At 40.0% G+C, this 144,179-nt stretch overlaps 3 protein-coding genes across 9 annotated transcripts; all 3 read right to left on the reverse strand.

Moving 5' to 3' along the window:
• Positions 1-7,357: 7,357 nt before the first annotated feature.
• On the reverse strand, positions 7,358-55,203 carry CEP135 (centrosomal protein 135). 2 transcript variants are annotated; one of them, XM_081332785.1, is made up of 26 exons: positions 54,752-55,203; positions 51,242-51,366; positions 50,727-50,917; positions 48,704-48,871; positions 46,297-46,438; positions 44,905-44,989; positions 43,513-43,641; positions 42,389-42,604; positions 38,867-38,932; positions 35,812-35,962; positions 34,474-34,667; positions 32,202-32,345; positions 30,270-30,413; positions 28,548-28,625; positions 27,952-28,103; positions 27,183-27,298; positions 25,398-25,552; positions 23,173-23,228; positions 19,657-19,825; positions 14,958-15,068; positions 13,217-13,402; positions 12,679-12,888; positions 12,220-12,422; positions 11,269-11,373; positions 9,359-9,499; positions 7,358-8,276 (listed from the first exon to the last, which is right to left on the reverse strand). In XM_081332785.1, the coding sequence occupies exons 2-26, from the start codon at positions 51,352-51,354 to the stop codon at positions 8,228-8,230; spliced, it is 3,474 nt and encodes a 1,157-aa protein (XP_081188911.1). In that variant the 5' UTR covers positions 51,355-51,366; positions 54,752-55,203; the 3' UTR covers positions 7,358-8,227. The 2 variants fall into 2 exon arrangements, with proteins under 2 accessions (XP_081188911.1, XP_081188912.1); XM_081332786.1 differs by having other exon boundaries at positions 7,358-8,976.
• A 2,671-nt stretch (positions 55,204-57,874) lies between these two features.
• EXOC1 (exocyst complex component 1) lies at positions 57,875-100,643 on the reverse strand. Of its 6 annotated transcripts, XM_081332977.1 has the most exons (20): positions 100,550-100,643; positions 96,478-96,611; positions 95,471-95,601; positions 94,538-94,697; positions 89,155-89,342; positions 87,822-88,049; positions 85,347-85,479; positions 82,116-82,225; positions 80,355-80,408; positions 78,004-78,153; positions 75,715-75,820; positions 71,043-71,087; positions 68,442-68,605; positions 67,771-67,881; positions 67,604-67,680; positions 65,489-65,717; positions 64,476-64,659; positions 63,030-63,229; positions 60,654-60,848; positions 57,875-59,527 (listed from the first exon to the last, which is right to left on the reverse strand). In XM_081332977.1, exons 2-20 carry the CDS (start codon positions 96,599-96,601, stop codon positions 59,375-59,377), a joined length of 2,742 nt encoding a protein of 913 aa, XP_081189103.1. In that variant the 5' UTR covers positions 96,602-96,611; positions 100,550-100,643; the 3' UTR covers positions 57,875-59,374. The 6 variants fall into 6 exon arrangements, with proteins under 6 accessions (XP_081189103.1, XP_081189105.1, XP_081189107.1 ...); XM_081332979.1 differs by lacking the exon at positions 80,355-80,408; XM_081332981.1 differs by lacking the exon at positions 78,004-78,153.
• Positions 100,644-108,116: 7,473 nt separating this feature from the next.
• EXOC1L (exocyst complex component 1 like) lies at positions 108,117-118,117 on the reverse strand (the record flags this gene model as incomplete). The annotated part of the gene is made up of 3 exons (XM_081332545.1): positions 108,117-108,383; positions 110,973-111,103; positions 117,997-118,117. 3 exons carry the CDS (start codon positions 118,115-118,117, stop codon positions 108,117-108,119), a joined length of 519 nt encoding a protein of 172 aa, XP_081188671.1.
• Positions 118,118-144,179: the final 26,062 nt, after the last annotated feature.

A 144,179-nucleotide genomic window follows, 5' to 3' on the forward strand; every position in this document is an offset into this window, starting at 1 on the left:
CGGAGATGAGCACCGGCCCCTAGAGTCGGAAACGACTAGCACGCATGTGCGGGGGAATCTTTACCTTTACCTTTATGTTCTCAAATTCCTTTTATGATCACATAGTTGATTAGGGCTCACACAACAGTTTTAATCCCACTTTACTAGATTAATGAAAAGTACAAAGATAATCAAGGTGCCTTGCTTGTTCTCTTCTGTGTGAAGGCAAGGTCACCTGCCAAATCCATTCTATTGTCTTAACTCCCCGAAATCGTCAAAAACATTTTTTTTTCCTCCAGCAACTAGGTCACAATGAACGGTATCATTCTGGTTATCTTTCACCATGGCTCAAGCAAATCAGAATTTCTTAGTTATCTAAGCAATGCAAAAGTGGGGATAATTACAAGGGGAAAAAACTAAGTCCTATTTGCCATTATATCTGACAGAATTTTATCATCATACTCTACTGGCTGCGTCTATCCGAGTCCAAAGTTGTCCTTTATATTCCTAACTTCTACTATTCCACATGCCTCCCCCACCAAGAAGTTTCAGCCCCTACTCTACAGAGGAATTCCAACATTAAATAGAAGTATTATACATCAAGGCTAAACAAAGCCCAGACACTTCAGTGCCTGATATATTTATCAATGTCTATTAGTCGTAATAGATAAGTATGTCTATATTGAACTTATATTGACAGGCTAGTAGTCTGTCTTTTATAAGGTCTTTTGTAAGGAAAATTTTCCAAGAAAAGGGCCCAGCCTTCCGTATTCCTAAAGTTGATTCATCCTAGTGACAGCAATGTTCAGGATTTTCACTGAGATCCAGAGAATTCAGCAAGTTAGAGCCAAAAAAAAGTTCCTTTCTTAAATTACTTTGTCAGCAAGATTTGGTCAGACAGGCATATTCACAGCATGGGAGTTCAATTTGTCCAAAATCCCAGAGCACCCAAGGAAGGAACATGGAAGCCCTTTTGTCAGGCCTCACCAGCAACTTGCTTCAACTTCCTTTCACATGACTTCTGAAACCACAGACCTGACTAGGGCGGAGTTTAAAGTGGCTAGTTGTGTCTCAGAAAGGTACTTTTGTGACTTTTGGTAGGGGGAAGCAGCAGTTGGGCCTGCCATTCAGGTCACTTAAAAGTGGTACTCCAGAAGGAGTGGTACTTCAGGAGTACCACCATTTATTTCCTCAGGGCTGGCTGAGGAATTCTGGGAGTTGAAGTCCACAAGTCATAAAAGGGCCAAGTTGGAAGACCCCTGGTATAGGGTATAGACAGCCATTTATCTGAAATGGTATAAGACAGGAGTAGGCAACCTCAGCTCTTTTATGACTCATGGACTTCAACTCCCAGAATTCCTGAGTCAGCTATGCTGACTCAGGAATTCTGGGAGTTGAAGTCCATGAGTCATAAAAGAGCCGAGGTTGCCTACCCCTGGTATAAGAGCTCTTGCTTGAGCAGGGGGTTGGACTAGAAGACCTCCAAGATCCCTTCCAACTCTACTGTTCTATGTTCTATCAAAGGAAGGAGTCTTCAAAGAATTGCTGGTAAACTCACCCAGCCAATCCAATCAGTGGCTACTGCTAATGCGCTTAAACATGTAATTCCTTGAAAGATAAGAGGTGGCACAGAGACAAAAGAGTATCAACAACTAAAACCTCTCTAACCATCTACTTTGGTTTAAATCCAAGGGCCTGAATCCGCATTCACCTGTTGTTTTGGCTGACTTTGGGAGAAAACCATGTAAGAGATTTAAGTGATAGAACTTCTTTCTATGCGCTATTTTTTTTTAAAAAAAACATGCACAGATCCAGGTATATAATGGAATACTACAATTCACCATCCTGTGCAATGCAGTAAGAATATAGATAACACGCTTGCCCAAGATAAATATTCTTGGTCCCATAAAAGAAAGCAGATACTGTATGTTGGAACTGTGGAAAAAAAACCATTTCCGCGTAGAGCCCTTGAAATGTTGTCCACTATATTAAGGCAACTTTGCTCTATTTACTGGAAGTGCATCTGTCTATGCCAGGGCTAGGCAACCTTGGGTCTTTTATGACTCGTGGACCTCAACTCCCAGAATTCCTGAGCCAGCCATGCTGAGGGGAAAGGGAGAGGTTTCCAAGTTGAGCCATGCTGGCTCAGGAATTCTGGGAGTTGAAGTCCACGAGTCATAAATGAGCCAAGGTTGCCTACCTCTGGTCTATGCCAATCAAACTGGTACTGTTCATTTACAACTGGAAGGACCATATTGGATGTTTGTGTCATTTTACAACTTGCTCTCAAGTTGAAAATTTTCCATTGCAGTTTCAGATCATTTTCCTCAATAAATATTTTTAACTCATTTGTTTTGATTTGGTTCTCATTATGTAGTTTTAGGACTAGTATGGAGAACAGAATACATTTTAGGCAATATTTATGTAGAAATATTGAACATTGAAAAAAATTCACAAAAGGGTTTAAGCCCCACTATAAGTCTATGGAGCATTGTAGGTTTCCACTAATAAACTGTTAAGACAATCAGAATTACAGGTGAAGAACCAGGGAATGCCTTGGCTTGCCTTTTAAATTCGTATTTTTAAAAGGTGAGTAGTAAGTATTGAACAATCATTGCTGATAGTTTCCCTTTACTAGGAACTCAATAATATCTTTATATCTTTCAGTGATTTTTAATCAGCGCTCCCCACCTTTGCAGCTTAGCAGCCCGGTTGGGAGGGAGTAGAGGGGAATCAGGCCGCGTGAGCAGTGGGCCAACGTGCACGCACATGCCCACACTTGATTGCAAGTTGAGCTGTGCATGGATGCACGCGCATGCATGCCACCATACTGCTCGTGCGTTCACACCTGTGCGTGCTGGCCCGCTGCTCATGCGGCCCGGTTCCAAATAGGTCACAGCCCAGTAATGGGCTCCAGCCCAGGGGTTGGGGACTCTGCTTTAAACCATGCCAGATCAGAATGCCTGATCTAGGAAAACTAGGAATTGGAAAATGCCTGGTTTTAGAGGTAGATTCTAGGAATTTTCCAGTTCCTAGTATTTGTAGATGACGGGTCCATGGTGTCATCGGTCGCGAGTCCCCACCCACCCACAAGATATCCAAGTCCAGTCCACCTTGAATTCTGCTGACTCATCTACCACCTATTTGCTTTGATTGTTGGTAGTTCAGATTCTTGTAGAGAGCTTCTGTTTGCAATAAACCTATATATTTATTTGAACTGCCCTGATTTTCAGTGTTTGACACTCTTCTGCTTCCAAAGTGGTTCTTCATATATGTGAAGTCCATTGGAGCTGGGCAATTTACAAATTCAAAAAAATAAATTTCTGGTTGCTGAAACAAATTGATTGGACCATGCTATTTTGCTTTTGTGAGATATTGCATTCTGTTAAGAGATGCAACAATTTCAGTGCACTCTGGAATTATTCTATTAAATTAAAGTTTCATGTTGGTCTTTGGTTTATATACATCTCAGGTTCCGGCTTTATAAAGATTTATACCTTCCTCTATCAGATGCAGTTTTTTTTTTAAAAAAAATCAATTCCAAAGAAAAGGTAACAACTTCTTTACATTTAGCCCTCACCCCTTCCTTGAATGTTATTTCTATACAATCAAATGTTGTAATATCCCTTGCTGTCAAGAGAAATAGACATTTAACAAACATGTACAAGTAGTCCTCAACTTACAATCACAATTGAGCCCAAATTTTCTGTCAAGTGACACATTTGTTAAACGGTTTTTGCCCAATTTTATGATCTTTCTTGCCATAGTTCTTAAGTGAATCGCTGCAGTTGATAAATTTGTAACCTGATTGCTAAATGAATCTGGCTTCCCCATTGACTTTGCTGGTCGGAAGGTCGCAAAACGTGATCACATGACCTTGGGACACATCCATGGTTGTGTGAACCAGTTGCCAAACATCGGAATTTTGATCACATGATCATGGGGAGGCTGCCAAGGTCCTAACTGTGAAAAACGGTCATAAGTCCTTTTTCAGTACTGTTGTAATTTTGGATGGTCACGAAATGAACTGTTGTAAGTGGAAGACTGCTTGTATTCCTCTTCCCCTTGCCTCAGAGACATCATTCCATCACCTCGAGAGGGCTTAAGATTCTGCCTCATCTACACAAATAAAGATTTTAGGCAGGCATCATCAGGAAGTATTCTTTTAGGTCAGGGCTTTTCAACCAGTGGTACGGGTACCACCGGTGGTAATTGGCACCTGGCAGGTGGTACGCGGCCATCCTAGAAAAGTGGTAGCAGGGGAGGGGAATGAGCTGAACCAGTGGCAGCACCGCACAAGCCTGAGCGAGAGACGGCTGGAGCTGCAGGGCTGTCAGGGCTCAGTGGAAGCGCCAGGATCAGTGCCAGGCTCCAGCTGGAGCTCGGCGCTGATCCTGGCGCTTCTGAGCCCAGAAGAAGCGCCGATCAGCTGGAATGTTGCAGCATCTCCAGGGCCTTGTGATTTACATTCAGATGCTTGGCAACTGATTCTTATTTATGATGGTCACAGCGTCCCAGGGTCATGTGGAATAAAAACCAAACACCCACCACCTCACCCCCGCTGCCAATCCTCAACAGAAATGCTCACAATGAAAACCTCGGACAGGAGGAAGAGCGCCACCGGGCGGGCAGGCAGGTGTCTTGCTCGGCTGTGGCTTGGGGGGCACTTTTTTCAGTGCCATTGTAACTTCGAGCAGTCACTAAGTGAACTGTTGTAAGTCGAGGACAACCTGTACTTCATCACTTTTTTCCTTTTTTGGCGAGGATCATCAAGTTTTTGACACCTTGCTAAGGCGACAGGTGGTACTCGGATGTTGCCATATCCTAAAAGTAGTGCAATGGATGAAAAGGTTGAAAAGCCCTGTTTTAGGTATGCAACTTTATCAACATAGAGTTGATAAAACTTTATAGGATTGAGAACGAATCCCAGTCTGATCTGAGACCACTATCCATATTCTTGGAGGAACAGAGAAATTACTGGATCCTGTCCCTGTATAAGGGAAGGAACGCCTTTTCCAAAGTTATCAAATTATTCTCATGCCAGCCTTACTAGTACTTTACTGTAAGGTTACATTAACAAAACCTTGCAAGTCTGAAAATGCTTTTCTATTTCTTCTCCCCCCACCCCCAAATCCCATTTCCAGAGCAAACTAGGGTCTCTTCTGAGCCTATTGCCTCACCCACATTCCTGCCATGGGCTAAGCTGCCTTTTACCTGACCTTGATTGTGTCTCTTTGTCCTGTCTCCCAAAGTCATTCCCTCATTATACAGTAGGAGGTAGGTAATTTTTTTTTAACAGATATTACACTTGATTGTTTTGATTAACAAGGCCAGAGGACATTTAACTAGAAACATCTGGATGGTGAGACCAAGTTCAAGTTTTTTTTTCTTAATGGGAGAAAGCAGAATGTACATAAAAATTGAGTTTTCTATAGGATAGTTCCTCCTGTTTTAATATTGGCAAAGATCACCATTCTGCAACCACAACAAAGGCGGCTATAAAATGGGCCTGGGTAGTCAGTTTGGCCTATAGCAGTGGTTCTCAACCTGTGGCCTGTGGATCCCAGGGGTTTCGCCATCACAGGGGCTCCACGGAGGCTTGAACAAATGTTATTTAAATCTCGAGTTAAATCTTGGGGGTCCGTGGCCACAAAAGGTATTTAAAGGGGGTCAGTGGTAAAGAAAAGGTTGAGAACCAATGGCCTCTCTAGGATGTCCATTCCTACAGGAATGAATCCAGGTTGTCACATGTAACCTGAATGTAAACATTTTCCATCTGAATTGCAACACCTTCCTTCCCATTGCAGTGCACAATTTGGTATGCAGATAGTCCTCGAGGTACAACCCCAATTGAGGCCAAAAGTTCCGCTGCTAAGCAAGGCAATTGTTAAGTGAGTCAATTGTTAAATGAGTCGTGCCCCATTTTATGGCCTTTTTGCCATGGTTGTTAACTGAATCACTACTGTGTTTATTTATTTATTTATTTATTAAATTTTTATACCGCCCTTCTCCCGAAGGACTCAGGGCGGTGTACAGGGCAATAAATATCGAAATACAAAATACAAGTTAAAAAAGATTAAATAATTATGCCCAATATAATACAATAATTAAAACTATGTTAAAACCAAACCCAAACCCCAAACCCATCAGACCAGGCCGGATTGTTCAAATAGATAGGTTTTTAGCTTGCGTCGGAAGGAGCGAAGGCCGGGGGCCATCCGGAGCTCAACCGGCAAGCGGTTCCATAGGTCTGGCACGCCCACAGAGAACGCCCTCCCCCTGGGGGCCACCAATCGACATTCTCTGATCGGAGGCACCCGGAGGAGGCCTACTCTGTGGGAGCGCACTGGACAAAGGGATGTTGACGCCGGCAGCAGGTGCTGCCGTAGGTAATCCGGACCCATGCCATGTAGGGCTTTATAGGTCATTACCAGCACCTTGAATCTCACCCGGAGGGCAACTGGCAGCCAATGCAGCTCACGGAGCAGAGGTGTAACATGGGAGTATCGGGAGACCCCCAACACCACTCGCGCAGCTGCATTCTGCACCAGTTGAAGCCTCCGAGTGGTCCTTAAGGGCAGCCCCATGTAGAGAGTGTTGCAGTAGTCCAAACGAGAGGTCACGAGCGCATGAGTGACTGTACGCATGGCATCCCGGTCCAGATAGGGCTGCAACTGGTGCACCAGGCGAACCTGGGCGAAGGCCCCCCTAGTCACAGCTCCTATATGATCTTCTAAGGAGAGCTGTGAATCTAGGAGGACCCCCAAGTTGCGAGCCCGATCTACGGGGGGGGGGGGGTGTAATAACTCACCCCCCATAGTAAGAGATGGAATAATCTGCATTTCCCGAGATTCCGGCACGCACAGCCACTCAGTCTTGTCAGGGTTGAGCTGAAGCCTGTTCCTCCCCATCCAGACCCGGACCGCCTCCAGGCAACGGGACATCACGTCGAGGGCATCACTGGGGTGGTTTGGGGTTGAAATAAAAAGCTGGGTATCATCAGCATACTGATGTTAAGTGAATCAGGTAGCTGTTAAGTAAATCTGGCTTCCTCGTTGACCTTGCGTGCCATACAAATGACAATTCCAGGACCCTGAGACACTGCAACCATTGTACGTACAGGCCAGTTGCCAAGCACCTGAACTTTATGTGACTGTGGGGATGCTACAACAATCTCATAAGTATGAAAATGCCATTATATTTTTGAATGGTCATTAATCAAATGGTTGTAAATTCGGGATTATCCATATTCTGAAATACAGAGCTTCATGTTATTTTAAAAATTAAGCAAGACTTTTTAATTAATCTGGTATTCCATATCAGGAAATGTTTAATGATTTTTATACGTCTTTATTAATACTTTAATCTGAATGTGCATCATTTAACTTAATCTGATATCAATATGAAAAGCTTCTTTTAATACACAGAAGAGCAGTTTGCATTCCTGCTTTATTCAGTACAGAAAACAGGAATTGTATGGCATATTAAAAACAGTGATGATTTATTTCTTTAATTTTTAAAACAAGAGTGACGTAAAAAGATACCATGTGAATTATCAATCAGTACTTAAAACTATATGTTTGAGTTCTTCTACTGAGACCATTATTCCAGTTTATGAATATACTTTATTACAATAAGCTGTCGTTACATTTAGGAATTGGCTTGTCGTTCTCTGTTGAATGGCATTTTCTGTTCTTCTTGCCAATGTCTATAAGGAGAACCGGAAATTTTTTTTTTCTTCAAAGGATATAAATCAATCTGCAACTATTCCTTGAAAACTGAAATTACTTTATTTAATTGTAATATCATTAGTATTGTCTTCTTAGTGATATCAAGTACAACACACAATCCACAATTAATGCTATAGAATGACATTATGGCATATACGCCCCAATCCAAGATTCCATGTACTTTTGGTTACACAGATATATTATTTATGGCCAAGAATGTTTGTTACTTTAATTCATGGATTTTCTTCAGTAATTAAATTTCTTTTTAAAATAAAATATCCACAAACGTAGGCAAGTTATATCCCAAATAGCTCTGGAGTTAAATGTTTTAGTGATCAGTGCAGATTGCTGGTTGAGGATAATGTCAAGATGGTATAAAGCTCTGTCAGTTAAGGAATGTACTGTTTCTGATAACTTGTTACTACTTTGTGACAAGAACTACAACATGATTAATTTCCTTGCAATAAAGTTCATTCTTACCTAAGTAGTTTTGTATTTTAAACTGCATCATTTTGTCTTTAAAAGCTGGAACTCAGGTGTGTCAATTGCTCAAACTTTATTTCAGAACTTTTAAAAAAAGGAACAACATTGCTAAATGACTCTAAGACACACATGATATTACATTATTTATACTATCATAATTTAATGTATATAAATTTGTTTTTTTAATATAAAACAATTTTTAAAATGCAGAGGTACTTCATTTTAGAGATAAAATTTAAAAGACACCTTTTAATGTTAATGATGTAATATTTTTGCTCAGGTTAAAGGGCATTATTAAACTGAGCATAATTTATTAATACACACATACACACATTTTATAAAATTACTGGTATGGAAACAACCTCAATAATAGATATAAGTCATGATTAAAGGACTTTTCATCTTCCATATTTATTTGCTTTGCAGTCAATAGCAACTACAGACTGCCTGTAACTCATCTAACTGAAAATGAATAACCTTGAAAGATGAGATAACAATAGCAAACCACACTATTACCTCCATGTTTAGTCTTAATTTTCAGGGCAAACCTATCAGAATTATTAAAAACCAACCCAGCCTATGTGTGATAGCAGAATGTTGCAACGTTTGATTACACACTAAGTGCTCGCACACACTTTCTTTGTTGTTTCAATAATCCTAGTATTAATGATTTAACATTTTAGAGGTAGAATTCAAGTCAGTGCTGACAGTGAGTCCAAACATGGAAACATCGCATTATTGTTCTGCTTTTAAAGTAACTGATTAATCCTTGAAGCCCACATTTCTAAGAAGAAAGAAAATGGAATGATTACATTGAAAACATGGCCCATTAAGAATGAATAATCTTAAGAATATTGTGTTTTTTAGAATGTATACTTTGTGCCTCAAGTTAGATCATGTCATATTAGACCTGTCTTCAAAATGCAACACTCATGTAATTTTAATTACACAAAAGCACCCAACAGGTATTAATTATCTACCTGCCCTCATCTCCCCCACATTAAAGACGGTGAAGATAACTTTCAGTGCTAACTCTCTAAAAGTACTTTGTCTCTGGGAGAAACCCAAAATACAGATCCAATCTCATATTTAACTTTGAAATGTTATGCCAATTAATCATATGCCTAAAAAAAAGTAAACAAACACCTAGCGATTTAATTACTCACTTTTCTGTTCGTTCTGTTGTTACTGAAAACGCTCTCTCTGGAGAATGCGATGGAGATCTCAAAGTTGAGCTAAGTGGCGATGAGGTAGGTAGAGAAGTGGTAGAAACGCCAAGCCTTCGCATCTCTTGAATGGCACGTTCCCTATTAAGTAGAAAATGTACAACTGAACGCTGGTTGCACTTTCAAATATTTTCTCGCACAGAAAAACAAGATGGTCACCATTTTCCCATGCAGCAAATTGGAATCCTTTAACAAAACGTTCTCTTCTTTACTAGCTGTGAGAAGGCATTTTGTTTTTCTTAACGTTCAACCAGAATTTGCTTTTCAGTAACTGTGACAAGACAGGTTGTCCTTGACTTAAAACCATTCTTTCAACCATGCTAAGTTACAACAGCCCTGAAAAAAATCTGACCGATGACCATTTTTCACACTTATGACCTTTGCAGCATCCCCGTGGTCATGTGATCAACATTTGGATGCTTGGCAATTGGTTCGTATTTATAATGGTTGCTGTGTCCTCTGTGTGTGTGTGTGTGTGTGTGTGTGTGTGTCTCGTGATTGCCTTTTGCGACCTTCTGACAAGCAAAGTCAATGGGGAAGTTAGATTCTCTTAACAACCATGTTACTAACTTAACAACGGCAGTGGTTCACTTAACGACGGCATCAAGGAAGGTCGTAAAATGAGCTAAAATTCTCTCAACAACTGTCTTGCTTAGCAGTGGAAATTTTGGACTTAACTGTGGTCATACGTTTTAGGTGGTTACAAAAAATAGTTGAAGAGAGCTTAACAAGGAGATGCCTGGCTTCAAAAGTTAAATGATTCCCCCCACCCCCGGGGCTAGGACAATAGGACTGATATAAAGGTGTTGTAAGCTGAAAGCTGGTTAAACTTTAGGTTTCCTATATCCATTGCTGGGCTGGGGCGTGCACATACCCTAGCGCAGACATGTCAAACACAAGGCCCAGGGGCCGGATCCGGCCCGCAAAGCGGTTTCATGAGGCCCGCAAAGCCATCCTGGAAACAGTGAGGGAACGTCCCCCACTGCCTCGGCCCTGGCCCAGAGACCCTCCTCCTGCCAGAGACCCTCAGATCTGTCCCACTCCTGCCCAGGCCCCCATAGGCACCCTTGATGCCAACGATGTAGAGCTGGCCACGCCCACCCAGTAGGCCTTACGTACTCTAGCCATGCCCACCCAGTAGGCCACGCCCACCCTGGCCATACCCACCCAGCCCCCTGAGGGCAACCGCAATGCTGATGCGGCCCTCAATGAAATTGAGTTTGACACCCCTGCCCTAGTGCATAAATGCTACCTCTGTCTTTCTCCTTCCTAGTGACCCTGATAAATATTAAATGAAAGAGGAGGAAGCAACCAAGAACTGATCCTCAGCAGACAGTATACTAAAAGTGCCCTCCTACCAGCCTGTTAATCAGCTACTTGCTGGTTTTCTGATGCTGTTTGCACTGGCAAACTATCTGGTTACTGGGAGGAAACCTTGTTCAATCTAAGTAACGTATGATTAACCTCAGCTTTGTTCCCACTTTAAGAGGTGTTTTTTTTAAAAAAAAAAACCATGTCAATTTCCACGGATGCTTAACTGAAAGGTCTTGTGGTATTTTACTGATAGACATTTTGAAAATGTATTTTACTGCAGTTAAGTTTATTTTAAATGGCAATATTCAATATAACAGATTTTGAACAGGCCCCTCGTTTGCTTTGAATGTTGTAAAAACACAATAGCATGGAAAGAAGGGTTAGAAACAGATTGTACAACTAAGAAACAATACTGAAAATTAATTATTAAACCTGTTTTAATATTTTCTGTGCAACACTATGAAGCCTGCTTTTAGAGTTTCCTCCTTAAGTGGGATTCAGAATGGTTGCCTTTTAAATAAAGCTAATTCACATACCGCTCAAATTGCTCTGTTGTCAGATGTCTTTTCACAATATCATAATCAGTCTGCAGCTGTGCAAGTTTATTTCGCAGTATAGAAACTTCTCTACTGAGACTTGTTCTAAAAATATTGTAAAACAAAGAGAAAAATATCTATTACATATTCACAGATGGCATTGTACAAGAACTTTAAAAATAGCTGCAAACAAATAAACAGAGACTAATACCCATACTTGTCCATACATACAAAAAGTTCTTAAGGAAGCCTCCAGTTTACCACAAAACAGTCTACTTAAAATATGTATATTTGGAAATGCATTCACCTGAAACTTAAAGCAATGCATACATTTGACACATTGCTGACAGAATTTCTTCTGTATTGCAAGCTTTGACTTTCCAAGTGGCCATAATGAACAATATACTTGCATGTGAATAGGCAATACTACAAGCATTTGTAGTGTCAATCGTAATAATCTAAAACAGTGTTTTTCAAATCTGGCAACTTTTAAGTTTTGTGGACCTCAACTCCCAGAATTCCCAAGTCATCCTGACCAAGGAATTCTGGGAGTTCAAGTCCACACATCTTCCAAGCTGCTGAGTTTCCAAAACACTGATCTAAATTGTTTTTCACCACTGAAGAACACAGATTGCACATGTTGCTTTCAGCATACTATGCTTTATATCTTATATTTTGCATAGCAAAGGGTACCATGCAAGGTAAGAAAATAACCGTACTTTCGTGAAACACATAAACCAAAGATGAGTAATTTCATCTTCCAATGCAAGTTAGGCAAATTGCAATTCCAGGGGAAATATTTGAAGCCTGGTTTGTGTGTGTGTGTGTGTGTGTATTCAAGAATGGAGACACTTCACACACATACATATATATTCAAGAATGAAGACACTAAATTACAAACAGCTGAAAGAAAATATTATGAAACTGGTCATTTTATACTTTTTAACATACAATTTACTCTCTGAGAGAGTTAACTTGTCTTTGAGCAACTGTATCTCTGAATCCTTTTCATGGGTTATCAAATGGTTCTGAAAATCGTTGTCTCTGCTGGTAGCCAAGAGCGTTTCCAAGTTTTGTATTGTAAGTCGCTCACTTGACAATTGCTTTTTTAACAGCTCTGCTTCTGCCTTTGCATCTTCAAGTTCAGACACAATCTAGAACATAAAAAGAATTTCTGTAGTAAATCACCTCACAGTAACTAAGTAAGCCAATACTTCCTGTCCAACTCTCCACTAAACCCTTCTTTACTCCACATCCTTCTCATCTCTGCCAGGGAAGGCATTTCAAGCCACAGAGACTGCAAGACGATTTTTTAATCTTAGAATATATATCTTATTTTACTGTCAACATTTTACCTTAAATAAAAAAATTGATTTATATCCTGTAAGAAATAACATTTTTCTCTTTTACCCTCTCAAACTCCATAGATTTGGATGTTAATTGACGTGAGAGCAGATCTTTGCTAGATTCTAGTTTGACACATAAATCTCTAACAGCAGACACATCGTGATTCATTGAAGATTTTTCTTCTTTTTCACGTCTGAGAATTTCTTCCAGCTTGGCCATATTTTTTGCCATTGAAGAGATTTGCGATTCATAAGTTTGGTGTGCGATGATGTGCTGCATGAAAGGCAAAAGTAACCCTCTTTAGAAGCCTGGATGAGGTGCTCCTATTACATTTTCATATTTGCCCTCAGTTATTCGGGAAACAAACAAAATAATATGTCAACTTGAAGTAATTTACTGTTTCAAAATACGTTTACAACCATTTGCAAGACTTAACAAGTACTGGGCAAGAGCAGGCATAAATCTAAAATTAGTTATCCCCCTGAGAACATACAGATGATTAATGCCATCTGCTCCTTGTACAAATTTCCAATTAATGCCCAGGTATTTGATTAAGAAAAGCACATTAAAATGGTCTAGGAAGCGATAGTTTTATAATTACCTCTTGAATTTCTTTTTCCAGTAATTCTACTCTTTCTCTAAGGTGTCTTCGTTCAGTATCAACTGAAAGAAGTTCTAATCGTACAGAGCTGTTTTGTCCCTCAGCTTGATGGGCCTTTACTTCCCAATCTTCGGCTTGGCTATGAAGCATCTGGAACTTCTCCAATAATTCTTTATTTTCTCTTTCCTAATATGAAGAGAAAATACGTCCACTGAGCAATAAAATCACCGAAACAAATGTCTCAGCTACCATTTGGCCTCTCTTCTGTTTAGAAATTGTCAGCGGCTTGTTCCACTGAAGAAACTTGAATATATGTTATTTTCAAAATGAGCAGACCTGGTACTTCAGGATTAAATTGTCCTACTGTTACAGTTGAGACTTCAAAGGATTTGATGCAGATGTTACAGTAATTGATCATTACACGTAAGAATGTAACCCCTTAATTCGCTACACTGATTTTACAATAAATAATTTGGATTTTTTGAGGTCTAGCTAGATGCATGTATAAAAAAGCAAGGACATCAGCTTGGCAACCAAATGTAAGTTAGTTCGCTCTATTTGTCTCCCCCCCCCCCGTGATTGTGAAAGCGGGACCTTGAAAAAGCAAGACAGGAAGAAAATTGACTCGTCTTAAGCTGTGGTACTGGAGAAGGCTCCTGCATATTCCTTGGACAGCATAATGCCAGACATGTCACTGGGAGGCAAAATCACCAAACAGTGTTTCACTTATTTTGGCCCTGTCCTTGGGGGAATTCACTGTGAAAGCAATTAAGTTTGAAAGAGTTAGCGGTAAAAGGAAACCAGGCCACCAAAGAACATGGTGGTTGGACACCGTCAAAGCTGACACCAGCCAGAGCACAGAACCACTCAAAGAAGTGCTAGATTGGAAGCTGTGGAGAAACCTGGCCATAGAATCAACAAGAGTCGGACACAACTGAATGGATAACATCATCATCATCATCTGTATGTATGTACACTATTTACATACTGGAGTTTTTAAATACAACAAACCTAGACATCTATATATGCCTAGATCAGGGGTAGGCAACCTTGGCTCTTTCATGACTCGTGGACTTCAACTCCCAGCATTCCTGAGCCAACATGGCTCAGCTTGGAAACCTCTCCTTTTCCCCTCAGCATGGCTGGCTCAGGAATACTGGGAGCTGAAGTCCACGAATCATAAAAGAGCCAAGATTGCCCACCCCTGGCCTAGATATATCTACTTGTGTGTATCACTGGATCACAGTTGTGCATTTGTGACAAAGTCCCAACTTGTTTTAAATCTGATAATTCTTAATAATACCCTTCCTAATTTTCATAGAAACGGTAGAACCTTGTGGCATGTGGCTTACATATTATGAGGCCAAGAAAGGACATTCCCTCAGTGTTACTCTTTACTCTTAAATAATAGATTGAAGAATTTTTCCTTGTGTACTAACTTCAGCTTATTTATAAAATTTCAATAAGGTACATTTTATTTTTTATTTTATACAATAGTTGAAGGCTAGAAACTGGGAGGCCATGAATCCTAGTCCTGCCTTGGGCACGAAGCCATGGATGACTTTGGGCCAGTCACTCTCTCTCAGCCATAGGAAGAAAGCAACTTCCAACTATGTTGCCAAGGAAACTGCATGGACTTTTACACGTAGTGGCTGGAAGTCTTGTAGTGGCCAATAGTGGCTTGAAAGCCCCAAACCAACAACGATTTATTAAAAGATAATATTTGAATAATATTCCTCACCTTTAAGGACATTAAACTTTCAAATCTGGACACTTCAGTAATATAATTATGAACTCTAACTTTCAGTTCTTCTTTTTCACGTAAAGTTACTTCCAATTCAGTCGAGATTACCTGTTTATATTACATACTGTTAGACATATTATTTACAAAGCAAATAAACACACGCTAACCAAACAGCACACTTAAATACGATCTATTCCATATCAAAATTGAACAACAGAGGCAGCCTTGTAACAGCATTTCTCTTGGTATATTAGTTTCTCATATTCAAATTAAAAGAACAAAAAAAAATCAGCATTTAGTCTTGTCACTTCCAACCTATGGGTAAGTAATTTTCCTTATGGAAAATTTGGGACAATTTTGGCATCGATACTTGGCATTGGCAATGCTCACATTGGTATTAACATTTGAACTTTTAAAAAAATTAACTTATACCTAATTACTAAACATCGACATCTTAGGTATCAGCGAACTAAAATGGACAGGAATGGGTGAATTTAATTCAGATGACTATCAGGTATACTACTGCGGGCAAGAATCCCTCAGAAGAAATGGAGTAGCCTTCATAGTCAATAAAAAAGTAGGAAAAGCAATACTAGGATACAATCCTCAAAATGACAGAATGATCTCAGTTCGAATCCAAGGCAAACCATTCAATATCACAGTAGTCCAAGTCTATGCCCCAACCACCGGTGCAGAAGAGGATGAAATTGACCGGTTCTATGAAGCTCTAAAAAAGGGACGCGGTGGCTCAGTGGGTTAGGACGCTGAACTTGTCGATCGGAAGGTCGGCAGTTTGGCGGGTCGAATCCCGAGTGCCGCGTAGCAGAGTGAGCGCCTGTTACTCGTCCCAGCTTCTGCCCACCTAGCAGTTCGAAAGCATGTAAAAATGCAAGTAGAAAAATAGGGACCACTACGGTGGGAAGGTAACAGCGTTCCGTGCGCCTTTGGCGTCTAGTCATGCCGGCCACATGACCACGGAGACGTCCTCGGACAAGCGCTGGCTCTTCGGCTATGAAACGGAGATGAGCACCGGCCCCTAGAGTCGGAAACGACTAGCACGCATGTGCGGGGGAACCTTTACCTTTACCTTTATGAAGCTCTACAGCACCTTATAGAACTAACACCAAAAAATGATGTCCTTATCATCATGGGGGATTGGAATGCTAAAGTAGGAAGCCAAAAGATAACCGAAATAACAGGCAAGTTTGGCCTTGGAGTACAAAATGAAGCAGGGCACAGGCTGATAGAATTTTGTCAAGAGAATACGATGGTCATAGCAAACACTTTTTTCCAACAACCCAAGAGACGGCTTTACACATGGACATCACCAGACGGTCAACACAGAAATCAGATTGACTATATGCTCTGCAGCCAAAGATGGAGAAGCTCTATACAGTCAGTAAAAACAAGACCAGGAGCTGACTGTGGCTCAGACCATGAGCTTCTTGTTGCAAAGTTTAGGCTTAAATTAAAGAAAGTAGGGAAAAGCGCTAGGCCAGTCAGGTATGAATTAAATCATATCCCTGTTGAATATACAGTAGAGGTGACAAATAGATTTAAGGAATTAGATCTGATAGACAGAGTGCCTGAAGAACTATGGACAGAGGTTCGCAACATTGTACAACAGGTAGCAACCAAAACCATCCCAAAGAAAAAGAAATGCAAGAAAGCAAAATGGCTGTCTGAGGAAGCTTTGCAAATAGCTGAGGAAAGGAGGGAAGCGAAAGGCAAGGGAGAAAAAGAAAGATATGCCCAATTAAATGCAGAATTCCAAAGAATAGCTAGAAGAGATAAGAATGTCTTCTTAAATGAACAATGCAAAGAAATAGAAGAAAACAATAGAATAGGGAGGACCAGAGATCTTTTCAAGGAAATTGGAGAGATGAAGGGAACGTTCAATGCAAAAATGGGCATGATAAAGGACCAAAATGGCAGGGACCTAACAGAGGCAGAAGAGATTAAGAAGAGGTGGAAAAATTACACAGAAGAACTATACAAGAATGAGCTTAACGTCCCTGATAATCACAATGAGGTGGTCACTGACCTCGAGCCAGACATCCTAGAATGTGAAGTGAAGTGGGCCTTACAAAAGCTGAGCAACAACAAAGCTAGTGGAGGTGACAGTATTCCAGCTGAGCTATTCAAAATCTTAAAAGACGATGCAGTAAAAGTGCTACACTCAATTTGCCAGCAAATTTGGAAAACTCAACAGTGGCCACAGGATTGGAAAAGATCAGTTTACATTCCAATTCCAAAGAAAGGCAGTGCCAAAGAATGTTCAAACTATCGCACCATTGCACTCATTTCTCATGCTAGTAAAGTTATGCTTAAAATTCTACAAGCTAGACTTCAGCAGTATGTGGATCGAGAACTACCAGAAGTACAGGCAGGATTTCGAAGAGGCAGAGGAACAAGAGATCAAATTGCTAACATACGCTGGATCATGGAGAAAGCTAGAGAGTTCCAGAAAAACATCTACTTCTGCTTCATTGACTATGCTAAAGCCTTTGATTGTGTGGATCATAACAAACTGTGGCAAGTCCTTAAAGAGATGGGCATACCAGACCATCTTATTTGTCTCTTGAGAAACCTATATGCAGGCCAAGAAGCAACAGTGAGAACTGGACACGGAACCACTGATTGGTTCAAAATTGGAAAAGGAGTCCGGCAAGGCTGTATACTGTCACCTTGCCAATTTAACTTATATGCAGAGCACATCATGAGAAAGGCAGGGCTAGATGAATCAGAAGTTGGAATTAAGATTGCCGGAAGAAACATCAACAACCTAAGATATGCAGATGATACCACTCTAATGGCAGAAAGTGAAGAGGATCTAAAGAGCCTCTTGTTGCGAGTGAAGAAGGAGAGTGCAAAAATTGGGTTGAAACTAAACATTAAGAAAACCAAGATCATGGCATCCGGCCCTCTCAATTCCTGGCAAATAGATGGGGAAGAAATGGAGGTAGTGACAGATTTTATTTTCCTGGGCTCCAAGATCACTGCAGATGGGGACTGTAGCCAAGAAATTAAAAGACGCTTGCTCCTCGGGAGGAAAGCCATGTCAAATCTAGACAGCACACTAAAAAGCAGAGACATCACCCTGTCAACAAAAGTGCGTATAGTCAAGGCGATGGTCTTCCCAGTTGCAATGTATGGCAGTGAAAGCTGGACCATAAGAAAGGCTGAGCGCCAAAGAATTGAAGCCTTTGAACTATGGTGCTGGAGAAGACTCCTGCGAGTCCCTTGGACTGCAAGGCGATCAAACCGGTCAGTCCTAGAGGAGATCAACCCTGACTGCTCTTTAGAAGGCCAGATCCTGAAGCTAAAACTCAAATACTTTGGCCACCTAATGAGAAGGAAGGACTCACTGGAGAAGAGCCTAATGCTGGGAAAGATCGAGGGCAATAGAAGAAGGGGACGACAGAGAATGAGGTGGCTGGATGGAGTCACTGAAGCAGTAGGTGTGAGCTTAAATGGACTCCAGAAGATGGTAGAGGACAGGAAGGCCTGGAGGAACATTGTCCATAGGGTCGCGATGGGTCGGACATGACTTCGCAACTAACAACAACAAAACATTTCAAGTGATATAATTATTCAGTGTTTATACTAGGCAACATTAAACTAGAACAGTTACCACGCTAGAAAAAACACATAAATTGAATATACATATAAGTAAGCCGTTACAAAACTGTTTCTGGAAAAATTGTGAAATATGTAGCCATAAGGGATTTATCTTTATCAGTAAATACAGAGAAGAATAACTATGAGTTTCTGATGTTTTAACTACGATAGGAGAAAATATTGCCATTCAGAATAACAGTTGAAAGCATTGGGGGGAAAAATAACTGGAAAGGAGAATTTCTTGTCAGTATCAATACATATTTTTAAATATCTGGCACTCGAGCTGTAAGTAGCTTATGTAGGATCTACAAACCAGTAAAATTTAGAAAACCTACAAGCAAAATACTTTTTTAGGAAGATAACTTGGAATATTAATGTATAGTTGTAGTAGAGATCATGATATTGGAATCTATAACTAAAAAAAAATAGGATTACGAACAAAGTAAAATACTTAGAAAATCTCTTCATGCTCCAAAAGACGTAATTTATTTTATTTATTTATTATTGGGACTTATATGCCCAATACAGATGGTTGTAGTTGAACAACCACTCATTCAGAACTATTCAAAGTTACAAGGGTGCTGAACACGGGGGCGCTTACGACAATCTTCCTAGTTATGACTGTTGTAACCTGATCATGATTCAGGCAACTGGAAAATAGCTTGCAATTATTACACAGGAGTGTCTCACAAGTCATGTGTTCACCATTTGCCACCTTCGCTTCCAGCTTCCAACAAGCAAAATCATTGGGGAAGTTGGCATGAAGTGGCAAATGATGATCACATGACCACACAGGACTGGCTTAATCACAATAACTGGGACTGCCACAACTGCCATTGTAAGTTGGTGTGGTCACATGATGTCACATTTTATGTCATTGCTTCGCAATGGAATTGCCAGTTTCAATTATCCACATTAAGTGAGACTATTTTATTTTACTTAAAATAAATGTTTACACTGCTTTGGTTACAATGATGTTTCAGAAGAGGTACATCACATCCTTTGTAAATACAATTACAAATCTGTACAAAATTTGGTACAAATAGTGATGTGTATTATATGAATTACTTCTTACCTGGTTTTCTCTAGTCATTGTGGCTAGATCATCCTGTAATCTTCTGTTTTCCTTCAAAGCCATTTCTTTTATTCTGCCCGTTTCTCCAAGCTCTGAGTGTACTGCATCAAACTGGCGGTGGAGATTGGCAAGTTCACGGTCTTTCCCATTTAAGGAATCCTTTATTTGGCTAATAAATGAGGGATTTAGAAAATCTTAAAACATAATTTATCTTTTTTACAATGCTGTACATACACTATGGTCATAATTTAAAAATTATAGCAATCAATTAAAACAAACCTTTGTACTGAATAGTTCCAAAGATATTTGATATATTACCAAGCGCAGAGCTATTTTTTTGTAACTGAACATGTATGCGTCATGTTTCTGTAGAACAACTAAATCACCAAGCATTTGGGAAATTATACCTGAATTTCTTGCACTATGGCACAAACGGCAGCATTGGTAGAAGACAGATATGATGCTAAGTTTTAATTAGCTTTAATCTAGCTTGCAGAATAAGCTAAATCTGGTTCATAGCCAAGAAAACTATAGCGTACTTCTCTATTAAAATTAGCTATTGTTGCTTCTAGCTACCCTAACCCTTGAGAAGCATTTTCTAAAGTGCAGAGTGGCAATGTATATTCCCTGCAGCCAAACAGTAGTATAAGGGGCAAGTAGCAAGAGAGATTTTGAATTTTTTTTGGACAAGAGCAAAATTAACACTCTCAAATATGCCTCCCATGCCTTGCATTCTTTTTAAAACTTTTAATCTTCATTTGAAAAAGTCCTTTCTGCTATATATATGTTCTTTCAGTAAACAAATTTTCCTTATTAATTAAAATTTTATTAGGAAACAACCAGCAAATCCAATGTTAAAATACCGCAGATGCTGAAGGTATAAAGTGAGACGAATTGTAGCAAAAAAACCCCCACCACTTAACAGGATAGTTTTAGCTGACTGGGCTTTTAACTAAAACCAGCAAACACATTCGGTGAGGTTTACTACAGCTTGCTAGGATCAGGTGTATATTTAATGTCTTTTTTTTAATGGAAAGTAAAGGAATTTACTTTTTCTTCAAGGCTGCTTTTTACTCGCATCTTTGTAGTCAGATGATAGACAGAACAATGAAATACGTTAGGAGTAAAGGAAGATACAAAATTTAGACATATTAACAATTCATTTAACCCAAATTAAAATAACAAACCAGCCATGCCAGGTTTTCTACCTCAAACCAGTGAACATAATTTGTAAGTAACTCGGTTTCATAAATAAACCAGTTATAATAATGGCCCACCATTATGGGAATAGAGCAATTACTGAGCACATTGTACATAAAGGTAAGTCTGTATATAAATTACTCAGCATATTGTATATAAAAATAAACAGAGGGCGGGGGCACAGGGCTCTTTGTTCTTATCACCCCCATCATCATTTTATCCACGGCAGGATTAAGGCCTTGTCAAGTGGGATCCATTCTATGACTGCCTTGGTTCACCTGCCATCAGTTCTTCTTTCTAGGTGACTATTTCCATTCTTTTACTCTCTTGATGGCATTGTATGCTTTCGTTTGTTCTCTAATCCATGTGCGGGTCCTTTCTATCTTGCCTTGTGATGCTGAGCATGTATCTTTCCGTGGCTCTTTGCGCCACTCTTAGTTTTTGTATCAGTTGTGAGGTTAGTGTATCACCGGCATATGTTAAAGCGGGTAGCACACTGTTCTGTACCAGCCTGCTACCGGCCCTGCATCCAAAGCAGGGACAACCCCTTTACAAACAGCAAGAGGCTGGAATAAAGCCTGCCAAATTTATTAACATAAAACAGAGCAAGACAAGACACCAACCATGAAACAGGAGCTATGAAACAGGAACTATCCAAGCGGTTGCCTTCAGCAAACCAGCCCTCCCACACATTCCCCTTAAATACAGTTCAGGGCGTGGCCTCTCTCTGCCTCCTTCCGAGGTGCCCCATTGCCTTCCTCTGTTTACTCCTGATTGACTGCCTCCTGCGTCAGGCGTCCTTGAACAGGGCCAGCTGTGGGTCATCTTCATCCACGTTGTCAGGCTCACACAGCTGGGTCTCCATCGTGACCAAGTGGGAGGGGCCCGGCTGAGGGCTCTGCAGAGCCTCAAGGCCATCATCAGGAAGCTCTTCAACACCCCCCTCCTCCTCCTCTGAGTCGTCCGACCCAACTGCCGAACCCACAGGCTGACCCTGAATCACAACACACACACTGATCGAAAACCTTTCAGGCATAGGAGAAAATTATGCTTAGGTTGCCGAATGCCTGCCAACCACATTTCACACGCCGTTCAATTTCTTTTATTGTATCATCTTCCACTAAGACCCATTGGCCAAGGTACATGTAGTGGTCTACTACGTCTAGTTCTTCTCCAGATATATTTTTCTTTCTTTGGTGAATTTATTAAACATAACCTGGCTCTTTTTCAGGTTCATTTTTAAGCCAAATGGTTCTCCTGCTTCGTGTAGCTCTTGTATGTGTCTTTGTAGCTCTTCCGGGTCATCCAGTGGTGTCAGGGGACAGCCCACGATGTCTTGTGCTGTGCTCACCACCCTCTGTAATTGTTAGTGATTCTTTTACAAATGTAAACCCAGACAACACACTGTTTACCAATTATTAAGTGATAAGGCTCTTCTTCCTGGATCCCGACAGTCAGAGTTCTTTGACCGACAGGACCTGCATTGGGCCCTCCCTGAAAGCCTGAGTAGCACAGGCTAGACTTAGCAGGATAATCTGGTTCATCAGGTAGCCTGGACCTGTGTCATTAAGGGCTTTAAAAGTCATAACCAACACCTTGAACCATACTAGCTTATCACTAGCTTACACTTCTACCTTGTTACAACAGAGTAGATCAAAATTTCAGTTTGGGATATCACAGTGAACAATTTCTTATCTGTTTCATTTCTTTTTCCTATTTGTACAAAGGGGCAGTAATTGATACGAGACTGCCGCTTTATCTTACTATGCTCATTGGTTGGTGGACAGTATCAAATATTATTAATATAAAAACCTCATATCCCAAGCCATGAATAATGCCTCTTTCGAGTCTATACAATAATTTCAATTAAAATGTTCAGAAATACAATTAGATATTTAAAAAAAGAGAAGTTATTAGCAATTGAGCAGAATTAGAAAACAGGTTCAGAAGAACTAACTTTACAGTGAACTGTTATATCTTCAGGGAGATTAAAGGGAATGGTTATAAAAGTGGCTTGAATAATAATAAATTTTAGAAGGTAACCAGCCATTTAAACAAAAGCTATAATATACAATATTCTGCACATCCATCATCTTATGCTAAGTAAGCATTTCATTTAATAGCTTCCCTGATATATAACACAATTATCTAAAATAAAATTAGCTAAACTACAAAAATCCGGGTTTTTTTTTCTTTCTTCTATTTTACCTCATAAGTTTGCAGTGGCTCAGTTAGTTTTAGAATCTCATTAAAATTACTCCTGACCATTTTAAAATGAGTTTCAGAATAACCAAAAGTTATAATTGTATTACTTACTCTAAAGACAATTCCAACTGAGTTACTGTTTTTTGTAAGTTGAGGATAGTCTTTTCCTGTTTAAAGACAGAGAGTTATGTATGTTATGTATTTTTCTTTTCCTGTAATTTTAAATCTAACATAGGATTAGATTTAATTTGGCAAACTATCCTCTCTATCCTAACCAAATATTCTTTTCAAAGCTCCTGCAACAAGCACAGAACACTAATATGCATGACATTATATAGATATATCAATACAACTTTACTATACATTTATAGTTCTGCGCCAACCACTTATAGGCAATTTTACTCATGATTTTACTGGCAACTTAAGTGGCAGTTATTAATAGTAATACTACTAAACATTTACCACCTATAATTTTGTTCTTATTGTCTTTCAAACATTTTTTCCCTTGTTTAATTTTTAATTTTCACTAATTTTCTAGCAAATTGCAGAAGCCAAATTATGTCTTCAAAACTTTGGAGTGTATAGAAGCACGTAGTAATAATAATCATAATTAAATGATCCAAGCAAAATGAATAAAGTTCAAAGTAAAATATGAAAATATTTGGCAAATAGCTGGGGAAGAATGGAAGAGGAAAAAAGGTAGCTGCTAGAATGACTGTTTTATATTACTTTTAATATAAATGTAAAAATGTAAAAAAAGTCCTCTACGTATGCATATGTATCTTTTTGTTTTTGATTTTACTTAATAGATGTATTTTTTAAAAAATACAAAAAAAACCAAGTTTACATTGCATATTTTTCCAACAAGAATCTTTTAGAAATGACTTCACTGCATTTATGCCATTACTGTAAGATGCAATGAAATTAATGCTTTATTTTGACTTTTGGACAAAAAATGGACTTGCAACCAAAAAGCTTATTCTTCAGCTGTGGAAAGACAAGCTATTTAGTGGTTTACAGAATTGATTTAACATACAACAATGCTTAAAAGTTTGTGGACCATTTTCAAAGTCCTCAGAAGTCTCCTTTTTCAAGCCATGACACACCTCCACATATTTATCTTACAAAGATCAAACTTTGATAGTGAATACCCCAATTCTGTTCTTTAAATAAGGCAGGACTGCCCACAGACACCTGATTATCATTCCATAGATTAAAGCAGGCAGCCTTAATTTCCTATGAAATTAGGAAATACTAACTTTATTTTGAAATAAAATGAAAAAAGTCTGGTTGGGGAACCCCCTTGTCTGGGGAACCCTTTTGGTAACTTCTTGTTAAATACCATTTGTTATATATGCTGCCTCTCTTTATCTTCAGGCTAGTAAGCAGGGCGTAATATGAACTGGGTAAAACTATTATGTATTCAGAATCTGGGAGGAGTTGATTACTCTTGGCTAACTTTTTTATCTCTTGGGTCCATATTTTCCCATGAATTCTCAAGGTATGGAAGTTTCTCTGCTGCCCAGAAAACGTCTCTACACAGAGCTTAAAATATCCTATGTAACGAGAGTTCCCCATCCTTTCCAGCTCGGGGGGAGAGGGGGACGGGCAGAGAGGATGGTTTTGCGGGTGTTTGTGCCGCTTTCACAAATGCAGCTGTCTACAGAACACATGTTCGGGTATGCTCGCCCACCACTTCTGCAGCTCTGTTCCAAATGGGCTGCGGCCTGGGCCCCCCCTCCTATATAAGGCACCCATGTGGCTGTTTGTGTGGGTGTGGATGGGGGGAGAACACTTTTGCTCCCCGGGAAGAATGAAACAGAAGAATTTCCCACTAGCTTTACATAAAGACTATCCTTTTGTTGAGAACTAGGAACCGCCATCTATCATCAAAGTGGGTGCTTGCTAAACTTTGCTTAATACTCATCAATCTTATTGCTACATCTGGTGATTCCAGCACCAAAGCTAAGATCAGATGCCATCTACTAACCAGAACCTTATCTCTCCCATCAGCCATCGTAATGATATAAGGTTACAAAGGGAACCTATGTCTTTATCAGGCAGATACAATTAAGTTCTTAAGAGTTCCACATAACACCCTGGGGCTAGCTTTCCCAGATTGGATGGTTTTCTTATTCCTCTTAATATTATTAAATATTATTAATATTTCTTCTTAATATTATTAAGACACAGATGCTAAAAGAAAGAGAAAGAAATTAACAGAATGGAAAAAGTTATTATAGGGAAACAAAAAAACAACAACAATTCTGCCCTTTATTCAATAAGAATTAAGATAAAATGGTTCTGATATTCCATTTCCTATTTTGTTTAAATACCTTGTTGGCTAAATTGTCTTCTAGATAGGCAATTCTTTCAGTTTTTTCATCTATACTTTCCTGAAGGCTATCTTTTTCCTTATCCAAGGCATTAACAGTACTTCTGAGCAGAATGACAGTCTCATTTTGCGATGAGCTCTTAGTATTGAGTGCATCTGAAAACAGCAAAAGAACAAAAATTTTAGTTGGTTCACTTGCTTTGACCGTGTAAAACTCTAACCCCTGTAAGCACACCAGTATTGATGTATTTGTTCTGGGTTCCTGTGTTCTGGATTATGAGATTGTTGTTGATAAATACTCTTATTGCTACACTCAACAAAGGATTGGGGAAGAATAGTCAGTCATCCCAATTTAACTTAAAAGTATATTAAAGCTTTGCTTTTACAAAACTTCTGTTGTTTGCCAATTTCAAACCCCATATGTGACCTTGGAAAGTTAAAATCCTGGTGAAGTTTGGAAATATCTGTCAGAGAATGACTGCCATTTTGATTTTTAGGTTTTTTCCCCCCTAAGTACTTTTTTTTTAAATGTATGAAGATATCAGCTCTATGATAACTCTGGGCAGGGTAAAATAAAAACACCAAGAAAATATAGTCTGATTTTTATAATCTACATAGATTATAAAAACATCAAGAAAACATAAAATTATAAAAATAGGACGGCCCAAAAACTAGAAAAGCAATAAACAAGAACCATTATATTTTAGATACAGTAAATGTAGCTTGTAATCTATACTGCATAATTATTAATGGCATTCTCTCTCTTTGAGTAAATATACATTTAGGTACCGAAACAGAGTGAGCGCCTGTTACTCGTCCCAGCTTCTGCCAACCTAGCAGTTCGAAAGCACGTAAAAATGCAAGTAGAAAAATAGGGACCACTATGGTGGGAAGGTAACAGCGTTCCGTGAGCCTTTGGCGTCTAGTCATGCCGGCCACATGACCACGGAGAGGTCCTCGGACAAGCGCTGGCTCTTCGGCTTTGAAACGGAGATGAGCACCGGCCCCTAGAGTTGGAAATGACTAGCACACATGTGCGGGGGAACCTTTACCTTTACCGAAACAAATGAGATTTTTTTTTTTGCTTTTTCCTCAATTAAGCATTAGAATCTGTAATACACATAATCAGAATCTTTGAAAATGCTAATGGAATTATAGCAGAGGGCAGAGCAAAACAATGTACTCAATGCAGGTTATATTATACTATTATACTTTTATATTATACTCATACATGAGTATGGTATTCTATCCGACTACTCTATGAATTGGAGGAAACTAGACTTGATGCCCTCAGTTGTATTCTAGCTTTTGTTTGATATAAGAATTCCCAGAACTTTTATCCCACCCTCTTATTCAAAGATAAAAGACTAGAAATGTCTATAATTCCTTTTGAGTATTTCTGATGTCAGCATTTGAATATTTTTTCTGATAAAGAGGCAAAAATGATATTCAAGGAATATGTTCACATTTTTGTAGTTGTTTATACAAAGGCTTTTGATACTTAATTTTGAATCACTTTTCATTAATATTGTTGCATGTATACATTTACTATTAACTAATTTGAATAATATAAAGTTTACAAAATACATGGAGAAGAAAGTCAAGCAACTAGAATAAATTCAGCCTGAATGCTAAAGTGTTCAGCCTCACGTTTGAATCAAAAAATTATTTGTCTTATTTATATCCTGTTTACTCCTGTTAAAACCTGACTGTGAATGATTTTGTGCAGAACTGAACTAGATTATATGTACTTTTTTTCTTAATAATACAGTACAACTTCATTCACCTATTTTGTTCTCTAATATATCAATTTCCTCTTGAGCGGATTGAAGTTCATTTTCTTTAATAGACTTTTGGTGTTGTATCTCATCTAGGGATTTCTGAATCTGTTCATTTAATAGTCTGTAAAATCAAGACAGTTATGTTAAATACAATATTGGGCACAGGATATGAATCCATTTATACTGTACAGTATCTTCAGTGGGTATCATAATTTATAAAGAAATAGTGAGCTAGATTGAATAAAAGAGCAATCAGGGCTATACCTTTTTTTTAGGCTTCCCAGAATGAAAAATCATGTTTTCCAAAATTGTCCTTTTAATTTTCGTAAGAATGAATATCACCAAACGTAATTACATAACTGAAACCGAATGACATTCCTTTTAAGAGATACACCCCCACAACATCATCAATGTGAGCGAGTGTGGGATTTGCTGCCTGCCTATATACAGTATCTTCCCCTGCCAGTTAATCCCTGCATATCTGGGCATATAAACCTTAAAATTCGGCTTATCACCATCTAGGAACTCACACATAAGAAATATCTGTGTTATTAATCACTGGATTAATATTAGTCCCTAGAACATGTAAATTAATATAAACTTTTTCTAAACAAATTCAGCGTATGTTTTTCTTACTGTTCAATCAGATTAGCCATATTATTACTTCCAGTTTGTCAGGAGACCTCTTTTTTAGGAGCATATCATTGAAAGCCACAGCATCCAATGAATTGCAGATACACATTTAGCAGTTATAAAATACATGGCTGAGCTTACTTTACGGAACTCAATTCTGCCTTATACTGTGAAGAATCTTCAGATGTGTTTAAGAGCTGATGAGTCTTAATGTTTACTTCATCTTCCAAAGAGCTTATTTTGTCTTTTAACAATGACACTGTAGATATTTGATCAAGACGTTCAGTTTCTAACTGCAGAGTAAAAGAAATTCCAAAGCTGCGTGACATTTTTAAACTGAATGTATTTTAGAGGCTGCAATTTATTTATTTATTATTATCTCTTGTTTATTTGTGTATCAAGCAAACATTAAGTCAATAGCGGTCTACATCACATTGCGAAGAGGAGATAAGGTTGTCCCATTACATATAAGAAAATAAAGAGGCTGCAATTTAAAGCAGTCCTTCACACTATGCTCCACTAAAATGATAGTAAGGATCAATGGCAGTGAAATCCACAATAAGGTAAATTGCATTGTAGTAACAAGAATTATTTGTGTGTTTGTGTGTGTGTGTGTGTGTGTGTGTGTGTGTGTGTGTGTATTCCCCATGATTTCTTTTCAAATAATCATGAAATAGTGACCACATAAAAAAATTATGGCTCCAAATCCAATCAGAATATTTTGGCTAAATACTTACTCTTTTAAGAGTGCTTTCCAATCTTGATACTTCCTGTTCCAATTTTAATTTATCTAAAGAATATTCTTCCTGCTGGATCTAGCAAAACAAAGTAGGCAGATCAGCAATGAGCCCTTTCATTAATAATATCCCCAATTACCCTAACTGCATTTTGGAATAAAATAAAATTTCTTAAACCTGACAATGAAATGACTTAACAGTACATGAATCTCAAAAGGAAAATGGCATCTATTTTGTTTTCCTTTAGAACAAGAAATATAGTTGGAAGTACTGTACATGCAAATAAGAAGCAAAAAAAGCGGAATAATTTATTAATTCAAAGTGAGCATGTATTTTCTTCTTCTTCTTTCACTGCATAACCTCTGAATGATCCCTTGAACTTCATATACTTCATATACTCGTTGCCTTGGAAGAGTGAGGAAGATTCTCAGGGATGACTCACACCCTGGACGGTATCTCTTTACTCTCCTACCATCCAGTAGGAGATATAGGAATATAGCCAGCCGTACCAACAGGCTGAAAAATAGCTTTTATCCGTGGGCTGTTAGGCTTTTAAATGGGACATAATCTTATGCAGAATTGACTTGGGAGGCCGGTGTGTGGTGTAGTTGGTTCACATGGTGTGGTAGGATGGAGGGTTTGTTGTCACTGTGTGTTGGGGGGAGAGAGCATGGGGGGAGGCTCAGCTAATCTCAATGTACACATGTTGTACTTTGACAATAAAGGTTTATTATTATATAAGCAATTTACTAGAGTAGCAGTCCCCAATCTTTTCTGGCTCTGCAGACTGATAGTGGCGGGGGGACGGGTGGGTGGGAAGAGGGGATGGTTTTGCATGCATGCACACTGCAACTTCATGCACTTGCACGATTGCCCTTCACTTGTGTGGCCTGGTTCCCAACAGAACCCCTGTCCTAGAGAAAAAAGTACTTATTTTCATATACCGGTAGATTAAATCTGGTACCTAGAATTTATTAACAGAAGATGTAGCTTGTGTGAAAATTGCTTTCGGATTTTAATCGCTTCCTTCATATGCAAACTTTTTTTATTTAGGATAATTCTATTAATGCGATGGATGCATTCCTATTTTAATACTTTTATTATATCAAACTAAATTTAAAAAAGAAAAATGCATACATCTACATTAACGATAATATAGCCTTAAAATTAACAATCATAGTAATAAAAACTAGCCCAATAAGTTGACTACATTGCTCAAAGGTATTCTCTCTTACTCCTTTGTTAAAAAACTTCCCCAACAGTTTATTTATTTGATTTATATGCCACTTATCTCACTCTGCATAGCAACTCTCAGCTCAAATGTTGACAAACAATATACTGTATATCAACAATCAATTATTGCATATCAGCTGTAAATTTCTCTTTCCAATGTTGCCTAACATTTAACAATGCCCCAAACCAAAAGAAAAAAGAAAAAAAAGAAAAAAATTGCCATTTGGCCCAAATTCTCAAAATGGCAAAAATTTTCTGTTGTAATTTTTTTGGTCTGGGGCATTGTTAAATGTTAGGCAACATTGGAAAAAGAAAGTTTTAGCAATACTCTTAACATAATACTTATAGAAAAAAATGCACTTTTGAAATCCTTATGATGTTATCAGTAATAGTCTGAAGTTACAAGGACCCAAAGATAGCCACTTTAAATAAGAAACCAGATCAAAATTATTTCATTACCGAAAACTACAGAAAATATTAAAAGCTGACCTTTAATTTGTCCCTTAGTCCTTCTTTCTCTGATACTACTCTTCTAAAATCAGCCAATGCATTATTTCTTTCTTCTTCTGCATGATTTTTTGTTAGAAAACAGGTTTTCTTCTCTCTCCGTAGATGGTTTAATTCATTCTGAGACTAAAAATACAAAATTAAAAAATGTTTACCCTGCCTTTATTGTTTTAAATAAACAACTCAAGGTGTTGAACTTATGCTTTTTCCTCTTCGTATTGTCCCCGTAACAACCACGTGAGTTGAGAGACACTATCTGGTCTAAAGTCACCTAGTCAGCAATCGTGCCTAAAGCAGAACTAGAACTCACAGTGTCTTGGCTTCTAGCCTGGTGCCTTAACCATTAGACCAGACTGTCTCTCTAGTTTTTGAAGAAGTCATTAAATACATTATAAATTCTACTGCAATTTTTAAGAGGCAAGAACAAAAAGGAAAGCATACAAAAACAAATTAAAAGAAAACAATACCCAGCATACTTACGAAGTATATAATACTAACCTGAACCCAAAAAAAGAACATTAATTAGAAAAACTAAAAACACTAAAATGTTGATATTTAATGTAATAACCTTATAAAACACACACACACATATATATAGATATTATATTTGCAATTATACACACACACAAACGTAAAATTTGTAAAATATTGCAAAGTGTCTCCCAAAGGGAAATATTATTTTTTTGATTATTAGAAAATGTAGCCTCTTTAAAAATGGATTCAGTTCTGGATTCAATTTTTGATAAATGAAGTAATAATATTTTAAATCTCTCAATATAAATTTCTTAAGTATTCCCCATATAAGTTAAAACCAATACACGTCACTTTCCACAATTTTGGAATATTATTGAAAATAACTTTGACATCTTTAACTTGAAAACATTTACACAGACATCTATTTATATATGCTACATATTCTTTAAAAAGAAACTGGACTTGACCAAATTAGCTAAATATATCTTTAAATTTCCTACATTGCAAACCAAGAAAATCTTGTCCCTAAATTTAACATTACCAAATAATTAATTTAAAGTAACTATTCCAGACTTTGTCTTTCTACCTATTTTTAAAGTTTTTTTCCCTTCATGGAAAAAATTAAACTATATATTAAATAATATTACATATTATTGTTTTAATTATCTTCCAAGGTAGGTAAAATGAGGACCCAGATTGTTGGGGGCAATTAAGCTGACTTTGTAATAATGCCGCTTGGGGTGTGTGTGAAAGCCCTAATAAGCAGGCATATACATAGAATGAAGGCTACTGCTAAGCTTGTAAGCCGCCCTGAGTCTTCGGAGAAGGGCGGGATATAAATGGAATTAAAATAAAATAAATAAAATATTATCATATTAATATGAGCTCATATTAATATCAATATAGTAAATTTGATAAATATTAATATGTATTAACAATATTAAATATTATTAATATTAAACATTCAGGAGGCTTAGCATCAAAACTCAATCTGCTTCCAATAAACATCAAAGTCTAACTGCACTAACCCAGGAAATGAATAATTTATTAAACTTATATGCCACCTGACTCAATAGCTCTGGGCAGCTCACACAAATCAAAGTACAATACACTTAGCCAAATAATTACTAGACTTTTAACAGAGATACACAATAAGTATATGTATTTTCATGCATATACTTCTGCAATGCATTCATGAACTACAAATATGAAATTATGTTGGGTGGAACCTCATTCCTTTCATAGATAGCAAAATATGTGTCATAGAATAAATGATTATCCAATATCTATTAGTATTTTGTTCTGCATTTACATTCCTTTTTTCTCATTCTAAACTGGAGTTTGCAATAGTTCAATAAATCTAGCTTCTTTTTGATGAGACTGCAGATTTTCACTAACATTAGTTAGATATTAGTCTGGATCAAAGTTATATTTATTTACCTGTTCATAAAGGATACTTAATTTATCTTTTTCTACAGTTAGTAGTTTGACATTAGACTGAATTTCTATCATATGCTTTTCAAATCTGTCTAGCATAGACTGTAGCTCATCTCTCTCTCGTATAACTAACCTAAGGTCTTCACTCTGCAAAATAAAGAGGGAAAAAAGGAAAAAGTGAGAATTTGCTTTATATAATATATATTCACTCATATTACTAAACAGGTCAATAACATACATATTTTTAATGACAGGACTGCAGTCCAAAAACAATAATCATTCCATGCTTTATAAATCGTGGTTTATTGAGCAAGGAATCAACTGGCCCTGGATTATATTGTTAACATTGTCCAGAATTGGGGAATTCTGATTTTATGTCAGTTATCTAGCCAAGATCTCAATATTCAAACATAGCACTAAAACTCTGTCAAATACATTCTGAACTTTCAGCCTGCAGATCTATTTTACCTCCTCAGGTAAGACCGTGAAACACCCTGTTAATATATTTATTATGGGTAGTCAAAACAAATCAGTTTCTAACCATTTGCTGCCCAGATTCAAATGCAAATTGCAATTAGGCTAAAAGAGTTTCCATCTTCTCCTGTGGCCATGTTAGAGAGGGAGGAGAAAAATACATAGGCTTGTTGTTCACATATGTTTGTTAATTATAGGGAAATTATTAGATACCTTTACAAATGATAAATGCTTTTCTATAACCAAATTGCGTTGAGGAAATAGTAGCATTTTCTATTTGGCCTTTGTTTACTGAAATCTTTTAAGAATTTCATTAAAAAATAGGTCAATAAAATAGGTAAATATAGAGCTACAAATAATTTCTAACCTAATTACAGGTGGTCCTCGACCTATGACCATAATTGAGCCCAAAATTTCTGTTGCTGACATTTGTTAAGTGAGTTTTGCCTCACTTTATCACGTGGTTACATGGTTATTAAGTGAATCTGGCTTCCCCACTGACTTTGCTTGTCAGAAAGTCACAAAAGGGGATCACATGAACCCGGGACACTGCAACAGTCATAAAAATGAGTCCGTTGCCAAGTGTCTGAATATTGATCACGTGACCATGGAGATGCTGCAGCAGTTGTTAAGTGTGAAAAACAAGTATAAGTCACTTTTTTCAGTGCTGCTGTAACTTTGAACAGTCACTAAACCAGGGGTCTTCAAACTTGGCCCTTTTATGACTTGTGGACTTCAACTCCCAGAATTCCTCAGCCAGCATGCCTGGCTGAGGAATTCTGGGAGTTGAAGTCCACAAGTCATAAAAGGGCCAAGTTTGAAGACCCCTGCACTAAACAAACTGTTGTAAGCCAAGGACTCTCTGTAGCTGAACGAGATTAATCACGCTTATGAAGAAGGAAATATTGAATTCAATAAAACTGGGGATCATTATTCTTTGATTATATATCTAATCAGTTGAGGATGCTGCCTGACTACATCATTTCTACTACCACTGACGACCACAATTGAGCCCAAAATTTGTGTGGTTCAGCAAGAAATTTATCAACTGAGTTTTCCCCATTTTACGACTTTTCTTGCCACATTTGTGAAGTGAATCACTGCACTTGTTTAATTAGCAAAAAGGCTGTTAATGCGAATCTGGTTCCCCCCTTTGAGTTTGCTTGTCCGAAGGTCGCAAAAGGGGAATCACGTGACCTGAATACAAATCACGTGACCACAGCAGTCATGTCAAGTCACCACTTTTTTCAGCCCTCTTGTAACTTTGAACGGTCACTAAACGAACCGTTGTAAATCGAGGACTACCTGTACAATCCTTTTCCGTTTTACTGGCCTGCTAATAGCTGCTTGTGAAGCAATAGGCAGCTGTGATCGGGATTTCCTATTTGACTTTGCAGTCCGGAGTGACAAGGATGCAAGTGAGTGCAGAGGAGGAGGAGGAGGAGGAAGAGAACACTTAAAAGAAATGAGGCAAGAAATAAAACCAAGCACACTGCTGAAGTATGAAAGCAGCCTTCCACCTAGTTTGTAAATAATCCGATGGTTACAGAAAGAATTGGCTGACCCATACCTGATGGCTGGCAGCACATTTTGTACAACTAAGAGTTTAAAACAGGGGTGTTAAACTGCCGGCCCGTGGGCCAGACGTGTCACGTGGAAGCCACACCCACCCCATTGCCAGCAATGGCAAAACCATCCCGATAGGTAGCGCATATGTCTGGTTTAAAAGATAATTTGATGAGTATTTGGATTTTATGCGGTACCATCAAAGTATGATATGTTAAGTACAGCTAAGTCTTACCTTTTCTGGAGATTTGAGTAACGGGCTAGGTCTTCTTTTAAATATCTTTTGGAGGCACTCCAGTTCTCGCTTATAATAGTCCCTGTCTTCTTCTATGGTCTTTACAAATGCGTCTAGGCGGGAAGGGGACTTGTCTCCAAGTGCTATGCCACCCTCAAGCCTCATTCTCTCTAGCTCTATGACAAGTTCCCGATCTGCAACAGACCACAATCAGCGAGGATGAAATTTCTACACACACAAAGTCTTCAGCTAAAGCATTCGTTGCAAACACGATGTTCTGTACCAGCCTACTACTATCTGCCCTGCAGATAAGGCAGGGACAACCCCTTTTACAAGAAGGCAAGAGGCTGGAACTAAGCCTGCCAAATTTATGAACCCAAAAGCAAATAGAGCAAAACAAGACACAAACCATGAAACAGGAACTATTCAAACGGTTGCCTTCAGCAAACCAGCCCTCCCACGCATTCCCCTTTTAAACAGTTCATGGCGTGGCTTCTCTCTGCCTCCTTCCGAGGTGCCCTATTGCCTTCCTCTGTTTACTCCTGATTGACTGCCTCCTGCGTCGGGCATCCTTGAACAGGGCCAGCTGTGGGTCATCTTCAGCCACGCTGTCAGGCTCACACAGCTGGGTCTGCGTCGTGACCAGGTGGGAGGGGCCTGGCTGAGGGCTCTCATCAGCAAGCTCTCCAACCCCCTCAGCAACCTCTCCAACACCCCCCTCCTCCTCCTCTGAATCATCCGACCCAAATGCCGAACCCACAGGCTGACCCTGAATCACAACACACGATAAAAGGAAAACTCTTTCATTTTTCCCCCCTATTTCTAATAAAAGGGAGGGGAAGGGAAAGGAAGATTTATGATAACCCCTTGTCAGTTTACCTACAAAGAAACTCAAGGGGAAATTGGGCAGAAAGTCCGAAATCGCACGCCCTTCTTTTTTGTCCATCCTTAAGTTATTCTGTTTCTCTATTTAGTTAGGGAAATATCTCTGAAACGATGATCTGATGGGTTAGGATTAGGACAAGGGGTAGGGTTAGAGTTTATTTAATATTTGTCAGTTGTAGGATAAAATAATTATATTATATTAATATACGGTAACCAAATATTTAAATTTGCAAAAAGAGTATTATTCTAACAACTTTTGTAAAAAGGACTCTCCTTTACTCTCCTCAGGAACCAAAAATATGAAAGAATTAGCAGGAAAATATTTAATAAACAATTCAGCTATGAATTATGTCAATGTTCCTGACTCTCCTTCATTAGATTCCCCCCCCCCCCAAGATTTCATTTGAGGCAGGAAATCCATCTCTCACAGCCCGTGGGAATGTAGATACTTACTTATAATTTCAAGGTTTTCAACTTTTTTGGACAATCTGTGGTTTTCGACTTGAATCTGGTTTAATAGTATGTCAAGATTTTGTTTTTCCTCTGTTTTTCTAAAGAGTTCTTCACTCAATTTTTCTTTTTCTCTGAGATGGGAAGATAACTCCTAATGTGACAAAAATACTAGAAAACTTAGAATTGTGTTTATAATAATATTTAAGAAAACCCAATTTTTTGATTGCATAACATTTCTATATATTCAGGTTAGGTGCAAGCATTCATTGTACCTCAGAGAAGCTATAACATCTGGCTTAGATGCAATTTCATATATTATTTATAAGCTGACAATTAGTCAATTTATATTGTTTATAGGCTATTCAGTACCCAGAAAATCTTGTGGTGGAAAAACCATCTATAAAAACAAGATAAAACAATAAAAGACAAATAAAACAAAAACACAGTAGTTAAAATATACAGTATCAAATAAAAGATTATTAATAGAAGTGATTAAGAGATCAAAGCAAGGTTGAGCTAAATTTCACATGAGTACAAACCCCAATTTCTTTACCTTATGCGGAGCGATTTGTTTAGTCAGCACTAACCTAGCCTCTGCTGAAAGGCATTCCAAAGTCATGGTCCTCTCCTGCGTTCCCACAGAATGCACTCATCCCAGTCATGAAACAATGAAAAGCTCCTGCACTACAGGTCGTAGGCCAGGGGTCTTCAAACTTGGACATGTTATGACTTGTGGACTCCAACTCCCAGAATTCCTCAGCCAGGCATGCTGGCTGAGGAATTCTGGGAGTTGAAGTCCACAAGTCATAAAAGGGCCAAGTTTGAAGACCCCGGTCATAGGCAAATATATACTAGGGGTGTTCTCCTCAAGTACTGCAATCTTAAACAATTAAAACATTTCAACGGGAGTAACAATACGCAGTTGATAACAAGTGGCTCCCAGTGCAGTTCTTTGAAAAACGGTGCTATTTCGTCTCAGAAATATAATAATAGCTTTATTATATAGCCATATTCTGCAGTAGTAGGCTTGAAGGGCAAATTCATTATGCGGTAGGACACAGTACAATGCAGTTAGCCAGATGACAACTCAAGTGACAAAATGGAGAAAACGAAACCCCATCCAAAATGGAGACTGATAACATTTTTACCCACAGTATTTTTAATTTTAGGATTGAGAAGAGTGAAGAATCTTACTCTAGCACAGCATTATCGTTTCTCTGTTATTATCTGATCTATAACTACTTAAAAAATATTCAAACAATAATATGCCAATTTTTGCCCTCAGTGAAAAACCAGATACACAAATCAAATCAATAGAATACTGAAAGTTTTCATCTAAATACTGCAAGACATTCTAACTCTACCAGATTTATTCTAGGTAATCTTCAGTAGGATGGATATTTAGAATATTTGTACTGGGCTTATAAAACTTACTAATAAAAATCTATTACAATGGTGTCAATATGAAAAGTAGCTTTGTTTTAACTATATTATTGATTTGTTTTCTTTTCTTTTTTTTAATAAATATTTTATTAGAATTTTTTAACATAACATAAATCATTATAAAACAGAATGTTGTCTGGGTAACATTTATAAGACAGTCCTTAACTAATTTCTATAATCTATATTCCATATGTTAATTTCATTTGATTTCCCCTTTCCCCAACGTATCCTTCTTTGCAAAGACAATTTTATTTGCTTAACAACAGTTAAATATATAGTTTCAATAATCCTGTGTATCGTTTTAGATGTCTTATCATAAATCCTGTCACCATGTTTATTTCAGCTTATTTCTCCCCCCAAGTTCTAAATATTATTACAAGTGACAATCTTTTTAACACTTAACTATATTTACATTGGTGGATTTCATTCTGTTTTTTTCCATACAAACCCTCTCATGCTTTTATATTTCCCAATCAATAAGTAAAAAAGTAAAAAGAAACAAAAAAGAGCAGCTTATCTCTCCCTCCAAATTCTAAATGTTCTTACAAATAACAATCATTTCAACATTCAACTATATTTACATTAGTGGATTTAGTTCTGTTTTTTTCCATATAAACCCTCTTATGCTTTTATATTTCTTAATAAGCAAAAAAAAAAGTAGAAAGAGAGAAGAGAAACAAAAAAGAGAAGAGAAAGACAAGAGTACTAGAATACAAAAAATAACATACGAAAATATGTATTTCTCCTAATTTAATATATATTTATTCCCTCAATTTCTTATTCTTTTTAACTATAGCTAAGAATGTATTTAATCTATTTAAACTTTGAACATTCCATTCAATAGTTCTAATCATCTAATCCAGACATGTCAAACACAAGGCCCGGGGGCCGGATGTGGCCCGCGAAGTGGTTTCATGTGGCCCACAAAGCAATCCTGGAAACAGTGAGGGAACGGCCCCCGCTGCCTTGGCCCTGGCCCAGAGACCCTCCTTCTGCCAGAGACCCTCAGATCTGTCCCACTCCTGCCCAGGCCCCCATAGGCACCCTTGATGCGAACGATGTAGAGCTGGCCACGCCCACCTAGTAGGCCATACGCACTCTAGCCACACTCACCCAGTAGGCCACACCCACCCAGGCCACACCCACCCGCAATGCTGATGCGGCCCTCAATGAAATTGAGTTTGACACCCCTGATTCATTCAAAACACATTTTTATTTTTCTTATCATCATATTTAAATCGCTAAAAAGTTTGCTGTTTAAATCATTTCAACTTAGAAGAATAGAAAAGAAAAAAAAAACCACAATTATATTAAGAGGAAGAAAAAAAAAAGAAAATTTTCCCTCTAAGAGTAGTATATTTCAAACTTTTCCCATTTCTTAGCCATATTCAAACAAATGTTTCTTTTTGAAGTATTCTTTCTGATATGCTCCATCTTTTTCCTGAAGTTTCATTTTAATCTTTTTTCTCTGGTCATTGTCTTTCTTAATCAATATGTTTTCTTTTCCTACGCTATTAATAATTGTCTTGAGCAAACATGCATTAAATTCAAGCCTAAATATAACAAAGTTTATTAAGTAAGCTAAACTCAGTTCAATAGGCATGTTACTTACTAACTTCAGTCTTGCTATGGTCTCCTCACGATCTTGTATTTCACTGTGTTTTTTTTTAATTTCTTCCTGTTTACATGAAAATAATGTTTGTAAATATTTTTTAAAATAAAACTTTATTTTAAACTTGAAAAGTAGAAGATTTCTACACAAATTGTTGCATAGGTATTAGGGCATTCATTACAATAAACATCAGTCACCAAATTATTATCTCCCTGCACTTGCATAGTTACTATATTTTTAAAATAAGATTTGAATGTATTGTTTCTGATTTAATGTTCATATTTTATTGCATTTTAAATACCTGTGCTTGTTAACATGCAAACTATTGTAAGCAAGCTGATTGGTTCCTACATAATTGTGAACCATTTAAAATTGAAAGAAGGGAGGTAGGGAGAAATTATCAAGCTACCTGGAATATATTAGGGAGTTTTTATCTTAAGAAATCAGCTGTTGAAGTAAAACAGGATAAACATTACAGCAATAAATCAGGAAATCAGCTTCAAATTAAAATCTACCTGCATTCCCTACCTGGTCTCACATAATTTCAATATTTAATCTGTAATATGGAATAATTACAGAACTGGTAAAGGATTGCAAATATATATATATAGTGGTCAGGAAGGGATGTTCCAAGTCCAATACCCAGAGACTACACCAGCTGAAAAGAGAGTTGACCGAGTCGGGTAAGCGTCAAAGTCATTGTCCGGGAAGTAATCCAGAAGTACATTAATAAGATGGCACCCAAAAATGAGCTGCTGAGTGCCTGAAGCAGCAGCTGATATAAAACGAAGATCAAGCACAGGAAGTGCCATGCAAGATAAGTCCTTGCATGAGATGTACAACAGGTTGCTGACATTGGAAAATCTTATCAATGGCTAGAAAGAGTTGGACAGCATTGAGGCACTGATCATAGCTCCACAAGAAACTAAACACCAGATCCATAGAAACAGGATTGGATCCTGTTTGTGCTGATTATGCGGAAAGGCCTCAGAGACCATCCAATAAATACTGGCTGGCTGTAAGATGTAGGGGGGATAGCATACACTGAATGGCACAACCGTGTGTGTGTGTGTGTGTGTGTGTGTGTGTGTGTGTAGGTAGGTATAGGCATAGGTATGTAGGTCTTGGTGTAAAAAGGTAAAGGTAAAGGTTCCCCCGCACGTGCGTGCTAGTCGTTTCCGACTCTAAGGGCCGGTGCTCATCTCCGTTTCAAAGCCGAAGAGCCAGAGCTTGTACGAGGACGTCTCCATGGTCATGTGGCCGGCATGACTAGACGCCAAAGGCGCACGGAACGCTGTTACCTTCCCACCGGAGTGGTCCCTATTTTTCTACTTGCATTTTCACGTGCTTTCGAACTGCTAGGTTGGCAGAAGCTGGGACAAGTAACAGGCACTCACTCTGCTACGCGGCACTTGGGATTCGACCCACCAAACTGCCGACCTTCTGATCGACAAGCTCAGCGTCCAAACCCACTGAGCCACCGCGTCCCTTTACACCGCGTCTTGGTGTATTCGGGTCTTTTCCCGTGTAAGATTGAGAGTGTCTTGGTGACGTTTCGACGAGGTCCCACTCGTCATCTTCAGGCTGGTGTCTTCGGCTTCGCGCGTGTGTGTGTGTGTGTGTGTGTGTGTGTGTGTGTACATGTGTGTGTGTGTGCGCATGCACAGACACACATTGTTGTTAGTTGTGAAGTCGTGTCCGACCCATCGCGACCCCATGGACAACGTTCCTCCAGGCCTTCCTGTCCTCTACCATCTTCTGAAGTCCGTTTAAGCTCACGACTGATCAGTGACTCCATACAGCCACCTCATTCTCTGTCATCCCCTTCTTCTCTTGCCCTCAACCTTTCCCAGCATTAAGTTCTTCTCCAGTGAGTCCTTCCTTCTCATTAGGTGGCCAAAGTATTTGAGTTTCAGCTTCGGGATCTGGCCTTCTAAAGAGCAGTCAGGGTTGATCTCCTCTAGGACTGACCAGTTTGATCACCTTGCAGTCCAAGGGACTTGCAGGAGTCTTCTCCAGCACCATAGTTCAAAGGCCTCAATTCTTTGGTGCTCGGCCTTTCTTATGGTCCAACTATACACACACACACACACACACACACACACACACACACACACACACACACACAAATATACACATAAAAATATGTCTCTGTGCAGTAATAGTAATATAAGCATATTATTATTCCTATAAGAAGTAAATATGACCTCAAGTTGAGATTGAATGCAGTTTTCTGGGCAAATTTTGGAAGTGACTTTTTCCTGCTTTCTCCCAGGTTATTATTTTTTTTTTTCAATTTCCCAGTCTATCCTGACATCCCTGGTAATCTTTCTCACTCAAGTGCTGCTTCACGTTCCAATATTATTTTTATAAAATGTTCCAAAAGAATTTTGATGTTGTACAGATGTTCCTTGTTTAGCAAATGCCTTGGACAGCAACCATTACAACAGTGATGAAAAAGTGCAATCGTGCCCGTTTGTAACCTGTGCAGCGTCTCTGCCTCTCGTTCACACGTTCATCATTGCAGCCAACTAAACAGCTGTCCCATGACTAATATGGCCCAGGGCAGAAAGACTGATTAAGCAAGCTATCTCTACTGCTGTTCTCCACCGCTGAGTGCTTCTCTAAAATGTGCTACCTGCAAATTAAAAAGCTCAGCTCTGTGACCTTCACTCAATGCTGGGCCACTGGCACCTGCTGCCTGAAAGTGAAACGATTTTAATCAGTTTCACACCAAAGACCTGTTGCCTTCTTTGGGTTGTATATTCTATTCAGTAATGCAGGCTTTATGAAATGCTAATGCTATTCAACATTTTAAGGAATTCTTAATTAGTTTCTCTGCTAACTATAGAGCTTTTTTCATTTATAATATCTAGAAAGATGTTAAAAAGGTAAAGGTAAAGGTTCCCCCGCACATGCGTGCTAGTCGTTTCCAACTCTAGGGGCCGATGCTCATCTCCGTTTCAAAGCTGAAGAGCCAGTGTTTGTCCGAGGATGTCTCAGTGGTCATGTGGCCGGCATGACTAGACACCAAAGGCGCACGGAACGCCGTTACCTTCCCACCGTAGTGGTCCCTATTTTTCTACTTGCATTTTGACGTGCTTTCGAACTGCTAGGTTGGCAGAAGCTGGGACGAGTAACAGGCGCTCACTCTGCTATGCGGCACTCAGGATTCGACCCGCCAAACTGCCGACCTTCTGATCGACAAGCTCAACGTCCTAACCCACTGAGCCACCGCGTCCCTCCAGAAAGATGTTATACACGTGCTAATCAACAGCAAAATAAAAATAAAAATCTTGTCCAGCTATGCAGAGCAACTGCATAAAAGTCCTCAACCTCACACTATTCATTCCATTTAATCAGTAAAAATATAAAACAAACCTTCTTCAGCATAAAACCTGGCAGTGCTTAAGACTTCAAACAAAAAATGTTTTGTGAAAGGAAAGGAACTGTGGAATGTTTTCCCAAGGAACTGGAGCATATTGTTGATATTCTGTCTAGTAATTCCTGAAATTTTCTTACCTTAGCCTCTCCGATTTGTTTATCTGCAGTTTCAAGCACAATTTCTTTATGCCTCTCCAATTGTTGGGCCAAGTGATCAATTTCGGTCAATTCTTGACACAGTTCTTCATTTTTGTTGCTTAAGTGAGCCACCTCACTAGTCATATTTTGCCTACTATCCAAAAGATCTTCTATGCGCTTTTCGAGATCTTTGTTGGTTTGCTGTAGAAATTCAACCTATAAATATGGACACCACGTAATCCAGTTAAATACGTCTGAACAAAATTTAGAAATTCCTTCAAGGATCTTCCGTAATGAACAAACACAGTACTTTCTGCCCTTAAAATACAAATTAACACATTTAAAAATCTATGAACGACAAAAAGTCTCTTAAGTTATACATAACTGGAAAAGCATAAAGAACATGAATAAGGTAGCTTTAATTACAATCTGCATCCATCCATCCATCAAACCAGGACACCAAAAATAGTTCTCCAGGAAATGTTGATTACAGTGAAATCTCATTTTAATGGACTAAGTGTATCTGTTATTCATTTGTATGAAGATGTCATTATCATGCAAATTACATAAATTGATGCCTGGCCTTTTGCACTGTTTATATAATGCTGTCATTATGTCAAACGGCACTTGAAAAGTTTGCCCATTTGCACGGTAAGTCCATTTAATCAAGGTGCAGAAAATGAAAATTTCACTGTACTTTGGCTAACCTTAAGATGATCCCCCCCTTTTTTTTAAAATTCCTATTTATATCCCGCCCTACTCCGAAGACTCAGGGCAGCTTACAATTTAAAGCACAAATCAATAGCTTTCATTCTATGTATATGCCTGCTTATTAGGGCTTTCGGGGGGGCCCAAGCGGCATTTTTACAAAGTCAGCTTATTGCCCCCAACAATCTGGGTCCTCATTTTACCTACCTGGGAAGGATGGAAGGCTGAGTCAACCTTGAGCCTGGTGGGACTCGAACCTGCACTAATTGCAGGCAGCTGGTGTTACTTAAGGAGGCATTAGCCCAGTGCTCCACCAAGGCTTGCTCCACCAAGGCATTAGCCCAGTGCTCCACTAAGGTTGTTGGTTATGCTGGTCTCTCTACGTGTAGAAGCTGAAAGAGGCTCAACAATGTTACCTGCAAATTCAGGTGATCAATAATTTTTTCATTACTTCTGCTTTTGGCTTCCAGGGATATGACATCATGAGAACGACCACCATCTAGTGCGAGCGCTAAACGTTCGATCTCACTGTCTCGGAGCTCAACCTTTGAAAAAGAAAAAAAATAACTCTTTGTGTAAACACTGTCAGTGCTATAAGTCATGTGCCCATGATAGAATCCCACACACTGTGCGCTACTTGAAGCCAAGAGCACTGGTGGTAGTAATAGTTATCCAACCAGCTCACCCCGGCTCATTTCCCAGGGTTTTCCTTTCTCTACCTCCCCTTTTAGGGACGCGGTGGCTCAGTGGGTTAGGACGCTGAGCCTGTCGATCAGAAGATTGGCAGTTTGGCGGGTCGAATCCCGAGTGCCGCGTAGCAGAGTTGAGCACCTGTTACTCGTCCCAGCTTCTGCCAACCTAGCAGTTCGAAAGCACGCAAAAATGCAAGTAGAAAAATAGGGACCACTATGGTGGGAAGGTAACAGCGTTCCGTGCGCCTTTGGCATCTAGTCATGCCGGCTACATGACCACGGAGACGTCCTCGGACAAGCGCTGGCTCTTCGGCTATGAAACGGAGATGAGCACCGGCCCCTAGAGTCGGAAACGACTAGCACGCATGTGCGGGGGAACCTTTACCTTTACCTCCCCTTTGCCGCTGCCAGTGCCCTTGACCTCAAGCGCAGCATTAAAAAAAAAAAAGAAATAAGGACTGTGGAAAGTTAGGAAAGAAGTTGAATAAGGTGCACCTGAAGCCAAGGATGTTGGCCATCCAATCCAATCCTTCCCAGTCCCAGGGATACCGCTCTTTTCTTTCCTTACCTCTCCCAATTGTAGCCAAGTTTTCATTTTCCTGCTGTCCCCTCAACTCCCTTGCCCTTTCTGCCCAGGACATGTATATTTCAGTTTAGACATGGAAATGGGAATATTTTTAATCCGAACACAGAGCATGAGAAAATCTAGCTGCTCTGTGCATAGAAAGATTTGCGCATGGGTTGCACATCTCTTAATATTAAGAGACGAAAGCCAACTTGGGGAAGTGGTTAACATGCTGACCTAGAAACTGGGAGACTAAATTCTGGCCTCCTTTAAAGCATGAAAGTGAGCTGTGTGACTTTGGGCCAGTCACTCTTTCAACCCAAACCGCCTCACAGGGTTATTGTTGTGGGAAAATATTGGAGGAGGCAGGAGTATTAAATACGTTCGCCATCGTCAGTTGATGGTGTGTGTGTGTAGATACAAATATATAAGAAAAGCTATAGATATATAGAGAGAAATGGGACAATAATAATAAACTCGCTTCTTCAATTTTACAGAAACTATAGATGATATTAGCAAATATGTAGGCAAAACTATTGAGTTTAACATACCTGTTTGCTGTAATTTTTCATTTCACGTTCAGCTATCTCTAGTTTTTCCTGCAAGTCACCTACTTCAATCTGCAGCTCATGAATTCTGAAATATTCAATACGTACATAAATCACCTTCATCTTGCCTCTGTCACATACACAAACTTCCAATTTGAAACACATTTATAGAAAAAAGTTTTCCTTAGAAATTTAGAAATTTGTAGAGGCTGAAAGGCTGACCGCCAAAGAATTGAGGCCTTTGAACTATGGACTGCAAGGCGATCAAACCGGTCAGTCCTAGAGAAGATCAACCCTGACTGCTCTTTAGAAGGCCAGATCCTGAAGTCGAAACAAATACTTTGGCCACCTAATGAGGAGGAAGGACTCACTGGAGAAGAGCCTAATGCTGGGAAAGGTTGAGGGCAAGAGAAGAAGGGGACGACAGAGAATGAGGTGGATGGATGGAGTCACTGAAGCAGTAGGCATGAGCTTAAATGGACTCCAGAAGATGGTAGAGGACAGGAAGGCCTAGAGGAACGTTGTCCATGGGGTCGCGATGGGTCGGACACGACTTCACAACTAACAACAAGAGATCCTTCCCTGGTAAAAAGATTCACAGTGAGATATGGACCTGCATTATCACGTTTGTATATTATAGTATGAGACATTGCCACAATTTATGGCCAAAGATCACTGGGGGTGGGGGAATGAACTGATAGAAATACATGGTTTCACAAAATCCAAACCCCATTTTTTTCTTAAACAAGACTCCAAAATATGAAAGAAAATATATCACTTCCAGACCTGATATATAAAAGGGAAAGCAGATGAGCTATTATAAGGTCTTCACTATACTCTTCAAATCTAATCTACATGATTGGCAAGTAAATAAATATCTCTGTAGAAATGTTCTGTTTTTCAGTCTAAAAAAGTAAAGGTAAAGGTTCCCCCGCACATGCGTGCTAGTCGTTTCCGACTCTAGGGGCCGGTGCTCATCTCCGTTTCATAGCCGAAGAGCCAGCGCTTGTCCGAGGATGTCTCCGTGGTCATGTGGCTGGCATGACTAGACGCCAAAGGCGCACGGAACGCTGTTACCTTCCCACCGTAGTGGTCCCTATTTTTCTACTTGCATTTTTACGTGCTTTCAAACTGCTAGGTTGGCAGAAGCTGGGACGAGTAACAGGCGCTCACTCTGTTACGCGGCACTCGGGATTCGACCCGCCTAACTGCCGACCTTCTGATCGACAAGCTCAGCGTCCTAATCCACTGAGCCACCGCGTCCCTATTCAGTCTAGTATAGGGTAATTAAAGATGTATAAATTATGCATTTCTTCTAAAACTGCACACACACCCAGTCCACTCCTAATGTGAATGATTGAGATGACCCTTGAAATATTGATAAAGATTAATCACCTGTTGTCAGCCACTTGAAGAAGATCTGCAATATATGGGTCATCAGGTTGAGGAACTGGATAGGTGCCAACCCCTGAAGGAGGAACAGGCTGATCTATTTGCATACGTTGACGTCGAAATGGAATATTTCGTTTCTTACCACCTTCCAAGATAAATGTGTATTACTAGAAGTTTGGACAGGTCATGTTTTGTTATACATAATTCATATATAAAATGGAAATTGCACAATTTGGTGTTTTTGAAGAAAAACTACGTGTCAGCGACACTTTAAATAAGATCTTTTTGTGATTATGTGAACAGTAAATAACACATTTATTCATGTGCTAATTAAAAATCTGCAACATAAATAACCTTTGCGCTGCAATAAAAAAATAGTGCATGATTAAGAAACACTAATGGCATACAAATACGTAAAATAGTGACATAACAACCTGCAGTCTTAATGTGACTCCTAGGACCTGTTTTGTATACCCCAGAGCTCTTTCTATACTTTTTCAGATGGATGAAGCCATGCTTTTGATTCATTGTGGGTGGTGGTGACGGATGATTTTAAGGAATATAGTGAGTATCTTAAATCTTGCTAATAGTTAAGGCATCATTTCACCATTAAAAAATCTTGGGAAAGTTTTAAGTACAAGATGTGAGGTACCACTTTACACCCTAAAACGCCCCATCTCAAAGACTTTGGTCCGCCTATTCGTTCCGCAATAGAGTTTTTGTGCATCTTGCAGACCGGAAGCCAAATGAATTCAGTGAAAACTCAATTTAGCATTCCTCAGCATTATGGGCTTTGTATGCAACAAAATGTACACATCAATTGATTTCATTTGGGTTAAAATGTTATGCAAATAATACCATCCATGTTAACTTACATAATTTATGTAATATTACCTCACAGATGGTATAATTCATAAGCCAATGACACAGTTTTGTGTTTAATGGAGATTTGTGAATAACAGTTACTCCTATTCCAGTTTCTTGCAAGAAAACAAGAGAGCATCAAGGACCCCTTGCCACAAACCACTAAAATAAGGGGAGCAGATCCAAGGCCTGTGGAGACCCAGTGGAGCAGGATGGGGAAGATGGGTGGGGGTGCACTGCAACATCCCTTTAGTCAGTTGTAAGAGGAAATTTTGTGAGTTTGGCCACGGGGATCATGTACCAGTTATAACGTTGAGACCAGGTTGCAAATAGCTTTGAGGGGGGTTCCCGTTGTAACCCCAAATGGTTGCTAAGCAACCAGTCCTAAATCTATTATTACCCTGGGATTTCTTGGTACTCTCATTCAAGTACTAATCAGGTCCAACCATGCTTAGCATTTTTGAGTTCCACCAAAATAAGTTGAAGGCTATTCCCTGATATTTTCAAGCAAATTAGTGTATGAGCCACTAAAATAGGTTTTAAACAGTAAAACTGGGAATTGGAAGAAAGTATAAAAAACAGGAAGACAGAATTTGTACCTGGTATTCAGAGAACAAAGGGAGTTTACAGCTTCTCTGAAGCCTAAATAGGAAAGTCACTGACGTTCTTTAGAAAAACAGTACAAGAGTCCATTGAAATAAATACTCATTTATTTGTTTTGCCCCTGCTCTTTCAGGATCAAGTGCTTAAACTGACACTCTTTCTGGAGCTAAAGGAACAGTGAAGTTACTTCAATAGTAGTAAAGCAGTGATGGCGAACCTTTTAGAGACCGAGTGCCCAAACTGCAACCCAGAACCCACTTATGTATCATCGGGTGCCAGGTGGGCGTGGCCCATTGGGTGGGTGTGGCTGCGGTGGCATTGGCAGACTTGGTGGGACTAAGATGTTCAATTCCAACTTTGCAAGATTTTTTTCCCCACGAGAAGTTAAAATTGATTGAACCTTTTTTTTTTTTTGCACAACACGGCGGAGGCCTAAAGCAAAAAGGTTTTATAAAACCCAGCTGAAGGCCTAGGACTGGGGTGATGGTGCGTGTGCCCACAGAGAGGTTCTCCACCACGGTAGCAAAGAGTGCACAGAATTACAGTCCAATAAAAGAATCATCAGGCCAGAATGATGAGCACATAGATCAGACATGTCAAACACAAGGCCCGGGGGGCGGATCCGGCCCGCGAAGTGGTTTCATGCGGCCCGCGAAGCCATCCTGGAAACAGTGAGGGAACGGCCTCCACTGCCTTGGCCCTGGCCCAGAGACCCTCCTCCTGCCAGAGACCCTCAGATCTGTCCCACTCCTGCCCAGGCCCCCATAGACACCCTTGATGCGAACGATGTAGAGCTGGCCATGCCCACCCAGTAGGCCATACGCACTTTAACCACGCCCACCCAGTAGGCCACGCCCACCCGGCCCCCTGAGGGCAACCGCAATGCTGATGCGGCCCTCAATGAAATTGAGTTTGACACCCCTGACATAGATTGTCACTGTACCTGGGGTCTGTACCACAGCTTGTAGGTTTTTTTCTTGAAGCTGTTGAATTTTGTCAGTCTTGGCTTTGTTTTCTTTTTCTAATGACCTCATTTTATGTATATATTGATTATTCAAAAATTTCATGTCTGAATTCTCGTGTTCAAATTTCCTCAGAGTAGCTTTCAAGTCTGTAAGGAGGAAAACAGTTTGATCCCAGGCTTCTGTTTTTTTACTGCACAATGCTAACAATAAGAAACTCTTCATAAACTGTTTTCTTGTATCTAACATTATTATAAGGCTGCCCAAAACCATGGCGTCTAGATGCCATCAAACCCAGACAGAGAATAGAACAACTGAAATAAGTCATGCAAGGTCAGAAAATCTTTGGGGGGGGGGGAAGGGAAAAGAGAGAGGAGAGGGGGGGAACAGAAGGAGAGCTGGTTCAAGAATCATTAAGAATTGGACATGATTGAACAGAAAGCATCGCCATCAAAATTATTACGTTAACGTATTTATGATTATCAATCATAATCAGAGGCAGCACTGTGCTACGAGAGCTCATGCATACGGTCCTCACCTTTAATAATCTCCAAATTCTTTGTTCCGCCTGCATTTTTTAAAAAAATAAAAATGCGTAGGCAGCTAGCATGTCGAAAAACAAAATGTCTGCATGGCATTCCGATACAGCCTACTTGGTGAGAAAGAAAGGAAAAGTAGAAAATGTTTGGGGAGCTGTTAAGAGTAGACGGTATGGAATGAATATTGCGTGACTTGCTGCAACCATTTTAACAGAGTAGACACTATAACAGTCATCCTATGCAGCTCTCAAATTGAGTGTGTTGTAAATGCTCGGGACTCCCAAAAAATACTGCATTCATTATGATGGAAAAAAAATGCTAAGCAAGAATTAAATCACTGGCATTATCAATGATTTAATGGCAGGCATTCCTCAAGTTAGTATCCATTAGATTATGACAGACCTCCCCCCCTCAAAAAGGATGTACAACATGGTTTCAAAGTTCTGACATTCCCCTCGGTCTTCTGATTGCGTTTTGGGCGCTTGGCATTTACCTCCAGCAAAAACAGTGAGTTCTCTTAACAGCATTAAAATTTGCTTAACGTCTACGGGGTTTGCTTTACGACCATCACAAAGGAGGTCATAAAAACAGGCCCAATCAAGTGAATGTCAACTTAAAAGCCGGAATCGTTTCCCAAAATAATAATGAAGTGGTTTTATTTCTCTTACAAAATTTGTGCATTAAAACGTTAATTCCGTGTAACATATGGCTGTCTTATTGAAGTTCCACCCATCTAGCCACCCATTTGAATTTTCAACGGTCGGCTTGGCGACTGGCTTGCAATGACTTTGCAGCATCCCATCGTCACATAATCGCCATATGGAAACTTCACTGCCAGCTTCCAACAAGCAAAGTCAATGGGGAAGCCATTAGGGGGTGACCAAATGGAGATGCTGCATACTACTTGCAATTCGCTTAACAACAGCCACTTAAAACTGCCGGAATGGCCATCATAATTTGGCACGGTCATATAACATGGTGCCATATGACCGCATCAGTCAGCAATGGAGTTTCCAGTCCAATTACGGTTGGTAAGTGAGGACTACCTGGATTTATAGACACCTGATTAATGTTCAGCTCAAAAGCAGTTTCTTAAAAACTGTATCCAGATTCCCGGTCTGAATCTGCTTGCACAAAAAAAAAAAAAAAAGAAATCAGTGCTCTTTTAAATAAAAATTAATTGTATGACCAGAATTTAGCCCCTACTGCTATCTTCTTCCCAAATTAATTGAAAAACTGAAAAAAAGTAAAGTGTAGTACTGCAGCATGTTTCCCTTTCGAGCTTGCAGGTACGGAAGAGGGGAATACGAAATGTTATTTGTCTTGAACAAAACCCTTTAAGTGTAGCATCGAGATAGAAAATTTGCAGAATTAGGGACAACGCTTCAACTTAGTTAAAAACAGACAGCAAAGACAAAACTGCAAAATGTAAGACGGAATGTTTTTTTTTTAAAAATTGGATTACCTTTGACCTGTTCTTCAAATTGCTCTTTCAATTTCAGAACTTCTAAGTGCAATTCATTATTTTCACGTGTGAGTCTAGCATTTTCTTCTCGATAAGGTTCTAGAACAACATCAAAGTTACTGCATTCTTTTTCAATTTTACCAGCAGATAACTTTGTGCTCCGGAGGCTCTCAGTGGTGTGAACAAGGTCACTAAAATTAATAAAACAAATAATGAAAATATTGGAATGTTGAAAGTATATTTCTAATTCCTTGTAAGTGTTCTGTTGAATCGCCATGTAGTGAAATAGTAATCGTACATTTTGATTACTGATCAGTTCTAGCGTTTTCTTTCTAATGTCCATGTCAAGCAATAGGTTCATATTAATTTAGCTCCAAGAAAAAAGATGCACAAGAAGAATCTTACATCCTTCCTGCCAAAGGGAATAATAATACTTTACAAGTTGCTGAACTGGGTCACCTTCCATAAAGAACTGCACCGATCCAAGTATTTTCTTTTATTCCTTTTTTTAATACCTGAAAAGTTTTTCCACCAGAGGCAAACTTTCTACTCCCAGTGGTTGTCGGTATCCCAACTGATCCAATCGTTTCCTTAAATTAACAAACTTCCGCTCCACAACTGCAGTCATTGTGAAGATTCTCTAAACAAAAAAAAATAGGTTCAAAAAGGCGGCCAGTAAATAATTAAACCTATACAAATTTAAAACTATACAAATTACCATGCACTTATAACATTAACCTATAGGACCAAATCACATGCTTGCCAGCAGTGAGTGAACTCATTGCAAAAATGGGAATGGTTATTCTGGCAATTCAGATTTATAAATGAGGTCAACAGAGGAAGGTGTGGATCCAAAGAAAACCCTTACTAATACAATGAAATAACAATCACACCTTACTGATACAATGAAATAACAATTTCACACAATGAAATATCACACTCACATACAGCATTATATAATAGCAACAATTCTTTATCATCATCCTTTTTTAAACTATACATAACTCAAGACGTGAACATGCCTCTGCCTCCTATTTTCCCACAACAACAAACCTGTGAGGTCAGTTGGGCTAAAAGTCATCCAGCAGCCTTCATGGCTAGAGGTTTAGACCAGGGTCCTCAACCTTGGCAACTTTAAGACTTGTGGAATTCAACTCTTCAATTGTGGAAGTCCACAAGTCTTAAAAGTTGCCAAGGTTGGAGACCCCTGATCTAGAACTTGCAGTCTCCTGGTTTCTAGGCCAGCAACTTAACCACTACACATAGACCTTGACTTATAAGAGCTTGCTTAAAGACCGTTCAAAGTTACGACACTAAAAAAGGTGACGTATGACCATTTTTCATGCTTATGACCGTTGCAGCATCCCCATGGTCACCTGATTTTCATTCGGATACTTGACAACTGACTCACATTTATAATGGCTGTAGTGTCCTGGGATCATGTGATCCTCTTTTGCGACCTTCTGCCAAGCAAAGTCAATGGGGAAACCAATTTCACTTAACAACCTTGTTACTAATTTAACAACTGCAGTGATTCACTTAACAACTGTGGCAAAAGTCGTAATCTGGGGCAAAAGTCACACACACACACACACACACACACACACATTGTGCTGCAGCTGCCAAAAAAGCCAACACAGTATTAGGCTGCATCAACAGAGGGATAGAATCAAGACCACATAAAGTGTTAATACCACTTTACCACTTGGTAAGGCCACACTTGGAATACTGCATCCAGTTTTGGTCACCAAGGTGTAAAAAAGATGTTGAGACTCTGGAAAGAGTACAGAGAAGAGCAACAAAGATGATTAGAGGTCTGGAGGCTAAAACATATAAGGAACGGTTGCTGGAATTGGGTATGTCTAGTTCACGGGTCGGCAACCCGCACCTCTGGAGCTGCGTACAGCTCTTTCAGCCTTCTCCTTCGGCTCCCAGTCTTCCTCTGAGAGAGACAGAGACAGGCACTTGCACTTCCCTTCTCTCTCTCTCTCTCTCTCTCTCTCTCTCTCTCTCTCTCTCTCTCTCTCTCTCTCTGTGTGTGTGTGTGTGTGTGCGTGTGTGTGTGTGTGTGTAAATAGAGAGTGGCTGTTCACCGAGAAGCTGACAAGCTTACTGGGCGGGGCTCCTGCCTTTGCTGCATCTCCACAGGAAGCAGCAAAAAGCAGCAGCTCTCAAGGGCAGGAGAGCCAGCCCAATAAGAATGTATGTCAGCTTCTCTGAGAACAGCATGAAGCCAGCTTACCAGGTGAGCAGAAGATCGGAGAGAGAGGGGGAGAGGGAGGGAGGGAGAGAGAGAGAGAACTCATGCACAGCAGCCTCTATTTCTTTTTAATTAAACTCAAGGTCCCCCCCTCACGTGCGCACGAGTTTTGCAGCTCCCAGTGTTTTTTTTCCTCTGGGAAACGGGTCCAAGTAGCTCTTGGAGTGTTTAAGGTTGCCGACCCCTGGTCTAGTTTAATGAAGAGAAGGATGAGGGGGGACATGATAACCGTATCCCAAAATCTCAGGGGCTGCCCCAAAGAAGAGAGAGTCAAGCTATTCTCCAAAGCACCTGAAAGCAAGAACAAGAAGCAACGGATGGAAACTAGTCAAGGAGAGAAGCAACGTAGAACTAAGAAGAAATTTCCCGACAGAACAATTAGAGGCTTGCCTCTAGAAGTTGTGGATGATCCAACACTGGAAGTTTTTAAGAAGAGATTGGACAGCCATTTGTCTGAAATGGTATAGGGTTTCCTGCCTGAGCAGGGGGTTGGACTAGATGACCTCCAAGGTCTCTTCCAACATTTTATTATTATTATTATTATTATTATTATTATTATTATTATTATTATTATTATTATTATTATTATTTACACACACACATATATGCACTCAGTGGGTTAGGACGCTGAGCTTGTCGATCAGAAGGTCGGCAGTTTGGTGGGTCGAATCCAGAGTGCCGCGTAGCAGAGTGAGCGCCTGTTACTCGTCCCAGCTTCTGCCAACCGAGCAGTTCGAAAGCACGTAAAAAATCAAGTAGAAAAATAGGGACCACTACGGTGGGAAGGTAACAGCGTTCCGTGCGCCTTTGGCGTCTAGTCATGCCGGCCACATGACCACAGAGACGTCCTCGGACAAGCGCTGGCTCTTCGGCTTTGAAACGGAGATGAGCACCGGCCCCTAGAGTCGGAAACAAGTAGCACGCACGTGCGGGGGAACCTTTACCTTATATATATATATATATATATATATATATATATATATATATATATATATATATATATATATGTGTGTGTGTGTGTGTGTGTGTGTGTGTGTGTGTGTGTGTGTGTGTGTGTGTATGTATGTATATATATATATATGTATATATATGTATATATATATATATATATATATATATATATATATATATATATATATATATGTATATGTATATGTATATGTATATGTATATACACACACACACACATACATACATATATACACATACATATATGTGTGTGTGCAGTGCTTTTTTTGTAAAAGAAAAAGGTGCCGGAACTCACACATGTCATACAACCCACCTTGCCTACCCTACAAGTTTCCATCCAAAAAAGGTGCCGGAACTCCGTTCTGAGCGTTCTATGACAAAAAAAGCCCTGTGTATATATATATATAAACACACATATACATATACATACATACATATACACATATACATATACACACACACACATATGCACAAACACACACGCACACACATATATACACACACATTCAGGCCACCAGAAGAGATTCATACTAGTTACTAAAAAAACGTTTGGCAAAACACAAGTTCCAACGCTACTCAGCTCTGGCAAGGGAAAATGGGAATTAAAATAAATAAAATAAAATAAAAATAAAAAATACAGAAGCGAAAGGGGGCAGCGTAGAAAGGCAACGGGGCGACCTGGAGGGGTTAAGGGTTTAAAAGGGGAGAGCTGGCTGAAAACACCTGGCAGCCAATTTGGCTTGGGGGGTGTGTGTGAGAAGGGCGACTGGGGTCGCTTGGCCACAACCGCACGAACCTGCTGGGGCCTCCCCAGGCGCCCCGCTCTCCGGGCCTCCCTCGCTTCGCTTTCAGCCCTTTCGGGCGCTACTCCCAGCCGGGCGACGTCATCCTTCGACCGTCATTCCACGTCGTCATGGAAACGGGGCCCGCGGGCCTCAAACCGCGGCCTGCTTCGGAGGCGGGAGGGCCTTTGCTGCCGTCTCGCACGCCTCGCCCCGCATCAAGTCCTGGAGGTAAGCGGTGTGTGGGGGGTGGCGGCCTGGTTGGAGCTGCCCCTTGCCGCCGCCAAAAAGCCAGCGGCCGGGCCGAAGCAGCCGTTTGAAAATGGCGCGCGGAGGACGGGCGACTTCCTCTTCGGGTTGCCCCAGCAACCGGCGGAGCGCAAAAGCCTTCGAAAGCAACCGACTTATCGAAGGGTTCTCCCGTCCGCCACAGCGGCCCCTGCTGGAGGTGAGCGGGATTGGCAACTTCTCCGTTGGAAGAAAAGACAAAAAAACAAAACAAAACACGAGACTTTGGTTCTTCAACTCTGTTGGGTGGATGGCACAGCTGGATTTTTATTTATTTATTTATTTATTTATTTTTATTTTAATTCCATTTATATCCCGCCCTTCTCCAAAGACTCAGGGCGGCTTACAAGCTTAGCAGTAGCCTTCATTCTATGTATATGCCTGCTTATTAGGGCTTTCACACCCACCCCAAGCGGCATTATTACAAAGTCAGCTTAATTGCCCCCAACAATCTGGGTCCTCATTTTACCTCATGGTAAGGAAGGATGGAAGGCTGAGTCAACCTTGAGCCTGGTGGGATGCGAACCTGCACTAAAGAGCCTTGGTGGAGCAGTGGGCTGATGCCTCCTTAAGTAACACCAGCTGCCTGCAATTAGTGCAGGTTCGCATCCCACCAGGCTCAAGGTTGACTCAGCCTTCCATCCTTCCGAGGTAGGTAAAATGAGGACCCAGATTGTTGGGGGCAATAAGCTGACTTTGTAATAATGCCACTTGGGGTGTGTGTGAAAGCCCTAATAAGCAGGCATATACATAGAATGAAGGCTACTGCTAAGCTTGTAAGCCGCCCTGAGTCTTCGGAGAAGGGCGGGATATAAATGTAATAAAAATAAAAAAATAAAAATAAAATAAAAAAATAATTGCAGGCAGCTGGTGCTACTTAAGGAGGCATTAGCCCACTGCTCCACCAAGGCTCAATTATATTTATTTATTTATTTATTTATTTATTTATTTATTTATTTATTTATTTATTTATTTAGCTGCGTTTGAATCTCTTGCCTAGGAAATGTTGTTTGCATCCAGATATAAATCTGTGTACCCAAAGATAGAGGGACGCGGTGGCTCAGTGGGTTAGGACGCTGAGCTTGTCGACCAGAAGGTCGGCAGTTTGGTGTGGGTCGAATCCCGAGTGCCGTGTCTGTTACTCGTCCCAGCTTCTGCCAACCTAGCAGTTCGAAAGCACGTAAAAATGCAAGTAGAAAAATAGGGACCACTACGGTGGGAAGGTAACAGCGTTCTGTGCGCCTTTGGCGTCTAGTCATGCCAGACACATGACCACGGAGACGTCCTCGGACAAGCGCTGGCTCTTCGGCTTTGAAACGGAGATGAGCACCGGCCCCTAGAGTTGGAAACGACTAGCAGCACACATTAACTTTCCTAACTGGTTCATTGTCTTCTGTTAAATTTCACCAGGCTATAAAGGGAAGAAAAATATGACAAGTGGATTTACCACCAAGGATGTGAAAAGGACCATCAAGTGTTTTTTTTATTAGCCATTTCTCTTCATCTGATCATGTAATAACCAGACCACTCATTACCTTTGAAATACATTTCCATAAAGAGATAGACATCTTCTCTTTGGCCTGAAATTTTGGCTTTGGTACATGTGTCATAATAGAAAACATAGGACCCCCCCCCCCAGAATTCCAGAAGCACTTAAAATCGAAATTATCTTGTAAATCTTGACTGATGAGCTTTTAATTTTGTAAATCTTGACTGATTATTTTTGCACAGTTGATCCCAGCTTAACCCAAAGGCCTTCTACATTAAAAAAAAATCTTGTCTCCCTTCTCTGCTGCCTTCTTGCCCCTTCAGGTACAGGTAGAAATTTGAGGGTAGCTTTCTTGGCAACATGGTTGTGATCAGTGGTGGGATTCAGCCGGTTCGCATCACTTCAGCAGAACCAGTAGCTAATTTTTGTTTGTTGCCCAGGCCCAGAATGGATTTCCACAAGCAGCATCCACACAGAGAACCGGTTGTTCACATATTTGAATCCCACCACTGGTTGTGATGGCCAGTCTCTAGATTCCTATTTAATCAACCAGACCCAAATTGTGATTGTTTCTAATTTCCTAAGAATGTTTCGCGGTACCTCTGCAGAATCCAGAACAGAAGCTATCCAGAACAGAGGTCCCCAACCTTTTGGGCACCAGGGACCGGTTCTGTGGAGAAAGGTTTTTCCACAGTCCAGAGATTGCATGGTTTTGTGTGCTACCTGCATCCCGCGGATGGGCCTTTGCTGGTTTGTGTGAACCGGTTGCTGGCATGCCGCATTCTGATCCACAGACCCGGGGTGGGGACCCCTGAGCTAGAATTTGATTCAGACTCTTTCTACTCAAATGAGATGTTGAAAATGAGGATCATTAGTGGTTGAGGCTGGGGCTCTCCTTTCCAGCAGGCTAATCTCATTTAAAAAATATGTAAACCATCTTTGACAAAGATGGCACATTAAAGTTCGGCAAGTGCCAAGATTCTGGACAGTTACAATACCACTAAATTTCTTGATGGGTACTCAGGATCTTCCCAATTATGTAAGAAGTTGTCTTGTTAATCTGACTGACACACTATTGCTTCTTTTGATTCCCCAGCTAAACTATCAAGGAAACCCATGAAATTTCTCAAGATGCTCCCTTGTTTCTCTTGATTATCAATATTAGATTACACATAGTAAACATAAATATGAGAGTCCCATCATTCTACATCAGTTTTGTGCAAACTGGAGGATTCTTGTTGGGGTTGGGGTTTTTTTGGCAAATGCAATTGCTTTTTATGACATTTTAATGGCATGAAAACATGTGCTGCTACTACATATATCAATAATTTTGTAAATGGAGGGAAATAAATACAGCATCATCGGTATGGTAACATTTATTTATATTTCATTCTCCAACACACTTTCTCCTTTTCACTTGAATCAGGAGAGACCGTACAAGTATTTGACATTTGCCTAGAAACAGAAGTCTGGGGACCAACAAAATAAAGCTACACAACTAAAATAGAAGTAATATAAACAAATGGTTCTTAGGCCTGAGCATTAGGAAGGTACCTGTTGAGTTCCTCGGGGTGTGTGTGTGTGTGTGTGTGTGGATGTCATGGCATATTGGCTCTTTGAAAGCAAAGTACACTTTATCATTTCTGTTTGTGGTGTGATCACACAGCACGACATCTGTTACCATCGCATTCTAGTTCAGGTTGCTTTTTTACGTGCTCGTTGTAAAGTACATAGTGAAAGAACACCTTTGTGGGAAGGAGAAGCCAAACATTTCTACAAATTCCTTCCTTGCTACTAAACAGAAAGAAGTGCTGCAAAGAGGTAGTAGTCCAGTTTCCACACCATTTACACCAGTAATAATTATAAAACCAATCTGTGAGAAAACATAATTTCCAGAGCGCGCGGAATCCTCATCGACTGAAAATATATAAGGTAGCTTGTGTGAAAACAATGCACTGAGGAAGAAACTAAGAGAGATAAATACATTGGCCAAAGTGCATTCTGTGAACATGTGAGTTAAAGATTACAATACTAGGATACAACCTAAAAAGACATTTTAAGTCTCAACAGTTCTTTTTACAGAAGAGTAGTAACTTGCATTTTTCTTGCTAAATACAGCCATCCGAACAAATTTACAATGACGATGCTTAAATCTAAAAATTTCAGAGTTGCTAAGGAAACCTCAATCAATGAATGCATTGAACATTACACTGGCTGATTCTTCTGGAGAAATAAAGCATTTTTTTTCTTTTGTGCCATGCTGAGGCACAGCTAATAATCTCCCTCAGGAAATAAGTACTTTCTTTGTAAAGAGCTTTTTTTATACTTCAAATCGAAAGAATTGTATTTACATAATCCAGTAAATTGGTTCTCAAAAACTCAGACATCTTATTAACGTGTATATTAACATGCACTTTCAAGGGGAAAAAACCCACCAGATGTTGATATAATATCTATACTTACTTATTAATTTCTAAAAGTAAAAGGATTATGAAAGCAGATGAACTTAGTATAATAAATATACATTTGACCTATCACTTACATGTCAAAACGTATAGTTCAACACTCTTTTTTTCAGCAATTAGGCAGTACTTCCATCTAGGCCAATTTTCCAATGGAATGGACTAGAATTCTCAGAATTCTTAGCCAGTAGAACAACTTTGCTGTGAATTCTCAGAGCTGTAATCCAATTTTATATAAGATAGCGTTACATTGAGGAAAGCTGGCCTTAAGTCAACTGCTGATATGCATGAAGATAATTTAAGAACATCCTGCCATTCCTCAAAATGAGAACTTCCAGTGTCAACAATGCTTTCACCAGCAACTTTGTGAGCTTATCTTGCTTTGCGCCAGGCAAATTTCAGTGTGACTGTGCAATACTGGAGAAGTAATCTAAAATATCCTGAATAGTAAATTCCATAGTAATTCCAGAACCAGGATAGCAACGTGCTATTAAGCCTTCAAAATGCTTGTACTGCCGTATGAATTCATCTTGCATGGAATGCCACACCACCTACCAAAAAGAGAAAAAGGAAGCTTTAATAAATAAATGAAAAGCTCCAGTCCAAAACTCCACAGGTGAGGTCACATTCAATGCTTCCAGTGTTAAACACCTGAAGTACCCAGGGAACGTACGTTTAATTTTATGCACTAATGCTTGAGGCATAAATTGAGTTTCCACTGAAATACTAATCTACGTCTGAGCTGCTTGACTTACATGATAGCAGGGGTTTACATGACTTCATAGTTCTTTACACAAACATTTATCTCAGCCTAAACTATTAATGCATAAGGAAGAAGAGTCTTTCTCCTCAGCTTGTTAGAAACGATGTGTTCTACTACCGTTCATTCAAATCCTATCACTACATTTGTTGTTGTTAGTTGCGAAGTCATGTCTGACCCATCACAACCCCATGGACAACATTGCTCCAGGCCTTCCTGTCCTCTACCATCTTCTGGAGTCCATTTAAGCTCATGCCTACTGCTTCAGTGACTCCATACAGCCACCTCATTCTCTGTCACATCACTACATACTATAATCCAAACTAGTGTAATTCAAATTTCTTTTTTTTTATTAGAGTTTTACAAAAAAAAATTTTACAATACATATCCCCAAAACCCACCCACCCCAAACCACCCCCCTTCCCCCCCACTTCCCAGAGCTGAATACAGGGTTATAGATATAATAATCATATTCTAACTAAGATTATCCATTATAAAATTAACCAAATTCATAATGTGCTTTAACTCCCCTTTAACATAGATACATTCAAATTATTAAAAACATAATAATAATAATAACTTAAACAAAAATATAATCAATACTAATACTAAGATTAATAACAATCTAAAATCTACTCATAAGCTAAATGAAACTTTTTAGTCCCATATTTATTCTGAATATAATCTATCCATCTCCTCCAAACTGAAATATATCTTTCTTGCGAGTGATCCTTCAAATAAGCAGAAATCTTAGACATTTCTGCAAGATTCAATACCTTAAGTACCCATTCTTCTATAGTAGGCAAACGAGTGTAATTCAAATTTCATTCTTGTGAGGTGTCATTAAGAGACAAATGATGGCAACCAGAAAACTTTTAAAGTTAGATTCTGTCTTTTAGCCTGCCTTCTTACATTACCTGAAGTAGGTTTTCTTCTTCACACAGATGTTTGTCCACCTTTTTATAAAGATTGTCCAATCCCTTTTTGACTTCTTTGCCGGGATACTCCTTAATAACCTTTCTTAGCTCTTGTTTGCTGAAGGCCAACTGGTAGCTCACCTCCTCTTCTCGTACTCCTTGAGCCACACGGGCTTCAACACCTTCGAAGAAGTGCTGCAATGAAATGCAATTTAGATCACTTCCATGTGGACACGGCTTCCATGCCCCGATGCTTCCAAAACCATTGCACAACAATGCACCTGCATCTTCCAGCCTGGTACAGGTAGCCCTCAACTTACAACAGTTTGCTTAGTGACCGAAATTACAGCGGCACTGGAAAAAAGTGACTTATCACCGTTTTTCACACTTATGACCGTTGCATCATCTCTATGGCCACGTGATTTACATCTGGATGCCTGACAGCCGACTCACATTTAGGACGGTTGCAGTATCCCGAGGTCACGTGATCAGCTTCTGCAACCTTCTGACCAGCAAAGTCAATAGGGGAACCCGATTCACTTAACAACCGTGTTCCTAATTTAACAACCGCAGTGGACCACTTAAGAATTGTGGCAAGAAAGGTTGTAAAATGGGGCAAAGTTCACTTAACAAATCTCTCATTTAGCAACATAAATTTTGGGCTCAATTGTGGTCTTAAGTTGAGGACTGTCTGTAACGTCCAGAGGAGTCTCCTGCAGATTTTACTCCACTAGTCATTGCCGACTCTAGGATGGGTGGGTCCTCATCTCTGTTTCAAGGCCCTTGAGCCAGCGCCGTCAGAAGACATTTCTGCACTCATGTGGCCAGCATGATGTCACCGAGCACTGTTACCTTCCCACCAACACGGTACCTATTTATCTACTCTCATTTGCATGCTTTCAAACTGCTAGGTTGGCAGGAACTTGGGCGAGGACGGGAGCTCACCCAGTCATGTGGCGCTCGGGTCTTGAACCCGGGCTGCTGGCTTCGCAGCCAACAAGCCCAGCGTCTTAACCACGGAGCTACCGCGTCACCCCTAGTGTCCCGAACTAGGAGCAAAAATTCACTGCTCCATCCTGAGCTTCCACAGATTCACTAGTAACAAAAATCCCATCATCCCACTCTGTGTAATAAAATACATTTCATATTTCCTGTTCTGCTTACATTTATACCGTTTGCATTAGCTTCTCATTCATATATAAATACCTAAGTACAATCCAGTCAGTTTCTATAAGGGGGAGATGAAAAGATGCCCAGCCATACTTTCCCATGAAAAATCTGAAGCCTTAAAAGATAAGCAGTGTGATGATGCAGAAACTCCTGTAAATTGGGATGTGAGTTACATCTCCATACAGGTTTGATTTCTGTTTCCCTCTTAATAAAAAAAAGCTAGATTTGCTGCAGTTTCAGTCAAGCAAGCAATACATTAATTCTCAAGCAGAGCCAATATGATAGGAATATAGGAGATATAGGAATATAGCCAGCTGTACCAACAGGCTGAAAAATAGCTTTTATCCGTGGGCTGTTAGGCTTTTAAATGGGACATAATCTTATGCAGAATTCACTTGGGAGGCCGATGTGTGGTGTAGTTCGTTCACATGGTGTGGTAGGATGGAGGGTTTGTTGTCACTGTGTGTTGGGGGGAGAGAGCACGGGGGGAGGCTCAGCTAGTCTCAATGTACACATGTTGTACTTTGACAATAAAGGTTTATTATTATTATTATCACATAGCTGATGCAAATTTGTTCCTCAATGCTTACATTCACAAACACAGAACTGTTACTTGGTCTTCAGTATCTAAACACAGAACTGTTACTTGGTCTTCAGTATCTAAAAGCAAGCCACACTGTCATAACATTAGAGTGGCATAGACTTTATTTCACCTTTGAGTAGAGAGTGGGAGCCATACTTCAGAAATTTGATTGGCTTTTAAATTACATAGAAACGTAACTTAAAATTAGATTTAAAAAAACCACAAATGTAGTTAATATGCCACTGTACTAATTAAAAATGCAGTCTGTGGCCTGTGCATTTGTGTGGTATGATACAAAACACTAAAGGTCATCAGAAGGTCATCAAGCATGAGGAAAGCTGTGCAGTTTAGAGATTTTGAAAATATTCCATTTGTTATCAGTGTTCATGTAACAATTAATCCAGAGCTATCACGAAGGAATACTTCACCATTTCATCCCACTCTCCGAAACCTGCTCTTAGAAATTAGTTTCGCATTATTTGAATGATTCGGAAACTAAAGAGTATTTCATGAAGGAGAGAAAACTTCCATTTGTGTTTTAGGGGAATATCTATAAAAATACGTATTTCTGGTTTTAACCCAGAATTAAAGAATTTTTTTTAAAAAAAAAACACATTTCTTACATTTAATTTCTCAAGTGGCTGCCCCAAAGAGTAGATCACATATGACTGTAAGTAATCTGTGTACTGCTGTTTAGCTTCTTTTTTCTCAGCCTCTAGACAGGAGATCTTCAAACGAGACAGGGTTGCAAAGATATGGTGGAAGTTCTCCATCATAACCACATCCCGAGGAGTCTTCTGGCTTTCGTTTGCCACTTTCTCAACTACGAAAACAAAAGGACCGATGCGGACATAAACACCACGAAATGCGAAAGAGCAGTGATAGTTCTACTTACTTTTCCAAGTCAGAAGCTTGTTGTGATAAATTTGGAAATGCAGGTAAAGCAGACATGTCAAACACAAGGCCCGGGGGCCAGATCCGGCCCGTGAAGTGGTTTTATGCGGCCTGTGAAGCCATCCTGGAAACAGTGAGGGAACGGCCCCCGCTGCCTTGGTCCTGGCCCAGAGACCCTCCTCCTGCCAGAGACCCTCAGATCTGTCCCACTCCTGCCCAGGCCCCCATAGGTACCCTTGATGCGAACGATGTAGAGCTGGCCATGCCCACCCAGTAGGCCATACGCATTTAGCCACGCCCACCCAGTAGGCCATACCCACCCAGTCCCTCGAGGGCAACCACAATGCTGATGCGGTCCTCAATGAAATTGAGTTTGACACCCCTGAGGTAAAGAGTTAACGGTAAAGGATAGCAGACAGCAAACAAGAAGGTCTTAATTAGTAGTTATAAAAAAGAAAAAAAGGTAACAGTGAAAGAAAACTTAATTAATAAGAGAGAAAGTATCATTATAAAAGAGAATTCTGTGGGTGGTTCCTAAATTTAACAAATAAAGAAATGAAAAGCTTTGATATCATTTCTAGTAGTAGCAGTATGGAGATTTTAATGTACTACAGTATACGTAAAATCAGTTATGTCTCCCACTGTTATCATCATTAAATTATTTTAATCAGAAGAGACTCTTCTGTCTCTTCGCACTAGCCCATGCTTTGTTCAACTATAACTAGTGAGAATCAACTAACTTACTACGCAACAGATAAGGATTTGGTCTGAACAGCATGCCAAGGCAAAATCAAGCAAACCATATTTATAACTTAAGAGTTCCACACAGCCATAGAATTGAGTGGGCATGCCCAAATCATAATTCCTTGAAATCCCCCAGATTCAGCTAGTTTATGTCTTATGTTTGCTAATTGACTGTCCCTATAAGATAAGTACCTCTAAATCAGAATCTGGGAATTGGCAACAGAGCTATAAAGAAATAGGATGAATACTAAAACAATTAATACATGATTGACAGGTACATACTCTCAAGTGACAAAAATGATTTAGAAGTGACTTGTAGTATAATAATGCATAATAAGATGCAGCAATATAAGACTGTAGCCCGATTCGTCAACAAAATGAGATTATTTATGACATAGCAGACCATGGACTTTCAGAAAAGAGATTTTTACCATTAGCAAAAACTGCACGAATAAGTTTCAGGTAAGCTTTATCTAGATCTCCTCTGCGTTCGGCATTTCTGAATATAGATTCAGCCAAGGCTGCAAACTCTTCAAATTCAGCAACAAAAGGAAGAATTCCAACTTTGCTCTTCTTGGATATCTTTACATCTTCCATCTGCTTTATCTGATTACTCTAAAATTTTTAAAAAAAAAGGTTAGCCATGTTTTTAAACTAAAACTCTTATTACCATGCAGGTAACTGATCTCTGATAAATAAATAAGGGGACCTCTGAGCTAATGATAAAATAAAGGGGAATCTAGTTACATCCAGAAAAGAAGATTGTCAAGGCATATTAGTATCTCTCTGTATTTGCTACACAAAAATAGGAATGCACAAGATCAGTGGGTGTCCGTGCATGGGTGTGTATTCATTCCACGGGTTTCATCTTGCTTTGTTTTCTCGCCCACATTAAATGGAGGAGAAGGGCTCCATTTCAAAGGCTAAATATCTACACAATACTGAGTTGTTACACACTACAGCAGACATGTCAAACACAAGGCCCGAGGGCCGGATCCGGCCTGCGAAGTGGTTTCATGTGGCCCGCGAAGCCATCCTGGAAACAGTGAGGGAACGGCCCCCACTGCCTTGGCCCTGGCCCAGAGACCCTCCTTCTACCAGAGACCCTCAGATCTGTCCCACTCCTGCCCAGGCCCCCATAGGCCCCCATGATGCAAACGATGCAGAGCTGGCCACGCCCACCCGGTAGGCCACATGCACTCTAGCCACGCCCACCCAGTAGGCCACGCCCACCCTGGCCATACCCACCCGGCCCCGAGGGCAACCGCAATGCTGATGCGGCCCTCAATGAAATTGAGTTTGACACCCCTGCACTACAGCAATACCAAAGCACAAAGCAAGGCCACCCCATTTTATGGTTACACTCTGAATCTTGAATTTTATCCAGAATCCTAACTGCATGCAACCAGTTGCAAACCTAATCGTCAAAGTGCTCAAAACTTACAATGCATTTATCAAAGGTTCGTTTGACAGTCACTAAAACATTTCCAAGGGTTGTGCTAAGGAAGGACGTTGGATCCACATTCTGTGCTGTCCAGACGTGGTGACTCATTTTGACTAGCATATAGAGGGAATTGAAGCTGTCAATCTTGTCCCCCAGAGCAATGAGGTTATTCAGTTCTAGTTCAACACAGCGAAATATTTTTGTCATCATTTGCCGGATCATTTGATTCCTGCAACAGATGGCATGGAGGATTATAAATATTAATAATACTTATATAGGTATTAGGTATTTAATTTTCTAAGTCCACATTCATTTCACAGAGCCTTATGAGAAAATGAATGTTGATCCCTTTTAAGTGTTTTTCCAACTGAGCAATTTTAAGATGTGTGGGCTTCAATTATCTGAGTTCCCCAGTCAGTGCCAAGTTCAAAAAACACTAATGAAACACTACTATCAACTTAGTGGGGCGATAAGCAGCCATATAAGCAGCCATGTTGCTCTCCGCTTATTTTGTAAAACCCTCTGGACATGACTGAGACTATAGTAAGAGTCATTTGTCCCTTCCCTACAGCCTGGCTCCTTGGGAGAACAAAGAAGACCAGAAAGAGAATATTTTTAATTTTAATTTAATTTTAATCCCATTTATATCCCGCCCTTCTCCGAAGACTCAGGGCGGCTTACAAGCTTAGCAGTAGCCTTCATTCTATGTATATGCCTGCTTATTAGGGCTTTCATACACCCCCCAAGCGGCATTATTACAAAGTCAGCTTAATTGCCCCCAACAATCTGGGTCCTGCGAACCTGCACTAATTGCAGGCAGCTGGTGTTACTTAAGGAGGCATTAGCCCACTGCGCCACCAAGGCTCCTCATTATCAATGAAAGTTACCATAGAGCATCTGAACACATTTGTGATTTTAAAAGTTTCATCACAATTCTAGTTCACAAAAAGCTGCCTTTTGCAACTGAAGCTATTTATCCACCCAAGTGAGTGCTTTTGATTTTACATCAATGCCTTTACCCACCACAGAAATATCCAGGATTAGGAATCTCTGGCCTACCAATCGTTAGCTCTGTGTAAAACGATACTCTCTCTTTTGACTACTATGTTATTACTTTTGCCCCATTCTATATTCCAAAGACTTCAAATAGCTATATCTCTCTGATCCTGCAGCAAAGTTGACCATTTACCCTTTCTATTCAAGCTAAGCAATTCTGATCAGGAATCTGAGCTTCATTCATTGTCAACATTTCTGTGATAGAATAACTTAGCTAATTCACAAAATTTAGATGATGATGATGATGATTATAAAACTTTTATTCATAAAACATGAAACTCAGTCAACTGAACACTCAAATTGACTGGCATTAATGGTTGACACAGGTTGCTGCCAGCATCCTAGGTATCAACCAGGTACCTCCTTAAAATGTAAGATGTTCCGAGTAGCGCAGTTTTTTGTAGCTTTGCTCGAGTTATTGCAAAAAGCTGCAATTTCTTGATGTATTTTGCAAAGTTTTTGGACATAGTTCCCAGTGCCCTGATGTCAATGGATATCACTGTTATACGTTTCATCCATAATCGCGCAGTTTCGATAGCCAGGTCGTGGTATTTCGTAATTTTTTTCAGTTCTTTTTCTTCGACTCTGGCATCCCCTGGTACAGCGATATCAATCAACTGTACGCTTCAGTTCTCTATGACTGCGATCTCTTATAGAAATGTCCTAAAATCTGGTTTCTCCAGCACCTTTTCAACTTCTCACTGTGTCCTAGAGCCCTAGTACAAACCAGGTCCAATCTTTTTATTTCTTCATTATTGGACTTCAAATAATTCTGGGAGAAATTTTTCAATAATTTCACCACAAAGTCCAATCTTCTATATAAAATCCTGCAGTTTCCTTATTTATGAGCAGCGTAGTGCAATAAAAATATGTTACGCTCAAGGCAACACTAAGCCAATTTTCTGCGGTTTTTAATTCATTGCCACATGAGCAGAGCATTTATTTATGCAATTTATATGACGCTAACTTCCAAGACAGTCCTAAGCAACCTCTAAGGCTCACAATTTATTCAAGACACAAAGAGAGTTCAGAAGATCCCTCTGCTAACTGGAAACATACTCAGAATATGCTGATTGCAGCCCACCAATATTGTGTGCTTTTGTTAAAGTTCCTCCATCAGTCTCCTCGGTATCGCTCTGGAAAAGAAGTAAAGATTTAGATGGAAATCGGGCTAAGGTTACAGCCATTTAGTTCTGAGTCAATAATTTCCAAATTGAGATTCATACCACCGGTGTTCCAGGAATGCTGAGATGCTGTTGAAGTTTGAAGAATTTGCTAATGAAGTCTTGTTCTGCCAGACAAAGGGGCTCTAATTCACTTAAGACCTGTTCAAAAATCTATGAGGATCAAAACAGATATTTAGCACACGCAAACACACATATACAAATGTCTTATTGCCATTATGTTCCATTTAAAGGCAATGGAAGTGTTTTCAATTGACTGCACCTGTGGTCATAAGACGCTATTAGAGGAAAAAGGAAAAAAGCAGAAATAGCTCAGAAAATAGCTCTGCCAGTTTTTTAAAAGGTGCTTAAAATATTAAAAGCTAATATTAGGAGATCAACTGCTAGCCTACTCAAAGCCTCTTTTTCTATATTGATAATGCAGAAACTGCTGCCATACGGCTTCTTCAGGTGCTCAAAAAGCAACAGGGGAGGTTCTGGGAATCACTTTGGGCCCAATTGAGTTTCCCTTTTCCATTGGCATCCAATTCTGAGAAGTAATGTGAAGGGAAGACTTCCAGCCTGCACTTTTGATCCCAGATGTGGGAAAGAATTGGGAACACTTGATACACAAGAACCAAGAAGGTTGCAATGGCATTTAGACGTGTTAAAATCCGTATTTTGGGGGGGGAGCAATAACTGGTATGCAATTATACCCGGAATCTTTGCATTACCTTATCAAACTTAGTCCTATCTGCTACGTCAAGGTCAGAAGCGGACATGTTTCCCATATCTAGCAACGAGGATGACTGGGATCTACGACTTCCCGAACTCTGAACGGAGAGTTTGTTCAAGCTAGATGTTGAGCCGGTCAATTTGCCAGAGCTTCCGTGAAGGCCTGTGACACAACACAAGCTAGATAAGAAGTTGCCACACGGTAAGCAGTATCCGTTAAAAACAATTTTACTCATCTACCTGCATTTTATGAGGGCATTTCCTACGGAATAAACCAACGGCTCTGGTGTTGCCCCATGGCTTCGCTGAAGACAAATAAAACTGATTCAGAAGTGCACACTGAATGACAGACACTCAGGATCAGCCAATACAAGAACTAGTGCCTAAGGCCACTAGCAATCCAGAAAACAGCACAAGTAGGGGCAGACAGAAAAGGCCAGGAACAATTCACAAAAGGGGCATCTTCTAGATAGAAGCAAAGCGGAACAGAAGCGACGCATTACTATTTTCTTAGGAAGAAAGTAGAAGCAACCAACTCCTGGGGAAAAAAATTAGGGAAAGCCTTCTCATTCTTGGGGCCCCTTCCAGCAGAAACCTCTTACAATTTTTTTTTCAGTGTATTGCAGTTCGATTCTATTTCATTTCTACTGGAAAGAAATGAGGAAAAAGACCATTCTTACAGATGAATCAAAATATTTTAAGAAAATATTTTAATTTTGCGTTCCTCCCATGCTTAAAAAAAGTTCCAGTGAGTGAGTGGGGTGGTGGGGGGTTGCATCCTCATTTTTCAGGCTTCCAACCCTTACCTGTTCGAACAAGCCGGCCTGGCCTGATGGGTGATGGGTTTGGGTTTTATTGTTTTTTATGTATTTTAACTTAACTTATTGTTATAGTTTTTGGGCATCTTGTTTAATCTTTTTTAACTTTTGTATTCTTGTTTTTTAACATGTATTGCCCTGTTCACCGCCCTGAGTCCTTCGGGAGAAGGGCGGTATACAAATATAATAAATAAATAAATGAAATAAATATCCTTCACCACCCAAGGGTGGATGACCCCCTAAAATGGGCAAATGAAATTCTAAATTATGAGGAAGACCCTTTGTCTTGCTCCCATCTTAAGAGTTGTAAGCAGAATGCAATCTTCTGCTTTAATTCCAGACGTATATCATTGTTTGAGACAGCGTAAGACATTTTTTTTTTGAATGTCTTGTTTCTCTTTAATTGTTTCTGAGCACCAATCGCATCAGCCCAGACTGGCATGGGCAATGGGAAGGGATTTAGAGTCACAACTAAAACATCAAGTCAGTATGATTCATTACTCACCCTGCACTGCTGTTAATCATAACTACAATCAGTGAAAAGAAGCTAGCCTCCTACCATCATTTATGAAACTAGCTTGTTTCTAGTAATTATGATTAACTGAACTGTTTCACTCAAAAGAAACAGTGGTTAATCTAAAGTCTTCCAAATCCTTCTTCTTGAACTGAGAAACTATAATTCAGTAGCCGAACATCTGAAATGGTGTAGGAAGTGCAGTAGGACACTGGGTTGGAAATCTCAAGTCCTTGAAGATCATCCTTCGTGTAGTCAAAAGTGCTTTATACTACAGCATTAAGGGACTGGAATTAAGGGAAATAAACATGTAAGTTGAAACAAGTGCCTCCACTATAGTGTTCAGGTAATACTCAACCCAGAGTACCCCAGTCTCATGAAATGCTGGTCACAGTAGCTTCAAGCCATGAAACCTGATGTGTGTTGTCTCAACAACCCACATTCAAAGAGCAGCACAATAGTTCTTAGCAAACAATGCATGGGGGGGGGAAAGTTACAGATGACTTGATGCCCATGCGGATGCCAATGCCACTGAATACCAGTCGTGTCATAGATCTTAGACTAACAAAGGTGGGCAGGCTTTGTGTTGTGTCTGAAATAATTTACTCGGCCACAAGAATGTAAGCGAGAAGTCAGGTAGCACACTGGGGACAATGTTTCTCAAAATTAACTGCTGGGTAGCTAATTGAGAATACAAATATAGAAGCATGAATATCAGTGTGCGAGTTCACACTGCTGCAAGTTAAGCTGAAGGGTAGAGGACGATGCCTGGGAGAAAGTTCTCCACCAGTCAGATTTCGTATGCACAAAATGGTATTCGCATAATGAATAAGGATGATGTGATGCAGAAGAATTCCATGCTAGCATTATTTAACCATTTTAAGTTCCTTGCACTGGGCTTGCAGCTGTCCTACGTGCCCTGCCAATCCTCATGGATTCATTCACAGGGGTCAGCCTCCTGTACTTTAAAATCCTTTTCTCATATTCCAAGAAATATGAGGAAGATGCGATCTTCCTAATTTGAACATAAATTTTAAAACACGTTTTATTTTGCCCATGACTCAATTCCCACTGGAAATCTCTTCTAACAGCATTCAGGTATTGTCTGCTGCTTCCCCAACTGAACATTTGCTTTTCCTGTACCTCAGATCAGCGCAAAAACACCGCATCTGTCAATTCACAGGTTTTTGCTGTGATAATTTCGTTTTTTGTTTACCAAAACATAAAATGCACTGGCAATAACCACTTAAAGCTCTAGTGATACTCACTCTCTGTTTCCTGTTTGACAGCACTTTCTTTTCGAGGCAGGGTGGCTGGGATGAATTAGGTTGCAAGCATCAAAGACAAAGACAAGTTAAATATGCATTTGGCACAAATCATGCACAAGATGCAAGTTAAGCACTAGCTGGAAAGAAACATGCAGAGAACTATCAGAAGCAAGTAACTACAAGTTGCAAACGTACATAGCTGGGAAGGCACTAAGGTGGAATATATTTAAATATGCAGGAAACATGTGTTAAGTAGCCTCTCAATGATTTCCCAATTTTTATCCAGAGGGGGAACCACAAACACAAATGGTTGTGAATCCTGAATGCAAGACGGTGCATCAGGTGTGCACAAGTTATAAGAGAAAGCAGATTTTGCTCAAAAGAATCTGGCAGCCCAAAGAAGCCACAAGATCTGAACTGGACAAAATGTGCAATAGGATCTTTTTTTTTTAAATTCCATTTATATCCCGCCCTTCTCCGAAGATTCAGGGCGGCTTACAAACTTAGCAGTAGCCTTCATTCTATGTATATGCCTGCTTATTAGGGCTTTCACACACACCCCAAGCGGCATTATTACAAAGTCAGCTTATTGCCCCTAACAATCTGGGTCCTCATTTTACCTACCTCGGAAGGATGGAAGGCTGAGTCAACCTTGAGCCTGGTGGGATGCGAACCTGCACTAATTGCAGGCAGCTGGTGTTACTTAAGGAGGCATTAGCCCACTGCTCCACCAAGGCTAATTTTACAATGCTCATGTAACATCCTGGGACACATATTTGGATCGCAGGGCATTTTATTAAAGTGACTAAACAGGTAGTCCTTGACTTGCAACCACAATTGGGAACAGGATTTCAGCTTGCTAAGGAAGGCAGCTGTTAAGTAAATTGTGCCTGGTTTTATAACCTTTTTGGCCACGGTTATGTAAATCACATGTTTGTTAAGGGAAACGGTTTTCCACCAGGGATTTGCTTATCGGAAGCCATCTGGAAAGTTCGCAAATAGCAATCACATGACCCTGGAATGCTACGGATGCTGCGATGGTTGTGAGTGTGAGGACCAGTCGTAATTCACTTTTTTCAATGCCAGTGCAACTTTGAATGACTGTTGTTTTTTTTAAAAAAACCGATTGTAAGTCAAGAACTACCTGTGTACACCTTTTTCTACATTGCTGCAAACCAAACTACATGGATGTGCCTTATATGGTTACCAGGAGTCAAGTTTGATTTAAAGGCAATGGTGTTTTTATTTTATTTTTTAGAGAAAGAGCCGTGGTGGTGTGCAGTGGTTAGAAATGAAGTATTGTGGGATAACTCACTGCTCAATGCCAGGAGTTCAATTCTCACCGGCTCAAGGTTGGCTCAGCCTTCCATCCATCCGAGGTCGGTAAAATGAGGACCCAGATTGTTGGGGGCAAGAGTCTGACTCTGTAAACCGCTTAGGGAGGGCTGTAAAGCACTGTGAAGCGGTATATAAGTCTTAAGTGCTATTGCTAATCTGGAAGTTGACCCCAACTTTCTCTACAGCATGGGAAGGGATGTTGATACAATTTTATTGGACTGTATGAAGAAACCCACTTTCCTTGGTTATCTTCTAGACCAGGGGTAGGCAACCTTGGCTCTTTTATGACTCGTGGACTTCAACTCCCAGAATTCCTGAGCCAGCATGGCTCAGCTTGGAAACTCTCCCTTTCCCCTCAGCACGGCTGGCTCAGGAATTCTGGGAGTTGAAGTCCACGAGTCATAAAAGAGCCAAGGCTGCCTACCTCTGTTCTAGACTCTAGTGCCTCTCTTAACTTGACACCTTCAGGCTTGCATTCTTAGGCTCTTCCCGACAATAATGGGACAACGCAAGTTGTCAGCCAAGAGATAAAATGCTACTTTGTACATCAACATCAAATAATCATTTTCCTGAGAAATCTTTCTCAAAACTCCCTGAGGTCCACTAAGGAAAGCTGTGAAAGCTTATCAAGTCTTGAAAGTGTATGTCATTGCATGAGGCAAAGGTGTGTCTTTATACAAAAGCATACAAACAGCCTCATTTTTTACAACTTGGATAGGTTAATAACACGTATTTCATGTGTAATACAGGACTGTTTTCTATCCCTTTTGCTGTAATGTAACTGTGTCTGGGTTTGTGCACAGATGGAAGGGACAAACACTGCAATTGCAAATACAATATCAGAGACAATGTTATCTAATACTTGTAAGAAATCTGGAAATTACATTCTCAGCTAGTACCAGCTGACAAAATGGTTGATGGTATAGTTCAGGGGTAGGCAACCTCGGCTCTTTTATGACTCATGGACTTCAACTCCCAGAATTCCTGAGTCAGCTATGCTGACTCGGGAATTCTGGGAGTTGAAGTCCATGAGTCATAAAAAAAGCCGAGGTTGCCTACCCCTAGTATAGTTAGAACGTGCCCACAGGAAATAAAATTCAGTGGAATCCTGTACATGGTTATTTAGAAATAAAGCTCACAGAATTCAAGTGGATTTATTTTCAAGTAAGCTATGCATACCACACAAGTATACAATTTGCGTCACTTGTGCAATTATATCATTTCCGCATGACACAGCTTGACTGTCTACTGCAAGTACCTATGACTAACCCTATTCTGATCTATCACGGGAAGAAAAAGGTTTGTTAAAACCAGTTAACATAAGAACATAATGAACTTCTGTTAAGATTTAGCTGAGAGATTATTATTTTTTTAGATTAGACAGCCAGAGAGATCTTTTCTACACACTAGGTATATTAAGCTAAACTTAGAAATACAGTATCTCATAACTGTCAGTTTGTCTTACTGGATTTTTCCATCAAATGCAGACAAAAACAAAAATACATTTCAGATAATTCCACATCTGTAAATCCTTAACAGTTAAAACAATGTAATCAAACAGTGACTTTTTTAAAAAAAGAAACATCAAGTATGTGGATATTCAACCACTTACAAATGGAGCAAATGCATTAAGAACTTAGCTGCACATAACAATATTTATATTTTGCTAGGTTGGGCGGGCTCTGGCTGGTTACATCAATATTCTACTCTTGAAGGAAGAAAAAATTCTGGATCCAGCCTAACTCAAACTGCATATCAAGAAAAGATCTGTTTACTCATAGAAACGGAATTATGTGTATTTTTTTAATGGCTTCTCCCTATACCCCGTCAATAGCCTGCTTGCTTTCCATTAAAAACAAAAAAAGCAGTCTTGCTGATTTAAACAAAAAACACACACAAAAAAAAACCCCAAGCTGCTAGAAGTAGTGTGCATTTTCTTCCCTCCAAAAAGGTAGTTGTATACAGGTCGTCCTTGACTTGCGACAGCAATTGAGCCCAAAATTTCTGTTGCTGAGGCGAGGCATTTGTTAAGGGCATTTTGCCCCATTTTACGATCTTTCCTGCCACATTCGTTAAGCGAATCACTGCAGTTGTCAAAGTCGGTGACCCGGTTGTTAAGTGAATCTGGTTGATTTCGCTTGTCAGAAGGTCGCAACAGGGGACCACGTGACCTGTCATAAATAGGAGTCGGTTGCCAAGCATCTGAAGCTTTGGTCACGTGACCACGGGGATGCTGCAATGGTCATAAGTGTGAAAAACAGGAAGAAGTCACTTTTTTCCCCCAGTGCCTTTGTAACTTTGAAAGGTCACTAAGCAAACTGCTGGAAGTTGAGGACGACCTGTATATGGCTGGAAAGGTGTGTGTGTGTCTGTGTGTGTGTGTTTGTGTGTGTGTACATTCCATAACCAAGATATTTAGAAGAATCCATTCCTAGGATCCATTAACAGCATTTAAGAAATATCCTGCTTTGCTGGAATCACATCCATAGCCCAATACGCTCACACAGAGAAGGCCTCCTCAGGGTACCGTCAGCTAGGCAATGTCGGCTGGCGACCCCCAGGGGGAGGGCCTTCTCTGTGGGAGTGCCAGTCCTATGGAATCAGCTCCCCCCTGAGCTTCGGATGGCCCAAAATCTCCAGTCCTTTCGCCGCGGCCTCAAAACACTCCTATTCCACCAGGCTGACCTGGACTGACAGGCATTTTAATTATATTTACAATTTTTAATTTATTTTTAATTTTAATTTATTGCACAGATGATTTCAATTTTATTCTTATCTTAATTTCTGTACTTATTATATGTTTTGTTGTTAGCCGCCCTGAGTCCTTCGGGAGATAGGGCGGGATATAAATCCCATTAATAAATAAATAAATAAATAAATAAATAAATAAATAAATAAATAAATAAATAAATAAATAAATAAATAAATAAATAAATAAATAAGGTAGCACCAACAACAGTTAAACGGACCTCACTGTTACTGTGTCCGTCAAGCAAAGAGCCGGGGTTTACTTCAATAAATCTTTCCAGCCCAAACATTATCGAATTTACGCAACAACACTGAGCTTTGACAACCTTGTAAGATGTCTGCAATTTTATTTCATTTCTGGTGAACGTGTTGCAGAAGATGACTTTATAGTTTCATGTTTGCCTCCCTTTTTCTGCATAGGGCTGAGACTTGTCTGAGGCATAGTTATCGCTAATGAGTAAATGGTATTTATTTACATCTAGCAAAGAGATATTTTAAGATGTTTGAAATAATTCTGTTATTTCCATTAATTAACTGCAAAAAAGATTCTTCAGTATTTATTTATTTTTTTTAAAAAAAAACTTACCAAACTTCTTTCCTTCCTTAGTTGCGCCTGTCATTTTAATCTTGGCCACTTCAAAAAAGTCTTTAATCTCTCTATCATACAAACGTGACAAATAATCCATATAGTTCTTAAAAGAAAAACAGACACAGTTGGCTCCAGGAGAGAATATAAACAATTCAGCTGTTTTTATGTCCATGGGTTTAAGATAATTTTGACAAATTAGTACGTGAACAGCAGTAAAGAACAAAAGACAGAATTAAGAAAAAAGCTTACTTCGTTTACCTTTACTCTAGGTTATAAAACAATAAGTCTAGGGGATTTTCTTTTAATGAGTTTTACCAATTTTGTTTACTAATTGCTTTGGTACTCTAGCTCAGGGGTCCTCAACTTTGGAAACTTTAAGACTTGTGGACTTCAACTCCCAGAATCCCTCAGCCAGCAAAGCTGGCTGAGGAATTCTGGGAGTTGAAGTCCACAAGTCTTAAAGTTGCCAAGGTTGAGGATACATGCTCTAGCCAATTGACACCAATTCACTGATGCCAAAGTCTTGCACCAGTCCAGTGCCATATTGGAAAACCTTCACATATTTATTTATTTTATTTTAATTCCATTTATATCCCGGCCTTCTCTGAAGACTCAGGGCGGCTTACAAGCTTAGCAGTAGCCTTCATTCTATGTATATGCCTGCTTATTAGGGCTTTCACACACACCCCAAGCGGCATTATTACAAAGTCAGCTTAATTGCCCCCAACAATCTGGGTCCTCATATGTTTAATTTTACCACAACATTGCACTGCTAAGCATGCCTACTTTGGCAAAAGATCAGTCATGTGAGATCCATAAGTAATACCTCCTGCACAAAGGCCAGGGTTGTTTTTTGTTGTTGTTTCTTTCTCAATTTCCTATCTGTAATTGCTACAGATATGCAAAAGGAAACGCTAAGCATACGTAAAAGCAAGTCTGCCTATTCAGAGAAGCATCTCACTCTTGTCTGATGCCCACCAGAGACAAGCCACCAGCCAAAGCAACTGAAGTACAAACAGAATTGAAACCTGGTGAAAATGGCCAAGAGAAGATTAAAAAGGGGGTTGGTATGGGAAGATGCCATGAAATTGTATCTGGTGTAGATATGTGATTTCATAGGTGGTGGGGGGAAATATTAATTTGCTTGTGCTTTTGCTTCTTAAATCAAATCAGTCTTTGTTCCGTCACAGACCACAATTAATTAAGATGAAAGGAAAAATATAGTTATTCTAAAGCAGGGGTCCGTTAAGAATCGGGGCGCACAGCTGTAGGTGGTAAAGAGAGCGAAATTGAAACCATTCCTCTTCCCCCCCCACCCACCCCTACCCCAGTCTGTTTCCACGAAACCGGTCCCTGGTGCCAAAAACGTTAGGGACCACTGTTCTAAAGTATCTAAAAAAGGGATAGAATTAACACTACAGCGTACTGTGCAGACTACAGAAAAGTCCCTGGCTGTGGGCAGGGAAATAAAATCAAGACTGATCTGATAATAACATCTTGAGATAAAGCAAATCGGGACAACCAGGCTACTTAGTGAAGACTGGAAATAAGGATTCCCGGCATGCCTCTGATTTAATCTGATTTGCTTTTTTTTAAGTATTCGTTTTTGGTCATTTCTTTTCTTTTCTCCTTTATCTTTTTCTATTTTTCATCTTTTCCTGATTTCAGCTTGCGTTATTACTGTATTTCTCTTTAACAAAAAGTAGTTTTATGCAAAAAACAAAAAAAAAGAATGGCCAAGAAAAACTGCAGGCACTCTAAAAAAAGCATTTCCCCCACCCCCCCCTCTTAACATATAATCTTAAAAAGACCTTGTAAAGGAGTAGTTAACTTTCCCCCAAATTCAAGCGCATTAGCCTTGGTGGAGCAGTGGGCTAATGCCTCCCTAAGTAACACCAGCTGCCTGCAATTAGTGCAGGTTCGAGTCCCACCAGGCTCAAGGTTGACTCAGCCTTCCATCCTTCCGAGGTAGGTAAAATGAGGACCCAGATTGTTGGGGGCAATTAAGCTGACTTTGTAATAATGCCACTTGGGGGGGCAAAAGCCCTAATAAGCAGGCATATTCATAGAATGAAGGCTATTGCTAAGCACATTGATTTGTGCTTCTTAGATTGTAAGCCGCCCTGAGTCTTCGGAGAAGGGTGGGATATAAATGGGATTTAAAAAAAAAAACATTCTGGGGAATAATCTGACACCGCGATCCAAGGGGTTGCGGATGAAAAGGGTGTCCTGATTTTGCAAGAGTGCCATATTCCATTGCCCGATTTCGCTCTTTGAGCGACTTACCTTGGTCAGCCCTTCATATTTCCCATAATCCGTGTTCTTTAACCATTCCATAAGTTTGGCATACCGGAGCAGGTCGCGGTGAAAAGGGTGATGATTTGGCAAAGTCAACTCAGCCGAGTGCTGAGCAAGAGTGGAGCTTTGGTCGTGGCCCTTTGTGGAAGGAAGCAACAGAAAGAAGCTGCTTGAAATAAATTATAGCGGTAAATCTGCCAACCCAGATAGCCCAGGAGGTTGCCATTTAATCACAGAAAAGAGACTCTGCTTGCCATTGGTTAGTTATGCCTCCCTGCTGTTCTGTGAAAAACAAAATGGCTGTAGCGTTCAGAAACAACATAAAGGACAAAATAAAACACTGGATTACAGATTAACCACAATGCATCCATCTTATCAGGAGTTGCATCTTCTGCTGAAGAGTTCAAGATGGCCCTCATGAAACTTACAACTTGATTAATTAATATCAATTTATACCAATGTGCAAGGGTTCCCATTATCTGCGAGAGGAAAGTTAACCGTTAGGTGTAATCTTTGCCTTGACTTATACTCTTCAATCATGTCAAGGACAATTTTTAAGTAAAATTCGTTATAAGCCTTTGACATGCAACTCCAGACAAGATGTTAACACAAATCGGCACTAGTTAACAGACACCATTTATGTACATTTAAGCCACGCTACAGACCAACTATTTGTCTACAGAGGGGAAAAAAACAAAACAAAACCTTATCAACGTGATCCAACTTCTTAACTTTTGTTCAATAAAAATTCAAAGAAAATCACTATCACTGTATCTTGGGATTGATAAACTGGAATAAATTGCAAAATGTGATTGACCCAACACTGATATGTAGAATTTATATTTACTAGGTAAAAGGTAAAGGTTCCCCCGCACATGCGTGCTAGTCGTTTCCGACTCTAGGGGCCGGTGCTCATCTCCGTTTCAAAGCCTAAGAGCCAGTGCTTATCCGAGGACGTCTCTGTGGTCATGAGCCTGGGTGGAGCAGTGGGCTAATGCCTCCTTAAGTAACACCAGCTGCCTGCAATTAGTGCAGGTTCGCATCCCACCAGGCTCAAGGTTGACTCAGCCTTCCATCCTTCCGAGGTAGGTAAAATGAGGACCCAGATGGTTGGGGGCAATTAAGCTGACTTTGTAATAATGCCGCTTGGGGGGGGTGTGTGAAAGCCCTAATAAGCAGGCATATACATAGAATGAAGGCTACTGCTAAGCTTGTAAGCCACCCTGAGTCTTCGGAGAAGGGCGGGATATAAATGGAATAAAAATAAAAATAAAATAAAATAAATGTGGCCGGCATGACTAGATGCCAAAGGCGCACGGAACGCTGTTACCTTCCCACCGTAGTGGTCCCTATTTTTCTACCTGCATTTTTACGTGCTTTCGAACTGCTAGGTTGGCAGGAGCTGGGACGAGTAACAGGCGCTCACTCTGCTACGCGGCACTCGGGATTCGACCCACCAAACTGCCGACCTTCTGATCGACAAGCTCAGCATCCTTAATCTATATAGGTTTGCAGATTTCCTGCTTTCTAGCCTGGTGCCTTTGCCACTAGACAAAACTGCGTCTCCAAAGAATATCCCCACTAAGTTGCTTGTAAACTGAGGTCTGTTGAATGGCCACTATTACCACACCAGTTATTTTAGTGGGAGCCTCAGAAACATGCTTTCAAAATTTCTATGCTCCTTCTTGCCAATTTCTCCCCCACCACCACCACCAACATTTGCTATAAGAAAACTTATTTTCCCAGGACGGATTCTTAGGCAGTCAAAACTGATCAATCCATTCACGACAAGGAAGGCTTTTGGGAAAACCCACGTTTTGCAAGGAAAGAAATAAATTAAGGAAAAAACTTGCTCAACTGGACAAAAGGCTCAAATGAGTCAATGAGAACCAAGCACAAACCAACTTCTAGGGAGCAGATAAGAAGGACGCCATATACTGTATAATTTAGTAATTGGACCGAATTATCTAATGGGGGGAAAATGTACCTTGGGAAATGATCCATTATGATAAGAGATAATAAGCTAGTGCATCCATTTGTATTCCCAAGCAACTTACTTTGATACACTTTAATCATAGATTTCATATTAACCATATACTTTAAACCTTGTCCATTTTAATTCAATATCTTCTTATCTGAGGTAGATGTCTTTACCAAGGGCTCAAACTGTGAAAGATTTAAAGAAGACATAGCTGTCACAAAGACTTATTCTTCAACTCATAAGCCATGTTTTCTATTTTAGAGAGGCAACGCTGCAAGAAATAGTTAGGTTTAAGCAAGCTTTGTTTAAAAAGAAGCCGAGTAAAATTCAAGCAGCTTGATTCAAACTCTATACTCACAGATACTGAAAGATAGTAGGACCTGTTACTGAGACCCTTCTCCAGTTCAATAAACTATTTGGAGATAAAATACAGGGATAAAAAAAATACAGAGAACTGAATAGATTTGCCCAAACAATCCGCAACAGAGCTTGAATGGTGAATGTAACACTTTAAGATGAATTGCTCTGGAATAAATGTACAATTGCAGAACCATCTGGAGATCACTATATACACACACACGTGTGTGTGTGTGTGTGTGTGTGTGTGTATTTGTGATGATTCACACATTTCAGTTAACAAACAGAACAATCTCTTAAATCATCAGAATAATGTATATAAATCATCCAGAAAAGTAGATTTTCTTAAAAAATAGGATATTGTTTTATATTTTTGCATCATCACAGTATGTTTTCCTTATGTTTGGTTTGCAGTATTCTAAATAACAACCTAAGGACAAAATCTGGAAAGACAAATGCAAAGGACAAATTTGGAACTGAGTTGTTATGGTAGTAAAACTATCCATCATGCCCTGCAAGGTTGAATCTGGATAGGATATTCACAACTGGAATGTTTTGCTTTTCAATTTGGCCCAGCTCTTTGAAGAGTGCTGCCTGGTGAATTTTGGAAATCACAATCCACATATCTTAAAATTATCAAGAATGAAGAACACTGTCTCAGATGTTTGGGCCATGGATAGCCTTTTAATAACACCATGGATTGTTTATTTTCTTATTCATTCTAGAATGCTAGACATACCTTCAAAGGAGACCTCTTTTAGATGGAAATATATCATTCCATATAACAATATTAATCACTGCCCTTTTTTTGGAATATCTTATTATTGTGGAGTAAAATACATAAGGCTTACGTGGATAAAGGCTATTCTAGTCAATCTTAACACTATTGTACAATAAAAAGTGTCTTCCTGGATATGACTCAATGCTCTCCTTCATTTGATCAAAGGCTCTCAAATAATACCCTGTTTCCCCAAAAGCAAGGCCTAGCCCCAAAATAAGCTCTAGTTTGATTTTGGGGGTGGGCCTAATATAAGCCCTACCCCCAAAATAAGCCCTAGTTTTGGGGCGAGACACACATCTAAAATTCAGGCTAGGGCAGGTGTGTGTGTGTGGTGGGGGTGGAGCTGCCCCACACGCCCCACACCCACTTACCTGGCAGACAGGCCTCTCCTCACCGGCCCATTTCTGCGGTGTCTTCTGCAGCCAGGCCTGCATTTCTCAGTCACAAGCCTTTCCAGAAGGCCACTGCAGCCGAGAACCGAGCTATGGATTCAATCCATAGCTTGGTTCTGCAAGACCTATGCAGCCGAGAACTGAACTATGAATTGAATCCATAGCTCGGTACTCGGCTGCAGAGGCCTTCTGGAAAAGCCTGACTGCAAAATGCAGCTGCTCCTTCGGCCCCAGGAAGAAGTGGACCGGCTGTAATGTTAACCCAGCCAAATCTGCAATATGTTTATAAAGCTGCCTGAATTAATGCCAATTTCGCAAAAAAAAGAGAATAGATGCTGGATTCCCCACATTTAAAAAAAATCAAGGAGCATCTGTTCACTTAGATGCACACTGGAAATCAATAGATTTTACGTGATGGATACTGGCAGCCAGAATCATGAATTTCATGTTGTTTTCTATTCCAAATTTCGTGATGGAGAAATGTGCAAGAAGATGCTTAACAAACAGCTTTTACTAGGACAGTTTCTTGAAAACTCTGAAAACTAAAGCGAGGAACCAGCTACAAAGTGAGAAAAGAGAAAAGCAGCACCTGTTGAACGAAGACATTGTTGAGGTGACTGGCGAGTCTTCGCGCAAACAGCTCACGCAGGTCGCTAAATCGCTGCTGTTGCTGATTGATCGCATAAAGCAATTCATGTCCTAGGATCAGAAATGGAAAGAGGCTTTGAAACCATAAAACATTACAGGTGTGTCCTTCTGTGAGGGAGATGGGCAATTTCGAAATGGGATATGTAAATAAAATAATTCAGGAGAAGTGGAATCTACCAGTCTCCTCTCTTGCCAAGTCTACAGGCATCCTGCGGAACTATAATTACTCTCCTTCTAAATAATATTATTGGTTTTACCCTCCCAAAATGTATATATTTATGTATTTATTCATTCATTTATTCACTTATATAGGTAAAGGTTCCCCCGCACATGCGTGCTAGTTGTTTCCGACTCTAGGGGCCGGTGCTCATCTCCGTTTCAAAGCCGAAGAGCCAGCGCTTGTCCGAGGACGTCTCCGTGGTCATGTGGCCGGCATGACTAGACGCCAAAGGCGCACGGAACGCTGTTACCTTCCCACCGTAGTGGTCCCTATTTTTCTACTTGCATTTTTACGTGCTTTCGAACTGCTAGGTTGGTAGAAGCTGGGACGAGTAACAGGCGCTCACTCTGTTACGCGGCACTCGGGATTTGACCCGCCAAACTGCCGACCTTCTGATCGACAAGCTCAACGTCCTAACCCACTGAGCCACCGCGTCCCTTTATTCACTTATACATACCATTTATTTATACCATTTATATATGACCATTCATATAAATCGCAGATACAACTCTAGAAGGCTAACAATACCTGGGCTACAATACAAAAGCAAGAAAACCTCCAACGGTCACTGAGAACAAACACAACAAACATTCAACAATGCTAATATCCTCCAGGCCCTTTCATCTCCCAACCCCATGCTCTGGAGCACATGCAGGTCTTCAGTACTTTGTGAAAGGCCAGCAGGGTCAGGCCAAACGTACTCTTGGAGGAAAGAAAACGCCCACTGGTCTTCAAGTGCATCTCTCCTAGTAGACCGGAGAAGACCAGGAAATCAACTCCACAGAAAGGCTGAGAGTGAGATGAGGAACAGCTGCTGGAATTGGGAATGTCTAGTTTAATGAAGAGAAGGATGAGGAGGGACATGATAGCAGTGTTCCAATATCTCAGGGGTTGCCCCAAAGAAGAGGGAGTCAAGCTATTCTCCAAAGTGCCCGAAGGCGGGACAAGAAGCAACGGATGGAAACTAACCAAGGAGAGAAGCAACCTAGAACTAAGAAGAAACTTCCTGACAGTTAGAACAATTAACCAGTGGAACAACCTGCCTCCAGAAGGGGTGAATGCTCCAACACTGGAAGTTTTTAAGAAGAGACTGGACAGCCGTTTGTCTGAAATGGTATAGGGTTTCCTGCCTGAGCAGGGGGTTGGACTAGATGACCTCCAAGGTCCCTTCCAACTTTACTATTATGATTATGAATTAATCAGTGAAATGGCTTATCTCCAGAAGTTAAGGGTGTGTCAGAATCCATTTATATCACATTCATAAATGTATGTTTAAAACATAACACACACACACCCCGGATTCTGCTATCTCCCGAGGAAGGAGGAGCGGATGTGGATTCAGCCTGCCTTAGGTTATTTCAAAGACCAAGGGAAACCTTTTGAACTGGGGGAACAAAGGGGAAGGTTAGGGAAGAAGGCATCTGGCCTGTGTTTCCATTTGAATCTGTAAAGGAAGAAGGCAATAACAGTAAAAGATCCAAAGTTCCGTTTTTCCCACTAAAGGGATGACATGAAGTAATGATGGGGGGGGGCTGACCAAATGGGGTTGAGGGAAGGGGGGGGTTGAACCGGGAACTCTTTATAAAGTTTCAATCTGTAAAGCAATACCAGGTCCTGTCTTGTATTTCCACAACCAAACATGTCCTAGTAAAAATTCCTTCTGGACTAGAACTGACTCCAAGAGTTTTTGTTTTCCTAAGACGTGGATTGGGGTGGGTCCTGACAGGGTGCTCCACCCCTGGAGGTTTCAAGGACAGACCGGACAGCCATTTGTCCAAAATGGTATAAGATCTCCTGCTTGATCAGGGATTTGAAGTAGAAGAACTCCAAGATCGCTTCAAACCCTATTCTTCTACGTTCTAAAAAAAATACTTGGCAAAATTGGCAATAACCACAGAATCTTGCAAATCTGATTGTGCTGCATCTCCTCCACCTTCTTATACCTCCTTACGAATTAAGCAAATGTCTTCCTGAGCTGCAACCTACAAAGGTTATCTTGTTCTAGATTTTAAAAATGCTTCAAGCCGTGCTGCCTAGGCAACGCAACCTGTATATCGCCATCAAGGTTGTCTTCCTTGCTCTCGACAATATGCAGAGCTCCTGCTGTCTGACACTAATCCAGAGGCCACATATCACCTAGTCCGGTTCTGCAGGGTCCACGTAAAATAAGATTACAAAAGCAACTGAACTTGCCTGATTATAATAGGCTAAGTGTGACTTATTCCTCGCTCTAAATTTAGGACAAACTTTGGTGTGTGTTTTTTTAGCTCAAATCGCTCATATTTAAGTAGAACTTTATATCTTTCACATTTATTGTAGTTGAAACAAAAGGCGAACTTTATGCTGTTCACTGTCACTTGTAGTTCTATCTTGAACCTTGTTTTTTTTTAAACTTTGGTTAATGACTACAACAGTCAGCTGCCACCTTGTACTCGCTTGTACGTCACTGCTACGCAGTGACAGATTGCCATGAAGAGTGGGGAGGGGAAACGAAGGGGAGAATGCTTGGGGAAACGAAAGTAAGTGCTGTGCCTTCTCGAGATGCTGCCTCAAGGTCACCCAGCTGGAAGGAAGGAGGAGGGGGCATCATACCAAACTGCACTTGGGCCAACAGTTAGGAAAACATTTTGTTTGAACCTGACTGGTTACACCAGGGTGGGCATTGAGAAACTGTTAAGAGGGGTGGGGTGGGGGGAAGTAGAACAAATCTCACTTCTGGCTTTGCAATATTGCAACACGCTTGATCTCTAATAAACTATACCCTTTCTCAACAAATGGAGCCAAGGATGGTTTCTGTTTAGAGGTTTAAGTTGTGGCAGGTCTGCCAACAACAAAGATTGATTTGATTTTAGGTTTGGTTTTTTTTTAAGAACTTAAGGAAAGCAGAACATTTCAATCAGACGATATGGTCCCAATATATACAGCTGTTTTTTTTTCTTTTTTAATGCCTACCTGGCTGAAGAGCTACATTCATGCATTGTAAAAGTGCATCTGCTGCATTTGTGCAGGCCTCAATGCCGCGCGAAGAGGAGAGGTCTCCATCCTGGAGGGCCTTGATATGACCTTTGGCCAAATCCATATGGTTCTGCAATAACAACAGGGGAACCCAACTCTCAAGCACAATTTACTTTTTCTTAGCTATAAAAACGAGCCCAGCTATTCTTTTTCCCCCCACATGTTTTAATAAGACCATTTCAATCACGCTTCCTCAAACTCTCAATCTTCCAGATATTCTCCTGAATTACAACTTGTCTCCAAATTTTTACCAAAGAGTCTCTAGGATTTGTGAAATATACTGAGAGAGCCAGTTTGGCCTGGTGGTTAAGGCAACAGGCTAGAGAGCGGGAGACCTTGAGTTCAAGTTCCACCTTAGCTGTGAAAGCCAGCCGGTTAACCCTGGGCCAGTCACTCTCTCAACCCAATTCAACTCATAGGATTGCTGTTGTGAAGAAAATAGGAGGAGGTAGGTGCGTTGGATAGGTTTGCTGCCTTGAGTTATTTGTAAAAATAATAAAGGCAGGACAGAGCAAAGAAACAAATGGATTTGCCTGTCAAGGTAACTCTGCTACATTACTACATCCGCTGCATGTATAATTTATCTCACTCTTGATACTGATACTGCAGTTTGTCTGTTTTTTCACCATTTAAAAATACATTTATATGTTCCACTTTTTTTTTAATGAACCCTGTAATCCCTTGCTTCAAGTGGGGCACTCAATGGAGCTGAGCATTTACTGGCCAGATGCCCTTCCTGACGCCTACGCAGAGTTTGCAACAGATATTTTTCTCTTTGCTCCCGGATAGAGAAACATCTGTCTGTGCCTAGGATTGAATTCTCAACCTTCCAAGTGGGAGACAAGTGTCTTCACCTCTAGGCCACTGTGTCGCTCATAGTTATATACGTCACATATTAGCTCTTATCTCTTAATTATAGGTATATTGAGGTGCCTGAATCATTTGATAAACCTAATCTAGTTCTGGAATGGTTTTTTACTAAAATTAGTGTGGTTTATTTTATCACCTATTGTAGAACATTCCTATGATAATTGGGTATTAGAAATGTCAATCAAAGGATGTAACACAGGGTACCTCCTCTCAGGGGGGATGGGGGGGCGGAACCTGTGGAAAGAGAGATCTGGGAGATCTGAGTGGAAGGACAGGCCTGACAGAAACTCAAGTCTCACCTCTCTGGAAACCTTCATCTCTTAATATGTATTTTGTGCCAGGAAAGCCAAGGACTGACACTCTGCAGATGAACTGTAAATTAGCAGTTAGCAGAAATCATAAGAGGTTACTCTACACCAGGGGTAGGCAACCTTGGCTCTTTTATGACTCGTGGACTTCAACTCCCAGAATTCCTGAGCCAGCCATGCTGAAGGGAAAGGGAGAGGTTCCCAAGCTGAGCCATGCTGGCTCAGGAATTCTGGGAGTTGAAGTCCACGAGTCATAAAAGAGCCAAGGTTGCCTACCCCTGCTCTACACTGTACTCTTTAATGAATCTTTTTACAACTCGTTATATAATAAAAGAATAACAGAAAATACTTGTAGCACGGGTTTTATATTTTGGCAGTGGTTTGCTCTCCACGCTTGTTTCAGTTTAATTTCTGAATGTTTCGTTACCAGACTAGGTAACAACAACATGATGATGTTACCTATTCTGGTAAACAAAACATTTAAAAACTAAATTGAGTCAAGCTTGGAAAGGAAAGCACTACCAAAATAATAAAAGTTAATTTGAGCTTTGGTTTAAAGATGAAAAAAATGTGCTGTTTGGTATTTTGCCTCCCCCCCCCCATCATGACATCTGATATATATAGAGAAATGGGGGGGGGAATCAAAGGATTTTCAAATCACAAGAGGCTTTCATGGTGGCAACAAACCTAATAAACGCTATTGTGATATCTTTAGATTACAGGTAGTCCTCACCTTATGGCCACCATTGAGCCCAAAATTTATGTTGCTAAGCGAGAAATTTGTTAAGTGAGCTTTGCCTTATTATTTTACAACTTTTCTCGCCACAGTCGTTAAGCGAATCGCTGGAGTTGTCAAATTAGTAACATGGTTGTTAAGTGGATCCAGGTTCCCCACTGACTTTGCTTGTTAGAAGGTTGCAAAAGGTGATCACATGACCCCAGGTCACTGCAACCGTCATACCTATGAATCAGTTGCCAAGCATCTGGATGTAAATCACGTGACCATGGGGCTGTCGCAACGGTCGTAAGTGTGAAAAATGGTCATTTAAGTCACTTTTTTCAGTGCCGTTGTAACTTTGAACAGTCACTAAGTCAACTGTGGTAAGTCGAGGACTATCTGTCCTGGCCTTATGTTTTGATTCTGATAAACAAACCAACCCATAGACGTCACAGTGAACCACTCCCAATATTTTGTATGGATGATACATGGAATTAAGACCATTTCAATGCTTACAACAAGGAACTCTATCTCTGACAGCAGTTTTAGGTTGTTGGTGTTGCTGAGATGAATTAGATGGTTGCTTTCTGAAATCTGATCCATTTGTTCTTTTACGCTCCGGAGCATATCTTCATAACTGCTCAGCTTCACCTCGATTTGGTCCACTTCTTTCAGCGCCTCATCCAGCAATTTCATCAAAATGTTCACCTGTTTCTCAGAGGCCATGATTGACTGGATGTTTGCCTATAAAGCAAGCAGCAAAATTAACCAATAGTCAAATTGGAAGTAAACATAATTGGTAACTACAACAGCAGCAATTCTATCTATCTATCTATCTATCTATCTATCTATCTATCTATCTATCTATCTATCTGGAAAATTTATATTGCCGCCTACTCGCTCACGGCAACGCAAGGCGGCTTACGGGAAATAAAAGCACAATATAAAAGCAATCATTTACCTCTCTGAAAAACGTGCCATGTGTTAAATACAAACTAATCAGACAGTGCTGCTTGGAAAAAAAACTACAGTATATATGCAGCTTTCAATATTTCATATTGCAGGTAAGGAGCAGCTAAGAGCACAGACGAGAAGCAGTATAAATAAACATTTTACCCTGATACTGAAGTCAGTAGGAGCACCAGCCCACCATGATACTAAATTAACATACATTCTTGAGTTGCCATTAGTTATTCAATGGAAATTTGAATTAGTTTTCTGAAATGTGACTAAAACTGCAAGTAGTCCCCGATTTATAACCAGTTCCTTAGCAAATGTTTGAAGTTAGAATGGATTTCTGTAGGAGTACTTCGAACCTGGATTCGGAGTTTCAGTGGCCACCCTCGCCCCCAAATTTTGTGACTGTGCTTTGGGCATTCAGCTCACTTTTTTTAGCTGTTTGCAGCATCTTGTGGTCATGGGGCCACATTTTTCAACAGTCCATAGAGAACCATTGGTTTAATGACTGCAACATTCAGTTAACCACCACTGCAAAAACGTCGTAATATCAAGTTGTTGTCATGGGTGGCCCGATGTACAACTCTCACAATTTACAACCGTAACGAGCAGGCTCATTATGATCGTAACTTCAGGACAATCTCTATTTCTGAGACAGCAAATTTATAACTCAAAAGAAAACAACAACAACACATTCCAGAAGTAGAGGCCAAAATTAATTCTGTTGACCAAGCATTACTCCCTTTAAATTTAAGAATGAGTAAAAAATAAATAAATAAATCTTTTATTTGAGTCCCAATGAGGCTTCTGTCTAATCCAGAAAGTGAATTTTTCACTGACTGCTTGTGAATACAGTCAGAGAATACATCAATACAGAAGCAGGCAGCCTTACCCCATCAAGAACTTGTAGCTCTCTAGACAGCTTATCTGCAAAAGCTTCTGCGTTAGAGATAGCATATTCACAGCCTTCCATCATGATTTCAATGTCCTGCTCTTCTCTAGCATTTAATTCTTGGTATTCGTCCACAGCCTCTTCATCTGTTCCTGCCACATTCTGATTTTCACCACTGGGAACCGATTCTGAAGAGGAGGGGAAAGAGGTGGTCATTAATTCATGAAAAATGGATACAGCTGCACAGGCCGTTAAAATCATTCTGGTTAATTCTAATTCTCTAAGACAGAGGCCCCCAACCTTTTGGGCACCAGGGACCAGTTCCGTGGAGAAAGGTTTTTCCACAGACCAGAGTGTGTGTGGTTTTGTGTGCTGCCTGCATCCCGCGGATGGGGCTTTGCTTGTTTCTGCGGACCGGTTGCTGGCATGCCGTGGCCCGCTACCGGTCCACGGACTGGGGATTAGGGACCCCTGGTGTAAGAAAAAGGGAAATGCCCATATAAGCCTCACCATCAGTCAAATAGCTAGGAAAGATTAACGTTCTTTAATCTAACATCATGTAGCATAAAGATATTCGACTTAACTTCATCCACGTTGAAAAGCTATGTTGCTCCATGATTTTTTTAACCAAGTTATAAAAAAATATCTATTTTTCTTGTTTCAGCAAGAGGAAAATCCACATTAACTAGGATGGAAAAAGTTTTTAAAAATCTGTGGTATTTCCTTTAGTTCATACAGTATCACTATTTAAAGTGATAATGTTGGCAACCATTTACTTTAGAAAAAATAAAAGTAGTAAGAAGGATGCATAGCAACATCCAGCGACAATAACAAAAGGGCATTTTTCTGCAGTGCCTTCCTTCAGACAGCTATTTTAATCTGCATATTATTAAACTATAGCTCATAAATGAGTATTTCTCACAGTTAAGGAAGAATAAGAGCTAACGGAACCTATCCTGTTTTTAGTTCAAATTTAGTATCGAGGAAAAATTAGGCCAAAAAAACAATGCCTTATAATTCCTGCTTCTTCTTGATATACCCTGTCTTTGGTAACAATCTTTCAGATGCAAGGTTAAATCTAGCTTTCAGTATGAGTCAGCATGGATTAATTACACATTTATACTGTACTTGTCATGGTTCCGACAAATGCAGTACTTCAAAAAACTTCAAAGCATTGTTTACCTTAAAGAATCTTTTAATATAGTTGCACAGCTTCGGAACATTGGAAGCCAAGATCTGAATTCTCCTCCCTTGAACACATCGTATCAACCACAATTCCCTCCCTTAATTTAAACGTCATAAATCACATTCTCCAATTGGTTTAAAATGCAAACTTTCCCACCTGTTTAACAACCCGCCAAATTCTGATCTTCTCTTATTACAAAGAGTCTTGAGATACATTTTACCTACTCCCCCCAGCGTTCACTAATTCTAACCCTAAAAGTAACATACGAGTTAAAGGAAGGCTACGGTCTCCCTATGTTGTCAAGCAAGAACATCCAACGTTAACAGCGTTGACAGTATTTCTTTATTCAGCTCTCTGAAACATACTGTATACATCAGTCTCTTTAGGGAAAAACTCTCAAGCGTGACCCTCCTTAGTTCTCCCAAAGATAAAGGGGTGAAGGGTGTTGCACACAAACTTGCAAGATTCTGTTACTATTTGTGTAGCCTCTTTGCGAGAACTACGGAGGGTTATGTCTGAGAATGCCTGCTGGTGGAACTGTGACTGGGGAATTCTGGACGGTGAAGTCCACCCACGTGTCTCAAAGTTGCCAAGGTTGAAAAGCACTATTCCAGATTTACTGCTCCTCCACGTTTGCCATTTGTTATTCCAGTTTTCACGCTGTCACTGTTAGATCCAAAGCGTTGAAATGTAACCTTCTAGCTTTCGTTTATTAAAGCTGTTTCTCTTATGTATCACTGTTGCTTTTCTATCTCATTACACGGTTTCTCCCCTTGTATGGGTAGTCCTTGACTTACAATTGATCGCTTAGAGACCGTTCAAAGATAGACTCTTAAAAAGGGACTTATGACCCAGATTCAAAGTTCCAACATCTGTCACACACACACACACACACACACACAGAGAGAGAGAGAGAGAGAGAGAGCTGTGGTGACCTGACCACATTTTGAGAGCTGGGCAGCCAGTACGCGTTTACGGCTGTTTGCAGTGCCCCTCAGTCACGTGACTCTGATTTACGACATTTTTTGCTGGAAACTGGCGTTTACTTCTAGTTTACAGTAAAAACCAACACAGCGAACAATGGGTCCCCTGAAGGACCGCTGCAAAAGTTGATGTCACAACTTATGAATGAAATTGCAGGCTCAATTTTTGCAAGCCAAGGACTATCTGTAAATGCTCTTAGAATTTTATCATATATGCAAGTGCTTTCCATGCGACTTGTTATTTTAGCAAGTAACCACATTGTTCTGCAATTATATCTTGCTCAATTTTAAAGAGGCGAGCTAGGCTTAGCCTAGTTTAAATCGTATATTAGAACTTGTATGATTGCTTTCAGCCCATTCGTTTACGTAATGACTGAGAAACCAGTGGCAATCTGGATATTACCAATCCACAATTTCTAATATTTCTCTGTTTCCCAGACTGAAAAAGACTTCAGGGAAATATATGTCAGCAATATTTTAAGTTCCTCACACCACATCTGATTGTAGAATACACGTTAGCTTGTTTCTGAGCTTATTTATGGAAATAAGCGATTTATCTGTTCCAACAGTAACTTTTATTTAGGGCATTGTGAAAACACATTGGAGACCACTATAAAACAAATAACTACTCCATCGGGAATATGTACAGAGAGAGAAAAACAGAGAAAAAGAAGAAAGTGGATTTCATAAAGAGAAATTGAGCTATCACTATTACTGCTGTTGAAGAAAGCACGTTAGAAATGCAAAATATAATTTAGTGTATGATTTATGTCTATTTCCAAGATTCTCCAAATGCTGCTCCATCTTCATTTGGGCCTTACAGGCTATACCAGGAGTAGGACTTGTAAACTTCAACTCCCAGAATTCGTGAGTCAGCATGGCTCAGCTTGGAAACCTCTCCCTTTCCCCTCAGGAATTCTGGGAGTTGAAGTCCACGAGTCATAAAAGAGCCAAGGTTGCCTACCCCTGGGCTATACTGTATAAATTTTATCATAAAGACAAATAGTCTTAGTATACTTTGGGTGATGTATTTTGGACTGGCAACAATTCAGCAAATCGAGCATTTTTTTTAAATTATTCCATGATTAGCTTCACCAGCAACACACTTCAATATAAGCTTTTTTTCTAACATTAGAAGCATAATTGCATAAATACACGTGGAATATGACATGATCTCAAGATCCAATTAAAATCTTCCTCATTTTTGCTGCCATTCCCTAAAAGGCAACAAAAGATAAGGTAATCCAAAGCCATTAAGTTTGGTAAACAGAAATCCATATTCAATAACGAATGCCAACAATATATCAGTTTCTTCAGCAAACTTAATAAAAGTGTGCATAATGTTGAATTTGCAAGAGCTATTCCAAACTCATTAGGAGAGTTCTGCTGCTCTTTTGACTTTATAAAAATAACCCCAAAGAGGACCATCTGAATGTCAAAATGTTCCTAAAATATTTTCCACTCATAGCTAAATTTTATTAGCCACAAACTACCATGCTGGTCCAATGCTTTTTACTTCCTAGTCTGGCCCAAAAATTGCTCTGGTTTAATATAGTAACTTAAGTGTAGGATGTGGGTAGAATATATTTAAGGCACACTAACAAACCATCTAAGATGCTTGTAGCACCAATTTATCTCCAAGGTACATGACAAAAGTGTTCTGATTAGAGATTGTTAGCAAAATATTGAGTTTCAAGCAACCACTGCTTTGAATGAACAAAGAATCAAATACTTATTTACTGGTTAACCAAACTTTCAATCAAAAACTTAAGTCTTAACTTGCACAAAAAGTTAATTCAACATTGAATTGAAATGTGCTGAAAAGCCAGATTCTGAAAAGTCTCATAAAATATTATTTAAGTTATTATGTTTTGCACTCTATCTTCATATTTAAATTCAGTTCAACTGCTCGTTGTTTAAAAGCTTCTGAGTAATATTTTGATCTGAATTTGCACTGCATTTCTGACCAAACCTGAATTAAATATATTGCTTAATGAAGTGCTATACACAATTTTACAGCAAAAGCAATTGAATTAGTTACACAGAAAAAGAAACACGGAAGGAAAAGGTGTTACGCACCTTCGGTGACTTTAGGTAGTTCTGGAGAATTGAAAGTATGAGAAAAGCAGAGGAGAAGAAGCAAAGAATATTAGCTAAGCAGTCAATGAACACAATTTTTTCCATTAAAACAGCAACAAATTGTCTCTGTTACAAAATTTTGAACACTTAGAACTTTAAACAGATTACAAAGCAGATGTCTTTGCAACTATGTAATTCCTGGAAGATCAGATGAATTATTATGAAGTTTAAGATTATACAAGCTTAGAAGTTTAGTAATTAAGACTACCCTCGCTACAATAAAATTGTGTTCAGTTTTGGTGACAGCAAACAGGTTAAGCCTGCCAACCTGGGTGTATTACAAAGCAGATCTGATAAGTTGTTATAAGTGCTGTATTTAATTTGCCAAAAATCTTCCAAGCCTACTAGCAGAGCATGTCTACACCATGGGTTTGATTTATATCTCACATAGGAGGCATCATGACCAAATTCCCAAGACATAAATGACGCAACTCATACTGCATATAGAAGTAGGATTTCCCTACAATAGGATACACAAGAAAAAAAGGCTTCATATATAAAAGTTATATGCCCAGGTCCACGTTAAAGTCATAATTAAGGGGCAGATGGTTTATATGAAAGTAGTAGAGCAGACATGTCAGATGCTTGACATCATGTGACGTCGCACAATGTATCGGAGCTTTTTCGCCATTGCCGGCAATGGGGTGGGTGTGGCTTCCTGATGACGCATCCGGCCTGCGGGCCGGCGGTTTGACACCCCTGTAGTAGAGTTTCATTCCCTGATAGAAGTGAATTGGAATAGGAAGGATCCTGTTTAAGATTGAGGTTGGGTCCGACTTAAGAGTAGGCAGTTTGGGGAAATTTACTTTCACAGATCTGTAATTCAGAGATCCATTCATTATACCACATGAATAAAGTTTGAAAATTGTGAAAGTGACAAAAGAATGTAACCTCCACTGAAATTATTTTATGTTCTGACCACGGGATCAGATTCAAGTTGAAAGACATCTGAAAGTCAAGGAAGCTACTTCCATGAGAGATAAGAAAAACCACACTGACAATATGAATTTTCCAATTGCTTGGACAAATACTAAATTTAGAGGCAGCATAGCCAGGATTCAGCTAAAATATTTACCTTCCAGAAGCTGAGAACTAACATTGATGAAGTCAATCTTCTTTCTAATGTACCGCTGATTGAGTTTCCAAATACATGAAATAAAAATGCTCTTTTCTGCTATGCTGCTAGCCACCCATTTGTATACTTTGTCAAAATGCAGATCAAACTCAGAACTTTCCTGAAAAACAGAGACGACAGAAATGTCAACTATCGTATTGTCTTCTTAAACAACAAATTTGCAGATAGGTTTAAAGGTGACACAGGCCAGACTACCAAGCAAAAGGGCCCCTAAGCATAGTTTTCTCTAGAAATTAAGGGTGCAGCCTGGCCCTAAACACACTTCCATATACGTAAAATTCTGTCAGACCTGCCACAATTTAAGCCTGTAAGTAGAAAAGATCCTCGGCTCCGTCAGTTGAGAAAGGTACAGTTTTATTAGAAGTCCAAGTGTATCGCAGTAATACAAAGTCAGAACTGAGAATCAAGTGCCAAAATCCGTAAGTTCAAGTTTTCCCTTCCTTAGCTGTCTCTCAATGCCCACCCTGTGTAACCAATCAGGTGCAGAGAAGATGTTTTCATAATGGTCACTCCAAGCATCCTTCGGTATGCTGCCTCCTCCTTCCTCCAGCTGGCTGACCTTGAGGAAACATCTCAAGGAGATACCATATTTACTTTCACTTCCCCAAGCATTCTCCCCCGCCCCTCCGTTCCCCCTCCCTACACTTCATGGCAGATGGTCACCGCATAGCAGTGAAGCACAAGTAAAGATAAGGTGGAAGCTGTCAAAATATTACCTAGTTTACTTGGACACATTCCACAGGTAAGTATGAAAAACAACAGTAACCCTGATTTCCAATGATCATCGAATAATAAAAATGTAACAATTTACTCAGAAGGAACATCTATTTATGCTTTGTACAGTGAAGGTGGGTCACTGTATTTTAGGCTTACTTTGATGGCATCCTTGGCATCCACCACAGTGAGATCCCGAAGCTCCCAGGCAATCTGCCTTTTGTAGAAATCACCTTTATCAGATTTTTTCACCTTGATCACCCTCACTTGCACTGGGCGTTCAGTTGTCACTGTTAAGGACAACAGATGGTCAAGCTCTCAAGAAAATACCCATTTCCTCACAAATATATTGGGGGTGGAAAAAAATCAGCACTTAAAATACATACTCTCCCCCATTTGCTTCAAAGAAAACGTAAAGCTTCCAGAATGCATAGAAAGTAATTTATAATGGACAAGAGGGAAAAATTACTCTGAGGATTAAATCAAGCAAGAGCCCCTCTGAAACATCCTCAGGTTAACAAATATTTCATAATCATCCATTCAAAACTAACAATGAGAACAAACGTGATCGCAGTGTGAACCACCAGAGTGTTTCACCCCCAAAATGTGAAGAAATAAATAATCTAAAACCTCTTAACTACAAAACAGTTGAAGCTTTCTCTGGAATGGGAGCAAATTAAGAGTTGACAAGTTGTTGGCAGATATCCAGTAAAATCAACTCCATGCAAGTAAATCTGGGACTGGGCGCTCACAACATACAAGTGGCCTCAAAACATTATCTTCCACATGTTTGTGAACTCAGCTATAAATTACTAGATTGTTTTTTTTATATGATACTTTCTATCATTAATAGAGACAGATGCACCAGCTTTTGGAAATTTCCCCTGAGATATCTTAGTAATTGATCTTAAGATCTAACGCTTTATAGCAAAATCTTTTTGGGTAATATGTAAAAAATGTATAACAGCTTCTTCTAAAAAAAAATCAACCTGTTTTTTTTTATTTAGTGTCACCAATGTACATAGCATGTAATCATTTTTTTTACACTACACATGGAGCGTAGATGGTAATAAACAAAACATCATTCCTAAATTAAGTTATCCCATTGTACATCACAATCTAATGAACCAAAGACAAATCTTCCCTATTATTTAAACTCTACATACCTGTAGCACATAAGAAACAATTTCTCTTTTTTTTGCCTGCTTTGCAAACATTAACAATGCTCAGTAAACGCTCATCATTTGGAGTAAAAATATCTCTCTGTAAGGCATGCTTAATAGCTGTCATTTTCTCCAAGCTGTAAGAAAGAGGGTAAAGTTATTGTATGCCTCATCATGGTCATTCCTAGTTCCTCCAACTCTGTCCCAAGTGTGGCCCATAAACAAATATAATAAAAGCAGTGTGACTACAGAAATAACTCACAAATTTGCATTGTCTTATTCAGATATATAAAAGATCGGCGCTACTAAATGGATAACACCAGTGCTTTTTTTGTAAAAGAAAAAGATGCCGGAACTCACACATGTCATACAACCCGCTTTGCCTACCCTACAAGGTTCCATCCAAAAAAGGTGCCGGAACTCCGTTCTGAGCGTTCTATGAGAAAAAAAGCCCTGGATAACACTAATTTTTCATATTTACTCTTTGAGATAAAATGCATTTTAAAAGAAAGGTTTGTTGTAACAAATATTGTTTTCTATTTTCACACTAGCTCATTATAGCACTCCGATAGTATTTAGGCAATGATGCATTTAAAATCAATGAATCAAAACATGTTTGACATAACGGCAAAATGCCTATGGAGATTCTCAGTCATCCAGGTCATAGTTATCCCAAAGGGGCTTTTTTTCCTTTTTTTCAAAGGTGATTGATCCCCACCGTCCAGTCAGAGCTGAAGAAGCTTCTTGGATGAGAAGCGAAACGTCTTCAAAGAAAAACAAGAAAGTCCAGTTGCCTCATGAAAAAGCACCTTTGGCATAACTGCAATAATAATAATAATTATTATTATTATTTATTGAACTTATATACCGCCCTTCTCCCGTAGGACCCAGGGTGGTTCACAAGGCAATTAAAACAACATTACAATACAAAAAGTTAATAACAATTAAAATAAAATAAATTATCCTTGATTAAAAACCTAAAACCCCTATAACTCTGATTAAAAAACCCAATTACAATAAGTTAAAAATTAAAAAATTCTCAGTCCTGGCCGGAAAGCTCAAAGAGCCAGGTCTTCAGGTCCCGGCAGAACGAACGAAAATCAGGGGCAGTCCTGAGCTCTACGGGTAACTGGTTCCAAAGGGCAGGCGCGCCCACAGAGAAGGCCCTCCCCCTGGGTGTTGCCCGCCGGCAATCCTAAATGCAGTGCTTTTTTTGTAAAAGAAAAAGGTGCCGGAACTCACACTTGTCATACAATCCGCCTTGCCTAGCCTACAAAGTTCCATCCAAAAAAGGTGCTGGAACTCCGTTCTGAGCGTTCTATGAGGAAAAAAGCCCTGCCTAAATGTGACTTATCTTAAACTCACACATATTACAAAAGTGGCTCTCTATATCAATCCCAGATCACCTAACAAAGCAATTAAAACTAAATCCATCACTCAATTATTAAGAGTTAAAGTATGAAATGTTGCTATATTTGAACAAAATTGGAAAGTACAAAATGTATATGAAGATCTAAAACAAAAATCACACAGGTCAAGCAGCACTTTCATTTAATGGGCCCAAAAACCAGGGGCAGGCAATTGTTTTGAGCTTGATGGGCACAGCCATAAACAGCTGCCAGGAGCAACTTGCCTATTGCAAAAGAGCGGTCATAGAGAGCATGGCACATCACAAAACATCAGTTTACTCAAATGTACATGAAATGTTCCATGTTATTTATGTATTCAAAATAAGGTAAAGGTAAAGGTTCCCCCGCACATGCGTGCTAGTCGTTTCCGACTCTAGGGGCCGGTGCTCATCTCCGTTTCATAGCCGAAGAGCCAGCATTTGTCCGAGGACGTCTCCGTGGTCCTGTGGCCGGCATGACTAGACACCAAAGGCGCACGGAACGCTGTTACCTTCCCACCGTAGTGGTCCCTATTTTTCTACTTGCATTTTTTACGTGCTTTCGAACTGCTAGGTGGGCAGAAGCTGGGACGAGTAACAGGCGCTCACTCTGTTACGCGGCACTCGGGATTCGACCCGCCAAACTGCCGACCTTCTGATCGACAAGCTCAGCGTCCTAACCCACTGAGCCACCGCGTCCCTCTTGTATTCAAAATGGACAGTGATTAATATTTATATGTTATTTATATGTAAGAGTGAAAGTTTATGGAGATGTTGTACACAGCATGTTTAAATGTGTGTTATGTATGTGTACACTTTTGAGAGCAAGCAACTAAATTTCATTTTTAATGTGTGCCAATGTGCCCACAGTAAAAAATGGCAATAAAGGTTATCTATCTATCTATCTATCTATCTATCTATCTATCTATCTATCTATCTATCTATCTACCTACCTACCTACCTACCTACCTACCTACCTACCATCATTCTACATTGTTTACAGGGAATTTTCTGGATTCCAAAACATTCCTGCAAATAAAGAAGGCATTACAGACTGCTGCTTTACATTACATTTACATTACAGGGTCTATGTAATGTGCCAGCTTCCAATTTTGTTTTGAAATTAAAAACCTTTTTTAAAAGTCAAGTAGGACAGAAACAGCCAGTTGTCACCAAAGAGAGAACACATTAATATCTCCTAACATTGTATGAGCTACCTTGGGCATAAAATCTTGAAATAAGGAATAATTTTGCAAGGAATTATTTAGAGACTGAGGCAGCATGTAAGTTTAATACAGGAGGAGGAGGAAGAAGAAAAGACAAACCCTGACACCAATGTATCTTTAGAAAACAATGTGATTAAAGTGTTCCACTTGGTCAATAAAAGATATAGCAGAATCACCTTGTAGGAGAGAGGGGTGACATAAAAATTTAACTAGAAAATAAAAATAAACAAAATAGCAGCAGAATTTGCAAAATATGGTAAGCCTTATTAATGTCCACCATGAAAAGGGGGCTTATATTGTCTGAACTCAGTTCATCCAGTGAGTTTATATTAGGATACATGGTCCAAATCCCCAAATGGGGCAATTAATAATAATAATAATTTATTAAATTTATATGCTGCCCAGCTCCCAGCCACTCTGGACAATCCATCAACGAATTTAACTATGCGCTGTGGATATGCTGTCAATTTGTACCCTATTTGGCAATGCTGCTTCTCCTGGAAAACAGCCATGATTTACATTCCACTTTTGGAAAACAACAACAACAACAACAAGGATCACTTTTCCTTTCTCGTCCCTTTCCATGAAGAATACGGGCCAAGGAAGAGAGAGTCAAGGACAGGGGGTCTTCATACATGGCCCTTTTATGACTTGTGGACTTCAACTCCCAGAACTCCTCAGCCAGAGGAATTCTGGGAGTTGCAGTCCACAAGTCATAAAAGGGCCAGGTTTGGAGGCCCCTGCTTGTGGACTTCAACTCCCAGAATTCCTCAGCCAGGCACGGAATTCTGGGAGTTGCAGTCCACAAGTCATAAAAGGGCCAGGTTTGGAGGCCCCTGCTTGTGGACTTCAACTCCCAGAATTCCTCAGCCAGGCACGCAGGCTGAGGAACTCTGGGAGTTGAAGTCCACAAGTCATAAAAGGGCCAGGTTTGGAGGCCCCTGCTTGTGGACTTCAACTCCCAGAACTCCTCAGCCAGACACGGAATTCTGGGAGTTGCAGTCCACAAGTCATAAAAGGGCCAGGTTTGGAGGCCCGCTTGTGGACTTCAACTCCCAGAATTCCTCAGCCAGGCACGCTGGCTGAGGAACTCTGGGAGTTGAAGTCCACAAGTCATAAAAGGGCCCAAGTTTGAAAACCCCTGGTCTAGGAGGTGAAAGATGGAGAAACCCGGCCAGATTTTGACAGCAGCCCAGTAGGTAAAGACCCTGCGAGCGAAGCCCAGGGCCGCCGGACGCGGGGGTCCAAAACTCCGGACAACCACCAGGGGGCGGCAAAGAGCAATGCTTTTTTTTTCTCCCCTTGACAGAGGATCCGTGCTCCATCAAGCGGCCCAGATCCGGCGGCCCTTAAGAAGAAGAGGAGGAGGAGGAGAACGTAGGAAGAGAGACAAACGCCGGAAGAAGCAGCGCGTTACCGACCGGTCTTTTCCCCCGCCACGCCGCCCGTCTCCCCTTCTTACTCCGCGCCCGGATGGATTTATCTTCCAGCCTTCGCAGCTCCCGCGAAGCTCAGTCACTCCGGGGCTCTAAAGTCCCGCCTTCTCCATCCCAGCCGAACTTCCTGCTTCTGTCACGTGACAGACACGGAAGCATTCCGGAAGAGGCTTTGACAAGCGAGAGGGAGGCCCGGAAGGGAAGGGCGGAGAGGCGCGTTTCCTGAACTGCTTCTTCAAGTCCTTTTCTTCCCCTCCCCCCCCTCCTTCTCTATCGTTCTCTTCTGGTTCCTTTATTGAATTATGGCTCTTTTATGACCTGTGGACTTCAACTCCCAGAATTCCTAAGCCCAGGAATTCAGGGAGTTGAAGTCCACAAGTCATAAAGGGGCGTTAATTCCCACCCCCCTTCTCTGTTTCATTGGCAAGTTGGCCTATTGCAGGGGTAGGCAACCTCGGCTCTTTTATGACTCATGGACTTCAACTCCCAGAATTCCCGAGTCAGCATAGCTGACTCGGGAATTCTGGGAGTTGAAGTCCATGAGTCATAAAAGAGCCGAGGTTGCCTACCACTGGCCTATTGGCTTCTCTTTCCCCCACCATGGTTACGAGGCAGGGCTTGCGATTTCTCAGTCTTGCCGCTTCTTAAGAGGTTTTCAAATGTCACTGAAGTGTAAAAACAGACACTCATATTTTAATGTTTTTTTTTCCGTACTTGGCGACTTTAAGGTCTGAGAACTTCAGCTCCCAGAATTCCCAGCCTCCAGTGCTGCTAATGACTTGAATTCCCAACCAGTTAAGAATTGTAGGATTTTAAGATATTCACACATATTAAATTTTGTTACGTTTGAAATATACTGATTTGTGTGAAGAATCGACTGGGTAAGAGGTCCCCAACCTTTTGGGCACCAGAGACGGGTTCTGTGGAGAAAGGTTTTTCCATGGACCGGAGAGTGTGTGGTTTTGCATGCTGCCAGTATCCCATGGATGGGGCTTTGCTTGTTTGTGCGGACCAGTTGCTGGCATGCCACAGCCCAGTACCGATCCACAGACCGGGGGTTGGGGACCCCTGGACTGGGTTACTCTACAAATGTTTATCAACCTCAGCAATCTTAAAATGTGTTAAGGAGTACATCAGAGCAAGTCTGGTGTACTGGTTAAGGCACCAGCCAAGGAACTGGAAGATGAGCAACGAAGATGATTAGGGGACTGGAGGCTAAAACAAAGAACGATTGTAGGAATTGGGTATTTCTAGTTTAATGAAAAGAAGGACTAAGGATGACATGATAGCAGTGTTCCAATATCTAAGGAGTTGCCACAAAGAAGAAGGAAACAACCGATCCTCCAACGCTCTGAAGGACAAGAAACAATGGATGGAAACTAATCAAGGAGAGAAGCAACCTAGAACTAAGGAGAAATTTCCAATGAACCAGCGGAACGACTTGCCTCCAGAAATTGTGAATACTCCAACACTGGAAGTTTTTAAGAAGAGATTGGACAATCATTTGTCTGAAATGGTATAGGGCAGACATGTCAAACTCGTGACGTCGCGCGATGTATTGGGACTGTTTTGCCATTGTCAGCAACGGGGTGGGTGCGGCTTCCGTGTGACGCGTCCGGCCCGTAGGCCGGGAGTTTGACACCCCTGGTATAGGGTTTCCTGCCTGAGAAGGGGATTGGATTAGAAGACCTCTAAGGTCCCTTCCAACTCTGTTACTCTGTTTTTCTGTTATATTATGAGTTCTAATCCCACCTTAGGCACAAAGCCAACTGGGTGACTTGGGCCAGTCTCTCCCAGCCCTAGGAAGGAGGCAAAATATCTGGCCAAGAAAACTACAGGATCTTGTTGAGTCTTTAGGAATCAATATTGACATGAAGGTTGTACAAATATGTACAGTATGTGTGTATGTATGTATGTATGTAATATACAGGCAATAACACATAGTGGCTTTGTTGCTGTTCTGTACCAGCCTGCTACCAGCCCTGCAGATAAGGCAGGGACAACCCCTTTTACAAGAAGGCAAGAGGCTGGAACTAAGCCTGCCAAATTTATTAACATAAAAACATAAACAGAGCAAAGAGAGCAAAGAGAACAAAGAGAGCAAACACGAAACAGGAACTATTCAAAATGGTTGCCTTCAGCAAACCAGCCCTCCCACGCATTCCCCTTTTATACAGTTCAGGGCGTGGCTTCTCTCTGCCTCCTTCCGAGGTGCCCCATTGCCTTCCTCTGTTTACTCCTGATTGACTGCCTCCTGCGTCGGGCGTCCTTGAACAGGGCCAGCTGTGGGTCATCTTCATCCACGCTGTCAGGCTCACACAGCTGGGTCTGCATCGTGACCAGGTGGGAGGGGCCTGGCTGAGGGCTCTCATCAGCAAGCTCTCCAACCCCCTCAGCAACCTCTCCAACACCCCCCTCCTCCTCCTCCTCTGAATCATCCGACCCAAATGCCGAACCCACAGGCTGACCCTGAATCACAACAGTTGCCAAGGTTGTGATGGCAGTGTACCAACGTACAATTTTTGTACCAGCGTACTCTACACCTTGAGGAAGAAAGTACATTGGCATTGTGGTGTAGAGCAGTGTTTCTGAACCAGGGCAATTTTTAAGGTGTGACTTCAGCGCTCAGAATTCCCCAGCCAATGGATGTTGAAGTGACACATCTTAAAGTTGCCCAGATTGAAAACAGTTCTACAAAGATGCATTCCTAGGAAAGGAAAGAAACTGTTGATTAGCTATGTGAGTGGAGCATCAATTAAAGTGGTGGTGGACAACCCCAGGGATCAAAATTAGATTATGTATTGTGTATTTGCCTACATTGCCTTAGTGTGCAAGAATGCAGGGCAATTAAGGAATATTTAAATCAAAATGAACAGAGAGTTGACACAAATGTGGCAAAAGTAATAGAGAAATCTCTTTAATTTTTTTTTCAACTCGTACTGAAAATGCATCATGGCAGCGAACAGGATAGGACCAGTTCTAGCTAAATGAATGGCACCACAAAAATATAATCATAACATCTTAACAGAAATCTATCTCTGTCAATTAAAAATATTTGTTCAAAATATTTGTTCATATATTTTGTTAACTGAATAACTTACACATTTGAACTATTGAGCCTTGACTATGCAAATAAGTGTACCATCACAACAATTTAAATTTATTATCCAATTCCATATCAATTATGTTTTAAGATATATACCTTAAACATATAAAGACCAAAGCAACAGAGAAACAACTGAAATTTAACAAGTATAAAGGTAAAGGCAAAGGTTCCCCCGCACATGCGTGCTAGTCATTTCCAACTCTAAGGGCCGGTGCTCATCTCTGTTTCAAAGCCAAAGAGCCAGCGCTTGTCCGAGGACGTCTCCGTGGTCATGTGGCCGGCATGACTAGACGCCAAAGGCGCATGGAACGCTGTTACCTTCCCACCGTAGTGGTCCCTATTTTTCTACTTGCATTTTTACGTGCTTTCGAACTGCTAGGTTGGCAGAAGCTGGGACGAGTAACAGGCACTCACTCTGTTACGCAGCACTCAGGATTTGACCCGCCAAACTGCCGACCTTCTGATCGACAAGCTCAGCGTCCTAACCCACTGACCCACCATGTCCCTTAACAAGTATAGAACCACATAATTTTTTTAAAAAAAAACTTTATGTAATTGTTATTTTTCACATATTTTCTACCTCTGTGAAGATCTGACCTGGAAAGTTAACACAACCCAGGTGGCTAGAAAGGCCCAACAGAGGCTTCACTTTCTTAGGATTTTGCGGAAGAACAGGGTAGAACAACAGCTAATGACCCTGTTTTACCGGTCTACCATAGAGAGCGTCCTCTCGTATGGTATTGTGGTTTGGTATGCTGGTCTGACAGCCGCGGATAGGAAAGTATTGCAGAGGGTAGTGAGCACAGCACAAGACATTGTGGGCTGTTCCCTGACACCACTGGATGACATCACCAGGGCTCGTTGCCTTGGAAGAGTGAGGAAGATTCTCAGGGATGACTCACACCCTGGACGGTATCTCTTTGCTCTCCTACCATCCGGTAGGAGATATAGGAATATAGCCAGCCGTACCAACAGGCTGAAAAATAGCTTTTATCCGTGGGCTGTTAGGCTTTTAAATGGGACATAATCTTATGCAGAATTGACTTGGGAGGCCGGTGTGTGGTGTAGTTGGTTCACATAGTGTGGTGGGATGGAGGGTTTGTTGTCACTGTGTGTTGGGGGGAGAGAGCACAGGGGGAGGCTCAGCTAATCTCAATGTACACATGTTGTACTTTGACAATAAAGGTTTATTTATTATTATTATTTTTATTTTGTACTGAAAATTAACAAGTATAGAACCACATAATTTTCAGTACAAAATAAAAATATGTGAAAAATAACAATTACATATTTTTTTTAAAATAAATGGTGAGCATTTATAGTTGGCTAATTGATTTTGCTTCCAAGATGCCTTAAAGTTCTCTTACAACTACCATTACATTATCATGTCTATTAAATATTGAGAGTGTTAACAATTTGCATTACGTTTTGAGATTTGGAGTTAGAGTTTGAAGATCTCCATATATTTTTTTTTTAAAAAAATCTGATTTTGTCCTGTTTTGACAAACTGATACATTCCAAAGACACTGATGTAACTCTATTAAAATATATTCAATGATGAATATATTATAACTTTTTGTGAACAGGGATCATACAAGAAATAAATATTGAAGTAAATAATACAGCACTGAGAATCTTCTGTTTAGCGGATGATTTGGGGTTTTTTCTGGCAGACATTTTAAAGGGAATTGAACTTTAATAAGTAAATTAAAAGAATTTGGGGGACTGGAAGGTTTCAAGGTTAACAAACAGAAGATAAAGATGTTAACAAAATATATGAAGTTAAAAGATAAAAAAGAACTGATGGATAAAATAATTTGGAAGATTTTAAAGACTAGAGCAAAATTGAATAACAAGGACTTTTCTTCTAGGATTAAATGAATAGCCAACTATCATGAAGCTTTGTTTTATGACCGCAGTAAGATTACTCCTATTCAAAAATGGAAAAAGAAGAGAAAAATTCCGGATATAAATGTATATTAGCCTAAGAGGGACTTGTATTTTAAGTAGTATACTATCTTATTTCTTTTTCTTCTCTTTTTTATTGTTGTTGTTTTTAAGACATGAGAAAGGTAATAGTGTTGGGGTGGCCTGTATGAGGAAAAAGACTTAAATACTTAAGTGAAATTAACTTTGAGAAAATCTCAACCGGTAAGAATGTTTTGAATATTGCGGGGAAAACAAACTTAAACAAGAATTTTGTAAACAGGATCTATGACGAGGGATGATCAGTTAGAAAAGAAGCTTTATATTGATGTGGTTATTATTTGCAGAAATATTAGAAAAATGCCTATATTGTTATTTATCAAAATAATAAGAATTGCATTAATGCAAGGTTGGCAAAAGAGAATATTATTGGAAAATCAAGCAAAGCTACTATGTGGACTACAGAATTATAGAAACTACCGGTAATTGTTATTGATTATTTTTTAAATATAAACCCAGATGACAAGCTGTTTAGCAAATATTAAGGTGATTATGTTAAAAAATCAATAAAATATATTTTCCAAAAATGGAAAAATCCTACACTACAACAGAGGAATGGCTAGTGAAGATGATGGAATGTGCAGATATGGCTAAACTGACCTCTTTGATTAAAGAAAAGACATTATCTACATTTATGGAAACACAGACTTTTTGCATGAAACAGAAAAAAATGCACTTATGAATTGTTTTGATGATTAGAAAAAATATAATAGAAAAAAGTTTTTTTGATAATTATAGAGTAAGAGATAAGTTTGCAAGCATATTTTTATTTGCTGTAAAGCAGACATGTCAAACACAAGGCCCGGGGGCCGGATCCGGCCCACGAAGTGGTTTCATGTGGCCCGCAAAGCCATCCTGGAAACAGTGAGGGAACGGCCCCCACTGCCTTGGCCTTGGCCCAGAGACCCTCCTTCTGCCAGAGACCCTCAGATCTGTCCCACTCCTGCCCAGACCCCCATAGGCACCCTTGATGCGAATGATGTAGAGCTGGCCATGCCCACCCAGTAGGCCATCCGCACTCTAGCCACGCCCACCCAGTAGGCCACACCCACCCGGCCCCCTGAGGGCAACCGCAATGCTGATGCAGCCCTCAATGAAATTGAGTTTGACACCCCTGGTGTAAAGGATATAGAATATATATATATATATATATATATATATATATATATATATATATATATATATATATATATATATATATATATATATATATATATATATATATATATATATATATATATTCTATATATTTTTTATCTTTTTGTTTTATTTATTCTGTAACAGTTTATGTTAGTTTTTATGTTCTTAGAATTTTTAATAAAATTTATAAAACAAAGAATTTTCTGTTTATCTAAATCTTGAGATCACATCCCTTATCAGACTTTAGAGTAATTTCCTAATTGGAGATAATAAGAAGCAGATTTGTTGGCTCAGTACAAATACAGCATGCATCCAATCAATGTGGATATTCATTGATTAGTTTCATTGTAGAAAAAGGTTTTGCACAATAACATAAAACACTTACATGTCATTGTGCTAAGAAGTTTACAACTTAAGACTGGTAAGCTACACTCTGGCTAGTTCAAATACAAATAGGGAGAAACCATTGGCAGCACCTAAAGTTTAGCATTCACATTTTTTTATATAATGTAAGCATTTAAAGCTGATAACATGCAATCTGAACACAATTCAGCAGTCATAGTTTGGGATTTTCAAGCAAGCCAAACCTAACAGTTTGAGCATCAGATGGGAAATAAAAACAATGTTCAGCCTTAGTGAAGAATGAAGAACGAAGAACAAAGTTCATTCAGCATGGTATGTCAGAAATTATGCAAGCTTGTATACGCCAGTTCTCCCAAAGAGGAGTATGCATAGGCATTATATTTCGGTTCTTTCAAAAATCAAAACAGTCATTGGGGGTGATGAAATGCATGCCACGATTTCATGATCAAATAGTGTGAGTTGCTTACTTACACCAGAAGCTGAGATGCAAGTATGCAAGGCCATATTTTGTTTCCTGAAATCACTATGCATATATAGTTTTTGCATTGTCACAGCTTGTTGCAGTATCATTGGACCAAAGGCAACAGAAATGTTTTTATTTGAAAGGCCACAGAAAATTATTGCAAAGGCAATTAAACTCAATTTGCATGTATAGTTACAGAGGATTGATATACTTCGTGCAAGTCTTTTTGGCTTCCATTGGAAAGTTGGGGAAATAATATATAAAAGTAATGCGTACCAGAATGTTGTGTAGCTTTCCAACAGAAATATCTAAATGACTGCTAAGAAGCAAGCCAGTTAAGTTCAGCGGGGCTTACAGTTAACCTGAACATGCTTTGTGATGCCAAAAAACACTGACTTCAGGGAATTGGTACTTAAACATTATCAAGGCTGAAAGAACAATTGGCTAAAAATGGTATGAAAATTGAAACCCTGATACAGTACTGAATATCTAGCTTTTTGGTAGCCTTATTCAAAACTGGATGTAGCTATAACAGTCAACCTGACAGAGGACACAGAGAAAGACACACAAGATTGAATGCATAAAAGCAGATGCTCATAAGTACTAAGCAATCCCCATTATTAGATGACCAGAGTGCTTCATCATTAATGTAGGTAAAATCAAAGTTCACAATCTTCAGATCCTTTTGCAGGTACATCTCATTCAACTTGTTTAATATTCTTGCAAAGGAGTATTTAGATGCACAGCTGTAAGCTTCCCAAGTGTAAACTTGCTGGAAATGCATATCAAACCATGGGTTATCCTAAAAGGAAAAGACATGTTTTATTTGCGGCCTTTCTGTTCAGAAAGAATATTCAAACTCACATAGAATTCAAAATAACATGCCGATACAAGTTAGCATCTACAGAACAATACAGGTAGTCCTTGACTTACAGCCACAACTGAGGCCAACGTTTCCGTTGCTAAGAACACAGTTGTTAAGGGGGTTTTGCCCCATTTTACAACCTTTCAAGCCGCAATTGTTCAGTACATCACTGCAGTTGATAAGTTGGCAACTCGGTTGTTAAGTGAATCTTTGCTTCCCATTTGACTTTGCTTGTTAGAAGGTCACAAAAAGAGATTTTATTATTATTTTATTATTATTTTAATTCCATTTATATCCCGCCCTTCTCCGAAGACTCAGGGCGGCTTTACAAGCTTAGCAGTAGCCTTCATTCTATGTATATGCCTGCTTGTTAGGGCTTTCACACACCCCCCAAGCGGCATTATTACAAAGTCAGCTTAATTGCCCCAACAATCTGGGTCCTCATTTTACCTACCTCGGAAGGATGGAAGGCTGAGTCAACCTTGAGCCTGGTGGGATGCGAACCTGCACTAATTGCAGGCAGCTGGTGTTACTTAAGGAGGCATTAGCCCACTGCTCCACCATGACCCCGGGACACTGCAACCATCATAAATACATGCCAATTACCAAGCGCCCAAATTTTGATCACCTGACCGTGGGGATGCTACAATGATTGTTCAGTGTGAAAACCGGTCTTGTGACTTTTTTCAGTGCCACTGAAGCTTTGAACGGTCACCAAATGAATGGTTGTAAATCAAGGACTATCTGTAAAATGTACTATATAGAGAACCATTGCCCTTCTAAGACCTGACCAAAAAAGATTGGTGTTGTTTGAATTTCTGAAGACAGTGCAGGGACAAAAAGAGCTCTTATCCACATGCAACCTAAGGAAGGGTTTGACAGAGGAGGCAAGCGAGATTATTAGAATATTGGATCGCTTGTGGTTGGAAACCAGCTTCCAATTAATGAGATCTTTTAGTAAGGCATGCAGTCCAACTACGATAATTTTGGACGTTTTCCAAGGATAGCTTCAAACAGAGCAACAATTAACAATAAACCAAGGATGTGGCAAAGACACATGAGCATCCCTTTCAGTGCTGCTGAAGTGATAGTGTCAAAATAGGCAGATTCATGCTGTGCTGCCACCACGTGGCTGTGTGGAGAAATCACAATGTGGGCAGTCAGACCCTCCTACCTTATGATGTATTTCCTTTTCCCTCCCCTTTCTGGGATGGACTTCCTCCTCCTTTGTCCCTAGAGAGTCCATTCTCTTTTAGCCTGAAGACATGGGGTAACTTGCAGACTCAATATGCAGTTCCTGGGAATACTACCATTTTCTAACCTTAGAGATACCTTGGAAATATCTTGGAAATGTTGTACAAAGGTCATCTGAATGCATCCACCTACTGTATTCAACTCTACATGCAATAAAGGTATTTCTATATGATAAAAGGTGTCTCTACGAGTTCAAAACTATCTGGAGAGATCTGTTAATGTTAATGATATCTGTTTATACAGACCATAGAAGTCTTGACAAGAGATTAATTAAAGTACAACAGCCTCGATCCACAATAGTTAGAAAATGGTAGTATTCCCAGGAACTGCATATTGAGTCTGCAAGTTACCCCATGTCTTCAGGCTAAAAGAGAATGGACTCTCTAGGGACAAAGGAGGAGGAAGTCCATCCCAGAAAGGGGAGGGAAAAGGAAATACATCATAAGGTAGGAGGGTCAGACTGCCCACATTGTGATTTCTCCACACAGCCATGTGGTGGCAGCACACATGCCTCTTCACATTTATTTATTTTTTTTCGTTTTGCAACAATAATAGTAGTTTGCAATTGCTATATTCATAGTTAGCATTTCTATAATTACTGTATGACCCTGTACTTCCTAGTATCCCAAGTTCAAATGGGAGGTGGAATGTTCTTGGAACTGCTGAAAGGACTGCATTGTAGGCAGGAGGTAGGTGGGGTCTTCTCCATCCCCCTGTTGACACAAGACTGCCCAGTGTTAACCTAAATGGCCTCTTTTGGACCATTGGTTTGAAAGAAGGGTAAAAGAGGCCATTTATGCTAACATTGAGCAGCCCTCTCTCAACAGAAGGGGAGGGAGAAGACACCACCTATCTCCTGTCCACCACAATGTCCTTTCAGCAGATCCAAGAGCATTCCACCCCCATTTGAACTCTGATACAGGTGACCCTGAAGGGACGGATAAACCCTCAAGTGGCCTCAAGAGCTCTCAGGAAGAGTCCTAACAACCAGATAACCGCAGAGAAATATGATCCTTCCAATCTCCCCACCCATCCTGTCAGAATTCATCCTTCCATTGCTCTCACCATCCCACCCGAACTGATGAAGCTTCTTGGATGACAAGCGAAACGTCTTCCTTGACGGGAAAAAAAACCAAGTCCAGTTTCCTTTTGAAAAAGCACCTTTGAGACATCTATGGCCTGGATGACCAAAAATCTCCACGGACGTTTACATTCTAGCTATGACATCATCACCAACAGAATATATGCCTTATAATAAAATGCGGCACTTACAGCATCAGCCTCTTTTCCATCTATCATCTCCAAATCATCTAGAAGCCATTTTTCAGATATTTCATAGTTCTCATCGAGGCCAGTTCTATAGTGTTTCACCACAGATATTTGTACTTCTTCACCTTTGGACACTGCAAGATGAATGTTTGATTTACGCCCACAATATATTTTCATACAGGATGCAAAAATAAAATCTTTATTAAGGAAAAAAAATGTCTTCTGATAGCATTTGGTGACTTAGGCCCAGCATTTCTAAGATTCAGCAATTGCAGTTGCTTTTAGCATTCATGCCATTTAAACTAATTTGGCCTAATTAATTAAGGTATAGGCAGGGCTTTTTTTCTCATAGAACGCTCAGAACGGAGTTCCGGCACCTTTTTTGGATAGAACCTTGTAGGGTAAGCAAGGCGGGTTATATGACATGTGTGAGTTCCGGCACCTTTTTCTTTTACAAAAAAAGCACTGGGTATAGGTATGATATCAAAATATACATAACTAAATAAAATGTACAAACGGTCCATATTTAAACTTAAAAGGGCAATTTAAAATTGGATTTGAAGCATATTTACTTTGAAATAAGTTGGACTTATTTCCAATCTATGACTGAATTCCCAACACCAAATTCTTTAATAGTGTCAATAATTTACTGATGGGTCAAGGTTTGTACAATTTTTTTTATTTTAAATATAAGTAGACCTCAGTGCATCTAATGTATTACAACTAAAGAATTTATCATGTTATTAATGCCCAATTTTACTTTTGTGTTGTGTCTTTTAGATTGGAAATCTATTGGAATATAGACGGGTTTTAAAAAAAAAAATAATTACAAATTACTCTGAAAACTTTAACTGTAGATCAGGGAAGTCATGATTTAAAAGAAACAAGCAACATAAAGTCATCTTTATCCCAGCACTGACCAGTAAAACAAAGTTTTGAAATATAGGATAACATCGATCTCAATAAATGTGTAGTAGCCTATATGCTATATTAATTAACTATTTTTAAATAGCTTGTGCAAACTATAAAACATGAAACCGAAACAACTAAAAATATAAGTTTAAAAATTTAAATACAATAATTACAATGAGAATTGGTAAAGGTTAGGCAAAACTTTAAGTGATGACTAAAAATACTAAAAAGAGCTGACAAGAAATATACAATTATTGTATTACTGAAATCTTTAAAAATATGTTTAATATTAATAGCGTGCCTGCAGGGATTATACAGATTAGTAGAGAGTAGAATAATACGTTCTGTAAAGGAGTGATTATGACATAGAGACTAATGAGTTAAAAGAACAGTTGCAATAATTGATTATTTGCATTTTAAAGATGGTTCCAACAACTGAGAATAATTTGAAAAATAAATATCAATAAATCAATAATTCGATATAGTGGAGCCATAGAAATACTATAGGAATTCTAAAGCTGTAGGATAGATTGGGGAATCGGGAAAAAAAAACATGCATCCCAGACAAAGGCGATGACAACCCTTTTGCTATAACATTACCAAAAAATCTGCTTGGATACAGAAATCAAGTCAAGCTTGACTTAAAGGTGTGTTTGTTTTTCTTTACTATTTACAGTAGTGGTCAAAATTAGTAGTGGAAACCTTTTGGGAAAAGTGTACAGTAGAAATGCCACCTTTGGTTAATTTTCCACCAATTTTTCTTCTAATTTCTTTATAAACTGTAGCCTTGTTCACTTAATAATACTATTTTACATCGCTTTCTGGGCCACCAGTCAACTCTTTGCAACATTACTTTAATTTTATTACATTTTACAAGCTCGCTAAATGAAAGAACACAAAAAAAAACCAACCAACTTGATAGCGATCACATAACACACTGACAAATGAGCTGAGCTCCTCCACATGTTTGTTGGACCCGTGCCCTTCCTGGCTGGTTTATGCAGCTAGGGAGAGGACACGAGGCTGGCTCCAGGCGGTTATATCTGCTTCCTTGAGTGAGGGCTATTTCCCCACCGTCTTGAAGGAGGCGGTGGTGAGACCTCTCCTCAAGAAGCCTGCCTTGGACCCGGCTGTTTTGAACAACTTTCGTCCAGTCTCCAACCTTCGCTTTCTTGCGAAGGTTGTTGAGAGTGTGGTGGCGCATCAGCTCCCTCTGGTCCTGGATGAAGCGGATTATCTGGACCCCTACCAATCGGGTTTCAGGCCCGGGTACAGCATGGAGACGGCATTGGTCGCTCTGGTGAATGATCTCTGGAGGGCTCGGGACAGGGGATATTCCTCTGTCCTAGTCCTATTAGACCTCTCGGCGGCTTTCGATACCATCGACCATGGTATCTTGCTGCGGCGTCTTAGGGGATTGGGAGTGGGAGGCACAGTTCTTCAGTGGTTCTCCTCCTATCTCCTGGGACGCTCGCAGTCGGTGTTGGCAGGGGGGCAGAGATCGGCCCCTAGGTCTCTCGTTTGTGGAGTTCCTCAGGGGTCGGTTCTCTCGCCTCTCCTGTTCAACATCTATATGAAACCGCTGGGTGAGATCATTCGTGGTTTTGGAGTTGGGTATCATCAATATGCCGATGATACCCAACTTTTCTTTTCGACCCCAAACCACCCCAGTGATGCCCTCGCTGTGATGTCCCGTTGCCTGGAGGCGGTTCGGGTCTGGATGGGGAGGAACAGACTTCAACTCAACCCTGACAAGACTGAGTGGCTGTGCATTCCGGCATCCCGGGACATTCAAAATGTTCCATCTCTTTCTATGGGGGGTGAGCTCTTACCCCCCGTGGATAGGGCTCGCAACTTGGGAGTCCTCCTAGATTCACGGCTTACCCTGGAAGATCATATAGTGGCCGTGACTAGGGGGGCTTTCGCCCAGGTTCGCCTGGTGCGCCAGTTGCGGCCCTATCTGGACCGGGATGCCCTGTGCATGGTCACTCATGCGCTCGTGACCTCTCGCCTTGACTACTGTAATGCTCTCTACATGGGGCTTCCCTTGAAGACCACTCGGAGGCTCCAACTGGTACAGAATGCGGCCGCGAGAGTTGTCTTGGGAGTTTCCCGGTACTCCCATGTTACACCTTTGCTCCGCGAGCTGCATTGGTTACCAGTTGTCTTCCGGGTGAGGTTCAAGGTCTTGGTTATGATCTTTAAGTCCTTACATGGCATGGGTCCGGGTTACCTCGGGGACCACCTGCTGCCGGCGTCAACTCCCCTCCGCCCTGTGCGTTCCCACAGAGAGGGCCTCCTCAGGGTGCCTCCAGTCAGGGAATGCCGACTGGCGGCCCCCAGGGGGAGAGCCTTCTCTGTGGGTGCCCCGGCTTTGTGGAACCAACTGCCGGTGGAGTTCCGGATGGCATCAGACCTCCGAACTTTCCGTCGTGGCCTGAAGACCCATTTATTTGAATTAGCTGGTCTGGCCTGACGGGGGATTTGGGTTTTAAATTGTTGTTTTAGAATTGTATTACTGTTTTTAACTGGGCATTGATTTAATCTTTTTTAACTTTTGTATTGTATTGTATTGTTATTTATATATGCCCTGTGAACCGCCCTGAGTCCCTAGGGAGAAGGGCGGTATACAAATCAAATAAAACTGAAACTGAAACTGAAATGTCCTCCTGTCAGCTTCAATACATGACCTCAATAACCGAATCCGATAGGCTCATTGCCAAAACAAGATGACACCTGATTGGCTCTCTAAACACGCATGCTCATTGGCTACAATCAGATGACGGAAAGTTACCTGCTATCAACCTAAGCAAGTTGTGCTTCCTTTTTCTGGTTATTTGGCTATAACTTTCATAGAATACAGTACGGATAATTGAACAAACTTTGTTGCATTACATTCTTGATTGAATTATCTTTCCATTGATATATAATTTTATGGTACTACTCCAAAAAGAAAAGTGGTATTATTAGCCGTCAAACCTCAAAAATACACTTTTCCCAAAAGGTTTCCACAATTTCGGCCACTACTGTGTCTGCTTTCAAGTAAATAAAGCCGTAACTGTCATTTATCATCATTATACTGAATAACAGTCAAACGGATACTTCTGTCACAGGCAAAGGCCAGAACATGCCTAGGGCAATTTTAATTACTTTAGTCTCCTAAATATGGCAACATCCGAGTACCACCAGTCGTCTAGCAAGGTGTCAAAAACTTGATGACCAAAAAAAAAGGAAAAAAATTGATGAAGTACAGGTAGTCCTTGACTTACAACAGTTCGCTTAGTGACTGTTCGAAGTTACAATGGCACTGAAAAAAGTGCCTCTCAAGCCACAGCCGAGCAAGACACCTGCCTGCCCGCCCAGCAGCGTTCTTCCTCCTGTCCCAGATTTTCATTGTTGTGAGCATTTCTGTTGAGGATTGGCAGTGGGGGTGGGGTGGGGGGGTGTTTGTTTTTTATTTCCCCCGTCTGCTGGGTGGTTGCAGCAGGTTTTGGTCACTTCACATGACCCTGGGACACTGTGACTGTCATAAATATGAATCAGTTGCCAAGCGTCTGAATGTAAATCACAAGACCCTGGAGATGCTGCAACCTTCCAGCTGATCGGCGCTTCTTCTGGGCTCAGAAGCACCAGGATCAGCACAGAGATCCAGCTGGAGCCTGGCACTGATCCTGGCGCTTTCGCTGAGCCCTGACAGCCCTGCAGCTCCAGCCGTCTCTCGCTCAGGCTTGTGCGGTGCTGCCACCGGTTCAGCTCATTGCCCTCCTCCGCTACCACTTTTCTAGGATGGTCGCGTACCACCTGCCAGGTGCCAATGTACCACAGGTGGTACCCGCACCATTGGTTGAAAAGCCCTGTCCTATCATTTCTGAAACACGTTGCCAAGCAGTCACTGAGAATCGGATACAAGAAAATTGGGAGGGGAAAAACAATGTAATTTAGCAATCGCTTAGATTCCTTTCAAAAATAAATTTGAACATTTACATAGATCCTCTCTGAGCAATTCAATGATCAATCATTGAACTGGAACTGAACTTCTTCTAAAGCCAAAGGGAATGTGATGAGAAGCACAGGGAATGAGGTGAGTGTTCTCAGAGGGAACACTAAAATAGATTTCAGCGAGCAAAAGGGATTCTGTGTTTTAGAATGATTTTTTTTCCAATATTTGTTCAGATTTTATTTCAAATGGCAAATCTGCTTGGATGCAGAAAACAAAAATGGCGTCCACAGGAGGGAGCTCAGAGTAAGAGCCATCCTTTTTCCAATGGATATCCTGACAACGCATCCATGTCCCAAAGGGAAGACATGAAGCAATATTAAATTTAAGAAATCATTCACACACGCACATGTATATACATTTGCTTGCGCGCGCATTATCTTGAGGAAGTTTCTTATTTTTTATGCATGACTTTCCTCAGAATTGATAACTTCCTATCAAGTTTTTAACTGCAGATAGCATGGCACAATTTCCCCCCCACCTTTTTCCCCACCCTTCTTTGAAAAAGAATTCATTTATCTGATTCTGTCCTTTACATCACTAAATATAATGTGAAGTTACATTTATGTTATCCTCTCTAACATTCCAAGCCCAAATTCTGCACCTATCCTCTCTTACTGCTTTGGGTATATACCGGTAAGTACTTTTAGTGATAATATAGGAGTTCCTTCAATACTTCAGGGAAAATGTCTACATACTCTGCATATCCTGCACTGAGAAATATTTAGCAATGTAAAAAGTTGCAATCAGTGCCTCCTCTAATTAATTAATCTTTACTTAACATGTTATTCAGTGAAATCAATATTGCAAGTCTAGATTTTCTTGACACACAGTTTAGGATACAAAGTACTTATTTTAAAATAGTGATAATATATTATGAAAAAGTAAAATCATTAAATCTAACAATGGAGTACTCTAAACAAACATGCAGATGTTTCTTAGCTACGATATTTTTTCTAAGACAGTATGAGATATTTTACATAGATGGAAATACTGCTCAACAGTATCACTTCGCTTAATTATAAAAATGTGCCAAGGAGTGATATTAGATTGGCAAAGTAAAAAGTGACTTGCATCAGTTATTGGGCTATAAAATATTAACGTCAAAATAAGAACATACAGTCTTACTTATATTAGAAACAAAAATAAGAGAAAAAGGATTATTACATTATATAAGTAAAAGTGCCCAAACTAGCCATTTTTAAAGCTATAGATCAAATATCTTTTATTAACATCCAATCATATTATTGCTGTTTCTCTTTAGATTTATTCTGCTGCTTTCTATGGAAAAATAAAATTTCTTCTTATTAAAAAAAATAGTCAATTTGGCCCCTTCCATGTAGGAAGTTAACAAAATAGACCAATATATATATATATATATATTGATCTAAAATTACTTAAATGTGAATTACTTTCAGATGTTTATTATTTCAGACAGCATTTAAGGAAATATACTGTAGTTTCTCAAGCACGTTTCATCCACGTTAGCAATAAGAATTTACAGACTAGACATCTAAAATATTTATTGAAAAAGTTAATCACATCAAATTTTGGGGGGAGGGGTACTGCCTGATACTATGAAAGGGGTTAGACTATGAATCTAAATTATTAATATTTAAAATCCATGCTTGTGCAGTTCATTAGCCTTTTAATCCTGAACACCTTAAAAGCCTAATACCAGTCAGCTACTTTGAAGGGAACTATATTGAGTTCCATAGATCTTAATTCTAAGTAGACGCATTTAGGTTTACTGTCTTATTTTAGTTTGGTGTGACATTTATTGAAAATCCTTATAAATACAGCTATCAGATGGAGATCCTGTCAGACTACACAACTTAACTACTTTAGTACATTCAAAACATCAAGTATATTTAAAGCATCTCCCTAGCAGCAGTTATGCAATAACAATATATATATATTGCTTCTCCCAGAAGAAGGAAGCTGAAGCCACCAGCCTGATGATGACGGATGGGATTTCGTCGAAACGTTGCTCTTACACCTTCAACTCTATGTGGGAAAAAACCCGAATGACCAAAGATCCACATACAAACACCCGCGAAAACCTCAGAAAACATATATATATATAGCTAATTTTCCTTATGTCCCAACCCCATTTACCTGAAGCACAGAGATAAAACCGATCTTGGCCTGAACACTCAATTTCAATGAATCCATACAAGTTTTGCCCTAGAGATCTGAATAGCTTCTTGTTGAGATCCTCCTTCAACAGTGATGACATTGCCTTAGTTTGTGTCACAGTTAGGGATGTTCTGTTTCCACTCCCTTTAGCTTCTTGTCCGGTGTGGGTTGCTTCAGAGATTAGAGAGTTAATTCTGTGACCAAACCATCAAGCCACCAGGTTCCAATTGTCCAGCTTGCTGGCTAGAGAAGCAGCAATAGCAGTAGCCCCATTCAATGTCCGGCACCTCCAAAGTTCCTCTGCTCTGCCATAGTTTGTTGATGAAAATAAATATCCACTCCTATGGGACTCAGCAGCCCCCTGGCTCTCATGGGGCAGAAGCATTGTTAACCAAAATAACGCAAAAGTTCCCATTCGCACTAACTCATTTTGCTCCCATTACCCCATAGCTGCCTGAAGGTATTGATCTGAGATGATTTTCCATTTAGAATAAGACTATTGGCGGGAGCCGGGAGCAAAAGTCACATCTGCTCACACGCTCTCATCTGCAGAACTGCCGCTTTTCCTGAACACTTAACTTTTGCCACAAGTGTACGTGCATCATTTCAGAAGGAAAAGGAAAGCCAGCCAATTCTGGCTCCAAACCCTCCAATTGGTTCAAAAAAAAAAAAGCTTCGATATTATTGCTAGGTCTCCACTCTTAGGCATCCAAGAAAAATCTCTTTATCATCCAGGCTAGAGTGTTGTGGAAAGTAACCATTTCTTTGCTAGTACTTTATCACAGTAATACGTCAGTGTTATATATACTTTCCAATTATGATAATTCATCTCCTTCAACACTATCTAGAATACAGTACATGTCCCTCTGCAAAGATTGTATGATGTCTTTATTTATTCTGTGTAGCCCTCATTACTTTCCTATGTTATTTATTTCTAAATTGTTTTTATTTAAAACAATTCACCCCCTTGTTTAGGAGGGTGAAAAGAAAAAAAGGATTAAAAAGTATTAGACTAGTAAACTGCTTGGAAAAAAAGATAGGAAAAACAAATCCTCAATCCTCATACTTTGTTGATATTTAATAAATCATTAAATATCATTAAATATCCATTATCAATATAATTAATTAATTTTGGCGCTAATTGACTGATTTTTTCCCCTTATATTCACCACATCTTTCAAAGACAATTAGTAGCACAATGCCATGAAAGACTCTTTTTACAACTGATATTTAAATCAACTTTGAATTTTTTGTACCATTGGAAATGTAAGACAGCTAAAATACAAAACGTAGCTCTGTTACATTTTCCATTTGGTGCACAAGAAATTCAAAGGTAGTATAACCACACACTCTTATCTATGTCTGTATGGGAATAACGCTCAATGAGTTCAGTAGACATTGTTCCTTTGTAAGAATACACAGGTTTATAGCCAAGCTTGGAATTCCAAATAGTTATTTCAGAATAAGCACACTCTAATTAAATGCAGTTTAATTAGCTTATTAAAATATTGTTGCAGGAGATGATTATTCACTTTTTAAAGACCTTTTGGCTTAAAAATAATATTCTCTGGCTATCATTGAATCCATAATCCCTTGTTCACACATACTTGTAAAGTGTAAAACGGACCAATCACAATTTTGTGGTGAGAACTGTTCATAAGCTGTATGGTTAGTTTTGAATTGGACTACAGGGAGTCCTTGATGTACAACAGTTCAAAGTGACTTATAACTGTTTTTTACACAATCATTGCAGCATTCCCATGGACACACAATCAAAATTCAGATGCTTGACAATTGACTCGCATTTATGACAGTTGCCGTATCCTGGAGTCATGTGATCCCCTTTTGCAACCTTCTGACAAGCAAAGTCAACGGGGAAGCCAGATTCGCTTACCAACCGTGTTACTAACTTAACAGCTGCAGGGATTCAGTTAACAACTGTGGCAAAAAAAGTCGTAACATGGGACAAAGTTCACTTAACAGCTTATTAGCAACAGAAATTTGGGCTCAACTGTGGTCATACGTCAAGGACTACCTATAATTGACAGGTCTATTGGTTATGGGTAGATGTGTTGGGTAGGACTGATTACCAACCCTCAACTATTAGGCAACTATTCGGCAGAAGGGCGGTATAGAAATTCAATTAAATAAATAAATAATAAATAAAGTAGAAACAGAAAAACTCCGCTAAGCACTGGAAATTCACACCCAGGAATAGTATTAAGAAAGAACACCCAAAGCTGCTTTTTTGTTTTTGTCTCTGCATGCTTACTTTATCACTCTCTCAACATAGGTGCTTCCCTAAACCAATTAAAATTCAAGGTTAAAAGGAAGTTTGCACATTATACATAATGTTCCACTATAAGAGGGGTAGGCAACCTTGGCTCTTTTATGACTCGGGGACTTCAACTCCCAGAATTCCTGAGCCAGCCATGCTGAGGGGAAAGGGAGAGGTTTCCAAGCTGAACCATGCTGACTCAGGAATTCTGGGAGTTGAAGTCCACGAGTCATAAAAGAGCCAAGGTTACCTACCCCTGCACTATAAGAATAAATACCAACTAACTGTATTAAAACAAATATTGTGGGGAAAATAACTTTGTTCAGGGAGAGGACGAAAATGAAAACAAAGCATGGGCCACATGGTGCATGCAGACAGGGCTGGGTTTTGGTGAGAGTTTAAAGTCATATTCTGTAACTCTGACATGTCTATTTGAGGATTTAACTGTCGTCTTCCCGCAAAATGGCAGAAATCTGCACTCAGTTTTCAGTGACCCATGGAATGAAATAGTTCAAGAGACCACAACGATCACATAATGTCCACATAATCTAACCCAGTGCAAGGGGGCAGGAAAAGCAGTACAGTATAACCATCTCCAAGCTGCACACTTGAGAAAAATATGTCTATATATTTTAATTTAGGCTGGCTACTTGACAGCCTCCTCTTCGCAATATACTACTCTTTTTAAGAGCTACCTAGGTTCAAGACAGCCTTTTCTCTTTTCTTTCTCTTGGGCATGTTCGGTTATATGTGTAGGACAAGGCCAAGATGGCAGCCACAATGGTGTAATCAAAGCTCCATTGGGTTTTCAGGTGTGTTGCACACTAACACCACAGACAATGCATTTCCTTTGTCATTAAGACACACAAAACAGGGGCCCAGACGTGGAACTTCGACTGCACCCCAAGGCTGCCATCTTAACTTTTCTATCATCAATAAAGAAGAATATTTGTAGCTCAGGGTTGAAATGAACATAGAATAATAAATAGAGTTGGAAGGGACCCTGGAGGTCTTCTAGTCCAGCCTCCTGCTCAATCAGGAGACCCTACACACCATTTCAGATAAATGGTTGTGCAGTCTCTTTCTGAAAGCCTCCAGTGATGGAGCACCCACAACTTCTGAAGGCAAGCTGTTCCATTGTTTGACTGCTCTCTCCATCAGAAAAATTCTCTTTATTTCTAGGTTGCTTGATTAGTTTCCATCCGTTGTTTCTCATCTTGCCTTTTGGTGCTCGTCTTTGTAGGAGCCCTTCAAATATGGGAACAGTGCCATCATGTCTCCTCTAGTCCTCCTTTTCATTAGACTAGACCAGGGGTAGGCAACCTCGGCTCTTTTATGACTCATGGACTTCAACTTCCAGAATTTCTGAGTCAGCATGCTGACTCAGGAATTCTGGGAGTTGAAGTCCATGAGTCATAAAAGAGCCAAGGTTGCCTACCCCTGCACTAGACATACCCAATTCCTGTAACTGTTCTTCATACGTTTTAGCCTCCAGACCCCTAATCATTTTTCTTGCTCTTCTCTGGATTCTTTCCAGACTCTCAACATCTTTTCTGTATTGTGGTGACCAGAGCTGGATGCAGTATTCCAAGTGTGGTCTCACCAAGGCTTTGTAAAGCGAGACTAGAATTTCACGTGATCTTGAGTCTGTCCCCTCTATTAATGCAGCTCGATAATCCCTCTATTAATGAGGGGTCCCTGGTGCTTTCTGCGTTTGGTTGTTTTCTTACAGAAGTTTCATTGCCCACACTAGGTAACACCATCAGCGCTAGGGCTTTTCTGATCATTCCCGAGGACCTTCCCAGCCAAGATTGATAATAATAATAATAATAATAATAATAATAATAATAATAATAATAATAATAATAATAATAAGAAGAAGAAGAAGAAGAAGAAGAAGAAGAAGAAGAAGAAGAAGAAGAAGAAGAAGAAGAAGAAGAAGAAGAAAAAGAAGAAGTTGTTGTTGGAAGGGACCATGGACCATGGAGGTCATCTAGTCCAACCCCCTGCTCAGGCAGGAAACCCTATACCAGGGGTCAGCAACAGTGAAAGAGCCACTTGGAACTGGTTCCCTCACAAAAGGAAAAAATGGGAGCTGCAAAAAATGTGTGCGCATGCGCGTACATGTGCACATGCGCAGAACAAGGTTTGACTGAAGAGTGGAGCCAAGGTGAGATATGCACCTACCCTGCATATTTGAATTGATTGGTTGAACTTTTTTAGTCCCACTTTTTTGGGAGGGGGACTGCACATGGCAGAGGACTGGGAGCCGCAGGAGATGGCTGAAAGAGCCACATGCGGCTCTGGAGCCGCAGGTTGCAGACCTGTGCCCTATACCATTTCAGGCAAATGGCTGTCCAGTCTCCTCTTAAAAACTTCCAGTGTTGGAGCATTCACCGCTTCTGGAGGCAGGTTGTTCCACTGGTTAATTGTTCCAACTGTCAGGAAGTTTCTCCTTAGTTCTAGGTTGCTTCTCTCCTTGACTAGTTTCCATCTGTTGCTTCTTGTCCTGCTTTCAGGCGCTTTGGAGAATAGCTTGGCTCCCTCTTCTTTGTGGTAGCCCCTGAGATATTGGAACACTGCTATCATGTCACCCCTCACCCTTCTCTTCGTTAAACTACACATACCCAATTCCAGCAACCGTTCCCTATATGTTTTAGCCTCCAGTCCCTCAATCATCTTTGTTGCTCTTCTCTGTACTCTTTCTAGAGTCTCGACATCTTTTTTACATCGTGGTGACCAAAACTGGATGCAGTATTCCAGATGTGGCCTTACCAAGGCATTGTAAAGTGGTATTAGTACTTCACACGATCTTGACCTTGATAGCTGGAGGAGAAGAACCCTGTGCTGGGGTCACTTCCAGTTCCAATCTCCAGCCAACCTGTGACTATCATATGGGGCACAGAGTCCATGTCGACCTCCAAGCTCAGTCTGCCCCCTCCCGTTATCCGGGCCAGGACCACCGACAAGCAGAAATCCAACCGATGTAGCACCTCGGTCTAACAAGGAAGGGGAAGCGCCGCCTCGACCGCCCGTCCACCCAGCCTCCAAGTTTCCATGGAAGTAAACGGGCAAGTCCCGCTTGAGTGCCCGTCTTTGGGCGCTTGTTTGCGCTTCCCCGCCGAGAAGAGAAAGAAGAAGGCAGCTCCCTCGCCGTCCCTTTTTCGATCCGGGCATGAAGCTACCTGCCCGGGGCAGCTCCGAGCGACAACCCAAGATTGAGCATGGACGTCTCGGGGCCCGCCGGCGGGCCGCTTCTTCTCCCGCCGTCGCCCGGCTTCCCGGCCTCCTCTCCCGCCTCTTCCCTCTCGCAGGGCCAGGCTAAAAAGGCGTCGCCAGGCCGGCGCCGGTTCCGCCGAGTGGCCACCGCCGTCGCGCATCTCTGCGGCCTGATTTTGCGCGGGAAAAGGTAAGGCGAAGGCGCAGCGGATGAGCTCCGGGGCGGCCGCTGGGAAACTGGAGGGAAGAAGCCCCCGGGAGCTGGAGAGAGTGCTGAGGCTTCTTTAAAGCGGGGGTTAGAATTAGAGGTAGAGTTAGAGTTAGAATTAGAATTAGAACTAGAACTAGAACTAGAATTAGATTGGAATGCAAAACAGAACAGAACAGAACAGAACAGAACAGAACAGAACAGAACAGAACAGAATAGAATAGAATAGAATAGAATAGAATAGAATAGAATAGAATAATGGAATGAAGGATAGGATAGGATAGGATAGGATAGGATAGGATAGGATAGGATAGGATAGGATAGGATAGGATAGGATAGGGAATATAGGATAGGATAGGATGGAATAGAATAGAATAGAAATTGGAATATAGAATAGGATAGGATAGGATAGGGAATATAGGATAGGATGGAATAGAATAGAATAGAATAGAATAGAATAGAATAGAATAGAATAGAATAGAATAGAATAGAATAGAATTTGGAATATAGGATAGGATAGGATAGGGAATATAGGATAGGATAGGATGGAATAGAATAGAATAGAAATTGGAATATAGAATAGGATAGGATAGGATAGGGAATATAGGATAGGATACGATGGAATGGAATAGAATATGGAATAGAATAGAATAGAATAGAAATTGGAATATAGAATAGGATAGGATAGGGAATATAGGATAGGATGGAATGGAATGGAATAGAAAATAGAATAGAATAGAATAGAATAGAATAGAATAGAATAGAATAGAATAGAATAGAATAGAATAGAATAGAATAGAATAGAATAGAATAGAATAGAATAGAAATTGGAATATAGAATAGAATAGAAATTGGAATATAGGATAGGATAAGATAGGATAGGATAGGCAATATAGGATGGGATGGGGGATGGGATGGGATGGAATGGAATAGAATAGAGTAGTTGAAAGGTACCTTCTAGGAATCTAGGTCATCTAGTCCAACCCCCTGCCCAAGCAGGAGACCCTACACCATTTCTGACAGATGGCAGTCCAGTCTCTTCTTGAAAGCCTCCAGCAATGAAGCTCCCACAACTCCCGAAGGCAAGCTGTTCCATTGGTTGATTGTTCTCACTGTCAGAAAATTTCTCCTTATTTCTAGGTTGAGTCTCTTGGCCTCCAGGTGCTTTGGAAAACCGGTTGTCCCCTCTTCCTCTCCTGTGACACTGGAACAGGGCTATCATGTCTACCCTGGTCCTTCTCTTCACTAGGCTAGCCATGCCCAGTACCTGTAACTCTTCTTCATATGGTTACAGGAACCGGGCATGGCTAGTCTAGCGAAGATCCTAACCTCTGGTCCAGGCTGCTGCATGCCAGAAACCGGGCCACGCAAATAAGCAAAGCCCCATCTGTAGGATGCAGGCAGCATGAAAAACCACCCTTCCACCGGTCCATGAAGAAAACCTCTCTCCACAGAACCAGTCCCTTGTAAAGGCTTGGGTGCCAACCTGGAGCTAAAGGATGGTTTGTTCCCATGGATGCCTCTTGTAGGAGGAGAGGTGTAGTGATCACCAGTGGGAAAAGGTCAGAAAGAGTCTGGCCGCCCCATTCACCACTAAACCAGACAGGAGTGGAGTTGAGAGAGAAGAACGGGCCCAAAGTCACCCAGCTGGCTTTGTGCCTAAGGGGGGACTAGAAATTATAGGTAGTCCTCGATTTACAACAGTTCATTTAGTGACTGTTCAAAGTGACAACGGCACTGGGGAAAAAAGTGACCTAGGACCTTTGCAAGTTTTGCAGCCTCCTCACGATCCTGTGATCAAAATCCCGAGGCTCAACAACGGGTTCATATTTATGACCGTTGCTGTGTCCCAATGTCACGTTTTTCGCCTCTTGCGACCTTCTGACAAGCAAAGTCAATGGGGAAGCCAGATTCATTGAACAACCAGGTTACTTGCTTATCAGCTGCAGTGATTCACTTAACAACTGGGGCAAGAAAGGTCGTGAAACGGGGGCCCCAATTCACTTAACAAATGTCTCACTTAACAGCCTAGATTTGGGGCTCAGTTGTGGTCGTAAGTTGAAGACTACCTGTACAGTCTCCTGCTTTCTAGCCTTGACCCTTAACCAGGGGTAGGCAACCTTGGCTCTTTTATGACTCATGGACTTCAACTCCCAGAATTCCTGAGCCAAATATAATTTAGTGTATGATTTATGTCTATTTCCAAGATTCTCCAAATGCTGCTCCATCTTCATTTGGGCCTTACAGGCTATACCAGGAGTAGGACTTGTGGACTTCAACTCCCAGAATTTGTGAGTCAGCATGGCTCAGCTTGGAAACCTCTCCCTTTCCCCTCAGCATGGCTGGCTCAGGAATTCTGGGAGTTGAAGTCTATGAGTCATAAAAGAGCTGAGGTTGCCTACCCCTGCCCTTAACCATTCCTTGCTCCACCAGTACACCAAACTGGCCCTGCAGGTACCTGTGTATGTATGACACTATACACTGCATGCCCAACCCTGCACAGAACATAGCAGCAGACCATGGAGTTCACGGCACGTGTCATGCCTACATCTGAGCCTCAGTCTGCGAAGGAAAATGAACTGGTACAGTACGTGACCCTATGGAGACAGGTGTCCATGGCTTCAGAGGAATGTGGGGAAGAGCAGGCCGAGGCAGGCCAGGGCCCTTCAGGATTGGAACAGGAGAGGCAGGATTCAGGTGATGAGCAAGGGCCACCCCCACCTGATCCTAGAACACCGAGAGTGGAGAGAAGGAGGGAACAACGCAGGCAGGCTCAATTACACGGGAGGAGAGCTTTCCCGCCCTTCTCCACAAGGAACACCTGGACATTGAGATTTAAGGAGACGCTGTGGGGAGGAGCATTTGTTGGGAACAAACGCTGATTCCTTGGAGTGTTGTGTCTTCTTGTCGATCTCTTGTTCTGTGACTTCTGTTTGGAAACCTGGAAACTGACTATTGGACTGGCCGACCGCGTTGCTTGAATGTTCAAAGACCTCGGGCTGTCAAGCTTATCTTTTCTTCCTATGGCCTTGAGTACTTTCTTATGCTAATCAGACTGTATTTGAACCTACTTTCAGCCAGAGTTGGCTGAAGGTGTGTTTGTGTGTGTGTGTGTGTGTTCTTTTGTTGGAGGCTTGCCAGCAAATGTGGGAGCATTTGGGGAAAATTTGGAGCAATGAAAGAACTGTTTGAATTGCCAGCTGACTGCATTGCCTCTGTGCTGTGCCCTGGGTCATCACAGCACCACTGCTTTTCTTTAGCCATAGACACCTGACTAAAAGCTTCATTTTAATACAGATAGTCCTTGTCTTACAACTTTTCATTCAGTGACCGTTCAAAGTTACAACGGCACTGGGAAAAATAACTTATGACCGTTTTCACACTTACAAACGGTTGCAGCATCGTCATGGTCACGTGCTCAAAATTCAGACACTGGGCAACTGACTCATATTTATGACGGTCGCAGTGTCTCTGGATCACCTTTTGTGACCTTCTGAGAAGCAAAGTCAATGGGAAAACCAGATTCACTTAACAACCATGTTACTTAACCACTGCAGGGACTTTGGTCAGGAAGGTCGCAAAATGGGGCAAAAGAACTCTCTTAACAACTGTTTCACTTAGCAAGAAAAATTTGGGGCTCAATTGTGGTCAAGGACTATCTGTAATAGGTTCAAGGGTTACAAAGAAGGGTAACTGGGGAAAAAAATATTAAGGAAGAAGGCAACGCCGAGTCACTTTCATATTGTTGGCAAGAAAAATGCATAGATCTGTCCACAAAGTTACCAAACGTTGGGTCACAACTTAGAGGAAACCTATTTTTTAAAGTATACGTAGATTGTGTTCACCTAGTATTCTTGAATGATTCTGGAAGATTGGACTATTAAAATATGTTCTGATATGCTTTTGCAACGATGATGTATTTTAAAAAAAATAACAAATATTTTATATGTTCTGAAGTTCACTGTCTAAAGATCCCTTTCTTCTTCTACAGATATATTGACCAAAGTCCACTTTTGCAATGGGCAACATTTCAGCTGCAGATGAATATCAGAGGTGATCTTTTGTTCAATATCAGAGAATATTCTAAAGAAAAAGTTGTGAGTATTTTTAATGTTTTCTACATTTATTATTTATTAATTTCTGGTCCAAGACCTAATCAACAAAGATTAAAATCCATTCAGCAATTTTAAATAATTGCATATCATTTACATAAAAGCAGGGTGGATAATAATCAATGCTTTATTTAAAAAAATGGATTTTTTTAAAATTTAAATCAGATATTTTTTATTTTTATCAAATTTATTTTAATAAAATGCTTTTGAAGTAAAAACCTATCTAAATATAGTTTTCTATTTAAGATACATTAATAATTTAGTTTGTTCAGCATGAAATGGAACTTAGTTATGTAGCATGAGGCCGTATATCAGGGGTGTCAAACTCGCAACGTCATGTGACTTGTCACGACGTATCGCGACTTTTTTGCCATTGCCAGCAATGGGGTGGGCGTGGTTTCGACGTGATGCTTCCGGCCAGCTGGCTGGCAGTTTGACACCCCTGCTGTATATTCTGCAATATTTACATTTTGGGTAAACTCATTCAATGAATCCAAGCTCTGCAAGCTGAGATAACATGCACTGCATTGATGCATTCACACAATAATATTAAAGATTCTAACTACCGGCAAGAATGAATCCTTACATTTAAAGAGCGCCTGTCATATCAGATCCATCATGGTAGCGCCTGTTAGCGGGCATCCACTCACCTGCTGCCCATCACGTCCCTCACCTTGTTGTGTCACTGCCGCATCACCAGCCGTCCCATTAAAGTGAATGGGACTGTTGGTGAGTCAACAGCGGGTTAGAGGAGGAGCCGCTGTGGGACAAGAGATGACAGTTGCTCTTTAAAAATTATGATTTAAATCGAGGTTGATTTAAATCAAGCCTTTTTACTAGTGATTTAAATCACAATTTAAATTGTGATTTAAATCGACTTGATTTAAATGAAATCCACCCTGCATAAAAGCAGAGATGAGAGAAAGTTGTGAGGGAAGGCAGCAATTGATTCTAGTGGGCCGAAGCTACAGACAAAAATTTAGCTACCACCCTGGAACGTTTAAAAATTGATCCCTTAAAAGGAAAGCAACGATTTTCTCATTATGATGGAAATTAAACTTTGTAATAATTGAGGTTTTACTCATCATTTTCTATAAAATGGACATGTTAATAGACTGTAGAATATAGATTCAATCTCCTTATCTGAAGATATACAAATATGATTTTTCTAGAAAGGTTGAAATATGATCCAATTGTCACCTTAATGTGTAGTGCATCAATTTGGACAAGAGAACAAAAGCCTCTTATGTGGAACATTCATATTTTTTATATATTTTTTATTTTTTTTAACCCATCATTATTTTTATAAACACCTCAAGGTGGCGAACATATCTAATATTCCTAATATTCTCTGGTCCATTTCTCAGCTGTATTGGCCTGTGGATTTCTGCTATGTGTTGTTGCCCAGCTGTTATTTTATGTTATGTATAAGTTTCAACTTACTGTTTTTATTTTATTTATAATTGTCAGGACCCTAGTCATGCTCTCAAACCTTCAAAACTACTCTGGCTACAGCCATCTTTCTTCGTTTTTAGGTTGCCACAATAACTTTCTTGTGGGAACCGAGGTCAAATTGCTCAATTGTTTGGCGGGCTAGAATTACCGTTAGAGAGTCCACCAAAGGTGTTAATTAGAGAATGTGATTTATTACATAATTAGTGGGTAGGGAGTTTAACTTCTATTTTGTATCCTTTTGGTTTCAGTCTTGGTTTCACCTATGTTCGTGCTGATATTATGTAGCCATTAAAATTATTCTTTGAGGAAAGCAATTGCCTCAGAGTTCTTATTTCTACTGGTCTCATCTATCAGAACCATGACACATGCATTAAGACGGGCAGATGCACATTTAATAAATAAATAAGCATTTCGAACAGTCATGTTTCTGGAAAAGTTAAACAAATCATGCTGAAAAGGATTATATTAATCACAATTAAGAGATGAGATAAAACAGTATTAATATTTTTTAATATTTTAAAAATAATATAGTGATATATCTGAGGAAGATAGGTGGTTATGAAATATAAAAAAATAAATAAATATTGCTTTTTCTACATAATTAAATTTATATCTCATTCTTCAATCTAATAGATCAACAATTCTTGATTATTCTGATTCTAATCCAGAAGTTGATAAGTACATTAGAGGGAAACATTAAGCACACCCTATCTTTCTTTGGCAACATGGTGGTCAGAGTGAAGCTTGAAATTGGATGTGCTTCTAATAAACTAATTGTGGCCCATTTCCAGATAGTGGAGAGCACTTTCCTGTAAAAGAGATCTCTAAGTATAGCTCCCCATAAAGTAACAATACACAGTTCCAAGAAATTTTCTGACTCTTGGGAATGGCTCTTGAAAGAGGCAGAAATGGAAAAAGGTAGAAATAGAAAAAAATATACATGTTATAAAATGAAATTCAGCACGTTCAATTTATATGACATTATCAAAATTATAATGTCAACAAAAGCAATACACCTATATTTTTCATTTTATACGTAGGAAAAAATAGTTGTGTAGCACTTGTAAACCTGCTGATACACAATGACATAACACTACCTTAAAGTGCCTTTGTGAGGGAAGTGGGCCATTCAGATATGTGATAGATAGATAGAAACATTGGCCATTGTGATCTTTTTGATACATTGCTAACACCCCAATATCATATACTAATTAAAATATGTATACATATAAACACTGCCATAAAAAATTACAAAAATAAGGTTTCAGAAATCCATTTAAAGGATATAAACTAAATAGAATAAGCATTCATAATAGCAATAAACATTTATGCTTATATTCATAGCAAAATTTGATTTTCTATGACAGTGCCCTTGGTAGTCTTGTTATTATGGATTCTTACCTATTAAAACAGATACAAAACCATTTTGTTGTTGTTTTACTGTAACAAGGTTTTCATCTACTTTGAATATCAGTTCCACTGGACTACAGACTAAAATTTTACTCTATGTCTATTTAAATGATATGTGTTTTACTTTGAACATAAAATAAACTTGTTGAAATTATTTTAAATTTTTAAATATTTTAAATATAATAGGTCCATATATGTGTGTGTTTCTGTAAGTGTGTGTGGGTATGTATACACAAACGCACGCCATATATATATATATATACACACACACAAAAACACACATATATACATATACATATATACATAAATATACATATATATACATACATATACATTACATGTACATATACATATAGACATAAATATACATACATATACATATACATATACATATACATATACATATACATATACATATACATATACATATACATATACATATATATATATATATATATATATATATATATATATATATATATATATATATGGAAGAGTAACAAAGATAATAAGGGGTCTGGAGGCTAAACCATATGATGAACAGCTAAGGCAGGGGTAGGCAACCTTGGCTCTTTTATGACTTGTGGACTTCAACTCCCAGCTTGAAAACCTCTCCCTTTCCCTTCAACATGGCTCAGGAATTCTGGGAGTTGAAGTCCATGAGTCATAAAAGAGCCAAAGTTGCCTACCCCTGGGCTAAGGGAACTAGGTATATGTCTAGCCTCTCTAAGAAAAGGATCAGGCCTGACATTAGCTGTCTTCCAGTACTTGAAGGGCTGTCACAGGGAAGAGAGTGTTGATTTATTTTCCATAGCACTGAGGGCAGAGCAAAAAGCAATGGGTGGAAACTTGTCAGAGGGAGATTCAATAAGATGGAATTTCCTCAGAGTAAGAATAATTAATCAATGGAACAGCTTACCTCCTGGAATTGTAGATGCTCCATCACTGGAGGTTTTCAAAAAATATTGGACAGCCATTGGGCAGGGGGTTAGACTAGAAGATCTCCAAAGACCCTTCCAGCCGTGTGATTCAATGATCCTACAGTATATTACGCTATTATTTATTTCTTGAATACCGTCAAATCAAGATAAACACAGACGTGAAACTAGCTGTGACTGCAATGCATACCTGTGTATTGTTCATACTCTCATGTCACTAGGGGAACTGTTTAATTACGGTAAATATCCTGGATAATGTTTACATTTCCTTTATGTAGCAAAATAAAGATTTTGAAAGACTTATGCATCTCTTACGTATATGTCCAAATGAAAGAACACCAAAAGACATTCTGCAGGTAAGAGATTAAAAAATGACCATGGACAATTATTTGATTGATAATTTTGACCACAATAATATGGTAAAATGTGTAGTTCTTGCTTATATAAGTATTCAGTCATTTCACTTATTTTTAACATCTGTTCTATACATTCTGTCACCCTTTTTCCCAAGTCTCCCGAAAGGTAGTAGCCATTATTGTATGTAAATGTTGAATCATATTAATCATTTATTTTAATGAAACACCATGCACTTCCAATGATATCTAGGCTAATATTTTTATATTTTAGTTGTGGCAAATTTATCCTTCCTTCCAAGAGGAAAGGATATTTATGTGATTGGAGAGGGTTTTTTTTATAGCCAAGAAATATTTCTTAACAATAAGCTGCATATAGAGACTTAGACCATTGTAATGATAATTCTGAACTGACTTCTCTAACAATGAGAGTCTGTTGTTACAAATTTTTACAAATAATAGTACAGTATTATAGTAAGGCGTATGAGAGATTTTTAGGTCTTTTACCTCTATTTCTATGCAGAGATCCAACAACTATATATATATGCTGTGTGGGCTGCAACTTGCAGAACACATACTGCATGACGGGTCTTCAAACTTGGCCCTTTTATGACTTGTGGACTTCAATTCCCAGAATTCCTCGGCCAGCGTGCCTGGCTGAGGAATTCTGGGAGTTGAAGTCCACAATTCATAAAAGGGCCAAGTTTGAAGACCCCTGCTGTATGACAAGGGAAATGCTTATAATTTTCCATTTGACAGAGAAATGGGATGGAATATTTGACTTTAGTTATTTTGGAAGGAGGTGTAATTAGGAAATCCTATGGCATTTGGGATAAAGGTAAAGGTAAAGGTTCTCCCGCACATGCATGCTCCCGCACTCTGGGGGTCGGTGCTCATCTCCGTTTCAAAGCCGAAGAGCCAGCGCTTTTCCAAGGACGTCTCCGTGGTCATGTGGCTGGCATGACTAGACGCCAAAGGCGCACGGAACGCTGTTACCTTCCCACCGTAGCGGTCCCTACTTGCATTTTTACGTGCTTTCGAACTGCTAGGTTGGCAGAAGCTGGGACGAGTAACAGGCGCTCACTCTGTTACGCGGCACTCGGGATTCGACCCGCCAAACTGCCGACCTTCTGATCGACAAGCTCAGCGTCCTAACCCACTGAGCCACCGCGTCCCTTTTGGCATTTGGGATACTATCCAACAGAACCTAGCTTTTGTAGTTTTAATATGCTATGTAATTACTTTCATGTACTACTATATAAAGACACATTTTGTTAACTCTCTGTATAATAGGCTTTTAGATCTCATAGATTTTTTATTTAAGTGTTTCAATATAAAAGCTTTTCTGTAAAGCTGATAAATATTGACAAGCGTTTTATCTTTTAACATTACATTATGAAATGTAACCTTACATATTGGGGCATTAACCGACAAGCTATGGTCTGTTTATATCAAAACCTATGCCAGAGATTTGTTTGACTCAATAAGTATATGATTTATAAATCATTATTTCTTGAAACAGTGACAATATTACCAAAGTAAAACTATCCATCAGCTAAATAATTGGCCTTGCTAATGTAATTATTTGAATTTTTCCATTGGTAATTTGTCACAGAAATCATTTTAAAGAAAACATGATTCCCTGATTGGAAGTTCCTATACAATAAAAACCGTAACTGTTAATTAGAAGTTTCTATGAAAGCTTCTGATCAATAGTTGTCTTTTTTCATATCAGTTCTCATTACTCACATATTTCATGAGATTCTGTGTGTTTTATGGAGGCAAGAAAAATATTTCGTTGATTTTTAATGAGATTGGCTTTAATTTGTTAAAAATATTGCTTTCGTTGCATTGTGATAAACTTTCCCTAACTTGCTGCATCATAGATGTGTCATAATTGCAAAATCTGTAATTTTCTGCTTCAGTCAAACTAAAATTTGAATTAGAATAGACACATAAGGAATTCTAGGAATTCCAATCAAAACAAATTGTATTGTACCTGATTGATAGTTTTGCTTTTTTGGAAACTTTGAATTATCCCAGTTCAGTTCTTTTGTGTTTTTTATTATTAATTATAATTTATGGGGCTTATTTAAAATTTTAACTAGAAAAAATATATCATTTTTCAACCTCAGTACTGTATTTTAGAAATCATCTGTTTGCAGAAGCGGTATTGCCATCTTAAAAACATAAATGAAAACCTTCAAGAAACAAATTATATAGCTTTTGTGATTATTTTATGCGCTTAAGAAGTTCCCATTCCTTTTTTTTCTAGCAGATTGCTAGATTATTTTTTTTTTACATTTTGGGGATTACCATGTAAACCAGGGATCAGCCATACAGACTTTTAGAATGCAAGATAGACCACAAAACGAAATAAAAATAAATGCTTTAATTGAAACTTGATTGAAATCTTGCATGATCTCAAGTGAGAATGACAAAATCTTATCAGATTTGTCAGCAGTACGATGTGTACTGTATATGAAAATGCCAAAATGTTCACATACTGTATGTTGTTGTTGCGTAGAAAGTTCTTACACCACTGACAGACTTTCTGAACGACAACTGTTCCCCATAGGAACAGTTGCCTCAGAAAGCTAACCCAAGTTATAGTGAGGCAATGCAGAGCCAGTTTTATGAACAAAACACAGTTGTGATGTGTCAGCTTGTTATCCTACCCGTATAACAATAATTCTATTAAATATTTCTCCTTGAATTGAATGTGTCATTTGGGATATGTCACAGAGTGCTTGCTACTCCATTAAAACAGACTTCCTTTTAGACAGTCTGAGAAAAGAGATGACATTTTAAAAGGACATAAAGTAGACATTGGTAAAGTAGTGAGGCTGAAGGGTTTGTCCCTGACAAGAAAGCACTGATTCTTTTCCTGATTTTGGATGAGATCTGAGAGTAAATACTAAGTTCACAGTTTCTGCCTAGAGCAGAGGTCCCCAACCTTTTGGGCACCAGGGACCGGTTCTGTGGAGAGAGGTTTTTCCACAGACTGGAGGGTACGTGGTTTTGTGTGCTGCCTGCATCTCACGGATCACGCTTTGTTTGTTTATGCAGCCCGGTTGTTGGCATGTTGCGGCCCGGTACTGGTCCACGGACCGGGGGTTGGGGACCTCTGACCTAGAGAAGAGCAACAAAGATGATGGGGGGACTGGAGGCTAAAACATATAGGGAACGGTTGCTGGAATTGGGTATGTGTAGTTTAATGAAGAGAAGGGTGAGGGGTGACATGATAGCAGGGTTCCAATATCTCAGGGGCTGCCCCAAAGAAGAGGGAGTCAAGCTATTCTCCAAAGCACCTGAAGGCAGGACAAGAAGCAACGGATGGAAACTAATCAAGGAGAGAAGCAACCTAGAACTAAGGAGAAACTTCCTGACAGTTAGAACAACTAACCAGTGGAACAACCTGCCTTCAGAAGCTGTGAATGCTCCAACACTGGAAGTTTTCAAGAAGAGACTGGACAGCCATTTGCCTGAAATGGTATAGGGTTTCCTGCCTGAGCAGGGGGTTGGACTAGATGACCTCCAAGGTCCCTTCCAACTTATTATTATTGTTATTATTATTATTTTTATTATTATTATTATTATTATTATTATTATTATTATTATTATTATTGTCACTGAGAGTTGGATGGCATGCACGTTTAATTATGGTTTGTCATACAATCAGACATTCAAACTGGATTTGGCATTTTTATCTACCTATCCAGTCCTTCCCAAGGACCTAGGAAGCTGTTGATGTTTTATGGCAGAGGTCCCTAACCCCTGGGCTGTGGCTGACTACCGGGCTGTGGCCTATTCGGAATTGGGCTACGGGAGTGGCGGCCTGGAGCGTGTGCATGCAACTCAATTTGCGCAAGAGGTGGTCTGGCGGATCCATCACTCGTGTGCACGCTGGTTTGCCACTCACACAAGGGCTGCATGTGTGCGCACGCCAGCCTACCACTCGTGCAGCCCAGTTCTCCTCTTCCAACCCCAGCCAGGCTGCCAAACCACATAGGTTGGGGACTGCTGTTTGATGATGTTAGAAGTATCGTCACAGGATGTAAGCTGTTCCAAATAAAGTTACAATTGACTGATGGTGATTTTGTCAGTGCCAATGCTGTTCAAGTGATGCTCCAATTATTTGGAGATTACACCCAAGGTGCCTATTACTATTGGCTTCTACCTTTGGAGGGTTTTTTTTGCCACAATTGTTCTATTTCTATTTGCAGACCTTTGTGTTTTGTTATCATCTCCACTTCCTTCTCTTCCATTCTGCTATCTCTAGGTCAGACATGTCAAACACAAGGCCCGGGGGCCGGATCCGGCCCGCGAAGTGGTTTCATGTGGCCCGCGAAGCCATCCTGGAAACAGTGAGGGAACGGCCCCCACTGCCTTGGCCCTGGCCCAGAGACCCTCCTTCTGCCAGGGACCCTCAGATCTGTCCCACTCCTGCCCAGGCCCCCACAGGTACCCTTGATGTGAATGATGTAGAGCTGGCCATGCCCACCCAGTAGGCCATATGCACTCTAGCCACGCCCACCCAGTAGGCCACGCCCACCCTGGCCATACCCACCCGGCCCCTTGAGGGCAACCGCAATGCTGATGCGGCCCTCAATGAATTAATTTTTTCCAAAGCTAGGACAAAAGCATTGCTCCCCTCGTATGTTTCGAACATTGTTCATAGATTCTTACATCTGCAAATTTTAAAGCTTAGCGATCCTATCACTTAGCTAGAAAATAAAAAATTCTTTGCATTCAATTGTAATGAAATACACACCTCTTCATTTGCCACGCACCAAGGAAGAAAAGATGTAGCCGGAATGACTTAGTCTCATAAAGCTAAAATGAAGCAGGCCACAATATTTAGAACATGAAGATGTTGAAGATGTGCATAGTGATCCATCCACAGTGCCTTGCCTTCAGTACCTGTATTGCTTATAAAATGTGTTTTCCTCCTGCCCCCACACCCCCGCAGATGCAACTGTGCTTGAAGACAAACAAAGCTTTTCGCGGCTTCCCCAGCAATACACAACAGAAGCTCTGCCAAGCTTTCATCTACCAAAAGTAAGTAAGAAGCCTGGGTGATACTATTGGACAGCAAATGAGATCCAGTCCATAAGCTCTCTTCAGAAAGCTACAGTAGGTCAGAAGGTGAATGTTTTTCAAGAAAGCTGAAATTTTTCCAATTAAATATTTATCATTCTTTAGAAATGACCTGCCCCATTAAAATAAAATATTGACAGATGGAAGCTACATAATATTACTTTGGCATTCCATGATTCAACAGCCGCCTTCTAATGGAGAGCTTCTAGACCTTTGGTGACTAAGAAAAACACAACAGTATAAGATGGCTGCTACTTTGAAAGATAATGTATAAAGCTCATTAAAGGTGTGTATTGCTTTTTCCTAGCTGGCACTTTACAGCTTGTCTATAAAGTTTCCTACAGATCTTCATTTAGTAGAGTGAATATTTTCAAGATGAGGACAAATATTAGAGGAGATTATTGAGCTACAATGCCTAGTTTTGTTTTCAGCTTGCATAATTCACAGATGTATCTGTTGGCCCACTCATCTGATGCTTCAAATACCCTTTAAAAATGAATGAATTCAAGCACTTTTAAACATTTGGCCCTTATTATTTTTTTAAATGGATTTTTTTTAAAAAATGGTTCAGAATTATTTTAGGAATGTGGCAGGACTGTGATTCTGTAAGTGTAAGGAAATATATTCTTTGCGAAGATGGATCCTCTTGATTAATGCTAGAAAGGGATAATTTTTAAGATTAGAAGCAGAAAATGTAATTTGGATGCAGTGTTGTCACTTCCATAAAGAAGCTGTGCTGAAATATATTTGAACAGATGGAAGTGACCTTGTTGAACTCAGACGTATGGCAATACAACAGCAATAGCATTTAGACCTATATACCACTTCACACAGCTTTACAGCCCTCTCTAAGCAGTTTACAGAGTCAGCCTACTGCCCCCAACAATCTGGGTCCTCATTTTACCGACTTCGGAAGGATAGAAGGCTGAGTCAACCTTGAGCCGGTCAGGATCGAACTGCCAAACTGATGGCAGTTGGCAGACAGCAGAATTAGCCTGCAATACTGCGTTCTAACCACTGTGTCACTATGGCCCTTCATGGCAAAGCCATGAAGTTCATGAATATTTTGTGTCAGATTATGCCATTTCTAAAATTGCAAAAAATATGATTTCCCACTTAATAAAGGAAAAACCCTTCTAAATATTAGTGTAATGATACCTTAATTCAAATAAATTACCAGAGCAATTATTTTTCCAGGCTTCCCTGCAATAAAAAACAAGAAAAATCTTTGCAGAGGGATGCTAAAAAGAGATGCGTTTAACATATCTGTGCATTCTTCAAGGCTTTTTACAAGTGTACTTTAATGACCTCTAAAAATCAAGGAGACTAAATTAAAAAGTTCTATATGCAAATTAGTAAATCATGTGCAGAAAACCCTCCAGTTTGCATGGAAGAAGCAAAATGAGATTATGCTTGTGATGAATAATGAATTTTGGAACAAGGCAAGAGCAATTCCATACTGTCTTTTTCTGACTATAAATACAGATCTTTGCTCTCATTTTCTGCCTAAAAGCATAAAGTTCTTTTAAAACCATTAAATCTAATTTAATGATATCAGTCATCTGTTGTTTCTCCAAAAGAGATAGAGCTGGTAACACTCTATTACAGCTTTGTGCTAAGATTAGAAAAAATTACTTGGGCAGACGGCTACAGGTTGACTTGACATGAGTACTTGTAACAGCTACGTCACAGGATGAAATTTTCTCATTGTTGATATTCATTATCGCAATATTGATATTGATATTCATACTCATATTGCCAGGACAGCATAGGTGTTTTCTGCCAGTGAAACTAATGAGTGGCCTGATCTTTGTGCTTTAACCAAAAATATCATGGAGCAAAATCATTCAAGGTTATATCTATCCACATCAACTTTTCCAAGTGGCTGCCTTGAAAATGTCTGCTTCTAAACGTATCACGTATTGAAATTCATGAAGCTATAGAATTAAGTAATTAGTTCTTCAGCAATAAGAAAGATATTTTTATTCTTCCCACTGCTTGTATCAGACATCAGGACATATTACTAAAGGTATGATACTAAATTACTACTGAGTAAACCCAATGAAACTAAATAGTATTTAAAAGCAGGTTTGTAGGATTGTTCTATGTTCTATGATCATAGAAAGAAGGTATAAAAGTACCGAATATTTTTGATGTGGATAGATACTGTATGACCTTGAATTATTTTGTTCCATGATATTTTTGGTCAAAGCACAAAAATCAGACCATTCATTAAGCCACAAGATTCACTGGCACAAAACACCTAAGCTGTCCTGGCAGTATGAGCAGGAATATCAATATCAAGACAATTAAATACATATATATTTAAAAATTATGATGAATATTGACATATTCCTAAAGATTTGTCATCTATTCCATACACAAATATCTCTTCTTAAACATCGGTTGCTGATTACATTCTAAATATTTTAGAAAATGACTTCTAAAATATTGTTTTTACAGGTATATAGCTGGAACAGTGATTATGAAACAAGGACATATGGCCACTGAATGTTATTTATTGTTGTCTGGCAAACTGAAATTTATGATAACTGATGAAAAATTTGAAAATGGGATTTTGGCCTCCGAAGCATTATATGAACTGGAAGAAGAAGATTTCATAGGGGTAACTACTTTCCTCTTTATAAAATAAAATAATTTGTGCAGATGCCACTTCACAGCGTAGAGCAGGGGTATCAAACTAGTGGCCCGCGAGCCAGATGCCTCACACGCAGGCCACACCCACCCCAGTTCCGCAAAAGCAAAAAATGCTGCGATACGTCACGATGTGTCACGTGACGCGATCTAGCTTGACACCCATGGTGTAGTAGAGAGTTAAAACGCAAAAGAGACATGTGCCAAGAATAATATTAAACTTGTATTAAGAAACTATGTACAACGATTTGATTACTAGGGATTTTAAATGTTTCCAGTAAATAATCCAATTTCTATGGCAGTGTAAATAGTTTTCATGAAAAAAGAGAGAGCACCCATTGAGAAAGGAACCATGGCAAAATGTGACCTCTGATTCCCAACCCAATTGGGCAGGCCAATAGGATACCACAGCCAACAGTATCAAAAATTGCCAAGAGGTCCAAGAGGACACATTCCCTTCATTCAGGTCCCAACATCGATCATTCAGAAGAGTAACCAATGCCGCCTCTGGCCCAGACTGAACCCAGACTGAAAAGGATCTAAATAATTCATTTATATAGACCAGGGGTCTTCAAACCTGGCCCTTTTATAACTTGTGGACTTCAACTCCCAGAATTCGTCAGCCAGTGTGCCTGGCTGAGGAATCCTGGGAGTTGAAGTCCACAAGTCACAAAAGGGCCAAGCTTGAAGACCCCTGATATAGACTGTGCAGCTCATCATCTCAACAACTTTCTCCAAAGTGGAGACATTGGGTACAGAATGATACAGTAATTTTGATACAAGTGACTAATATGCTTTTTTGTACATTTTTCTTAGTAAATTTATAGAAAGGTAGACTCAAACTACTCTTGTATTTCAAGGAAACCTGTCTGTTGACTAACACGAGACGTCCTGCTTCAGTTATTTGTAAATCTGATACCGAACTTCTTGTGATTGACACAAAGGTAAGGGATATAGACTTTTCTCCCCCCCCACACAAAATATTTTATATTTGGCAGTGTCAACATTTGCTTGGAGAGATCCATTCCAGCTGTAACATTGATATATGTAATATCGCTACCAAAAATTTTGTTTCTGTTTAATCTGTTTCCGAGGTGTTGGTTTGTTGCAGCAGCAGCAAAAAGTTGCTTTGTAGTATGGTAAGATCTAGTACAAAGGTCCCCAAACTTTTGGGCACCAGGGACCGGTTACGTGGAAAGAGGTTTTTCCACAGACTGGAAGGGGTGTGGTTTTGTGTGCTGCCTGCATCCCGCAATTGGAGCTTTGCTTGTTTGTGCGGCCTGGTTGTTGGCATGCCACGGACCGGTATTGGTCCACGGACCGGGGATTGGGGATCCCTGATCTAGTGCATGAGTTTAAGCATATATTTCTGCAGACCCTTTTAGTACAACAGTTTAACTGGATGATGGATTATATGGAAAGGAAAGGAAACTCAAAGGTGAATCAGGATGAGTAAGCCATCTAGCTCTGTTTGTGATAATACTGACTGTAATGTGGGAAGTCAGCTCCCCAGAGAAGAAAATATTAAAAGGGCAGAAAAATATATTTCCTAAAAAAGATATTGAAGAACCAGGAAAGCATGCCCAGTTTTCTTAATAGTCCCAGGTCTCCTTCCCCTAAGAAACCAGTTCTATAGACATGCAAATGTAAACCATCAGGAAGTTTGGAGCTAGAAGCTTAGGAAAACAAAGACACCTAAAATCTACATACCCCAGCCCCCAGGGAAGCAGGATATGACCTTTGGACACAATAGGATTGACCCACCACCATCAAGAATACCAGAAAGACACACCCAGACTCAGGTCAGAATACGTGACACAGGAAATACAAAGCCTGAAACAGGAAATAACTCCAAACAAAAGACTCCAGGGGGTATAAAACCCACTCCCTACATGTGCTCAGCCCTTTTTCTGCTAGAACCATCTTCCTGTCTGGTTCTCCTCTCCAATAAACTACAACGTTCTCCCCAAAGCGGTTGCCGTGTTTATTCTCAGCTTGGATGAACCATGTTGAAGACTTTTCTTCCAACAGTAACATCATGCATTTTAATTTTTAAAAAAATATTTGCCACAGCGGAAAAAACCCCATTAAAATAGTAAGAAGTACCAACCTACCAGCTGCACCTTCAGCAGCTGAGCAGAATAACTGATAACTGTAGATCAATCTCTTCCTTTAGAACTAAAAGGTAAAGGTTCCCCCGCACATGTGTGCTAGTCGTTTCCGACTCTAGGGGCCGGTGCTCATCTCCGTTTCAAAGCCGAAGAGCCAGTGCTTGTCCGAGGATGTCTCCGTGGTCATGTGGCCAGCATGACTAGACGCCAAAGGCTCACAGAACGCTGTTACCTTCCCACCGTAGTGGTCCCTATTTTTCTACTTGCATTTTTACGTGCTTTTGAACTGCTAGGTTGGCAGAAGCTGGGACAAGTAACAGGCGCTCACTCTGCTACGCGGCACTCGGGATTCGACCCGCCAAACTGCCGACCTTCTGATCGACAGGCTCAGTGGGTTAGGACACTGAGCCACCACGTCCCTCTCCTTTAGAACTAGGTACAACATAAAAAGTTCATCAGATCGACAGGGAAGAGGAGATCACCAGATCACCTGTGTCATTAATACAGGGCTACAGAGTACCGATACGATACAAGGGAAAGGAATACAGGTAGTCCTTAATTTATTACCACAATTGAGCCCCAAATTTCTGTTGTTAAGTGAGACATTCGTTATGTGCGTTTTGCCCCATTTTACGACCTTTCTTGCCACAGTTGCTCAGTGAACCGCTGCAGTTGACATGTGAGTAACCCAGTTGTTAAGTGAGTCTGGCTTCCCCATTGACTTTGCTTGCCAAAAGGTTGCAAAAAGGGGATCACGTGACCTTGGGACCTCTGAACTTTGATGACATGATCACGGGGATGCTGCAAAGGTCGCAACTGTGAAAAAATGGTCCTACGTCACTTTTTTCAGTGCCATTGTAACTTTGAACGATCGCTAGATGAACTGTTGGAATCCGAGGACGACTTGCACGCACCAACGTTTTCAGAAATAAGATGGATTTCCAAAATAGGTATCCGACTACAGGAGATAGTCCAGAGCAAGCAACAACTAATTTCTCACTCACTCTGGTAACTGATGCATCTGTTTCTGCGGGAAGCCAACTCTATAAGCCGCCCCGAGCAAAAAAGGCAGAAGGCGTGATATTAATTGTATTAATTAATTATTTAAGACAGCGTCCTCATTTATGCTTTCACCACAGTCCTGTGAAAGAAGTAATGTATGAGCCGAAGCATCTGCATTGTTGCTGCTTCCTCTTGAAGACTTGCCCATCTATTTTCTCTTCCTGAAAAAAAAGAGGCAGCAGCAGCAGCAGCAGCAGAAGACAGTAAATGAGGCCGCCAGGGATTTAGTGCAGCAAGATTGTTTCCTATCTGAGGCTTGTTTCTTCACGAATGATGAAGATTTACACTGTCTTCAGAGCATCACCTAGTCCAGGGGTCTTCAAACTTGGCCCTTTTATGACTTGTGGACTTCAACTCCCAGAATTCCTCAACCAAGCTGAGGAATTCTGGGAATTGAAGTCCACAAGTCATAAAAGGGCCAAGTTTGAAGACCCCTGGCCTAGTCATTACTCATTACTGTTGTTGTTGTTAGCTGCGAAGTCGTGTCCGACCCATCGCGACCCTATGGACAACATTCCTCCAGGCCTTCCTGTCCTCTACCATCTTCTGGAGTCCATTTAAGCTCACGCCTACTGCTTCAGTGACTCCATCCAGCCACCTCATTCTCTGTCGTCCCCTTCTTCTATTGCCCTCGATCTTTCCCAGCATTAGGCTCTTCTCCAGTGAGTCCTTCCTTCTCATGATGGATGAATGGCTCTAGAAGCTATTGTCCTTAGTAGACAAATAGCAATAGCAGTAGCATTTAGACTTAGATACCGCTTCATAGTACTTTACAGTACTCTCTTAGCAGTTTACCCAGTGAGCCTCTTGCCCCCAACAATCTGGCTCCTCATTTTACTGACCTCGAAAGGATGGAAGGCTGAGTCAGCCTTGAGCTGGTGAGAATTGAATTGCCATTACTGCAAGACTGTATTTTAACCATTGCGCCACCACGGCTCTTATGATGCAAATGGCCGAGGCAACAGAGCAAATCATAAACCTTTCCCCACTCCCTTGAGCTACCATATCGTTCTAGATTATTTTGTACCCAAAGCACAAATTTTTATAGTTATTTAGTAGAACACAAGTAAATGGTTTACTGACACTTCCTGAAAAGAAAGGCTGGCAGAAATTGAAGAGAATTTGGGGTTTGGAAGGGGTGCTAGGAGAGATAGTGGACAGCTGAATAGAAAGAAAGAAAAAGAAAGAAAAGAAAGAAAGAAAGAAAGAAAGAAAGAAAGAGAAAGAAAGAAAGAAAGAAAGAAAGAAAGAAAAAAAGAAA

This window comes from Vipera berus, assembly GCF_964194415.1.
Source record: "Vipera berus genome assembly, chromosome: 7".
Classification (NCBI taxonomy): Eukaryota; Metazoa; Chordata; class Lepidosauria; order Squamata; family Viperidae; genus Vipera; species Vipera berus.

Excerpts from the sequence above, each read along its gene's own strand:
- CEP135 (XM_081332785.1), bottom strand. The coding sequence starts at position 51,354 with ATGACTGCAGTTGTGGAGCGGAAGTTTGTTAATTTAAGGAAACGATTG. Across the intron at positions 23,229-25,397 it reads AAGACAATTTAGCCAACAAG|GAAAAGACTATCCTCAACTT; the intron begins GTATTTAAACAA and ends GTCTTTAAACAG. Across the intron at positions 12,889-13,216 it reads TGGAAAAAGAAATTCAAGAG|CACATCATCGCACACCAAAC; the intron begins GTAATTATAAAA and ends CCTTTCATGCAG.
- EXOC1 (XM_081332977.1), bottom strand. The coding sequence starts at position 96,601 with ATGACAGCTATTAAGCATGCCTTACAGAGAGATATTTTTACTCCAAAT. Across the intron at positions 95,602-96,477 it reads TTGTTTCTTATGTGCTACAG|TGACAACTGAACGCCCAGTG; the intron begins GTATGTAGAGTT and ends TGTCCTTAACAG. Across the intron at positions 63,230-64,475 it reads TCGTGCAGTTTTTGCTAATG|TTGAGAAAGTGGCAAACGAA; the intron begins GTAAAAATCTCT and ends TTGTTTTCGTAG.